The 144,179-nt window shown below is 37.5% G+C and overlaps 5 protein-coding genes across 10 annotated transcripts; all 5 read right to left on the reverse strand.

Annotated features, from left to right (window-relative positions):
* Positions 1 to 8,094: 8,094 nt before the first annotated feature.
* LOC135470812 (rho GTPase-activating protein 8-like) lies at positions 8,095 to 31,665 on the reverse strand. 6 transcript variants are annotated; one of them, XM_064749866.1, is made up of 16 exons: positions 31,134 to 31,665; positions 29,490 to 29,588; positions 28,904 to 28,981; positions 25,450 to 25,467; positions 20,633 to 20,739; positions 20,291 to 20,357; positions 19,651 to 19,738; positions 19,044 to 19,175; positions 18,561 to 18,647; positions 18,048 to 18,146; positions 16,392 to 16,502; positions 15,752 to 15,822; positions 14,268 to 14,345; positions 13,232 to 13,360; positions 12,771 to 12,877; positions 8,095 to 11,795 (listed from the first exon to the last, which is right to left on the reverse strand). In XM_064749866.1, the coding sequence occupies exons 1-16, from the start codon at positions 31,171 to 31,173 to the stop codon at positions 11,628 to 11,630; spliced, it is 1,479 nt and encodes a 492-aa protein (XP_064605936.1). In that variant the 5' UTR covers positions 31,174 to 31,665; the 3' UTR covers positions 8,095 to 11,627. The 6 variants fall into 6 exon arrangements, with proteins under 6 accessions (XP_064605936.1, XP_064605928.1, XP_064605951.1 ...); XM_064749858.1 differs by having other exon boundaries at positions 29,490 to 29,591; XM_064749881.1 differs by lacking the exon at positions 28,904 to 28,981.
* Positions 31,666 to 36,043: 4,378 nt separating this feature from the next.
* Positions 36,044 to 59,696, reverse strand: LOC135475881 (receptor-type tyrosine-protein phosphatase F-like). The gene is made up of 13 exons (XM_064755830.1): positions 59,329 to 59,696; positions 58,876 to 58,946; positions 56,320 to 56,443; positions 55,578 to 55,664; positions 54,908 to 54,989; positions 54,123 to 54,213; positions 50,761 to 50,837; positions 49,393 to 49,527; positions 48,320 to 48,445; positions 43,439 to 43,587; positions 42,192 to 42,342; positions 40,389 to 40,530; positions 36,044 to 39,950 (listed from the first exon to the last, which is right to left on the reverse strand). Exons 1-13 carry the CDS (start codon positions 59,337 to 59,339, stop codon positions 39,913 to 39,915), a joined length of 1,284 nt encoding a protein of 427 aa, XP_064611900.1. The 5' UTR covers positions 59,340 to 59,696; the 3' UTR covers positions 36,044 to 39,912.
* On the reverse strand, positions 59,696 to 77,173 carry LOC135478375 (tyrosine-protein phosphatase Lar-like). The gene is made up of 9 exons (XM_064758621.1): positions 76,967 to 77,173; positions 71,167 to 71,328; positions 63,681 to 63,812; positions 63,013 to 63,143; positions 62,106 to 62,222; positions 61,323 to 61,389; positions 60,469 to 60,651; positions 59,971 to 60,096; positions 59,696 to 59,715 (listed from the first exon to the last, which is right to left on the reverse strand). The coding sequence occupies exons 1-9, from the start codon at positions 77,094 to 77,096 to the stop codon at positions 59,696 to 59,698; spliced, it is 1,068 nt and encodes a 355-aa protein (XP_064614691.1). The 5' UTR covers positions 77,097 to 77,173.
* Positions 77,174 to 82,644: 5,471 nt separating this feature from the next.
* On the reverse strand, positions 82,645 to 104,804 carry LOC135478534 (mucin-2-like). Its single transcript, XM_064758633.1, has 11 exons — positions 104,801 to 104,804; positions 103,962 to 104,273; positions 101,758 to 102,069; positions 99,554 to 99,865; positions 97,356 to 97,667; positions 95,158 to 95,469; positions 92,954 to 93,265; positions 90,756 to 91,067; positions 87,956 to 88,267; positions 85,466 to 85,777; positions 82,645 to 82,979 (listed from the first exon to the last, which is right to left on the reverse strand). Exons 1-11 carry the CDS (start codon positions 104,802 to 104,804, stop codon positions 82,645 to 82,647), a joined length of 3,147 nt encoding a protein of 1,048 aa, XP_064614703.1.
* A 23,670-nt stretch (positions 104,805 to 128,474) lies between these two features.
* LOC135480865 (angiopoietin-1 receptor-like) lies at positions 128,475 to 143,185 on the reverse strand. Its single transcript, XM_064760798.1, has 17 exons — positions 142,883 to 143,185; positions 141,656 to 141,842; positions 139,663 to 139,824; positions 138,283 to 138,414; positions 137,868 to 137,998; positions 137,446 to 137,559; positions 136,623 to 136,695; positions 135,870 to 135,981; positions 135,025 to 135,088; positions 134,366 to 134,543; positions 133,075 to 133,176; positions 132,393 to 132,556; positions 131,990 to 132,106; positions 131,699 to 131,772; positions 130,987 to 131,124; positions 130,424 to 130,523; positions 128,475 to 129,514 (listed from the first exon to the last, which is right to left on the reverse strand). Exons 1-17 carry the CDS (start codon positions 143,012 to 143,014, stop codon positions 129,440 to 129,442), a joined length of 2,055 nt encoding a protein of 684 aa, XP_064616868.1. The 5' UTR covers positions 143,015 to 143,185; the 3' UTR covers positions 128,475 to 129,439.
* Positions 143,186 to 144,179: the final 994 nt, after the last annotated feature.

Below are 144,179 nucleotides of genomic sequence, written 5' to 3' on the forward strand. Positions count from 1 at the left end.
CCCACCCACCATGATGCTGACGGCCGTCGTATGAGTGAAATATTCTTTAGTACGGAGTACTAAATCGTTTACCATGTACTGTTTGTAAGTTGGTTCATTGTATTGAATCGGAACATGGTACAAGATACAGAACAAGCTTGATTTTTTTCCATTTTAGATAAAATTTTGACCTTTTTTTGTCGTTTGTTGAATTTTTATGGTTTCCCGGACTTTGGGGTGTACATAGATTCACTATGACAAGTTATAGATCAAATACTGGTACAAGTTTTGGGTCGATGTATCTATTTTTAACAAAATTACGACAGTTTCTTCTGTTGTTGACTTTGAAATGGCTATGTTTTTATATCATTCTGACAGCTAATATACTGATTGGAGGGAGCCTCCGTGGCCGAGAGGTCAGCGTGCTAGCGCAGCACAGTGCGGATAGTCATGGTTTCCTCTCACTAGAACACTGGCTACCGTCGTGTAAGTGAAATATTGTTGAGTATGGCGTAAAACACCAAATAAATATTATAAATAACCGATCTTTCCAGAATGTTTATACCCTTCTTCAAAATAGTACGTTTAACCCATAAACCTACAAATGATGTTGAAATGATTTGACTGTTTGATAGTTAAGCTTTACTGAAATGTCCATCCTGTACCAAAGTCGAGGAGAATATGTTTATATGCTCTTATACGCTATCATGTAAGAAGTTCCATATATGTCTGCATGTTATGACTGGAGGCTCAGACAGGCTGGTTCAGCTAGGCTGGCACGGATGACTCCTAAAAGGTAGCAGAATTCACTATTCTTACACATTTTGAGCTCTGTAGGTTTTATGTACGCCTGTCGTCCAATTTCCGAACACAATCCACTTTACCAGTTTAAAGTTTGTTTGAGTTTACCATTTGTAGGACACTTGTTTAAATGTCAGAGCATTATAAGCGCGTATACTAGTATATGCATGTAGTGAATGTGTACTGTATAGGCCTTAGCCGGAACATTCTTTCCGATCAGCGCTGTACCGAGTCTAACACAATACATGCTTATAAATGCTTGGAGACTATACATAGTAATCCATCGGACGTATTATCCCAAGATTATCCCCTTAGAGTAATCAGACAAATCAGATCGCAGAGGAAAAAAAAAAGAGGCGCGTGGAATTAATCGTTATAAACGGCTTTATGGCGGCGTTTTGACTTGTTTGGTCAACAAAGAAATAACAGACATTTGGTTTGAACTTCGAGAGTGAAGGACCGGTGTATATCCATACGTGAATATCGACCTACATCATATCTGTTTTATATCTGAGACTGTTTACCTGCACATGTAGACTGTATATGTGTATAAGGACAAATCGAACAAAGTAAGTATACAGATAGTGCTATTATACTGAATAAAATCACCCCCGAACAGCTGCAATCGAAGTCTGAGAGATATATTTTTGATCAACGACAACTTACAAACATTATGTGGTACACGATTTGGGTACTGATTATTATTCCTTGCGTCTTTCCGGCACGCATAGTTTTAAATTGTTGACAGGTTCTCTTCTTAAACTTTCTAAGTTCTTTGGTGGCTTATCTTAATGAACGATGTTTTGAAACTTCACCTTGCGATTACTGCCTGGGAACACCCAATCTGGTTGCCAATTGGTATATGAATGTCTCATACAATGCTGCTATATTTGATATTTATATACATTGTGTTTTCTACAGTTAAGAATTCGTGTATTTTTTATTTATTTCATTGGGATTTTATGCCGTAAATATTTCAGTTATACGGCGGCGGCCAGCATTATGGTAGGAGGAAACCGGGTAGAGGTCGTGGAGAAACCCACGACTATCCACAGGTTGCTGACAGACCTTCCCACGTACGGTCGGAGTATATCTGCTATTTATATGATTTATATGTATCTGATAGGTGTTTTACGACGTACTCAAGTATATTTCACTTATACGATGGCGACCCGCATTTGGGTGGAAACCAAGCAAGGGCCGGTGAAGGATAAGTTTTCTAACACACAACAATCCTTTTACACGTCTTTAAATGTCTTCATGGTTTCTTTCTTTTTTACAATTCCAGATTAACATGGGTGACAGATGGACGAAACTACTGACAGGACTAGGCGTGTGGAAACCCTCAAAGTCAGTGAAAGATACCAACAACGAGCTAACCACAGAGAGAGAACTATCTCTCAAGGTTTTGAAGAAGTGGCAGAATTATAACAGTCTGGATGATGGGTTAGTTTTTCATTTTTTTTATTTGATTTATTTAATTGGCGTTTAACGACGTACTCAAGAATATTTCACTTATACGACGTCGGTCAGCATTATGGTTGGAGGAAATGGGACAGAGCTTGGGGCAAACCCACGGCCATCCGCAGGTTACGGGGTTAGTTTCGTAACCTTTTGTACAAAGTTTACCATGGTAGTAACTCAGTTACGAGTGAATTCTTGTTAATGTTTGAGGGAATACCTCTATTTTCGAAGCAATGAAATTGTTAAATTGTATGATGTATCCAAAACACGAGGCAATACCTTGACAGTGTATAAAGGGTAAACGTGAATTCTTTTGCCGAAGGTTGTGCTATCTTGATTCTTCTGGTCGAGCGGCTACTGTATAATCTTGGCCAATACAGGTGTACTCGCATGTTATATATATATAACTGACTGGCTGATTTTTTTTTGTTTTGTTTCTTTTTTTAATGACATTGAACTTAAGGTTTAATATTATTAAAAACAAAAAACAAAACAAAAAAAAAAAAACAAGAAAAAAAATCAATAATACTAATTCAGACATGTCGGATTATTTCTTCTTTTCATTGGTATCTTATAGACATTGCTGTTGTTTCTGTCTTCCTTAGGACTATTTATTCTATTCGCCCAGAAAATATCGCTGGACGAGACTTGCCAATGCTGAAGCGGCCGCCGACGGCTCAGGAACTACACTTCATATCCACGGAAATGAGCAACAAGTTTGAGCGACGCTATATTAACCGTGTAAGAGTCGCCTCACCAAGCTCAAAGCGTTTCAAGAAACACGTCATGCAGAAGTACAACGCTCCGCCACGAGACAGGGGTTTGGGCTATCGGATGCCCCGTCCTCCTAAGGAGAAAAGGGACGAACATGAGGTGGCTGTCGAGGCCGTGAAGAAAAAGCCGACAGTGATCCGCACCGCCACGATGGGGGTGTTAAGTAAGCCGATACGCTGCCAGAACCCATGTCGGGCACGACACGCCTTCTGTGAGGTGTTAGGCCCGGCCTCATGTTCCGCTTGTATAGAGTTCACCAACAAGGCCATGGCGGAGGAGGTGCAGAGGCGTCTGTTCCCAGGGATAGACAACTCAACTAACAGCCTGGTAGCGCCCAGGGTCGCGGAGGCCCTTTGCCGCGGGGAAGGAAGCCGTGCCACCATCCCGTACATCCGGGACGGTGTGATTGACTATAACGCCCTTAGGAAGAAGTCCACGGTGACGGACAGGTTTAGGCGAATCAAGATCGCTGCCCCAGCCCTGGCTCGTCCCACCGGCACCATAAACACGATCGTTCCTAGCGGTAACCATCGGAAAACACAAGGGATGCCTGCCCTAGCGAACTTGCTGAAAACAATGCTCTAGGATTGCTTTTGGCCTGCAGCATTCCATTAGGATAATGAGGAAAAAATAGGGGATATTTTGTGGTAAAGAATGTTTTTTGAACACTTTACTTCGATGCTACATGTACCATACATTTCATTCTCGTGTATTTCTCTATGAGAGACGTAGGTCCAACATATGTAGATCAATATTTCAACGGCACTCTCAAATCAGCACGAACAATTAACAATGTACGGGGCAGCCATAAATGCGATCCAGTGTCAAGTGGACTTTCAGAGAATGAAATCAACATCAAGATCAAAACAGTTACGCATGATGTGTTCCAGGAGTCTGTAGGCTACACTTTATTTTCTATACCCACAATGAATGATTGCGTAAATATATCGTACACATAGACATGTCGTGCGTGAACTGAATTCGAATATTTCTTACTCAACTTTACTCAAAATATCGGTTGTTGACATTTACACCATTTTTTTTATTAGCTTTTTTACTTGTGAGGTATGTTCTTAGGAGACGATTTCTTGCTTGACAAACGCCTTGGGTGAAACTCCAAATTTGAATCCAAATACAACTTCTACCAGCCCCGTTAGCACAGTTGGTAGAGCGGTAGATCCAGGGTCTATTCTAGGTCGAGTCACACTTAAGACCTTCAAAGATACACACACATATATATATATATATATATATATATATATATATATATATATATATATATATATACGAAAACAAGGCTAAAAATGTGCTCTTGTCACAGTGTGTTGTAATAGCTGAATACATTTTAGCATCACTGACACAACAGACTTTCTGTACATGTTTTTTGAGTTTAACCTAGAAAATCTCCAAGTAAGCCCAAGAAAATGGCGGCCTCTAATTTTTCCGCGGAAAGTGTTTGTTATGCTTTGCAAGTTGTTGCCAACCATCTCTTATCCTGGAGGTATAAACTGCATAAGCGAATTTCACAACACTGAAGTCACACACAAGAACGCAGGAATCCGCGTTTTTGAGCTCAGCGTGTGCGGCCAAACGAACTATCCCAGTCATAAACACGTCCTCCATAGATAAGAAAGGTACGTACTGTGATACGTGGAACAATCTTGCTATCAAATCTTTGGGGATGATGTAATAGTTTCCCAGGATGTAAGGTGGATAGTAATCCAAGGGATATTCCTCTTTAGGTACGTTCCACCTTGGTATCTCTCCGTGTCTTGTTACACGAAGTTGATGTCCTTCTCGTCCTATTATGGTGTTTGTGACATTCTTCTTCAAAAATTCGACAAGGAGCGGCAGATTGACAATGGTGTCTTCGTCGTTCTTTAGCAGATATTTGGCGTCTGAACAGAATTGCGTGGTCCAGTACAGAGCTGACATGGATTTGATGGTTAGGTTTCTGTAACTGTCCACAAAATCGGCCAACACAACGTCGCCATATTCCATACTTTCCTTCTCCAATTTTGCAAAACTATTCGAATTATAGCTCATTGCAAATATAAACAAAAGTTTGATCACAGGTAGTTTTGTGCCGTCAGCCCATTGACCCGTTTTGACAACACTTCCCCAGGTATCTCGTACGGTTTGGCGTTCTCGCTTATGGTCAAGCAAAGATGGCACGACAATCAGTAGAAAAGGGGCTTCCCCTTGACATATACTACGACCGTCAATCAGAAATGAGTAGTTATAAGGGTTTACTTTGTGATCTCTGGGAATGAAGTAAGGATCCAGAGCCTGATGTTTGTTACTGTATGTGTAAATGTCTCTCAGACTCCCAAAGTTTACAGGCCACTGATTCTGTATCTTACCGTAAAGGTGTGTCTCTCCCAAGAGACCTGGCGTGTTGACAAAATGTGAAACAGTCTTTGTGCCTTTCCGGGTATTAAACACGAGTGACACACTGATCCAGAGTGAAAATGCTGAAGTCAGTACAGAACACATCAGCAACGCCTGACTTCTCTGTCTGAGGAGACGGTAGATCTTCATGTCATCAACACCGCTGATTAATTTCATTTTTGAAACTGTAAAACACTAATGAAAATAAAGATTTCAACGTATAAATAATATTGTTTACTTAATTGTTTTACATGATATTAGTCATGGTTTAATATTGAAATAATAAATAATTTTGAAATTTGTTTGCTCGAACGTCTACACAGTTGAAAATAGCCCCATGATGAAAGAACGAAAGCGTATAGGCCTATGCTAAACCCGGACAAGTACTTGTTCAGTATAGTATCCAGCGCTTCCATGTTACTGCTACAGCGCAGCTGTACAAAATGATTTCCAATATATACATGGAGAACAAAACAACATTTGATGAATTGAATTTGTCGGAAAGGTCAATTATGAAAATATCTATATCCCGACATGGGAACACATCACTACTATATCTTTTTAGTTTCACTAAACTTGAAAGTTTGATTTGTCACAACCATGCATTGTCTGTAATTTTTTAAACTGTGAAGGATTGAGTCCATGGGTTATTACGGATATACTGGGAGTTATCTAAATGCCTTCATAGAATAGAATGTTGGTAAAAAACTGCTTTGGTTCTGTTGTCTGTTGAAGTTATCCCATAAAATAGTTTCGTATTTCTGAATATTTTTAGGGAAAGCAGTCCAGAAGTTTAGCAAGATTGTGACTGAAATTAGCTACAGATAGTATTGGTTGAATTATACGTATTTTGTATGTCCATGAAGCACTGGAACACGTTTTACAAAGTTGTCACAACACTGCATCAAACGCCTTTGTCAAGGTATCCACTAATGCAGACTTTAAAAAAAACGCATGGGAGTTGGATGTGTACATACTTGTTAATCTGTGAATAAACACTGTTGCAAATGTTCTATATTTATAGTGAACTGTTGAAAGTGTATAAAAATAAGAACAAGATTTATCATTTGACAATCCTAAATTTGTGGTAACATATATCAAAGAAAACTAACCTGTGGGCATTCGTCGTATTTCTCCTTATACACGATCTTAAACTAACGGTGAACAATCATCCTTATATCATATTCGACTGGGCACCTCTTAATTAACACGCACACGTGTGGCCACTGATCAGCAACTGGCCCATATATAGGCCTATGTACAATCTAGATGTACAATGAACTGTTGAATGCAAACCATCTGTTAATCTTTCTATTATAGTCAGCCTTACTGAATCATGTTTTCAGAATTGTTGTATGGATTTTTTTATAAAACCTGGGTCGTAACTTTGATTACTTGTTTTGACGAGGTCTGACGATATAACCTGCAAATCTGAAAAGACGCATGTAGCCCTGCTGTTTGCTGTGTAAGTAGTCAAAGAACGCCCTGGCTTCCTGAAGCCTGACCCGGGAAGCTATAGAGGCCTATGTTGATTTTAACTGGCACACACAGGGCCACGTGTATATACAGTCACAATCGCTTTATGAACGGGGGCCCAAACTGTTCCGAGCTAGGCATGCACCTCATTGATTACTGCTTTTCTTCTCTTTTTTTTCAAAATTCTGATTGGACTTTAAATAGTGTTTGCTTAAATGCCCTTTATTACCATATGATAAATCGCTTGATAATCACGTGATAACGACGCTAGTATCGGCATCGAAATTTGTTTAACAAGTAAATCGTTATCCGTAAATAATTGCCTTATTCCACATGCATTAGCTTTTCTATACACGAAGTCCATCCTACTGACACAGGAAACAACAGGCTGTTGCAACTAATAGCAAGTGAAAACATATAAAATATACAGTAGGCCTACTTTACTTACAAGCATTTTACACTGAACACTTTCCCTCTGATTCAACCACATACATACTCACACAAAAGGATACCCACATTTACTGAATATCTACTTGGCATGTCGTGTTTAATGAATGTCAGTTGTTATCCGTAAGTGTCTTGATCCACACTTGCCTTTATATATACACGAAGTGCAGTCAGTTACTTTTGAATCTATTTATATGTACCTGGATACACCGTATGTTATGGATATGGGGATATAATAAATCCTTTGGGGTTTCCGTAAACAAAATAATTACGTTTATAAATGTAATGAAATCACGTTCTTCCCATTTACACATGAAGCACATATGGCTGCAAGCAATGGTCAGCGGAAAGACATAAAATATACGGTACCTTAGTTACCAGCATTTTGTCGAACATTTTCTCCCTGATCCAACCACATTCACACACAGAAGCGTTACACTTCACTTTTTTATTGACTGATGTGAGTCCAGGCTATGCGCAGTCTGAGTTGAATTTTACGTATGACAAATTTATTCAAGCGTGATTCAAGTTGAAGGGTATAATCCAGGAAATCCTTTATCCACTCTCACTCAATCAGCGTAGACTCTGTACCCCTTTAAGACAACCATTGGCAGTTTGTTCTAAAGGCCGTGGATCGACTAAATCAATGGGAGACGTGTCTCAGATTGGCCTTCTTGCAACGAAAATGTAGTTATACCCGAGAATTTATTCATTATTTCGTGTAATTTTACCAAAGCAACAAAACAAACACGTTGTCTGAAACCATCTTCTATGGATGTTTATTAATTAGTACATTCAAAATATTGTGGTGTGGTTCTCAGTGCCGTTAGAAAATAACTAAGTACAAGCCATAAAATACGATTAATCCCTCCACTGTAAATCTCGTGCTACTAGCAATCTAAGGCACCGGCAAAATTTACACCTTTATGCTCAAGGACACCAACATACTGAATATCGCTCTTAATAATTAACAGCTACCGATAAATTACTTAAAGGCTTATTGCTTCCGATAAATAATTTCAACCCTCTCCAATAGCAACTTTTAAACGTTTTCTTAAGTTTGTCCAACACAAGAAACTCAGAAATTCTTGTGGCAACGATTCTCCGTTCAAATTTGCATCAAGCAGAACCCCTATGGCTCACCAACTTTAACTTTATGACTTTGGGTCATACAACACATGCACGTGTATCTAATAGAATAGAATATAATATCTCAACATTTGCACGAATAACAAACTATCTTGCTCTCAGACAACTTAATCTCCCTGGAATTCCATCATCAAGTTCAATAATAGAATATAAAGTGACTGAACCACCCCAAATAACATTACCAAAAATATGCACATTGACAATAATGTCACCTCAGGTACAATAAAACGACAATGGTAACGGTAAATTTAAAAACAGAAAAAATACAACTGTCTAAAAGGCACAAATGAAAGCAAAAACAAAACAATAGAGCATTTTCAAGTTTAGTCTAGACATCTTAATTCACCTCAGCATCGATACCTTTAATAACCATAACCTATTTCATAATCCAAACCTCGTAATTACGGTTACAGCAATTGGAAGCAAGTATCTGACGATTGTCCTTACTACAATTTGACTTCACAGAAAAACACTGCTGACAGGATTTCGGCTGTGCTGCAAAAAACTACAAGGTACACTGTCTGACATCACAGACCTTACATGAATGGAGCAAGACAAACCAAGGTGAAAGCCTTTAGCGTCCAAAGTGATCGTATAAAAATGTGGGTTTTGTAGAAATCACACTCCTGTGATTCATGTGTACATGGTGGAAAAGGCACGAGTTGAGAGGACTTTCTGTGATATTTTGTGTACAACAGTCAGTAAAGGGCAGATACCGGATCTCCGAGGTAAGGCATGACTGCCACGTACTGCCCAGTTTTGTCAACGTGATGTCTCAATGTCTCAATACAGATGATACAGATGAAATGAATACCAAGAAGATGCCGGCAAGGTATTGTCATCTTCCACTTGTTATCTAAGGTCTTAAGAAATCAACATTCACCGCCATAAGCACAGGTCGTATGATCCACGACTGCCTTGTGAACAGAGCATGTACCATTGATTTGTGAACAGGACTCTGGGCAAATGGCACATTGTTTTGTAAAATGTTGGTTTACGCTTTGGCGCCAAACCGAAAGATACTGTCACCAAATCTAATGTCAACCAAAGCACTCACACTTAAACTACTGAAATCAGCTGTAGGTAACTTTATGAAAAGGTATCCCTAAAGAAAAGCCAGTATCGGACCTAAAGGGCAAACCTTGACAACAATGTGGCAAAGACATTACAAATGCAAATGTCAAAAATACGTCAATTTTACAAATGCTATCCTAGAATACAGAACAATGAGGAGAAGTCAAACTTTGTCAATATTTCTCCAACATCCTCCTCCTTCAGATATTGCACGTTAATTTCTTTTCGATCGTTTTCTTGAATCTTTTGTTCAAAAGGCTTTGTTCCCAATGAATTCATACAGCATTAGATTCTTTGTACATTTAAAGCTATGATTCAAGTTTAAACACTGTGGAGATGAGATTCGAATATGAAACCAAATATTGATACCAAAACCTCTACCGAATAGAGTCTAATAGATCTAGGCAGTGCAAACAAACGGAATCATCCAAAAATGCATATGCCATATCTGTTAACAACATAAACAGAATCACCTGTTAAACTGTCAAACACTTCCCAACTATAAAATATAACATAATAAACATTACTCGTAACGTAAGCGGGGCCAGCCCAATAAAAGTACAAGAATGAAAATAACAGGAAAGCATTAAACACTTATTATCTACATGAACAAAGCTCCTTTTTCAGACTTTCTTCACAAGTTTGCACATCTTTTTTTTAATCTTCTTCAATTTCTCAAAACAGTCAAATAAACTAGTCAACATTTTTGACAGCAGTTACAATTGGTACTCAAAAAGACGACATGGGTTAAGAGTCACTATTCACTTCTCCCTCCTTATTAGAAAACACCAATACAGTGAACTGCCATTTGAGCAAAAGAATGTACAGTTTGATAGCTTGTGCTGAGTTCATATGCTTTTACAAGTAGTAATATCCTTAGAGTGCTGTGACAGACCCTTCATAAACAGACTGTACGAAACAGAACTTCACATTCTCCTAACCAATCACAACACAGCAAATAGCATAAATGACAAAGGGAAAGTTATGTATATATCACTTAACAACAGGGAGCTAATAAAGAAAATAATAAAATATAATCTATACATTTTTCATCAAATAATTACTGACTAAATGTAGTTACAATGGTGCGCATCAGCCAGAGAGTGGAAGCAATTTTAAAAAAATAAATAAATACTACAACATGTTGTTTACCTTAACATTATTTTATGTGAAAGATATGTTCAGTTTATCCTGAAGTCAATCTAAAGTAGAAATATGATTGTGTTTTTCAACCACAGGTTTTCGTATACTTGCATTGTGCACATATGATAACACGCAGTTTTAATGGGCAGTACAGGTCTACATGTAGCTGGGAAAATGATTAACTCCTTCTTACAGTACAGTTTCTTTGTATACTTTTACGCATAGTTTATATGTAATTGTTTATACAATGAATGGATCTTTATGTACACAAACGCAAGTAGCTTTTATATTATACTGTACCATAAACACACGTGGTAGATCATGGGTTTGTAAATGGGCTAAAGGCTTCAGTAAATGCATTCAAGAATACAGGGCAGAATTGCATATCAATACGCTGTTTAAATTCCAACCCTGATTTTTCCTGACCTAGACCGACCAACATGACACTTTATAACATTAGAGGGCTCTTTGGGGTTTCTTAGAGTTCAAGTCTTTGATACATTCTTAGATCATACTGAAATTCCATGGTGCTAGTAAAAGCGAGGACAGATATAACTTGGCTCGCTGACACAAAATGTATTAACAATATAAAAAGACAGCTTCCTTGCCATGTGTTACCAGACATATGTTTGCTCATATTCTTTGATGTTTTTAAGGACTGGGTAAACTTCACAGAATTACTATATCTGACCTAAAATTTTAACAATGATTCATTTTACCTGGGAGTTCTATTCATTTTTAACAGAAATATGTTTTTTCGGATTGGAAGCTAGACGACATCCTTCTGAAAACATGTGAATTTCAGCACCAAAAGAAATGTCTTGTGACTTTTTACCACTTAAAATTCAGGTTTCTTTTTAGGGCAAATACAGTAATGTCCATCCAGAGAGGCTTACTGCATGCCACAGTTCTGCAGAGACAGGTGGTGTCTACTTAACAAAGATGTGATCAAAGTGCTGCAGGAGCATGAGGGAGAAGCTGTTGATGATGCCCATGCTGGAGAGGTTGGCTTGTCCCCGAGGCCAGATCAGATTGGGTCCAAATACGATGGCCAGGTTATGATGGGTCATCATGTTGACATCCTGTCTGGCTGCCACCTGCAATAACACACACAACATAGATGAGTGGGTGGTTGGGGGTCTGGTATTGTAGTCAACATTAATGTTGTACACCAAATAATGTTACCCAACAGTTTCTGGTCAAAGCCCCTTTCCAAACATCGCCATTTTATGCCTTTTCAGACCATGTCAGATAATGGTAAGTGCTATGTGGAGTAGCCAGAACAAAGGCAAGAGTATGTAACAAAATCATCTTGTTCCAGGTATGGTGTAAGTTTTGAAATGTTCAAAAAATCTTGCCACTTCATGTATTCATCACATAACATAGCAATGTCTTAGTGATGGCGTGAAATGCCGTCTAAGTATTCTGACGATTGAGGAACATTCCTATTCAACTGCTTTGTGGACATCCATGTCTTTGAGAAAGCCAAAGACATGATGTGCTAGAAATTCACATGGCATAACACGTTACAATCATCAACTGACTTAGACAAAGCCATGATCAACGAAGATGCCAATGATAATAGGCCTGATACATCTTGTCACTGTCTTCCACAAGTTGCGGCATATTGTATAAATGTTGTGAACGTTCATGGCAGATTTGTGTCTGATCATACCAATGTCGTTCTAGTATTGTTTACACATTGTACTGGTGTGATACAAGGGTGGAATGGATATCATAATCCAATCGTGGCTGTGACAGAATTTTCCACAGGCAGACTGGCTAAAACGATTAAAAGTAATGGATCTTAATACAATAGCACAAACTGGTGTAAAAGTTATGAAAGTATGAAAATAGACTCTAAGCCTACTTTCAAATGGTATCTGAAAATATAATGAAAACATATGCAAGTATGACAATGACTCCTGCAATGACAACATGATGCAAATGGCAGATTCCTGCATGCCAGGAGAATACATGGTCAAGAATTCCATGTGACACATCCAGACATTTGAACACATCTACGGTGACAGTCCAACCGAAGCTGAACATGGCAACTAGCAGTGGCCTACCTCTGTTAAGAACTGCATAATGTACTGTAAAATGACATAGTTGTCTTCAGGAAGTTCCTCCTGGATCATCCTCTTCGCCTCAAACAGACGCTTTTCCTCATCCAGGTCTGATAAAAAAAACCAACACACAAATATAAATATATCCAGCTAACTGGGGCTATTTTTACATGTCTGAACAAAAGCCAACAAATAACTGTAAAAGTGTCAATGACCGATCCTTGAAAATGTACCTAAAAGAGGCGTATAAAAGTGATGCATATTGGTTGACACTACAGACGTCAGGAGCCAGTTAAACATCCCCCACTGAACAGGTTCATAAGTTTTATCCAAACAAATCCAAGTGAGGTTTACTCAACTGGAAAAGAATATTTTCTGACATTCTGATTATATTTTATAGTTAAACCTATCTTCAAGATAAAATGGTTAACACAAAACACAAATAGTTACGCTCTGACACTCACTCTGCAGACGACAAATGGGTTCATAGAGGTCGTAAGTGAGCAGAGGCTCCTGTAAGTCCCTCAGGAATGTCTTCAGTATCACAGCTGCTATATGTACATCATTGAGAGCCGAGAAATCCACAGACTGGCCTGATACAACAACAACAAAGACAATTATCTTATACTTCCATAAATATATCTGATTTGTACTTTAGGATGTCTTCATAGGTCCACTGTTAACTGATCATTTTTCATGACCTTTTTCTCACAATCACAGATGCAACTAGTGATAAATATTAAATATATGTAATGTCTTGCCTCAAATTATACTTTTCTATGAACTAGACCTGAAACAAAATTCGGGTTAATAAAAAATGACAAAATATCCTATTGATTTTAAATTTATTTTACACAACTATTTACAGCTGCACCTGTTTATCACAGATAACACAAAATTCTATTCTTATTGTTTTCTCAAAATGACCAACAATTAACACACATGATTATTTATTGGCCACACAAATTCTCACGAGGAAGTGTCATCAGAAATAAATAACTGGTTATAAGCAACCTGAAAACCTCAAACATGACCTCATCCAGGTTTATAGGTAAAGAAAATTGACAAGACCAACTCATCAGATATCTACATGTATTGTATACAGCCATAACCCCGTTATCAATGGGAGATGGATTATAGCCTTGTCATGAATTGAGGGTCTGAGGTACACCTGACGGACTCATTGACAAGTTTATGAGCTGATCCACTACTTCAAAGATTTTAACAAATTTCTTTCACATATAGTAATTATGCACTTGTCTACTGAGACAGCATATGACATGCAGCCTACATGTACATGTGCGCAACGTAAAGGTTGAACGACGCACATTTACTGACACCTGGCTATGACTGCACTATGAATTTTAACAGCATACAGATAATAGGAAACCTTGAACTTAATGTTCCAAGACGTTTTTCTTTTCTGTGGTAAGCAATGTGTAACATATCCCTCGTTATTGTGAAGATGCTGTCGTGTGTTGACTTTAATAAAAGTGTTACCTTCGTTGAACTTTTGCTGAACTTCTCTCAGCTTGGCGGCATTGGCACACCGTCTAAAGAGCCCTTCCACACCAAGGGCTGTGAAAACAAGTAAAACAAGTTCTGCACAAAACAAGAAACACTACTCATAGTGTATATGTACATATGTAAAAAATTGCAAAACTAGATACTTGGACAAAATTTGATTTATTTCACGAGCTTTTAACAACACATTCAAGAATTATTCATTTATTTGAGAGTGGCCAGGTTTATGGGTGGAGGAAGCTGGAGAGCTGCAAGTAATGAAAGACCTGACAGGTGCCCAACACACTTCCTTAATACGGTTATTAGTCCAAGTCACATTTAAACACAGATAAATAACAGAAGTGATGTGGTTGATGAAAATGGATAGCTTTGCTTTCTCTCGCTAGTGAGAAGGTTGGCGTGATTCAAGACATTACACTAAGATGTTCAAAGAGGCACAGCATGATAACAAAGTCCTGACTGATACTGTATGATAACCAAGTCCTGACTGATACTGTATGATAATCAAGTCCTGATTGATACTGCATGATAATCAAGTCCTTATTTATACTGCATGATTTATTTATTTGATTGCTGTTTTACGCTGTACTCAAGAATATTTCACTTGTACGTCGGCGGCCAGCATTATGATGGGTGGGAACCGGGCAGAGCCCGGGGGAAACCCACAACCACTCGCAGGTTGCTGTCAAACGGTACGGCTGGAGAGGAAACCAACATTATATGGACTTGAACTCACAGCGACCGCATTAGTGAGAAACTCCTCACTTCTAACCAACTGATGGTGCGTGCTAACCAACTGAGCTACTGCATGCTAATCACGTCCTTATTTATACTGCATGGTAATCATGTCCTTATTTATACTGCGTGGTAATCGACTCACGATTGATACATCATGATAATCAAGTCCTGACTGATACCACATGATAATCAAGACCTGATTGATACAGCATGATAATCAAAACCTGATTGATGCTGCATGATAATCAAGTCCTGATTAATACCACATGATCATCAAGTACTGATATATACTGCATGATAATCAAGTCCTGATTGTGATACTGCAAGATAATCAAGTCCTGATCGTGACACTGCAAAATAATCAAGTCCTGACTGATACTGCATGATAATCAAGTCCTGATTAATACCCCATTATAATCAAGTCCTGACTGATACTGCATGATAATCAAGTCCTGATTAATACCCCATTATAATCAAGTCCTGACTGATACTGCATGATAATCCAGTCCTGATTAATACCACATGATGATCAAGTCCTCATGGCTTCTGCATGATAATCAAGTCCTGATTAATGCCATATGATGATCAGATCCTGATTGATACTGCATCATCATGAAGTCATGACTGGCACTGCATGATAAGCAAGTCCTAATCGAGATTACATGATAATCCAAACCTGAATGGCACTGCAAGCCATGATTTCTTCAACTTTCTGTACTTACCATTTTCCCTGAGGTAGGTGATGCTTTGTTCTACTACAGGTGGCATAATACTCCCACTGTTTTCTTTTATACTGTGGAATTCCCAACAAAAAACATATCATATGTATTTACTTATTTACTTGGTGTACTTATTTACTTGGTGTTTTATGTTTTCATACCAGAGTGTTATTCTATATAATGAAGGCGAAGCTTGCGATGTGGACAAGGTTGAAATGTGGATAAAAAGAAATGAACATTGCACCTGTCATATCTCACAGCCTTCCCTGATTGAGTGGACGCCTAGTTAAAAACACACTTTCACAATGTCAATGGTTCTTTTTCGCCTCACTTCCAACAATCCCTTGACTTCTATCAATGTTGTAGCTAGTTCGACTCAGCTAAATGTTAGTCTTATCTATACTATCCAAAGAAATCTCTCTGTAAATATCATCAGTGGCTTGATCATTCTGGCCATATTTCGAAAATCGATGATGTGTTGGCTTAATGGTGACATCTCAAGATTTCAATGCTCTATCACTTTAATACATCTCCTTTCTGTATTCCAGAAGTAAGTAATGATGCCTTAGGACATAATATGAGACAATATCAATCAGTTAGTATCACAAGTTTGTGCAAGATCTGTGAGATTTTTGTAACTTACAACTGAATGGTGACACCAAACTGCTGAGTTTTCAGAGGTGTCTGACTTCTCCTCTGCTTTGGTGAGTATGGGTATGGAGGTTTGTGGGCCTTCACAAGCTGGGCATCATATCTGTCCACAAAAGTCAATAATTTACTACATTTCTCTGATTTTCTTGTTTTAAATGGCCTTACTCATGCTACAGACTTTTAAAAAAATGTTCAGTAAGGATAGTCATGCTTAAACAATGCAGAAATCACAAATACTTACTCATAAACAATGTATAAACAGTAAATAATTGAAGTTTTTACGTTAAAATTTTCATGTGTAACATTTCTTTCAAATATTTAAAATCATTTAAACAAGGATGTTCAGGTCAACGTTTAAACAATGAATTTAAAAGAGCAAGTTTATGACAAACCTGAGCAAGTCATATAAAACAAGAAATACAGTGTACTCTGGCTATAAGGCGCCACTATATAGAGCAAAATCAGATGTAACGCGACATAAATCTTGTCCCCCCAAAATCAGTGGTGTACTTCCACATGAGCAGGCTTACATTTCAAATGACAACAGCTGTGACAGCAAACGAACAAAGATTTTCTCCAAGAAATATACATACATGTACATAGCGCTACATCATTCCCTGCATTTCCTACTGTTGGTGTGTGATCCAAGGGTTATTTCAAGTTTAAGATTTTGAATGTTATGTCAGCAAAAAGAAAAGCATCTATCTATGAATAATGGAATACATTTCCTTGCAAGGGAGTTTGATTCCAATGCACTTTGCATTGTTTTTGTTGCAAAATTACTTCTGCATGAGTGTGGCTTCATCAGCAAAACAGAACACATTTTGCTTGCTGTGACAGGCACACCTCATAAAGGGATTAATGTTGCTACACTTTCAGTAAATGCTGATAACTTTAATCAGATTACTGAATGGCTATAAAGTGAGGTGTGACACACAAGGGAGTGAGATGATGTGGCTTACCAGGATGTTGACATGTTGGGGTTGAGATGAACTCACTCAAAGTTTGAGATGAGCTCACCCAAAGTTTGAGATGAACTCACCCAAAGTTTGAGATGAATTCACCCAACTCACTTCTTTGCTCTTTCCTTCATTTAATATACTGATTTCTCCTGACGTACATTAAAACAGTGAACAATGTTATTTTTTTTGTTCATCTACATGATCACTTACAACGCGGTCAGGTGATCAGGTTGACAGTATCTGTAGAGTACCATATTATGAATCTGTGTCATTTCAGCTCAGGCCCATGCTTAAGCAATACGAGGCTAGCTTCACGGTATATCAGCAGGACAGTGCCAAGATGCTCGTGTTCCGTATCTTACACCTTGTGTACTGTAGAACACTATGACTGGATCTTCAGGAAACAAAACTTTTACGCATTTATAGTAAACTAACAACGAAAAAGCCTTTGACAAAACACATTTTGCATCGATAAAACTTAGTTCCATGTCAAAATCATACAGGCCTATATACTGGATCACAAGGTCATTTCATTATAGTGCGATGTAACCTTTAACATGCTCCAGAAGCTGTCCCCATAAATGCTTGCTACAGCGACGCTACACTGTGCTGCTCTTGCTATGTGCACTTAACATTTCCTGAAGAACAGGTGATGGAACTGACAACTATTCGACATCAACACTTACTTTAAAACAGGTGGTGGAACTGACAGCTGGTCGAAATGAAGGTGCTCCTTCAATTCATGTAAGTAATTCACATATCGAACTTTCTTCCCAAACTTTACACTGAGGGAGCAACAAAAGCAAACATCAGTTTAAAATTCTTCAAGCAAACAATACAAGAAATTATTACTTGAATTCACATTTATTTTAATCATGCTTCACCTCAGCAAAAGATTATTTGAGCTTTTAGCTGTGAACAAATATACACAGTATGGCAACAATTCACATATCCATCACTTTGATAGTTGATAACCTTCCTCTACGGTCATTTGTGAGAAGGTCTGCCAGCAAGCTGCAGATGGCTGTGGCTTTCCCTTGGGCCCTGCTCAATTTCACCCACCACAATGCTGGTCGTTGTCGTCGCATAACTGAAATATTCTTGAGTATGGCTAAAAACACCTTTTAAGTAAATAAATAAATAGATCATTATACAACACTGAGGATTTCAGAACTCCAACAAACAAGCCATCCACCTACCTTATTAAAGGCTTAAAAATATTCCACAAAATCTTAATGAAATTTGTGGGATGAACAAGGTACAAAGCCTTCAAGTTTTTCTTGTATCTGTTAAGAAAAATATTAACAAACACTTTTAATAAGACATAAACTAAAACAGCTCGACAAATGTACAAACATTTACAAGCCCTGTTCTTCAATAGGTTACACAATAAAACCAACTTCTGCTATTCAGTTGTATTTCAAAGATTTAACTAAAAAAAAAGTCGACGAGAGTTATCTCCCCTAACCAATTCAACCATTATAAGGGGTCGTCTCACATTTACAAGCTAACCCTATTTAAAAGAAATGAAGGCAAACAAACAAAAAAAAAAAAAAAAATGCACACAGAATTTAATGGCAATGAATTTATAAGGGGAAAGAAAAAAATTCAGAAGGATTTCTATCTATGTTGTAATAAAATTACTAGATATTAACTAATCAAACCAACTGTCTATCACTTACTTCCTGTCAAATTCTCGATAAGCTTGAACCAGCCAAGTAAATTTGGGTTTGTTTTTGCTGTTCAGACCATGGTGGAAATAGACCACAGTGTAGTCACTCTCCACATACTGATCCAAGGTGTGACGAATGTACCTGGTGGAAACAACACATGGCTCTATTTTAGTTTATTTATTTATTCAAGATTCACTTAAACAACAGTAGTGACCTTTACAAGCGTTGGAAACCAAGAAGAGCTTGAAGAAAAACATTTACCCTTTATTAGGCTCCTGACAAACCGCAGCTGTACAAATGGCCTCAATTTTCAAGGGTGTTTGGCTGCTGTGAAAGCTAAATCAGCCAGGGAGGGGCTCAAACATGGTCACATACACACCATTCATGCATTACATGATATCTCACTGCAAACATATCTATTTTAAAAAGGGCTAAATCTGTATATTTATTTCACACACTTCATGGAATGATAGAAAAAATAAATAAAAAACACTTAAAACACTACATGATATAGCCTTGTGTATACAGATCAGTCTCTGGACATCTTTACTTAGCGTCTCCACTTGTTAGGCCAAGTGTTTCCTTATAACATAACAAAGCAGATCAACAGACTTACTCTAATAACCTCTGGTGATCCATATCTTTACTTGGGGGCATTTTACAGGCTGAGAAGACTATAACTTTCCTGCCATACATGTCATCACCTGAGAGAAGGAGACAAAGAAGAGAGACGTGATTCAGACAAATCAACAAACCAACGTAGACAAAGTTTGTAATGATTCAAATCGCATGAATAACCCAAAATTGTGCCCCCAAACAGTCCATTTCAAGAGGCAATCAGATGTCATACAATTTCGGTGCCTAAACTTATATTCCTTCTACGATCAACTCAGGAATCAGGCCTAACGTGCATCTTAATCCTGCATGAAACTTTAGGTCATTTATAGTGTACCATATTTTATACCTGACAGGTTTTAACCTGAACTCAAGAAATATTTAACTTAATTATACCACAGCAAGAAATATGTTACTCATAGAATAGTGGTAAAGTGTACAGGTGGGGGGAATCAGGTAGACCTACACTGTTGGTTCTTGACAATCCTCCTGTCATAATAGACCCAGCCAAACCAGCAAGAGCTGGGCTTGATCACCTGATCACATGATCCCAATGATCTAGTGTCTGCTATTTGTATCATGAGCTGGGTCCCACAAGCCATTCATGTTCTATAATAACAGATTATGACAGACAGACTTACCAGCTACCTCCACAATGCCATGTTTGGAAATGTCACTAAACTCTCCCTCATCCTCATCAATGGAATCCTGATTAAATAAATAGTGCAAGCATTAACACTTGTGTCTTAAAACATCAGGCAGGAAAAAGACAGACTTAAATGAAATTAAAATTGTCCTTCTTTGATATCCTTCCCTGTCACACAATTTTTTAAAGAAATTTCCTGTAACTATGGCATAAATCATGATATAAATATAATATACAGTATATATTTCTTTCTCTTCTGCAATCTGTAGCTACAATGAACAAACATGTATATGCAAAAACACTTGCCAATAATATTGATACATTTAAATTATTCTACCTGGCTTGGCATGCCCAACTCCTTTTCAAAATCTTCGTCTATGATCCCATCTGGAGTGATTGAACCGCTTCTGAAGGCTCCACTCTCCGATTCCTCCTTAGCTAATTCTGTGATAGTTCAAAACAAATAAGATGAACTAACTGGCGTCAGAAATTTCATACTGATGACTTCATCAAACATTCATGTAAATATATGTATATAAAAGTTGAAAGAAAAAAAAAACACAGAGAAACCACCAAAAAACCCCCCCAAAACACACACTCCAAACATTTTAAGCATTTCTGGCAGATTTACAAGTAGATAGAAGTTGAAAGGCTTCATGTATTACAAAGCTCACTGGTTTCAATTTATTTTAAAAATCATTCTTGAAGGTTTGTTTAAGTCCTTTTTTCAAAACACATGTTCCTGGTTGGTATAGTAACACTCAGACAAACATCACATCCTCAAGACAGTGAACAACTTCAAGTTTGTCATATTAAAGTTTATACCTGAATGCTGAGGAGTGCGGATGGATAATCAGAATCTAGCTTGTTTTATCTCCCATAAAACAAAGATATAGCAAGTTTTTATTTTTACAAATCACATTCTACAAATAACCAACTTTGTCAGGTTGACCTACATGTACATGTATTAGATATATATGTGTATATATATGTAAATATTTTATGTCATAGTTCTTAAATCAGTGGAGCATATCATATCTGCTGCGAGTAATTAGTAACAAGTTAAGTATAGTGAACTGTCAACACGCTCTCTGGACAAATAATAGCACAACCACCTCTTTAACACCATCTCAGATATTGCCTATTGAAGTAAATACTGTATGAGTGTGTACAGTGACTTCATCCCCAACCACAGATCATTTAACCACAAATCGTACCATACACCAGAGGAAGAAGAATGGGCCTAATCTCTCCTTAATCATTAAAACTAAGATACTTGCTGTGAGAATTGGCTAAAGCATCCTTGGAAAACATGAAAAATAGGGAAGGTATTCTACCATAATCCTGTAACTCAACTTTAATGTACAGTAATGCTCAAGTGGCGTAACTTAAAAAACAAAGACTATTTTAAGCCTTGGTCACTATGTCAAATGTGACCAATTACCAGGACCAGGAAGTTTAATGTGCACCTTTAGGTCAAGAATTATGCACGTCAATGCATATGGACACTCATTGTGAGCAACATCATAAATTACATACAAGACTCATACTTGTTCTATTTATAGGGTTAAAATAATTGTAAAGATTCAAAAATTTACAATGCAACCCGTTTTATAAATTTTAGGAACTCTCACATTCTGATTCTGAATGTAACATGAGCACAGACAAGCCTGATATTTTGTGAAAGCTTAATTATTTGAGCTATTCTAAAATTCAAGTAATACAAAAATTTGTCCCTACATCATCCGTGATTTTCGACTGTCATTGTCTGATCAGACAGGTTAAAATGTTAACATACACTTGTCAGAGCTGCAGACTACAGCGTATGCCCACACTGGGTACATATCACTTAAACCCTGCACAGGTGAATTGATGTGCAGACTAACATAATTTTTCTTGTGACACCAAATTTAAATCCTTCTTGGCTGAATTACTGTGCAGGCTGACATCACTTTTCAGTTTTACATACATACACAAGAATGGCTTTCTATTTATAAATACTGTAAGGACAAAATTGTTATCCTCATGTCCATAAGGGTATGTAGGGTGTGAAACCTGAGCCACAGGGTTAAAATTTCCCACCCAGGGTTTAAATCCCCATATACCCTTATCAACCTGTGGATAGCTAATATTGATCATCTTTGAAGTATTACGCTACTGTTAAAAATATGATAATTATATAACGTGTGTACATTCATCGACTCGCAAATGTACCATCTTCTCATGAGTCCAAACCCATACTGTCAGTTTTGTTATTCTGTATTTATACACATCCACCCACATAGCAGTATGTACAACCTGACTATTCACCTCAGTCTGATGCCAGAAAGCCATTGTCAGGTATAAATTTCATCATAACTATGAAGGCAACATATGTCTGGAAGTGGGTAGCCCAAGGCTACATTTGTATGACATACAAACATTTATGTGTCAGTCAGTGTTAGCCCTAGGCCTCTTAATACATACATTTATATATAACCATATATATCTATGCATCTCCATGTAAACATACTGCCTTGTGTTGGCCGAGGAGCAAAAGAAGTAAACATGGAAACCTGCGACAAAACACACAAGTGTTATACAACACAAGTAGTTACCATACACTTTTAGTATTCAGTGTTATGGTAATTGCTTGGATGTAATGCTGTGTGTGCTCCATGTAATACTGTAGTATAGTAGTGTAGATAAACTGTACCATAATGTTATCAGGTAAATATATACAGTACAATGTAAGTGTCACTATGTCACACAGAACTCATTGGTGACACCAATGACTAAGGTTCTGATCAATGGTTCCTTTCATAGCTTTGGCTTTGGCATAAACTTTTCTCTATATAATATTTTTACCGAAAAGCATGAAATGAAGACTTTTTTTTTTCTTTCTTGGTTTCCATTTTTTCAAGATAATGATACAAGCAGAATGAATATTACGTCTTGTCCCAATGTCTCATGTTCAGCTTCAACAGGGTTTGGCACTACAGGCTAACAGAGAAAATGTCCATGCAGAGTTATTAAAGTGAGGCAAAGGTAAGATACATGTAGGTCCCACGTCTTTAGCACCAGTTTCCAGTCTATACCACTACATTGATGGGGTTATTATAAATCCATGCAGACGTTTACCTAGAGAATATTCTACAAGGGAAAAAACAAACAGAAAAATATCAAGATGTAAAGGGAAGGAAGATTTTGGCTGAAAACAAACATTCTAATACTTTTCCCAAAACCACGCAATTCTTAACAGCATTAACATAAACATGCATGAACAGCAAAACAACAACTTTTGACATGCTAATACTACTGCGTATTCCAAGATAATCTAAATATCTATAAGCTGTATGTAAAGAAACAAAAAAAATTAAAATCTGTCAAACTCTAGTGTTTTTCTATGTTCACATTTCATATTATGCATAATACTTCTCAACCATTTCGCATATGAAAGAGCAATTTCAGCGCAATGTATGCAACTACAAACTGTGATTTTGGAGACAAAATTGGTTGGGTTTCATGGCTTAACAAAATGTGTAATTTTATCAATCTACAAGGAAAACTGCTCTCAGAATATGCTTGAATAAGCATCTTGTCAATATGCAAACTGGTTGAGGAATTGCAGTTTACATTTTGAAGTACACAAAATTACACTAAATACTAGTGGCCTATTACTACTGGTATTGTGACATGGCATAGCATACTGTGTCCTACATGCACATATAAATGATGAAGGGGAATATGTCAATTAAGAACAGGAAAGAAATGACCAATTTAACCATAGCCTCCAGGAAATGCCTTATTTGGAGCCATGGTGATCTACAGTTACATGTATGTGTAGTCTATTAGAGCAGGGGCTGTAGACATTACTGTGTTACACATGTATACCCTGACGTAATGACAGCCTTACTTGTGTAGTTGTTAGACTTATGACAACACATAAGTACATGTAGGCGGTATACACACGTAATCACACCTTTGTATTTCAGAGCTGATTATAGTGATTGTTTACATGTATAGTCATGTCTTGATGTTTCATACAATAACAATATTAATGTGCTAGCCTACAGTAATCCAAGTGGCAAGTCATGTTCTTTGACCTGATACATGTACATACAGCTAGCTAGTGCAACATCTACTTATATACTACTTTCCGACCAACACTTCTACAACTTTAGTCTTATAGAATGTGGTGAAGGAAACTATTGTCAGGTCACACAAATTACAATGTAAGAAAAATGCTTGGTCCTATTATTGTATTTAGAATCAAATATTGTAGAACTTACATGTAATGTTTGCCAGAGAAATATAATATAAGTTATACACCGGTTGCAGGGCATTATTATCATCTATACGTACATAGAAAATTTTCAAACAATATGAATAACTTTCCTCATGTAGAAAATTTTTTGTTGGAAATGTTGTTTGTATGTACATTAATAAACTTTTCTACATTATAGTCTAGCTGTAGTCACAGGTTTTGGCAAGTGAAACTGTGGGAACTACAAAAGTCCTACATATGGTACATACAGTACATGTACATGTAGTTATGTTTGATAGTGGCCTGTACAAATTTTGTGTACTGGCAGGGAAAAAGGCTAAGGCTATAGCATGGTCATGAATATCCAACATGCCTACAGCATTGACAGTGTTCATGAGGACTGACCAATCGTATACTCCATGCGTGTTGAAGTGTAGGAGCATGCTATGATAGTACATCAATCAGTGCTGGCCAGACAGGGCATGTCAAATGTAAATATATCTGTACCTAAAGCGGAGTAAAAAGTACCTAGTATACAACAATGTACGTTTAGGAAAATGTCATATCAGGATTTCAATGTTAGATTTTTGGCTAATCATGAAACATCAATCTACAGTAGCTTTAGAGTATATTAGTGATATCATTACGTGTACATGCACCTTCATTTGCTTATGTTTATTTAAAGTTTCACAATTCGCTCAAAAAAATATAAATTTATAATAAAGTGTTTAGTGCATCAAATGGCATGCAATTCAAGTAATCTTATGAAGACAACATCAAAGTACAACAGGAGGTAGATGTTAATACAAATGAGAAACAAAATACTTCAACACAACAAGACTTCTAAATCTACCACTGAATGGCCAAATGAAAGTAAACCCATGCTGTTGAAATAAAATAATGTATACCTTCTTCAGCATCCAGCTCTGAAATGAATACAAATAAACAACAATGTCAAAGGTGTAACATAAAATACAGGAGATGTTCATAAGTCAACATGAAAACATTCATGTACTCGCTCTCATCCATGTAATGGGCACTGGGGAAAAATTCAGACTGGTGACTCAGCAGGATTCGACTTTCTTTTTTTATTTGATAACACGTACACTAGCAACGTTGACAATCACCAGATGTATCTTACACATGAAAATAAATTTTGCACATCATATGTTCATAATCTTTACACACTACAGATTGCTACTAAAGTTTAAGAAGGAAGGACATAAAAGCCCAACCAGTTGTCCGAGAGGAACAATTTGAACACGTACTTACCATGCTGGAGTACATGTATTACAGCATACATGTAAGGATACATAAAGCAGCAAAGAATTTATTTCACAGAAAAAAAAAATTCCATATTCAACTCTATAAAACTCAACAAAGAATACTTTATGCACAGTCACTACAAACCTACATGTACTGTATTGTGCACTGGGATATACTATGCATACACTCTTCATCCTCACATATATGCCTATACAGTCATTCTATGAATTTTAAAATCCATATCATGCTCATCTGAACTCAAGATGCACAAAGGCAATCATAATCACACATCAATGACACAAATGTATTTTGTAAAACACATAAAATTTATAGTGTGCATGTCTGGTGAGCCCGGAGTGGCGTTCCATTGGAGAAGCAAAATAAGTCCATGTATGACAGCACTGGTTCTGACATGCTACAAGCTGAAGGAGACAATGTCGTTATATGCCCATAAAATTCTGGACAATTCTGGCCCAATGCTACAATCCCATGGGGCACATGAATACATATCCTGATGCAATACACGAACCAAATACACGCAGGTCTGAGATTGGCAGTAAGTCACCCTAAATAGAAGTACTAAATCTGATTGATCCAAAAACTCAATTTCTCATAGTTTTTGATCTATTTTTCCCTATCATCTTCTATTTTCATCAAGAAAATGGGAAACAATTTATTAAATTTATTACAGGAACAGGCCTCTTAAAAGAACTTCGAAGCATATCACAATAATCAGAGATTATCTGTGCAACAGTTATCCAAACACATATCACACAAAGTTTGAGACTGTGACTAGAGCATTAATAATGAACAGATGCTTTCAGCTAGAATCAATACAAATGATGCAGCAGGTAAACAGAGGTTCACATCATGCTTTTGCTATATGCAATGACAAAAACTGTTTATATCTGAAATAGGAAATGGGAGAAGCTAGAAAACATGGTTTTCAGTTCTACAGGGATGTCAAAACGGACGGGGATGTCAGAATGAACAGGGTTGTCTGTATTAACAGGGTTGTTTGGCTTGAGTTGTCAGAATGAACAGGTACACGGTTGGGATTAACACCCAGGTCTGGATTAACAGGGTTGTCTGGATTAACAGGTACATGGTCAGGATTACCAGAGTTGCCTGAGCTAAATAAATCTGACTATAGGTATTTGCACAGGACCAAACAGAGACAATATAATATATTTCACATAAGTCTCGCATTTTTCATGTGATACATTTTGCCCGATTCTGATTCTTCCATCTTATATGGCCACTTTAGAAATGCGGGGCACAAGGGTACTAATAGTTAAATGTATTTCGTTTGCTTGACCTCAATATTTCTCTGAACATTTCATGACAATTGGTTTTCTTTACACTAAGTATATTTTTATGACATCTGTGAATAAAAAAGTTACGCTAACATTCAGGTAACAATTTAGTGCAGCATCTATGTACTTAGCTGTCTCTATGTTCACTACAGCTACCGTTTCAAAGGTCTGCAGAGATTCGTAACACAGAGGACCATCTGCTGAAATCATTAAGTTAATGAAATTGTACTAATGTTACTTATAGATTTATTGGTTGACCTCTACACAGCTGTTGTCGAAGTACATGTACATTTAGTCCACAGAACGAATACTGATTTCAGTTCATTACACTGACTGACACACAATCATTGCTTAAAATATTTCTATGGCAACAAAATCTGGTATTTAACAAATGCCTATATGTGTATTGTTCATACAATTAACAAACATGATCAAATTTCTTTCTAGGAAGCTTACATGTACATGACATACTGTGGTCATTTTTACAGCAGCTTCTAGAGCTTTCACCAGTGCCTTTTCTTAGAAGTGACACTTTGGTATTAATCATTAGATTAAAGTACTATGTAGAGAAACCTTCCTAATGTTTACATTTCCAGAGCAGCCTTATAATAATTCAATTCATAACGATGGAAGGACACAGTTCCATATCACCAAAACAATGTATGCATATGTTGTTGTAGAAAATGAGATTTCATACTCTTTCCACTTTAATCCGTCCCAAATTTCCTGACGACAATCACTGTGCGATGATACGAGTCGTCACAGAAACAGTGTCATGTCAGAAAACAGGTAAAACCAGCTGTGGGTCAAGCCTCGCACAGACATAGATATAAGGGATGGGACAGTCAGTGTATACAGGATTGATAAGGCCATGTAGTCAGCATCCATTTAATCTACACTGAGCACGTGTGACAAAGAGAAATGTACATACATGCTCCAGGTGCATGTGACAGCAAATGTAGATATCAGATGCAAATCTTGTATTCAATACTCATTTGTCAGTTGGAAAAAAATGACATCACATTATAAACTATGGTTTAAGTTTGATACCTAAATGCTACCATCTCCGAATCACCTACTTCCACGAATGGGTTGCTGGCATAATTATGTTCAAAATTTACAACAGCATCTATGGTTGCTGTCTAATTTACAAGCAAACTGAGATAAAACAGCCACTAAATTTGTCACATTTCTGATCACACTTGATACTTTGGCTCACCTGTGCCCTTTCACATCTACAGCCTTGTACTGTTCAGCATTACTGGAAATGGCATTAACAGTCATATGGTTACACTCAAAAAAATTTTCTGTTGAGTATAACCATGCTGAACCTAAATATTCCAGTGATTTCTGTGACCAAGTAAAAGTACGAGATGAAGAACATGCCAGATATCTGTGATTTTCTATATGCATTAAATTCATGCATGAAAAATCTTTCATTTTGATGTCAAAGTACCTGGTATCAAGTAAATACAATGTACAATGTCATATTAAGGAAAGCATACATGCACAATGTTGAGTTGATGTTTTACATTCTCTCTACAGGTTCCAAAATCGTCTGCATTTCATAACAGTTTCTGGGAGACAACAGTTTAGTACTGGGAGACAGAGACACAGAAGTACGATAACATTATGGAAAGTGTAGCACAGTTAGATTCAAGTTATCATCATGGGGAGTTTCAGGAGACAAAATGCAAATCATAGGCTTGTGTTGTTGTTGTCATGCTGTCTTCATGACCATACACACAGGCAGACATGCGGACAGGTAAAGATGGCCTACCCAGCATGTAAGTTATAGCTGCTATTTGTGCCTTGTTGGTGCCCGAGTATGCTATAACTGAGTCAGAATGCCTGGATCCTATATACACAAGAGCGGCAGAGTATATATATAGACAATGAAAAAGTAACAGAAAATTTTTAGTTAACGTGATCATGTGAATAAACTTTTCAAATGAGAGGTAAAGAAATATAAACAAAAATACACTGGTAGCCGAATTCATATCTGAAAGTAACTGATAATCAACAAAATGATAGGAAGACAAATCTTTAAGTGAATCAAATAATATGAAAAAGAGAAAAAGGAATATGGTACTACAAGGGCCCTTACATCTACATGTAGACTGTACTCAAATGTGTGTAATTATGTGTAAGATCCTTTGAGACAATGATCAAGGTTTTATCGTTCCTAAGAGAAACATGTGTGAAATATTTCAGATATCATGTGACAGCTATGGAAGCCAATAGTTGTTACATGTATGCACCTGCTTTTCTTTTTATCATACATTTATACCACTAACTAAAGCAAACATTTCTATCCACAACATGTACAATGTAAGCACATTTAAGTAACCATGGCAACCACTCACCTGCCTGAGCTGCAAGCTCCAGACCAGCATCATCAAACTCGAGCTGTGGGTCATCAGGGTTTTCCACCATCTCTGTGTCACTACCAAGGCTGCTGCCTTCTTCTGTACAAAACACAACCCAGCAAATGTGGCTATTACATGTACTAAGTCATATGAACTGAATACATTCTCTTCAGGGAATGTCACTCAATTATGGCAGTACCCAGGCCTTCATTTTTGTTTTTAAGCAGGTGTGTGATTTATAAAACACCCAAGCCTTGCAGAGGTGTGAAAATCACCTAAATTCATACCTCCCAGGCTCTCGATAAAGAGCAAAGGTGAGTGAGTTTGATAAATTGCCTGAATTTGAAGGCCTGGGTACAAGTACAGCATCTGTTACTGCTGTAAATCTTCAACCTTTTCAACCACTAAAGCATTGTTTTTAGTGTAATATATGCTTACAATTGTAATGAAAATCAGTCTAAAAATGGCTTGTTTGTGTAATTAAAGATACAAGCTTAATAAAACTGTGTAAATTATTTCTCTACACTCCTTAGATCTCTCAGAATACTTCAAAATATTGTTTGCATACTAAGGTGGTTGAAAGGGTTGAAGAATTAGGGTACGTGTATTAAAGTGAATAAAATCTGCGTATTGATAAAATGATTCAGAAAAGTTTATGGCTGGAAAAAATAAACCAGAGCCTGTGAGTTCCATGTAGACAGAGCCTGCTGACTATACTGAAGACATGGAAGAGCTCAAACAGCTTTGTATGTGAAAGTTGTCCATGCAGACATGAGATGCAGTCCTGATAGAAATGAACTGTCTGATCGACAGAATGTTCAACTAATCTCAAACACATTAAAACTATGGGTTAACATACACATATAATTAAGTCCTGCACAACTACAAGACAAATCTACAAACAATCAACACTTTCTGAGACTCCAAGTAAACATACCACAACTTAAACAGAATTAAACCAATATATCAATAAGATATGACAAAATACAGATTCCAGCATTCTATGAACAATATGATTTGAGATAATATCAAATATGATAGTTCAGTTTAAAATGATTTTGAAGTGAAAGGTGAATATTTCATTAAGATGGGCTCAATGTGCTCCTCAGAATTTTTGATGTTCAGTGCCATTCCCGCACTCAGAAAAAATACTTTCTTGTTTACATCCTTTTTGATGGGATTAAGAAGACTGAAGGTTAGTTGTGCTCACAGATGGCAATGAAAATATCACAGTTTTTCTTTTGTGTTTTTTTTTTTGTGTGTTTTCAATGCTAGTCATGTGACTTCTCAAAATGTCTGTCAACAGCGTGCCGTTTGGTTGCTTTGAAGTTCTCGCACAGTGAGTTAATGCATTTTCATGGGTGAAGATAGTTAATGACGAAGATGTTGTTCAAGATTTAACTGGGAGATGACACAGAATTTAACAAAGGAGAAAAGTTTGATTGTCATGAGTGGGAAGGAAGCTGCAGTTTGAAATCTCGGTGATGTCTTTGAGAGAAAGTCATGTTAAGAGTAACAGTGAGTTTTAAATCAGGAAGCCAAGTCCATCTAAATGGACTAATATCATGGTTACAAACTAGCAGCCAGATGTAAGTGTTTACATATGAAAATAAATGTCCTTTGCTATAACTACAGCCTTACCCCAGTCAATATCCTTCTGATCCACATTTGGGGATGCCATTTTGATGGGTGTGTTATTCCTTTGCCTCTACACAGTTCTCCCTGAAGACGTATTTCCAAGTATGTTCAAACTTCAAGATCTTCAGTTCACACTTTCCATCCGGTCGTGGACATATGGAATTTGGTCGCCTGAAAACTAGTCTTTCTATTCGCGGTCATAGCTCAACTCTGCCAGAAACAAAGTACGTATCACGAAAACAAGGGATGGAAACAAAAAATACGCAAATCTCTCCAGAAGAAGAGAAGTCTATCTCAATGACATCTGTCAAAATGACGTTGTTGTTGTACCGGGCATCTTAAACGACCCTCAGGTGGTTGAGCATACCTCGCAAAGTCTTTTGATCAAGGAGTTATAAATAGATCAGACATAAGCTATCAATAGATGAGTCATGCTACCGTCACACTGAAATGCCATTAGTTGATCACACTGGTCGGATTTTTCCTTCCCAAAGATGATCACATCATTTGTTTACGTGTGTATGCATAGCGGACGTTCCTCTTATCGAAAGGCGGGGCTTAATCTCTGCCATAAAGTAGACCGATCATCAGCTTCAAAGAAGGATGAATTTGTAATCAAAATAAATTTCTTTACTGATCTGATGTTTTCACTATTCAGATAAAAATATTTGGTCTGCTTACATAAGTTGTCATCGGCTACATCGTGCTTTTTGTCTTTATTTACGACATACACTCAACGGGGTCGTCTGTAATTACCAGAAATAACCTTTGTGAAGGTTATCAGATTTTAGCACAAAGTTGTCTCCCCATGGTGCTCAACACATGCGAGTTCCATACGAATTCCCGTGTGGCCAATTTCAAAAACCCTTCAATTCAGTCATGAGAAGAATACTATTGCTTTATGTGACGTATTTCGGTGAATACACAGTTCTTAATTATCTGGGACTAATATATTGTTACATTAGTATTACCCCCGTTTTTTAGTCGGCCTTATAATACAAGAGGTCGTTTTAATACAATATTATTGGATCTGAATCTGAATCTAACATGTTTGAGTCCAGCTCATTTAGTAGGCTTGTCAGTTACCGGTACCTGGCAATGACGGTGGGTTACTCGGGGTACTCCAGTTTCCTCCACCCAAGAAAAAAAAAGAAAAAAGAAAGAACCACTGAGTCGGTCCGAATTTAGAGACTCGGTCACGTTACTTCCCAAACAAACATGGGGTGTATAGCTTAGTGTGTGGTAGAGATGAGGTGTACACTCCATCGATATTGTCTGAGGTGTACTGTACCTCAAGCATATACAGACAGTAAAATCCACTGGTATGAGGTAGGCTGAACATTTTTTTTTGCACATTGTGCCCCTAACTTATTCACAGGCTGCCGCTTGATCCAAGTGTTGGATCAAGCGGTTGGATCGCACCCCCCCCTCCACCACCACTACCACAAAAAAAACACCCCCCCCCCAAAACAAAACAAAGCGTTTGTTAAATTTAACAGAAAGTATGCTGTCTGTGTGATGCTAGAATGTATTGTCATTGCAGCAGTTATTCTGTATATGCCACAACGATTCTATTAATTCAACATAAATTTAGATTGTAGGCCCCTATTGGACCAACAGGAAATAAGGTCAATATTGAATATGACACGGTATTGTTATTACGACAAGACAACATATTTTCAGATAAAATTAACAGTTTGTGGAGTGTCGTTGGTCGCGGGGTATGGGTATATTGTCTATCTTACCGTACCCTCCATATAGATAGACTCTTTTTCTTCACGAATGAATGATTATGGCTTTATGCCACATTGGCAATTTTTCAGGGAACTTATCTTTGCTCTGTACCAATTAGATTAACCGCCTTAAAAATACGTTATTAGTGAAACTGATGTCAAAAACTTATCATAGGAACACTAGGAAAGAAAGTTTTCTTAGCACGAGTGTTTAACTTGTCAGAGCTTTCCATGCAGGTCATTAAGCAATTAAGATACAAGTATAAATCCGTCATGTATATTTACCCGTAAATTTACACTTTTTATATTATTTCTGTGAAATAATTATTAGTAATTATTTCTTTTACGTTCTGATTTCTACAAAATTTTATGTTAAATTTGATATACAAGTATGCGTACCCCATAAGGGGGAGGGTATTAAAATTTTAATGTGGCGTTTACCCGTCCCAGGGAACGATTTAAGCCACAGTTCCTAAATTTTAAGTTGCCTCTGAAATCTTTTCTGGTATCAGGATGTTGGATTATATCAGGATTCCCAGCATGGAATATTGCTGGGGTATTGTAGCTAATGTACTGAATTTACAATTTAGAGAAAATAGTTAAAGTGACCAGGATAGACTCGAGATTCACTAGATTGACTCAATTCCTACTAATATATATATAGTTTAGCTATATGTTTAGGTAAGAAAAAACCAGTTCAGCACTTGACTTGGGTAATATTAAAAGCCCACACCCATGTACGAATATGTGTATCCCCCATAAGATCTGATCTTGCAGACCAAAAACTGCTCGCAATGTATCAACCGTTTTCAATTTCTTGACGCAAGTGACTTGGCATTTTAATTGCTTAATTTTAATTGCATATATATTTGTGAGAAATTAAAAACTGGGTGTAAAGGTTTTCTCTGCAGTGGAAAGGTTATTATTTTCTTTGATTTATAAACGCCTCCTTCAGCGTGCAAAAAATTTCTCCGTAATGTTAATATTTTTCTCCATGAGCATGGAAATTCTCCGCATGACATGTATCCGCTATCTTTTGATTTGAAAAAGACGTTTCCATACACGCAAAGTCTTGGAGAAAACGCTTACACCGCTGAAAAACCCCTCTGCAACCTTGAGAAAACCTTTTGAGGTGTTTTATAGTCCAATTTATCAACTAATATCTGTCCCATGTGTTTCTGTGTTATATCCGTTTCCCACACATTTTAAATTGATATAACCTCCGACGTTCGTTCACCTGCGCTCAACCAATATGGACGTTCAAGGTCAATAACCGCAAGGCCACTTCAATCCAAAACGACGCTAATAGCTCGGAAAACTGTCTACGTCCACTTACATGCCGAACAAATTAATTTTGTCGGAAATGGACCAAAGAACCTCAGATTCAAACTAATACCATTATTCAAACTCATACTATTAACACCAAATTGATTTCAATTCAGTATACGAAGAACTGTTATATAAATAGTCTGGGAAGTGGATTCCTGACGGAATGATACAGGCTGAGAGGAGTAAACGTCTACCCCATACTCCATACAGATTTGAAGTTTTTCTTGTTTACATCAGCCGAAGGTCAGTTTACTCCACTATATATTGAACCTGACTACGGTGACGTATAAGTGGTAAACGTTTTTAGCACGGTTGTAAAACAAACAAACGTTCTGGAAGTATGGGAAACCAATACATGTCCCCCGCATGTTCGTTTAAGAAATCAGAATAATAGGCACATGTCAAAGTCCAAAAGAGAACACAAATATCTATAATTTTGTTGGAAATGGACAAAACAACCTGACACTCCAACTTGATCAGGAACTTGTCAAAATTAAACTTGTGTGAAGTTTCAATAAAAAAACAACTGACCATTTAAAAAAAGAAAATAAACGAACCCTGGAACAAAATAATTTTGTCAGAGTTTAGAGGTTGGGGTCTGAAACTCGAACTTGTATCTGGTATTTATATACCAAGTTCAAATTTACTGCAATGAACCGTTTCGAAAAAAGTCCGGAAAACTGTTAAAAGTCCAAATTTAAACAATAACTGTCATAACTTTGTCCACATTGGAAATAGATGTCAAAAACTTTAACTTAATCTGTAACTTGCTATGGTGAACCCATGTACCAAGTTCCAATTCAAGACAAAGAACCATTTTGAAAAGTCAGAAAAATTGTTGAAGTCCAAATTTGGATATTAAAGGCGACAATCATTTTTGTTTTCAAACTGAACGCAGAGGTCCGATAGTCAAAATTGGTATTTGGTAAGTTGTTACTGTACAAAGTTTCAATTCAATACGACCAATCCATGGATTCCATAGGAGACGATAGTACACCTTAAATGTAATTAAGAATAACACAGTTTTTTTAAGAAGCATGCAACAAAAAGCCTTTATTTTATGGAAAATATAACAAAAAAGTGTTAGTAATATATACGGTTGAGATACTTAACAAGTGGTATACAAAAATATTAAAATTGCAACTACAAAACTGGTTGGAATGCCCAGATTATGCAAAAATCGATGTAGAAATAAATCTTTAATTGTACATTATTAAGACATCTTATTTGTTCTAATGCATCAAACACAATCATTAACCGATATACTCATTACCACGCAATCAAGGGATGAATTCACCAGACAAAATAGCACCTTCATTGCAAATAAGTGTGCAACTATTGCAATTTCTAATCTTCACTACATATTTCCATGGAGGTAGAATGGATATTTTACCTCCATAACATACCTAGCATGTTAATTAACAAATACTTCGATATCAGTACATGACAAAGCATACAGTGTACAATGTTCACATTCAGCCAATTTTAAAGACTTGAATACAATAGACCCAACAAGATCATTCATGTGCATGATGTAAACACAGGTGGAGGCGGGGGGAGGGGAGCTTCTTTGCAAACTGTGACATATATACTGCTACTATTAAAGACAGACGCACATTGTGTTCTAGTGGCGTTTAGGCCGTGGTATGTCAGATTGCCATAACATACACATATCCTTGAGCCGACATTCAAAGTTAAGTCATCAAGACGTGGTTTAAAGAGAACAGATGCGTAAATGCGACATGGTTAAAAAAACATTCTAAAAGATTACATGCTGGGACTGGGGAGCAGTTTAAAAGTCTATTCGGGCACTTTGGGCAAGAGTCCTATAGGCCCCGGATAGATGGCCCCGGAAACTCGAAGACCCTAGATTTTCATATAGGCGAGTTTTCAGCCATTCAAAGTTAACTGCTGCCGCAACATTTGTGATCCACACAAGAGTATGCATTCCAAAACTGACAAAAATGTGACACATTAGAAGTTAGCGCAGCAAGTTTAGCAGTCGTGAACCAGGTGTAACAATGGGGCCCAAAGTTTTATATGTCACAGATGAGCGTCTTTGGCGAAATGATTTTAAATACTTTCTTACTTCACGTTATTTGTGAAAAGCAAAGAAAATCTAGCTCTAAAATGTATCGTAACCAAAGTTGTGTATTTAGCCTGAAGCAGTTGCAGATAAGAAATCAACCATGTAGGCTCTTAATCTGATTGATTAAAAAATAATGATTTTTATCACGTAAAATGTGTGTGTGATGCACATTTAATTTTTATCAACATTGGAATAAGCAGTAAGTGCAAGAAAGCCTCTTGTGCACATCTGCAAAAAATTCATTTAATATGATAACAATATACATGCCCAATTTGGATCACAAGTCTCAAAAGCTTTAAATTAACCCATGAGAAGCGCTTCAAAAGTAATGGACCATATTTTCATGTCAAAAGAAGCATGCACAAATATACCTTACATTCTAACTATGAGCTAGACAGTGAAAGAACAAGAAACAACCCTTCATGTGCATAGGATGACATATGTTTAGAGTAAACATGTTCTAATCCTGTTGTTTTCAAACAAGTTTTGCGGATTTTTCACTCAAGGTGATAAAAATATTCTCAACAAACCTTTAGTAGCAAAAAGGGGTTTGTGCATGTTACAATTCACAGTTCACAAAATGTAAAAAAAAACAAGTTATCAAAATATAAATGAACAATTACCTGAATGCTTTGCACATGCAATGTTACAATTAAAGAACATTTTTACAGCACATAAGAACATAAAATTGATCACAGGAAGCGGAAATGTAGTATCACATTTGTTCACATATCTAAATATCACAAACTTCAGGGTTTTAATTCTTACACTCAACTTCAGTACACAATTTCAAGAATTAGACCATTATTACATAACTACAAAGTACAGACCTGAAGCAACACACCAGGTGGTAACCTGATGTTGTCGGAAGAGAAATCAACTTAACATTACAATACAATATTTAAAACTACATTTGAGTAAGCACTTTCAAGAATGTATTTAAACTGCACAGATCATGCAGGCCTACTTTGAAAGGTTTCAACAGCACAAATGATCACAAACCAGAACAGTCCCACTAATCATCTAGGAGATCTAATTGCAACATTATATAAATTCTGCATATAAAAGGTAAACATCTCAAAATGTTAAAATTGATCATAGTTCAATGGATTTCCAAATAATTTTTGGTATTCGATGTCATTCTTAAAAACTTAAGACAAAAACTCGTTTTAAATAAAAAACAATATTGGAATTATTAAGTATGCACCATTACAATATGAGTTTGCATAAAATTATGGCCAAGAACTCATCTAGTCACCATCACTTCTCAAATGGACTGAGACAACTGACCACTGACAAACATTCTTGGAATCAGGAAAGTTGATTCTAGCAACTCTGCCTTTCTCTCTTTACCATGCCAGAATCACCAAAGTGATTCTTTTTCATGTGTCCTATATGTTTATGAGAGTTAGAAAAAGGGTTGTTACATCCTCTTGATCACTATTCAAACTGTCTTATTGAGTTCTTCATTTGTCAATTCTTGGACTAATTCGATTTCTGGTTTACATAGACGATATCTTTTACTTATGTTAAGTCGTATGATATAAACCCACACTACATGTTGACCTCACATCTAAAATGCGTATTGTCTGGAATAACATAATTATTCTACTTTAAAACCATGTCGCATAAACCAAGAAAACTGTATAATGTTTTCATGTAACTATTAAAATTATTTGTCAATATAACTGAAACCAAATATATGTTCATAAAGCTCATATGTTAAAAAAATTCTCCAACCTAACTCTACTCTTGGAAAAATTATTATTTTTATCAGTTAAATTGCTCAAGGATTTCTTTATAATAAATTCCTGAATCATCCTTATTTCCTTCCCACAGGTTTCCATCCGTACTTCATGCATTTATCTGAAGTTCTCTGATACCCCACAAGGCAATCAATGTTAAATCTGATTTACCTCTTTACACCGTTCGTAAGACAGACCCTAAGCTATAGACAGTTTGCCCTCAAATCTTTAATCTTGCTATCAATTTTACATCAAATTTTAAGTCGTTAATTAAAATTCATATAACCAAAATTGTGAACTTTTTATTCAATCTCTGTCAAACTCACTCGCACAAGTTAATCCTGGTTATAATGTCTTTTTGTGATATTATTTTCAAATTGTATTAATGTTTTCACCAGTATATTACTTTTATTGCTTTCATTTTTTTTCCCACTGCTTACATCCAACATTCACAAGGCTGTTTCTAGAATATTTTTGTGTTATCTAGAAGATGGGGAAGCCCTGTGGGGTTTTATTTCCATCAAACATGTTTAAAATATATATACACACATACATACATCCATCTGAAAAAAATATGTGTTTATCTCTTTCCTTTGGTTTAAACATACAAAACCAAAATAACATAGCATCCTTTTTTTATTTGTAAATGGGCATATAGCAAGAGAGACTTAATTATAGATATATATATAGATACACCCTCTTTTAATTCAAATCATAAAATGTCAACATTTTCTCAGTGTTAAGATTAAAACATTCATTATGATTCAAATATTAAGAACTGTAAAATGTGAGTGCCAACATCCAAAGCTATGCAAGGGTAAAATCTGTATTTGGAAGTAATGTTTTGTGTAGGTTGAAGGGACTGTTCAACATTTACAGTGTGAAAAGCTTCAGGAATGTGCAAACCACAATACCTTAAAGTGTTATTCTGAGATCAAATTACATCATTTTCTTATTTTTTTTGCAAAGTTTAGAAACTGTTAGCCTAAAACCACAGATACTTTCCCTTTCCATCAACTCCAAACATGTTGGATTTACCAGTTGTAAAGTTACATATAACATTTCAGTTTTAGGAGTGTAAAATTTATGAAATGAAAAAAAGGGTCAGTGGGATATAGTGGTGTATTCTATGGCTTGACAACTTGAGCACTTCATGAAAATATTATTTCCTATCTATACAGATGGGAAAAGTATAGTGAAACATCTAACATTTTATACGGAAAGGTTAGAAATATTACATCTGTCTTAAACGTTTCATTTACTAACTAATTAGGTTATATCACAATCTTTAATATATGAAAGTAAAATATAAAAATATAACATAAACTTTAACAACTGGAATTCTCATATATTTCTACGAGTTAATATACTATTTGTATGTACATGTCACTGTATTTCAACTCTCTCAAGCACGTAGTGTACATATCACTGTTTAAGATATGATGAAAAATATCTTCTGAACACATGTAAGAAAATAAACTTCGTACCTTCAGTTTTGCAATGTCTGGTGACGTTGACATTTTCATTTAACAAATCTGTTTTTAAACAGATTTAGTCATTAATCTTGTGAACATTCTTCTATCAAAGTAATGATGATGACGTGGGACTTTTATGTATATTTAAGGCCCTTACATGCAATGTGGGTCAAGAAACTTCAAATAAATAATTTTCATCATTTTTATTAAAAAAAAAATATACCCTTTTTCTGACCCTTCTTGTAAAACCAAATCTTATTTAAAACAAGAAATCAACAGAAAAACCTGGAGCTTATTCACAGATTTGCCCACAATACAAAGTATATGCATGCACAATTAAGAGCTTGCCCGCATGTATAATTACATTCTTTCACCACAACCAATCGTCTTACTCCAGATGTCACGATCCCTTTATAGCTCAGTTGTGGCCACATTACCATAGACAACTTCTGAAAAGGAAGATAACGCATATATTTAGATAACTCATGCCATTTGTGTTTTACGCCATAATCAAGAGTAAGTTAAAACTTGTTGCAGTGAGGTTTACGGGTGAAGAAAGTACAAGAATGCCTTTAGGAACGAAAAATCTTCCTGACAAAGCCCGATAAGCCTCTTGATAAGTCAAACACAAAATGGGCTTATTCTATCTGGCCACAGGATGTGGACTTTCAATTAAACTAGTCTGAAGAACGAAAAGAGTCACTAAATACAGATTAGGTATTTATTTGTTGTTTTTTTGAGTGGCTTAAGTAGCAAATGCTGTGTACAGTCAGTGGTCACACCACACTCTTGATGCCATGACCAAATTGTTCAATCACTTCACTGTTGTACTGGTTGTATAATTCAACATCTAAAGATACAGAATTACACTTCACAATCAAAGTCACCTTCAAACTTTGTGTTTTCATACAGATTCTCTTCTGTATTAAATCCCTGATTCCCATAAATGTGCTCATCTTCAGGTTGTTCCTGGATTAACTTCTGTCTCACCACCTCACAGACAGCGTCATGAATAAACACATACTGAGCCTAAAACAAAGAATGGTCGGCTCATTTGTTTGCTTGATCAAGAATTTCACTTATATTCAATAATGTCACGAGCATTTTCACTTATATTTAATAATGGCACAAGCATTTTCATTTATATTTAATAATGGCACAAACATTTCACTTATATTTAATAATGGTACAAACATTTTCATTTTTGTCAGGTTCATGAGTGGAGGATGTTGGAGTGCTCGGAGGTAACCAACAACATTGGCAAAAAACCTGGCAAGCCTCTTGACTTAAAGCCATAGCCAAATGAGAGCTGGATTTGAACATGCAACCTGACTGGTCAAGGGCAAGGTAGTTGCAACAAGCCCGCGCCTTAACCATCTGAGCAAGCGTCTCCCCACCTAGGACAGAACCTGGGTGTTTCACACACGAGACAGATATCGATAATCACTTGACAAAAAATATGTCAAATGTGTAGTGATATTATAATAAGTTTCAACCCTACTATTAATTTGAGAGATTTATTTATATGACTGACTATTGCTTCATATTTAGTAACAGAAGTCAAGTTATATTTTTAACTGATACAATGCTGGTCAGTTTCTCGAGGCGGAAACCAGATTGTCCAGTGTAAACCATGGACCTGTAGCAAGTTAGTGCTTTACCACAGGTGACGTATAGATTTATTTATTTAATTGTTATGTTATTATGCCATCCTAAAGTACATTTCACTTATATGATGATGGGAGGAAAATAGGTATAGCTCAGGGGAAATCCACGACTATCTGCAGGTTGCTGTCAGGCCTTCCCATGTGGTTTTCAAAGAACGTTGGACTGAGCACACAGTCACACAAGCCACATCAATCGCTTTAAACTGTCACCAAGGCCCAACAAACAGTGACAACACAGAAGATTAACTTAAGCTGGTATTTTCACTTATATGACAGCAGACAGGCATTTTAATACTACAGTAGTATGAGTGAAGAGCCTGAGTGGCCAAGTAATGCAATATATGAGAATGTTCAACTGCTGTGAGGTTTTTAGGTAGAGGAAACCACAGCACTGTACAAGTTACATATATGTGACAAACCTATTTACACATATATAAGGTCATAAAAGCTGAATTCAAACAAATAGCCTCTGACTGGTCAAATGGCAATGGTTGAACTATAAAGGCAGTCCAGACTGCCAGAAAGGCTGAGCGTGAGCCAGATGTATATACAGGTATATACATATATATATACATCAGGTATATATATTTGTTCTGGCTTAGCAACAGGCCCAACATGCTTAGTAACAAAAAGAACATGATGTTCTCTGGACTTAGCATGCACTGTTAGGCAGACATATTCAGTATTATGATTTGAAAAGTCTTGTAAGCACATACATGTACACATTCAGGTGAGTGTTTCAGATAACCCAGGTAAGAATTTGGACTGATTGGGTCAACTACAGTATGATTCAACCTTGAATCATGATATGATTACTTCAATAAGATTAAAACAAGGGTCATGTACACCAATATATTGGGCCTATTGATCAAGAAACCACAAGTTAGTTTCACTCTATTAATGGTGTGTCAATAATCAATAAATCAGCTTTAATTTCCACGCAGCAAATCTTTAACGTTTATTCTTCACAGGAAGACTATGTACGGTAGAGAATATGCTAAAGAAGCCAACGGTGCACAGTACCTCAGTCTGCACCATGCGTGGTCTGTGATTTCTCATCGTCAGAACAATCTCATAGATGTCAATGGTGATGTCAGATTCACCTGAGAGGTCATAGAGTTTCTCACGGATTTGGTCAACGGCGATGAATGACCCTGTCCTTCCCACACCAGCACTGGAAACAAAGTACGTGCACAAATATTGCCCTGAGAAACACTGGAACAATTTCAAAGCAAACACACTGAAACTTCCTAAGGCAGCTGACTGTTGAAGTCACTTTTACACTATACACATCCTCACTGAAAAACAACTTTTTGGCTATAGTGTACTGTTTGTCAGTTTATATGCATACTACAGTATATAAATGCCCTGTGGCCATATTTAGCTGAAAACACATGCAGCATCCAAAGTAATTAAAATTAATTAAAAAATTAATGTGGGTGTGGGTGAGATGGTGTGAGATGGTGTGTGTCTTATTAACATGATTAACAGGAATTATTTATATTTATTTGACTGGTGTTTTAATGCTGTACTCAAGAATGTTTCACTTATATGACGTAGGTCAACAATATGGTGGGAGAAAAGCGGGCAGAACCCAGAGGAAACCCCTGATTGTTGGCAGACCTTCCCACACACAACCACAGAGGAAGCCAGCATAAGCTGGACTTGAACTCACAGTGACCGCATTGGTGAAAGGCTCCAGTGTCTTTGCGCCATGCTGGCACGCTAACCACGGAGGCCATGAAGATGAAATAAGATGAGATTGTTTGATTGTAAACACTTATCAGAAGGTGGTTCATTTATTGATAGAAGCAAAAGATGTAGTAGAGCTTTCTGAACTGTCAATCAAGAACATGCAATTGACAAATCATAAGCAGTATTACTGCAAATAAGTCAACCAGATGTCCCACACTTTGTTTACAAATGTTCAATTTTTTGTGATGTCATGAATTCGAAACTATTTTCACTTGGAATGAAATGTAACATTATCACAAGAAGGGGTGGTGGGACATTTGATAGGTAGGATCTATCCATTTTATAGGCAGTAGTTGGTGGTTTTTACTAAAGCTTACATTGTGTATTATTTACCACCATCATTAAGTGCAACAACTTCAATGGTACACTTAGTACAACCAAATTATTCTCTCTAGCAGCATTATTACATTCATCTCTTAATACGCAACTGGTGACACCAGTTAAGAGACAGGGCATGTGTTCTATAGACAGTATACACATATACATTGTGTGAGCTGTATGCAAGGTTTAATTACCTGCAGTGTATGAGGAGAGGTCCACTCATGTTTGGCCTCACATGGCTTCTGACATCCTGAAGAAAGTTCACCATATCTTCACTGTCTGACACTCCAAAGTCAGGCCACATTAGATAGTGAAAATGCTTCAGTTTACGTCTTATGGAGCCCTTCAGATCAAACATAATACATGCAACTATTTGAATCTGTCATTCAATAATTTATTTATTTATTTGATTGGCGTTATATGGCGCGTTCAACAATATCTTCCACAATGAGCGGAGGAACCAGCATCAGCTGGATTTGAACTCACAGCGTTCATTTGGTGAGAGATTCCTGGGTCATTGTGCTTCACTAGCACGCCATCCCAAACATATGGAGGCACTACCATTTGTAAACCATTTTTTTTTTAAAGTTTGATTAATTTTCATAGAAAATATAATGCTAGCATCAAAAATATCATAAGATCGTACGATGAAGATTCACATCTATACAACTCACCACACAGATAGAAAACTCCCTCAGATCATGTGTGTTGAGGCTGGAGTAGGATATAGATTCACATCTATACAACTCACCACACAGATAGAAAACTCCCTTAGATCATGTGTGTTGAGGCTGGAGTAGGATGAAGATTCACATCTATACAACTCACCACAGAGATAGAAAACTCCCTCAGATCATATGTGTTTTGAGATTGGAGTATGATGTAGATTCACATGTATACAACTCACCACAGAGATAGAAAACTCCCTCAGATCATGTGTGTTGAGGCTGGAGTAGGATATAGATTCACATCTATACAACTCACCACACAGATAGAAAACTCCCTTAGATCATGTGTGTTGAGGCTGGAGTAGGATGAAGATTCACATCTATACAACTCACCACAGAGATAGAAAACTCCCTCAGATCATGTGTTTTGAGATTGGAGTATGATGTAGATTCACATGTATACAACTCACCACAGAGATAGAAAACTCCCTCAGATCATGTGTGTTGAGGCTGGAGTAGGATGTAGATTCACATCTATACAACTCACCACACAGATAGAAAACTCCCTCAGATCATGTGTGTTGAGATTATAGTATGATGAAGATTCACATCTATACAACTCACCACAGAGATAGAAAACTCCCTCAGATCATGTGTGTTGAGGCTGGAGTAGGATATAGATTCACATCTATACAACTCACCACAGAGATAGAAAACTCCCTCAGATCATGTGTGTTGAGGCTGGAGTAGGATGAAGATTCACATCTATACAACTCACCACAGAGATAGAAAACTCCCTCAGATCATATGTGTTGAGATTATAGTATGATGAAGATTCACATCTATACAACTCACCACAGAGATAGAAAACTCTCTCAGATCATGTGTGTTGAGGCTGGAGTAGGATGTAGATTCACATCTATACAACTCACCACACAGATAGAAAACTCCCTCAGATCATATGTGTTGAGATTATAGTATGATGAAGATTCACATCTATACAACTCACCACACAGATAGAAAACTCCCTCAGATCATGTGTGTTGAGGCTGGAGTAGGATGTAGATTCACATCTATACAACTCACCACAGAGATAGAAAACTCCCTCAGATCATGTGTGTTGAGATTATAGTATGATGAAGATTCACATCTATACAACTCACCACAGAGATAGAAAACTCCCTCAGATCATGTGTGTTGAGATTATAGTATGATGTAGATTCACATGTATACAACTCACCAAAGAGATAAAAAAAACTCCTTCAGATCATGTGTGTTGAGATTGGAGTATGATGTAGAGTATGATATACAACTCACCACAGAGATAAAAAAAAACTCCCTCAGATCATGTGTGTTGAGGCTGGAGTAGGATGTAGATTCACATCTATACAACTCACCACAGAGATAGAAAACTCCCTCAGATCATGTGTGTTGAGATTATAGCATGATGTAGATTCACATCTATACAACTCACCACAGAGATAGAAAACTCTCTCAGATCATGTGTTTTGAGATTGGAGTATGATGTAGATTCACATGTATACAACTCACCACAGAGATAGAAAACTCCCTCAGATCATGTGTGTTGAGATTATAGTATGATGTAGATTCACATGTATACAACTCACCACACAGATAGAAAACTCCCTCAGATCATGTGTGTTGAGGCTGGAGTAGGATATAGATTCACATCTATACAACTCACCACAGAGATAGAAAACTCCCTCAGATCATGTGTGTTGAGGCTGGAGTAGGATGTAGATTCACATGTATACAACTCACCACAGAGATAGAAAACTCCCTCAGATCATGTGTGTTGAGGCTGGAGTAGGATGAAGATTCACATGTATACAACTCACCACAGAGATAGAAAACTCCCTCAGATCATATGTGTTGAGGCTGGAGTAGGATGTAGATTCACATGTATACAACTCACCACAGAGATAGAAAACTCCCTCAGATCATGTGTGTTGAGGCTGGAGTAGGATGTAGATTCACATGTATACAACTCACCACAGAGATAGAAAACTCTCTCAGATCATGTGTGTTGAGGCTGGAGTAGGATGAAGATTCACATCTATACAACTCACCACAGAGATAGAAAACTCCCTCAGATCATGTGTGTTGAGGCTGGAGTAGGATGTAGATTCACATCTATACAACTCACCACAGAGATAGAAAACTCCCTCAGATCATGTGTGTTGAGATTATAGTATGATGAAGATTCACATCTATACAACTCACCACACAGATAGAAAACTCCCTCAGATCATGTGTGTTGAGATTATAGTATGATGTAGATTCACATGTATACAACTCACCACAGAGATAAAAAAAACTCCTTCAGATCATGTGTGTTGAGATTGGAGTATGATGTAGAGTATGATATACAACTCACCACAGAGATAAAAAAAAACTCCCTCAGATCATGTGTCTTGAGGCTGGAGTAGGATGTAGATTCACATCTATACAACTCACCACACAGATAGAAAACTCCCTCAGATCATGTGTGTTGAGATTATAGTATGATGTAGATTCACATGTATACAACTCACCACAGAGATAGAAAACTCTCTCAGATCATGTGTTTTGAGATTGGAGTATGATGTAGATTCACATGTATACAACTCACCACACAGATAGAAAACTCCCTCAGATCATGTGTGTTGAGATTATAGTATGATGTAGATTCACATGTATACAACTCACCACACAGATAGAAAACTCCCTCAGATCATGTGTGTTGAGGCTGGAGTAGGATATAGATTCACATCTATACAACTCACCACAGAGATAGAAAACTCTCTCAGATCATGTGTGTTGAGGCTGGAATAGGATGAAGATTCACATCTATACAACTCACCACAGAGATAGAAAACTCCCTCAGATCATGTGTTTTGAGATTGGAGTATGATATAGATTCACATGTATACAACTCACCACAGAGATAGAAAACTCCCTCAGATCATGTGTGTTGAGGCTGGAGTAGGATATAGATTCACATCTATACAACTCACCACAGAGATAGAAAACTCCCTCAGATCATGTGTGTTGAGGCTGGAGTAGGATATAGATTCACATCTATACAACTCACCACACAGATAGAAAACTCCCTTAGATCATGTGTGTTGAGGCTGGAGTAGGATGAAGATTCACATCTATACAACTCACCACAGAGATAGAAAACTCCCTCAGATCATATGTGTTGAGATTATAGTATGATGAAGATTCACATCTATACAACTCACCACAGAGATAGAAAACTCCCTCAGATCATATGTGTTGAGATTATAGTATGATGAAGATTCACATCTATACAACTCACCACACAGATAGAAAACTCCCTCAGATCATGTGTGTTGAGGCTGGAGTAGGATGTAGATTCACATGTATACAACTCACCACAGAGATAGAAAACTCCCTCAGATCATGTGTGTTGAGATTATAGTATGATGAAGATTCACATCTATACAACTCACCACAGAGATAGAAAACTCCCTCAGATCATGTGTGTTGAGATTATAGTATGATGAAGATTCACATCTATACAACTCACCACAGAGATAGAAAACTCCCTCAGATCATGTGTGTTGAGGCTGGAGTAGGATGAAGATTCACATCTATACAACTCACCACAGAGATAGAAAACTCTCTCAGATCATGTGTGTTGAGGCTGGAGTAGGATGAAGATTCACATCTATACAACTCACCACAGAGATAGAAAACTCCCTCAGATCATGTGTGTTGAGATTATAGTATGATGTAGATTCACATGTATACAACTCACCACAGAGATAAAAAAAACTCCTTCAGATCATATGTGTTGAGATTGGAGTATGATGTAGAGTATGATATACAACTCACCACAGAGATAAAAAAAAACTCCCTCAGATCATGTGTGTTGAGGCTGGAGTAGGATGTAGATTCACATGTATACAACTCACCACACAGATAGAAAACTCCCTCAGATCATGTGTGTTGAGGCTGGAGTAGGATGAAGATTCACATCTATACAACTCACCACAGAGATAGAAAACTCCCTCAGATCATGTGTGTTGAGGCTGGAGTAGGATATAGATTCACATCTATACAACTCACCACAGAGATAGAAAACTCCCTCAGATCATGTGTGTTGAGGCTGGAGTAGGATATAGATTCACATCTATACAACTCACCACAGAGATAGAAAACTCCCTCAGATCATGTGTGTTGAGGCTGGAGTAGGATGAAGATTCACATCTATACAACTCACCACAGAGATAGAAAACTCCCTCAGATCATGTGTGTTGAGGCTGGAGTAGGATATAGATTCACATCTATACAACTCACCACACAGATAGAAAAACTCCCTCAGATCATGTGTGTTGAGGCTGGAGTAGGATGTAGATTCACATCTATACAACTCACCACAGAGATAGAAAACTCCCTCAGATCATATGTGTTGAGATTGGAGTAGGATGCTGGTTCCACAACCACCTCTCCATACTGCTGCACGCCATCACTCTCATCTGGCCAGTACTTTACGCATTTATCCTGAAGAGCAAATGTTTACATCTTAATGAGGGCAGGTGTTCACAGCATGACTCCTGTACAGGTATAGCACTTATCATCAATGTTCTTTTTCATCTTTCTGTTGACGGTTGCACTGTGTATTCAAGAATATTTTACATACTGCCACTGCTTGAAACAAACCAAGCTCCACCCAGAGGAAACTATGTCTATACCACCTCATCAGGTAGCTGAAACTGGCTCTAGGTGTGCAGTCTCATTTGCAAAAGATTAGTCGTCCAGAGGAAACCACGTCTAGCACACTGTCAAACAGCTGAAACTGTCACTGGGTGTGCAGTCTCTTTAGTCAAGACAAAATGGCATAGAGGAAACCAACTATCATACAGCATCTCCAGGCAGCTGAAACTGACTGAGTCAGTAGTGTCATTAGTCAAGAATTAATAGTCTGAAATGATTTGTGCTGGAGATCTAACTTTAAGTTAATAGCCATTGTTGAGGAGTCTGCCACACCTGAATTTGCAGTCTGAAAAGGTTCTATTGGCCTAGATCATAGGTAAAATTCTATACATGGCTATATACACTTTTCTAGAATACATATTTTAATATATATGTTTTCCTTGTCACAATAAAGACCATTTCATGCCTCCTAGATTAAAACTGTTTCTTTTTACAATATTTATTTGATTTGTGTTGTTTGGCACACTCAAGAATATTTCATGTAAACAACTGCTGTCAAAATTATGGTGGGAAGAAACTGGGTTCAGGGAAACCTATGACCCTCTGCATCTTTCTGACAGACCTTCCCGTGTACGGCTGGGGATGAGCTGGACATAGCAACCGCAATGGTGAGAGGTTCCTGGGTCATTCCACCGTGCTGGAATGCTAACCACCATGGCCATGGAGGATCCCTTTGCTATGATATTGCTGCAATACTGTTTAAGTGGCACAACAATGATTCATTCATTGGCTACCTGTCCTTTCTCCTGCAGCTTGGTCAACATAACAATAATGCTGACATCCTGCTCCCAGACCATTCTCCAGAAATCCTCCAAAGTTGCATTCAAAGGACCCTGGGCAGCAATGTACTCTCTTTGAGAATGATAACCCTGCAATAGAAGCAATTGGGTGGACCATCAGCAATACTAATTTAAAACTCTCAAAACAACAAAACATCATCTTACCATCACAAATGCTTAAAAGTAGCTTAAAAGAGAAATTATCCAAATTGAATTCTAAATACCATTTATTTTCCAACTATGAACAAGGCATTGACAAATGTTACATATTCCCCTCAATGGTTGCTTATCAATAAATGATGCACAATGACATATTGTATTAAAGCAGGCCTAATTTAGAATTGGTAGCAACGCCACCAAGGCAAGTTAGTAATTAATATGGAATATCCCCCAGTGATATCCTTCTCTACATGCAGTACTTTACAAGATAATATCCCTAACATTTTGTTTAACACTGCTTTCTTTATTATTGGACGCCCAGGGTAAGACATAAGGCGAGCTAAAAATTAAGGGATGCAATCAATCTCCTCTCCATGAATTAGTCAAATTAGTAAGATATTCTTATTTGTTTAGTTTGACTTAAACTGCTCATTAGGGCAATTAAGTGAGCTGTGAGTGTGACCATGTTGAGTGAGCTGTGCACCACCCTCGGGAATAATTAAGCCAGTAGATCATACATAAAATAAAAGAATTTTAACCAGATTAAGTTAACTAATACGCATCAAATTTGATAAAAATTTGCGGTCTCTTCTTCCTTAAATGTGTGCTGATGTCTGTGTAAAATGTGAGATTAATTCCACAAGAAGACTGACTGAGCATTCTCTACCCGATAGGACATGATTTTAATTACACTCCTCATTAAGGATATTGATATCCATCAAAATCTGCTGAATTTACAAAATTTCCCATTTCCGATATCATTCGTTGACTCTTGACTCTGATAATAATTGGTGAGTGAAGTAGAGTAAAAGTGGGCAGGACAAAGACACAAATTCTTTGCTAACGTAAGTAATATGCTTCAAATCTGACGAATTTACAATAATCTCTTTTCTTTGGTTTGTTTCGTAAACAATGACTGGAGTTGCTCGGAGTAAAACTTGACCACAACAAAAGGCTTCACCAGACTCAACACACATCAAAAAACTGGAAAGATGTTTTATTTCTGTCCACCAACTATGTATTAAACAGCACACCACTGTTAATAAAATGTGCATGTCAAATACTTCAATGACAACTATAATAATAATAAAAAAAGAATGTGGATTTCCTCAAATGAAAGCGGAAGCAGCATTACAAACACAACCCAAGATTCATTTCACTTACCGGAATGTAGTTGGCATTGATATAATCTGAGGCTTCATCATCTTCAACTGGCAACAGTTTCACGCGGGTGTCATCAACTGTCATCACCAAAAATTAATTGCTCAAACTTGACAATAATATTTATTTCTTTGATTGGTGTTTAATGCCGTACTCAAGAATATTTTACTTATATGACAGCAGCCAGCATTACGGCTGGAGAGGCACGAGATGGACTTGAACTCACAGCGTTGACAATAATGATTCTCTGGCTAAAAATGCTGAAATTTTAACTACAATACATCAAACACTGATTAATATACATGCAAAACTGCCAAAGTGAAGCTATTTATACAAATGTACCTTAGAGAGACTATACTAGAAATTTTAGGCAACAAATAATCAGCACAAATCCAACTGAAATTTTTGTGATTATTGTAGAATAGGCCAAATAAATACCTTTCATAAATTTCAGCCTTGTTTGTGCATGTGTTATGATTCAAAATAGGTAATAAAGAAAATTTATAAAGCGGGTGGCTTTATAATTATTTCAAACATCAGAATCATTTTAACACTATATCATATCAACAGTACAGGTATGAATTAATAATCTCAACTAATCTTGATAATTCAGAAAATTTGATTTGATTAGTGCGATTAGATATTTAACAGCCAAATCTCTGGTCTCAGTCTCTTTAATGTTTCCATTCATATAACGTATGGAAAGTTCACCTGTTTTGACCAATTTCCACCCAACCCATACAACATGTAAAATCTGCTACATACCATAAATCGTTGACCTTTTCAACCAGAATGGCATCAAACCATAGCTGTGTGCCAGACCGTGAAATTTGCCACTTTTACTTTGAATGATCGAAACTTAAAACGGTGCTGCAATTGGTGGGTTGGACGATTGTTTTCTCGCCTCGACTGATGGCTAGACAAACATTGCCATGTGAGTACGATGCTCATGCTTGGTGACATGAAAGTAGTCCAGTCGAAACTGGCTTGAAGAATTCCAGACAACACCTTTATTTTTATCCATGAATTAAAATGAAGAAAGTATCAAGCCACAAGTGTCGATAAACCTGTAAATTCCAAAACTGTCTCAAAGCATGTTCTTGTCAAACTGACAAGCTGGCGACAGCTTTTCCAGCTACACTGCATCAATGAATGCATTATAAGGGGAGCAGTGTTGACTGTTCACAGTCCCATAAATAATTGTAACAAATCAGCATGCAAATGTATTTCAGTGATAAAGACTGACAAGTATCTGTCGTTAAGCTCTCGTTAAATACAGGAGGGAGTTTTCCACGCCTCACACATGTGATGTTTTGTCATCCTATTTTAGAAGTTTTCTATTTTCCCTGCCATTTCATTTTGGAAACCGTCAGTTATACACGTAAACATACTCTGGTACAAGGTTTCCTACACTAACACATGTTCAAACATCGGCCTCGTGTTATTTTGTCAGTTGACTGCCATGTCTGTACATCAGTAACATTGAACTAAGCCTGTATAGGTAGACAAGAACAATCTCCGGACATTCCCAATTTCATAAAATGGTGATCATAAACTCAACATCCACAGACTGAACATTGTGTTCGCACTGTGGAAATGGATGCCCATTACCAGCTTCATATTGCAACAATTGTAAACATTGTGTTAATGCAAGGCCAAATTTATTCCTACTCACATTTCAGTCATTGTGTAAGTCTTACAGATAACTGACAGCTTAGAGAATTCAACACTGACCAATTAGATGGATTTATTTTCATTGACCTTCCCACTGGAAAAAAAAAAGTCAACTTGATTGTGAAATCTTCCGCCAAATCTAAACTAGCCAAATGAAGGCTCAAAATTTTATGTACCTTTGCTTGCCTAGTGAAGAGCCTATGCATTTTAATTTGGACTTTTGGGTTTGATTTTGTTAAAACTAACAAAGATATTCACAACATTAACATGTAATCTTTTTTTTTTACCATGGGTAAAGTTGAAAACAATTACCAAAACAATGGGTGGTTAGATCAGGATTGTGATTGAGGGCTCCTAAAATGCTCAAAGGCTATATCAATAGCTGGGCGAAGTTGCCATTGGCATATCAATACAACTTGGCTGTTTATATTTCAATACGCTGTCAGTTTTAGATTGACCCTTCCTCCGCAAAATTTCCACAAAAAGAATGATACTGTTAGATCATGAAAGCCTCCATTGGTACGGTGTGTATGTTTTGATGCAAACAAAGTGAGTGAAAACAGATTTTCTTACGAGAAGAAACATGTAATACTGAGTCTAATTTCTGTATTTAAAGGCGGAGCAGAGCAGTGGCTCGTTTTTACCAACTTTGTGTTCAACGTACAAAAAAAAAAAAAAGGCTTAAGTTGAACCCGATATGGTGGGTTGATCGGATTACATGCCACAGACAACTAATTTCACCTCAAGTTGCCTCCACTCACACGTATTGAGAACGGCCAAGGACTGAGTAGAAATTTAGTGTCTAACTAACATGTTCGCTGTACCTGTACGTGTGTTGTTCGTTTGCTGCACAAACTCTTACACATGAGCTTATATTATAAATTAAGTTGTGTAATAGGCTATTACACAGGTTGCGTCCATCATTGCTCGTAGTCAACAAATCATTGTACACAAAAGACAATATAGCTCTAGAAATCACCTGAGAGGCTTACATGTTTGCCTTGCACACTGACTCAAGACTGACCACTCAAAGCCTACTCAACCCATTCACTGGTGAGAGTGTATCCATCCACATCGCTGGCCAGTTGACACGTGTTGACTTTCTATATTGTCTATAATCATATGGGTGAGAACCATCAACCACCCACAGTAAGCTATTCAACTTATCTGATCAGATTTGCCGACAGTCCTTGACCCTGTTTTGTCAACTTTCTCTCGAGTATTCCGACTACAAGTGTTGATCAGCTGGACAAAAAGGTCAATGAGTTACAGTATGTTTGAGTTTCATGAAGCCCCAAATTTTGTTTGTGGATGTGAAAACAATCTAATCAGCTGGGTCCAATCAGTCAAAATAGGATTCAGCTGACTGAATTTTTGTTGTGAAGATCTAAAATTCATGCAGTATAACTGGTGTAAAATACAAAGCACTTTTAAGGCTCTACCCCATCCATGAGGTTTACAAAAATAATTGTGTAAATAAATTTATATGTTGCATCAAGATCTGGCGTACTGCAAAGCAAATATTTGACGTTTCACTATGTACAATCATATTTAATTCAACAGTTTCTTTTACTTTTAAGTTTCACTCTGAAATAAATAAACACCATACTGCATGTTTATCTTCACAAAATTCACACAACAGATAAACTTGTACAAAAGACACAAATGACACAATAAGTTATAAAACTTACAAGGTAGGATGTCAGTGTATCGGTTTTTCACACGATTATCCTCTAAGGATGCAGCTGTCACAGGCAACTTAGGGCTCAGTGTCTTCAGCCACTGCATGGTGTTGGGGAAACAAAAAGTACAAGGATAACTTACAATGACAACAACAATACCTACAGCGGTATGAAAAATGCTTCCCAGTACATGCACATAAATCCTAGTACTACTAACAATATGGTGTGAGGGATTAGACTTTATCACACAAGTGCAATGTACAGGAAAAAAATCTCTGATGATATTCAATAACAAAATAATTAACACATAAATTTATTAATCTGTAACAGTGAGAGGCATGTGTAGATGTATATATATATATATATATATATACAGTGAGTGAGTGAGTGCTTGTTGTTTAATGTCGTACTTAGCAAGTGCCTCCTTGTTGCAGGATGGATTTCAACTGCTTTTTTATACAGTGCTGCTTCACCGAGACGACTTACTGAAGGCGAATAAGCAGCCCCGCCTGAGCCATTATACTGATACGGGTAAACCAGCCAGTGCACTTTCCCTTAATGATCAACACCAAGCAAGGAAGCTGCAACTTCCTCTTTTGAAGTCGTAGGCATGACCCGACCCAGGATTAACCCTGAATCTCCCAGCCCCGAAGCGAACTCTCAACCAACCGAGCCACCGGGGCAGCTATTGAACTCTATAGATTACAGAAATGGGTTCCAATATTTAAGCATCTATACAAGTTTAAACTCTATCATAGTATTCATGTATAACAAAAATCTTGCATGAATCTTACAAGGTATTCTTGGGAAAAGGTTAATTTACTGTCATGGTGCATGCCTTCCACCACATCATTCAGTTCACTGAGGTTAATGGGCCTGTAAACAGAGGCAGGGTAAACAGACATGACAGAGGCATGATCAGACTGTATCATCTGTGAATGTATTATCATTTAATAAACAAATACATCTCATCAACATTTCATTATCTGTCTTCACAGCTTATCGAGAGCTTTATAATTAAATTCTATTCTGTATGTACTTGGTAAAATCACCACAAGGGCAGGCAACTTTCAAAGAATTTCATTAATGAATATTATTTTTGATGTTGGAAATGATGTCTTGTTAATTATGATGTACATGCCCCTAAAGGAGCAGAATACACAAAAATGATGCAAACTTCATATGAATGACTGGATAGTTAATTAAAAAATACTGTCTTGAATGAATTTTTTCAGCCTTTAATATAAAAAAAACTTGAAAATAATATTTGTAAGGTGAGTATATGAAACCAAATCTTCGTACATATATAATGGTTCCAAATATTTATGCTCTACATGCCAATATGATACACTTATATTAATTTGTTTGGGTGTTTGAAGTTGGTCTTCCTTCTTCACAATTATGTTAAACCAGAATTTTGATTACATTTATATTTTCAATATATTCATAAATATTACACCTTACTTGGATGTAGGGTAATCCTCAGGCTCAGGTTCTTCATGAAAGGGAATGAAGATGGGTGACTGGGTCACATCTGATTCTGGGTAACTCCTGAAAGGAAAATTGTAGATCTTTTCCTTTGTCTTTCTTACAATCATTCTTGAAAGGTTCTTCAAAACAAAGTTATTAACTAAGGTAAAAGTAGCTGGGCACCATTTACTTGAAACTGTAAGAACAAGTAACATGTAATAAAAGTTAGGGGCCAGAGAAATAACTTCTTTGTCTCATGAACAAATTGCTATTCACAATTAGACTTTGTATCTGATATTGATATATGGATTTAGGCTTATTTTTAACACTCAAATGTTTTTCAAAAATCTGCTAATTTACAAAATCATTGCTGAAAATACAAATTTCAAATAAAAACTGAGGGTCACCAAATTATTTTCATCTCAAGCACAAAATCACTTTAAACATGCAAGCATTAAAATAAACCAGGTCAGCTGTTTCCTAATAAACTCAAATGTCAAGTTCCTGTCAGTTAAGTGTTTGACAGGAACTTTCAGTTTGACAGGAACTTTCAGAATGAAAGCGATTTTGAATGTAAACGAAGTATATAATATAAGTACACACATACAAGTATAAGCAGGCTATTAATGACAGAATTTTACTGCAGAATGGAAGAACACATGTGTATGAACATGCCACAATGTATGCTACTGTCCATAAAAAATCATTTTATTAATTTCTGCTGTTGAATACATACGTGTCCTTCTGTTTCTGATGTTTAGATCGCACTGTGATCACAACAATAACGATGAGGAGAATGATTATCGCCAGGCCACATGACACGCTGACAGCAATGATTATTGTCTTGTAATCCTTTTCCTCTGTAACATCAGATATAATCAGATCTTGAGCTCTGTGAACACTCTGCTTTGTGTTTAATACACACATTTATTCACCATTCGTACTGTCATATATTAATGTCACATTATGTCACATACTGATAAAGGTATCAGACGCTGACATTTTACAATCAAGGGATATCGTCTCTATTTCATCTGATAAATAAAAGCTTTCAAAAAGGTATACTAGTGCACGCATATCTTTAATTATAATTTATAAGAATGATAAACAATTCTAATTATTAACAATTAACAACTCTCTAATTGAAACAAACACAAAGAACATGGCCAGTTTTAAATTATTTATTAGAATAACTATAGCAGTACGAATATTGATACAGAATATAAGTTGTACATATAATACATTATTTATTATGCTAGCTGTTCATAAATAATTTAGATCAACACGACTAATATGTTCATATTCATCAAAGGTATATCAACCTTACACTATCTACAAGTCCCCATTCTACACACGGGCAATAACTGTGGAAATAACTGATAGACGCAACCCACACAAGCACACACACACACACATCCAGACATGGTCTCTGTCATGTTTACAAAGTGTCAAGGCATTGACAAGGTAATGATGATGGACACACGGATGGATGAACTAAGTCACAAATAGAGAGACAAGCAGACAACCTGATTGCTGTATCCATCCATATCATATGAGGAGGAGATAAAAATGGCTAAAATATCAAAAGCTTACGCACAAATCAACCTGGTTTTCAAGCCTGATCTAAGATCCTACCATGTGACCTGCACAAAATTTATTTTTATCTAGGATTAAATGGAGTGCAACTTCACTGCATTACCAAGACAGTATCAAAACATAATTTTATTCCCTCATTTTTATGTAACATGTACTAAAATAATATGGAAAAGACATGAATATGAACTTTCCTTTTTATAGAATACGACTCGAACCAGTTCAACATGCTAAAAAACAAATCATGATTTTGATGTCAAATTTTCTTCCCATTAATTTAATGGCTCTTTTGCCAGGACACACCACATCATCCCGAAACCGTCTACATACATGTATGTGTATCATCTATGCTTGTATTTTTTATCCCACCACTTTTATATCTCTCCTTGTTTATGTGGCATGTCAAAGAAACCAAAATCTCTCCTAGTAAGCTGAATCATGATACGAACACTGCTGTCAAAATTTTGATTATCAGTTGTACAATCATTCATCATGTTTCATGATGATGTCTTTTCAACTTCATCATCTTCAACTTCCTCTACCTGGCACAAAGAACTGTTGGCATCTGCTAAAATGAAGAAACACAGCAGCTACGCAATACCTTTGTATCAGCCCTAATTTGCAGATTTGTGTACTATCCAAAAATAATAAAATTACTTCTAAAAGAGTCAACAGTTGCCAACAAATCTCTCAAATAAAAAAATCAACAACAATATTTATTATTGTTATAAATTCCTATTTGGTACCCACAGGGGAGCACCTCAAAATATAAGAACATAACAATGGCTTCAGAAACTCAATAGTACATATAAAGGTACTAACCTTTACGAGCTTTCAGTATGATCTCTGCTCTGAAAACACGCGCGTTGAAACGGGGAAAACAGCAATCCCTATATTGTACTAGGTTTTGACCGTTCATACGGAGTTTACATTTTCCACACAAAATATGATTATTAAAATATGTACCTATTATGGTTTTACTTTGAAACTTTGATAGGTAAAACTGGCATCACATAAATTTTGAGTAATATGTCTAGAGAAAAGATTTTTACAGCAAAAATGATACCAGTTACCAGATACCTGGTAGTAATTTGACATATTTGTGATGTTATATATTACAGAACAACATATTCTATAGCTTTGTGGTTTCTAAAACACAAAAATTTAGGTGGAAAATACTGCAGACAGAGAATCAAATGATTTTTCAGTAAGGAACTCTGTGTCCTATTCTATTATTTATTTATTGATTTGGCAGATTTATGGTGCCACTGTAGCAAAATCTGTAGCACTTTTATGACAGCTGTCAGGGTAATGGTTGGAGCCTGAGGCAAGCCAAATACCCAGAGCAAACCACTGCCCTTTGGCAAATACATGACAGGCCTGCTGACTTAAAGCCAAAACCGAAACTGCCAGAACTGCATTTAAACTTGTGCTCTAATTTGTCAAGTCTTGTCATCAGATATACAGTGAGCCAGCGCTTTTGAGGAAGCAAGCCAAGGCTGAAGTGTAATTGGCTGGGGAAAGCATTAAGTGCCAATATTTTCTAACACCATACTGAATAGAAATAACAAACCTACTGTATGACTGATGCCAAGAATTCAGTTTCATTTTATGATCTAAACTATATATATCAGTGTTTCAGCAAGACAAAATATGAAAAGCATTTGGCCTAAAAGGCAATTCAGAGATGTAGACATACCTTTGGTTCTATATCCCCCAACATACTTCGTCTCAGTGCATCCCCCTGCAGTACAGGAAAAGGCTTTCACTCTGTAAGGACAAATTCCCTGACTATTCATAGCTGTTATAGCAATTTATAGCAAACAGAAAGAAGAGACATTACAATTCACCTTTAACTCCCTCTTTCAACCTAAATAATCCCTCCCTTGATCTCTTTCACCTAAACAAGCCTACTCACATTATTTTCTGTGCGGTCTGTAACCTTACACTTTCTGCTCACCACATGTATGTATTGGTTATCGACAACTTGATCACCTAAAGAGTTACCAATTAAATTCAGAATGCCAATGTGAAGAAATGATCAAAAACAAAACTTTGGATTTTTATGCAGTCCATACCTACCTACTTCAACAGCGTGACAGACATTTTCAAAATTATATATGATTTACTTCTCACTTCAATGATGCTTTACCTGTACTCCATGCCTGGAAGCAGGGGACCATTACAGAAACTGTTCACACCTTTTGTACTACAGTTTGTGTCTTCTCCCACAGTTAATGTAATAGCTGCTTCCCTCTTGGATCGACTACCACCAACTTGAGGGGTGGAAACAGAAAGAATGAAACTAATTTCAAGTCCAACTATATAGGATCAGTTCCTAGAATAAAGGCTTAACTAAACATAGTTTGAGCTACGGGTAGAAAACAGTTATACAATAGCAACACATCACATAAGAAAGTGGCGCCAGCACTTAAACTGATTTTGAACCTGTTTGATTAAAGTTGTTGAAATTTTTAATAGTTTTGTTTCTAGTGTCATAAAACCTCTGTAAAGTTTCTTTAGACTGTGTGCTCTTTGTCTAAAAATCAGATACAATGTACTGGCTCATACTGGCAATTTCCCGACATGGAGTCAAAAATACTCACTTTATTTTCAAAGCATCTCATAAAGTAGAGCCTTTCTGGATCAGCCATATTCATATTGACACATATGAAACAATCTGAGGATTCTCCATAACCTGTGCTTTATGTATCACTGTCTTATTTTCATCATGAAAAGGCTTTTTATTCAGCTTTAAAGTAACATGTTGGAATATATATAGAGAAGCTTATACCTGTCTGAATAGACCAGCCTAAAGGGGTAGCTCTATAGGGAAGTTGGAAATTATCTTCGTTGGCTTTGTACCAGTTGTTAAACTCTATAAAATGGTCAGCTTTCATATTAGCCACTGTACTGGAGGCTACAACAGAGAAAGGCAAAACAAAAAAAAAAAAAAAAAAAAGCAAACTGAGTTCTGTGCATGATAACTTATCAGTCAACAAAGCACTCAACAGAAGTTAATCTATCTATGACAACCGACAAACTGATCTATTGAATTTTCAGCATTGGAGAGAATATATTTACAAGATTCAAGCTTCTGTAATGAAACAAATCTGACACCAACTAAATGTGTCTTCTGCTTCAAACAAAACATATATGTTAATTGGATAATTGGCACAGTCCTACTTACTTCACTGAGGACACTTAAGCACTCAAAACTAAAACATAAAAGTTCATGTTTAGTACCATAAATCTGAAATGATCACCTAGTACACATCTTGGCAATCATTACCTGTAGGTTCATCACTTTGCACTGCATCAACAACAAGGCCATAGTCTGTGATTTTTCCATTGGTATCATTTGAGAAGAAATCTGTTGTGATTGTGATAGTGAAGGAACTGGCACTCTCTGGTTCAGACGAGGAGGGTTTGGTGTCAGAGCAGCCTATCACACAGCCGGTCGGTTGTGGTGGATCTGAGCAGAGAAAACCAGCACCATGATAAAAACACAAACAGCTATTCAGTGTCGTGCTCAAGAACACTTGACTTGAATATACATACATGTATGACAGCAGTCAGTTCCATTAATGGAGGAAACAGTAGTTCCCAGGATAAACCACTGACCTTTGGCAAGTAACAAATACACTTTCCCACATGCGATGTATAAATTCTCACTTTATTGGTGAAGGGCAATTCCAAGTGCTGTACTTTCTTAGAATAAACGTTCACTGTGATTACCAAATCGGAAATGTCCGGTGTAACTTTACTGAGGTAAGCTCAGATAAACTCAAGGATTTCACCAAAGGAACAAATTCCAGGAACATTAATTACCTGTATCAACATTCATGCCATCACAAATTCAGGGAAATACAAGAAAACAGATGTATTGTACATACCAATGATGCTTTTACTAAATGACTGTCACTAAGCTATTACATGGGTACAACAAATGAAATGAAACATGAGAGGAAAATCATCACATGCTCTAAATGTTCGGGTTAAAATGCTGAACTTTCACTTTATGAAAACATAAGCTATCAGTCACAATGTTGCAGACCACAACTACTGAATTACATGAATCCTCATTTAAATGTAGATGTTGGAGAATGTCCTCCATGTCTGCTTTTACACCAAATCTGCACTTACTTCCAGCAGGAGAGTAGTGTATTCTTGTCAACACTTCACCTTGGCAACACACACTCCCTGCAGATATCTGTGTGAGAGATAGACAAACTTTTATGACTTTCATAATCAGCTGACCAAGCTGTGTTTTCAACTTGTTCGGACAAAGGCTTGAGCTGCAATTATTATTAACCATAGTTAATTTTGCAACAATACACTGGCTTGACAGGTGTTGTTTTGACAGATTTCAAAATAATTGACATTGTCCATGAAGTACATTTTCAAATGTACTTTATTGTTGTTGCACATGCTGGTCTCTTTTAAACCAGCCAAGATCTTGTCTTCCTGATACTCTTGTCTGGTCTAGAAAAAACTTGTTACAAGCAGTTTACAGATGTTCCATTTTAAATACCAGGAAATGGCTGAGCAGATTCAAGTTATAGTGAATGTGGTGACTGTGTACATACACTTTAGCTAACAACCATGGGTATTTAAATACTGCTTTCAAAACACCTTTCTGAGACCAGCATGCAGAACTCTCAGAATCACACAATATGCAAATTAATCATAAGTAAAGTTTTAGGTCCTTTAATGTACACTGATATGGATTAAATTTTTTGGAACAAATGGTAAAATGTCAGGATATTGGTTTTCACTGCTGGAATTTCTGACAGCCTGACGAGTAGCTCCAGTTAGATTTCTAACTAATAAAAAGTTCTGGTTGTCAGGCTAGTAACTTGAAATTCTTACATTTTCCAAAGCAGCTTTTCCATCACACACATGTAGCTGAATAATACTAGTACTTACTTCATAGGTATAATTCTTCTCAGGTTCAACAGACACTGTTTGTGCGTAACGTGCTTCCCTGGCTGGTGACCAAGGAAGGATGAATACCGTCTCATTATCATATTGCATTCCAGACAGCTGAAATATAACAAAAGGTCCAGGCATTCTGATAATGCTCATTTACCAGATTCTGTACACAATAAATACCACATATTTTTCTGACTGGTGTTTTTCGCCATACTCAAAAGACTATTTCACCTATATGATGGCGGCCAGCATTATGGTGGGAGAAAACCTGGCAGTGCCCTGGGAAACCCAGAGCCATCCACAGCTATAAATACTATAAAACAGATCAATAACTTTGCACAGTTAAATGTAAATCCTAATGAAATAAACAGATAAACAAACAAACATCGCTGAAAATGTCGGGCAAGCCCTGTTAACTCAACACTGAGTTGTATAACTATAAATTGGACTCTGTAGTCTCTGGCATATGACATGCAAACTGTAAGTCATCCATATGGTGTGTGTGAGACAGATGTGATAGTGCACAATAATTCTTCACACATTTCATCATAACATCTTTCCAACACTTCTAATAATAGCAATAATAATATCTTTATTTATTGAAGGCAGCTCAATTTACAAGGAAACTGTTCTTCTGCAAGGCCTTCACAGTCAAAACAATCTATAGGAAACGTACTTCAGAGTTCAATCAAAAAAATACATCAATATCATACACATATATAACAAGACAAAGCTTCATGTAGTTTGAAAAGTGAAGCTACACATATTCATACATACAAAAAAACAACAACACAACCAATAGTGCCGTCTGCACATCTATCTCAACAAGCAGGAGTAGTAGGGTAGTTGGCGACAGCGAATGTCACATGTAAGGATGTTGTCAATATACAATGTAACATACCTTGTAGGTCACAGTGAAGTTAGTGATGTTGGCGTTTCTGTCTCTCAGTAGCGGAGCCTTCCATGTAACATTCAGGCTGTGAAACGTATCCTGTATTTGTCTGATTTCCAGCTGGGTCACTTTACCTGGAGCTAATCAAATATTTACAGAAACATGAAAAAATATGTGACACACTGAAGGAAAATAATGTAAACATCTCTTGTTATCAACAGCTTGACCAGATAAGACCAGGCTTTTGACCAGATTTTAAGAACATAGCGGCAAGTACATAATTTACATCTCAAAGAACGTGAAAACCACAGAGGTTGACATGACAAATGTCCAGGCCTGATTTGTAGAATCCAGCCTAATGACTGCGGAATTGCTCTAAAAAATAAAAATAACACCTGTCAACAGTTCAAGTCCAAAGAAAAAACACATGTAGACAAATCTTCGTATTTTGGAAAAAAAGGCGAGTTGACCTATAATTGGCATATACATGTACTACAATTACTGTGTTTTCACCAGGTTAATTATTCTCACAAAGCAGATAAGCATTCACACATAACTGATCATGGTGCCAGAGCGACCCTTCTGTTCTTGAACAATCAGGCTGCACTAGAGAAAGGGAAATTACTTAAGCCTGTAAATGTATATCTATATTTTCTATCATGTTCTGTCTTACTAACCTGCTTCCAGTGTTCTAAATTCAGTTGTATTTGTAGATGGACCATTTCCCACTTCTGTTGAAGCCATCACTTTAACTTTGTAAGGCCAAAATTCTTCTAATCCCTCAATGGATGAACAATTGTTTTCAAAATCTGAAATAAAAGCTAGCATATGAATATTCAGTTTTAAGGTCAATGTTATTGGTGAAGAAACTATGGAGCTTCCATCATGTCTTTTACATGGAAAATGGTTTCCGTGGATGTACAGTACATGCATAAGACTGTGCCAATGCTCTCAAGTGACAAATGCTATCCACACACTGGTTGCAAGGCCCCCAGAACAAATTATCTATACTTATTTATTTGATTGGCACTAATGCCATACACAAGAATTGTTTACTTATATGATGACAGTCACATATATGAGTGGAGGAACGTGGAGTGAAAGACTCCACTTTCTTGCATGTGAATACAAATCTGCACACAATATTGATGCAAGACTAGTGATCTTCAACGGACGTTAGACTGCGCAAACTGCTACACAAGCATTGATGATTACTTACTTAAGATAACATACTTAGCTGATATGGATTCATTAAGTAATGAAATAATTTTCATCAAATAAAGGATTGCACTGTAGTCACAAATCTACTGTCTCTCACTTGGACATTACTAAATGACATTTAAATGTATTATTGTTTCCATCAACTTGTGTTACGGATTGATGCATTTCGCTAACCTTTGGGCACCCACCATATTGCATGTAATATACATCAAAAGCAGGGATAATCGACAAATAAATTTTGTGTTCACACAGTTTCTCAGTTGTGAAGACTTCGCCTGAATATATGTATTTCCCAAAAATAAACTGCTTTTAGAAGGCATAACAAATCTAAAATGGAGAAAGGATTAAAATGACCTTAACATACATGGTTTCTAGTTTCTGGATGGCTAATGTTTGGATCAATTGATATAGACTCAATCACCTCATCTTTGGCAAATACGGTTCCTATTGTGTTTTCATGATCAAACTAGTCATGGATGTTTTGGTAAATTCATCTAGCGTTTTATGGCACGGCGAGGACCAGATTTGGGATTTGTAATTTCTGTGAGGTCTGGCTTGCATTGTTAGTGATAGATAATCCTGCCATGAATAGCCATTCATCCCACAGAGGTGCAGCAACTTCTGCTGAAAAAGCGACAGTCGCAGATCATCTAATAAAAGTACTGCCTTCATATCCCAATGAAATGTTTTATAACGTGTTAAATAATCAGCGTATTTGTCACCTAATAATTGTTTGAAACATATCCACTTATCTCAGGTTTTCTCTGAATGAAAAGCAGGTACAATGAACAAATAGGTTTAGAGTTCACAAAGTTTCTCGGTTGTGACGACTTTGTTTAAATAAATTTTTTTCACTAAAATAAACAGCTTTTAGAAGGCATAACAAAGGACTAAAATGACCTTAACATACATGGTTTCTAGTGTCTGCATGGATAATTTTAGGATCCACTGACATACACTGTTTTCCAACAAGTGGTGTTTTTGTATACATGCATCTTTGGGAAATAGGGTTCCTGTTGTGTTTTCATGATCATACTAGTTATGGATGTTTTGATAAATTCATCTAGCGTTTTATGGTATGTGAGGACCAGATTCGCAGGTTTATTATTCCTATGCTGTCTAGCTTACACGTGTATTTATCTTGTAATGTATCAGGACTAAAGTTAGGTGTTACCAGTAAAGGTCTGTTAACTTCACAACTAGTATGGTCTGGTTCATGTGATGGCGACAACAGTCAATAAAAACCGAAACAAATTCCCTGTATTCTTCAGTGTAATAATTACCGACTGGCTATATATGTGTGATCATGGAGGTATATATACTCCATGGAGGAACAACTTGGGCCCTTCATAGTGTTCAGTGTACGATATCGATATAACAGGACTTGGGCCTTGTTTTAACAGGGGATTAGGCTGTCTGCCATGTGGCAAGTCTTCGCGCATGCGAAGCAGCTTCTGGCCCCTGGGGTAAAAGGTATTCAGAATGCTCCCAGTTGTTCATCGCTTACTCAATTTGCTTGGAAATATCATGTTCACATTATAAACATGCTACCAATAGTTGAATAGTAATGACCACTCATGCATGGTTTGTGTGCCTGATAAAGACGACCATTTCTGATTTGTTACAAGCAAATGAAGATACTACATGTGTACAGAGATACAAGCCTTTTGTCAATGCAAGAGGTACTTCACTTGTTTTTGTCCAAACACAAGAAAAGTATTTTTAAAGTATATTTACAAATAGTTCTAATATAAAGACTTTTTCATCGATTCATTAGTTCCCTTTCGTTAATGGACATGCATAAGTTGAAAACTCAACTTCATGGTGTTAGTTAGAATTTCCGTTCATTAGATTTTACCATAAAGAGCCATTTTTAAACAATCATCAAATAACATGCCGCCAATGTATATATTATAACTGTGGAGGTTTGAAGAAGGATGACATTCCCGTCCAATCTGAGCTGGATTTGACCATATTCCATTTCAATGCACCACAGTTTATTAACCTCTGCCATGATAGAACACGATGGAATGCTGCCCTTGCAAATGTCCCCATAAGCAGTGGTTCACAGGTTATAGGCCTACAGACAAACATTAGCAGGAAGCTTATACTTTCAACAGAGGCAGGTATTCACTGCATGTAATCCTCTTCGGTGAGTTATATTTTTAAAATCAGTGAGGACTGCGCATGCGCACCTGTCGATCAGCAGTGATTTTCGAGAAATGTAAGAATATAGTGTTTACAAAAATGAAAATTTTTAAGAAACCATTTATGAGGCCCTAAATTGCCACATGTGCACATTCAGTTAAGTATTTCTCCAATCTTATTTTTCTAAATTCAGATCGTTAGTTGTGTGGAAATGTGAATTTATGGAATTCAAACATGACCAATTTTTGATATTTATGAAAAAGGCCCATGTATTTCAAATGGGCAATTTTCTCAATTTTCAATCATTATTTAAAATGAATTGAGCTCTACTATGCCCAGAAATTATGAAAGAGGCAGTCCACCCTAAGTCCTACTAGAGGCGCGGTATAATACACTGGACACCAAAGAAAAAAGTGATATATTAAAATTAAGCGGGACTGAAGCTCCCCTCCTGAATTTAAAGTGGGGGAGCTAATTAAGCCTCCCATCTCCTTGAAATAATGTTTTTTCTATAGACCAAATAACATTGGCTGAGCGGTTTGAATAAAAATGCTTAACAAATAATGGACAACATGCAGTTTGTCCCGGATTTATAACAACTTGTTTCACTAGAAAATGTCGAAGTTTTGTCTCCGGCGATATATCTGATGAGAGTTTCTGGGGCTTAGGCAGCCCCTGGATCCTCATCTGATGGGTACCCAAAATTATGTGGCACCTGAGATACCAGTAATATATTAAATGCTCAAACAGATTATGGACATGGACGTTGCCGTTTCACTTTATCCGTACGTTTGTTTCAGATTCACCGAGAAGCCCAGTCAGGTGGTAGCATACCTTGCCAGGTACAGGCCCAAACATCTATTGGAGACAGATTGCCGCTATGCTAATGGCATTTGGAGTGCAGAATCCGGTTCGAAATACTGCTGTTTGTTATTTTGGGGGTTTTTTTTTTTGGTTTCTTGGAGCAAACAAATCCTCTGGTGTGAATTTTCTTACAATGTTTTGTGTCCACATGGGGCTATTCACATCGTTGTTTGTTCCACTCAGGTAAATTCTCAGCTACCCGAATTATGGATTGTTGAAACATCTTTACATTTATTAGACTAAAATGCAACTAAAATTTTGGTTGGTGCGACCCAAAAAATTAAATCCAGTACCACTTGTGCGACTAGAATATCATCATGGTACTGGTCATTTAAAGTTGTCATTGAATCGGTTTGTCAATCAAGACACATGTCAACTTTGGTCAGAATCAGGGAATTCTGGACTGGTAGTTACATTGTCACCTAAGTCACTCAACTTGAGTTGCTGTGTCACCTCGAGTCGAAATCCCTGAGTGATGGCACATGTCACAGCACATGGTCAAAACATTCATGATGTGAACTCTAACAGTTCTTTCTCTCCTTAGTTAGAGAGTACACTGTATGCTTGTTTTTAAAGTCTGCTAAAACGTTTTTGAACTTTGTGAGGTTCACGTGAATAACTGTCTGACTTGTGGAATGTTTGCTTTTGAATTCCTGACAAAGTTTCAAACTGTCACACAATCATCATCAACAACACAGTATTAAAGCCTACTGGTAGGCATAAATTAGTGGTATAAGCTCCGTTCAAAGGAAGGTTTCTTTGACCTGTGATCACAGGAATCATACTAAGCTTAGGCAAAAGTGGGAAGTGGGTACTTGTTCAGCTGATTATCATTTTTAATTTCTTTTCTTAGCATGGCCGTCTGATTGACGATCTCTTAACTCTTCATTGTCTCAGGTCGTACAAAAGGTAGTAGGGGCCCAAACCATGGAGATTGAAAGAGTGTTGTGCTACAATGGCGATGCGTCAACTTTCAGTTCTAAGTCATAGTATAGGCCTACATGTATTTTGAAACAAGCTACATTTTGTTGATCGATGCAAAAGGAACTCAAGCTATACACATACATATGCTTTATGTTAATTTTCACCTGTACTACATTCATCCGGTATGAACTTAATGGGAACCAATCACTTTCATGCTTTTTATATACAAGCTCCCACAACATGATTGCTAGAGTCCAATCGGAACTTTGTGAAGATGAGATACAGTGTATGTTTCTTTTACTTCTTTCCCATAAATTTATGATGCGCTTACCCATGTGCCTAAAAAAGCAAAGTAAACCTTGAGCCCTGAATTTTATGGAATAAATGTACATGTTCATATACACCGAAGAACTTTGCACAGCGTAACATTTATGCTACTTCCAAAGTAAACAGATGTGATTTATAAAAAATCAAAGCAGTGATGAAAATCACTTACATTCTCTCAAGCTGGCTCATGTATTACGACTGTATTTATTTACCATCTGCATGAGCTTCATTCCAACTGTTAACACAGCTCAAGGGGCAAAACACACCGCATGTGTCCCAAACAGCAGTGCTCACATGCACTGTATAATTTTCACATAGGTGCTATGTGTTTCAAACCACCATTCATAGCTGGCACTTTATACTTACATCCTATTTCTAAACGTGAAGTTTGACTAGTTAAAATGACAAGTGGACAAGACTGTGTGGAAATCCAATACACTGGTTGAGTTTAAAAAATTTATTTTGCAGTAACCAGCAGATGTACAGAATCGGCGTTACATTTCTTTTATTTTTTATATCAAAGAACAGAAATCCCTTTACTAGGACAACGCTTTATTCTGTCAAATTATGGAAAGCTGTGATTCAACTTCATGCTGAGAAGTATTTCCTGTTTTAATACAACACTAAGGTTTTACTGAATTGTGACCGCGTTGTGAATTATTGGAGCATGTTCACCGAATATCAAGATTTTTGCACACTCTGATCCAGTGAAATGAACAGATTTCTGTTTGTGCTGTGGTGGCCTGCTGGGCACATGTGAGGTGAATCCATGGGTTGGATTGTTTGAACACCTGTCTGCGCATGTATTATATGTCACTGTAGCGATCACATATTCATCAATATAAAGCAACACCCAGTTCTGCTGAATCTTTGATGTAGTGCTCTGAAAGCTGTCAATGTTGGCCTACATACAATGTATTGTTGTCGTTTTCGGCATGGATGTAGCCAGCTAATGCATCTAGGGTTACACCCAGTCCTGCTTAATCTTTGATACAGTTCGGCAAGAGCTGTCAATGTTGGCCTACATGTATCCCCTCCCATTGTTCCTGAGTGTTGTTTTAGCGGACACCGACAACTTTAAGTTGAGGAAATCTTGATTAAAAAAACAAACAGGCACTTCAAATTATGGACTTTGATTTGTTTTTTCTAGCACAAAAGACAAATGAAGCTTTACACCATTTGTTTTCATTCCAGATTTCAAATCACGAAAAGTGAAGAAAAAATGGAGGATATATGGGAATTAAAGGAAAATTCTCTCCAGCCAGGAGGTAGATAGCATTAATATATATCAACCTGTTACACTTGCATGTTTCCATGCAGTAGGTCATGCAGCTATTAGCATACACTGTCAATAAGTGTCAGATCTTATTCTCTATTAACCAATTGTCATCCAAATGCAATGTTGTCTTGGAAAGATCTAAGCTGACCCCACTAAAATAAATGATTGTTTATGGCATAACGCAATTTCTGTGCTGGACACTCCAGCTATATTGTGGTGCTTAACCCCCAATACATTCTGACTCTCAGGCCAATCGTTTTTAGATGTGTGTATTAAGTAAGTATACTGTGAATTATTGAATCTACCAGCGATAACAAGCCATCTGTTATGACTCCAGAATCCTCTCCCACATCCTGAGTCAATGTGTAGTTTGTTTAGACCAGGGAAAAGTTCTGGCGGACTCCAACATGTTCTTAGCTCTGTGCACTAGTCACTGTCACATTTGTGTTCTGTATTACTGACCTCACTTACCTAGGTTCCTCTCCTAGATCCATCAGAGTCAGTGTGTAGCTTGTAGCACTAGGGAAAGGCTCTGGCCGACTCCAACATACACTCACATTCTTAGCTCTGACCACTGTCACATTTGTCTTTACTACTGATCTCACTTACCAATGATAACACAGCGACTGTCTGGTCGCGATTCCTCTCCCAAATCCACCAGAGTCAGTGTGTAGCTTGTAGGACCAGAGAAAGGCACTGGCTGACTCCACCATACACTCACATTCTTAGCCCTGACCACTGTCACAATTGTCTTTATTACTCACTTACCAGCAATAACTGGACTCCTGTCTCGCTGTGGTTCCTCTCCCAAATCCACCAGAGTCAGTGTGTAGTTTGTAGGACCAGGGAAAGGCACTGACAGACTCCAACACGCTCAGTCCACTAGTCACAGTCACATTTGTGTTCTTTATTACTGATCTCACTTACCAGCGATAACTTGATCCCTGTCTCGCTGTGCTTTCTTTCCCAAATCCACCAGTCAGTGTGTAGTTTGTAGGACCAGGGAAAGGCTCTGGCGGACTCCAACATGCTCTGTCCACTAGTCACTGTCACATTTGTGTTCTTTATTACTGACTTCACTTACCAGCAATAACTTTCTTCCTGTCTCGCTGTGGTTCCTCTCCCAAATCCACCAGAGTCAGTGTGTAGTTTGTAGGACCAGGGAAAGGCACTGACAGACTCCAACAAGCTCAGTCCACTAGTCACAGTCACATTTGTGTTCTTTATTACTGATCTCACTTACCAGCGATAACTTGATCCCTGTCTAGCTGTGCTTTCTTTCCCAAGTCTACCAGTCAGTGTGTAGTTTGTAGGACCAGGGAAAGGCTCTGGCCGACTCCAACATGCTCTGTCCACTAGTCACTGTCACATTTGTGTTCTTTATTACTGACTTCACTTACCAGCGATAACTTTCTTCCTGTCTCGCTGTGGTTCCTCTCCTAAATCCACCAGAGTCAGTGTGTAGTTTGTAGGACCAGGGAAAGGCTCTGGCCGACTCCAACATACACTCACATTCTTAGCTCCTTCCACTGTCACACTTATGTTTTTTATTTCAGATGGCACTGTAAAAAAACAATAGCAATGAATGATTGCTCTAGATCAAAAAGCACATGTAAAGAAGATAAATGAAACATCAATTGTTCCCCTTTTTCCTGTCTATACAATTACTTTCAGCTGAGTGTTGAAGTACATGTTCTCACAAAGATTAAAAAGTCAAGAATGAGAGGGTTATGAGGTTATCTACAGAACAGTTACAAGTACATAGATCTCTCAAAAGCAGCTGTTACATTGTTACTTTTCAGCATCATCATAGAAAAGAAACAAATGTTATTTTTCATCAAATTTCTGTTGTTCATCAAATATGAGAAATGATATATAAAATCTTGCTTTCAAATCATAAAATCTCAAGTTAAATAATTTCTGGTCTGAAATTTTGGGGGGCAAGACAATCATCACTTTTTCTCAATATGTCAAAAAAGAATTGTGTTCAGTTATAATCAAGAATATGTGGATGGAATGTAACCTTGTGTTGGTTTAGACAAAAATGATAGGACATACATGTGCAGTAGATAATGAAACTTCATAATCTGTATTACACGAATTTCCTTTCAATAGGCCCAGAAATTTGTCTGTTACCACAGTTACAGAAATTAAACTTATTAATATATCTACACGTATTGGATGCAAAAAAGAGGAAAAGCCAGGGACCCATTTAGGTCCCCTTGTAGGTGCAGGGAAATGCCCTAGTAGAGGGTTCAGGTGAGAAAAATTGATGCTGAATTGCAGTTTTTACATTAAAAAAGATAATCAGAAGCTAGATGTGGTGCATAATAAAATTATATATTTGTATCACCATAACATTTGGAAAGGTGCAAGAGCACCTGGGAGCTCAACAAATAAGATCGTCTGTGACTGATTGATAGACAACGTTCCAAAAATTTACTGATACCGCTACTGAGTAACTGAACACACCATACATGCTTTCTGCCCGTCAACCTCAATGTGGACTTCGTCCTGTGACCAACTTCAGCTGAGCTTGTTTTTCACACCATTGTCAACCTCTCTAGGTGATTTGCCTTTCTTTAAAGTTCAAAACATGACTGCTTTTATGCCATGAGCGACAGAGTCGAAACCACAGGCGCCTGTGCCAAAACCACTAACACGCACGGTCACTCAATGAGGAAATATCCATAACAACTGTTGTGATTGGTTGAAAATTTTTTCATAAATGGCCATCTCCATGAGTCGGCATCATTCCAAATGGACAAGATCTGCTGTGGAGACTTAAACAACACAGCAGTTCAGTGACGAGAGCGCTGAGGTGATATCCCCTGCTCAAAAAGGACCCCCAAGGCTTCAAAAAAGTGGAAATCTGTCGATCTTTGGAGAATTTTAATTTTCTTGTTAAAGAGACACAACAGTGACAACAGCAAGTAACTGATAATAAGAAGATTTTGTGACCAATTAAAACCTGGGATTAAGAGGTGGAGGGATATGAAACTCTAGTCTTCTCGTTTCATAACGCGGCAGTCTGAGACTTATTATCAGTATTATCGTTAATACACTTTCTGAATATACTAGTAGCACAGATTCTAGTGCTGAAAATTGGCTGAGACCACTGTAGGTTTCGAACCAGCGACCTCGGAGTCAGGCACCAAATCACCAGCAATACATGTTAACCAAATAAACCACTCGACCAAAAGGCCTTCCACAAAAATAGATGATCAGTAGACTTTACAGCGAAGCTGCATGACTCAAAAACCTGTCTGATATATTCACCTAAGGGAGTGGCATCATTTGTGATCATCAGAGGTGTAAACTGACATCTAAACCAGTCCGAGATTTTATCTGATTAACTCACTAACCACAGGATCTTCAAAGAAGACATCGCTTAATCTTTGCCATAGAACTGTCAAAATACGCCTAGTCAACAACCCGATTCCAGACAACGTTACTGAGGTCATTATAGTACATGTTTGCTTACATATTAATTCAACTATCACGAATTCTTCATTTCTAGTGGTATGATTGAGAGTGTCGTCAAAATCGCGTCTTTTTGAATGTCAGCTTGATCTGGCCGACGGGATATTTTTTGGTTTTATTCAAAGAAATCCGCCCATCCCATGCCTGAACAACGCCGACTTTTAATAAATGTGATTTCGGAAAATGTACCTATAGTAAATATATGTTTGTAATACACCATTTGCTGCATTTTTCTGTTGTTGAAAACGTCTGAAAAATAGGATCTTCAAATTTTACTTTGTGTTTTTACTTTCATTCTATGCACTTAAAGTATAAAAGAAAACTCAGGTTTTATTTTGTTTACTCGTTGAACTCTTGTAGTACTTTTATGGCACTGCTGAATGTGTACCATTAAAGTTTGGCTACCTTTGACACAAATGGATAAAAAAAACCCAAATGGAAATCACACTTAAAACTGCAGTGTTGTCGGGTCTGCTCGTCTGATCAACTGATCAAGGGGACTTGTCCAAAGTTCAGTCACCATGCCTGATGACTAAAATCTGTTAAATTACCGATATGGTTTGTAATTGCCATGTAAATAATTTTACGTCTGTGAGCTGTGTTCTTTATCCTCAATGGCATAAAATAAACTCAAGACAAAGCATGTTATATTTACATTGAATAGTCTTTTTTGGACATGGTCTTCTTAACAATTTCTTGCTTTTAAATATTTTTTTTCTCTTAAAATGTGAACAGCTGTAACAAGTCGGCTGTTTTGTGGTAGTTTGTAACTGTAGAGTGCAATCCTGCACAGGCAGATGTTCAATAATAGAACTATTTAAATTTTAGATATCTATTTCAACAACAAAACACACTAAATTTTGCTGGGATTGTCTTCAATTATTTTAGTGTTAATTACATTTATTTACAACAGTATGACATATAAAATAAAATAAAATCGAACTGTCAGAAGGAGTATGGCTGGTGAAAGTTGGTGTTGATAGAGCACATGGATTTGGCAAGCTACTTACGCGTATATTTAAAAGAGAATGAAAAAGTTCGTTAAAAATGTACAATTCAGGTCCGATTAAAATATTATTGATTTTCATGTGAGTGGTGAAGCAAAATTTGTACACATTAGAACTGAGGTTAAATGCTGATTTAACATTTTCGCCCTCTCTGTTATTGTAAACTGTCTTAACAAAATATTTTGTTTTTCCTTAGTAAAGTTGATTACTTCTATCTCGAAAATCCAGATGGAAGAAGCCAAGTGGCTTTTGTCAACCAGACAGCTCATACACTGACCAAGTCAAACTAATATCAGTTGTCATCTTTGCTCAGAGGATACAATAGGGAATTGACATCTCAATGGAATGAGGAACCCTTTTTAAGTCACAGACTTTTTTATGTGCTTTCTTCTCTCTATATGATCAGGGCCGGTTCATCTGACACTCACATTTAATATCTGTAAAAAGAATCGCTGCAGGCCCCTATGTAAAATTATCTTCCGCACAACAAAACATATCGGTCAAAGAACATGCAGATGCCTGCAGCAAAGTTTTTAGAATTATGAACACTGGGATTTATTTCAAACACAAATCAAGACAGAAAAACACAATAAATGATAGCAAATAAGTGATGCACAGGACAAAGGCCCTTGGTGAGTACAAAACAGGCAAACAATTTTTAAAATTTATTTGATTGGTGTTTTATGTCGTACTCAAGGATACTGCACTTACACAACAGTGGACAGAATTACAGGGTTTAAAATTTGCCTCATATGACATAGCCTTTGTCCGATATGGAGTCCCTGACACATAAAATTGAAAATTAAGATGGCGTGTATACTGTAAATCTTTGACCTTTTCTACCATTAAAGCACTTTGTTCAGAGAAATCTATGCACAGAATTATCACGAAAACGATGCTAAAAATGATTTGTTTGTGTCACTGAAGATGCAGTTTTATTAAACTGCACAAATTATTTCTCTACACCCCATAATCATCTCAGAATGTTTCAAAATATTGATCGCAAAAATACTGATTGTATATCAGTTGTAAGATAAATTATGTGTAGGTAATTTTTGAAGTTAAAATACTATTTGGATTTAAGACAGTGTCTTTTAATTCCTATTAAATTTTGTTTAACACTATTCTATATGTTCAAGTCAAAACGGGTACGGGGTCGGGAAAGTCACACAGGGAAGGACTTTTACACCTGTTACTATTTATTTATTTGATTGGTGTTTCATGGCGGCCAACATTATGGTGGGAGGAAACTGGACACCTATGCTTCTAAGTCACAGCGGATAAACAACACATGGGGGATAGCGGAGACATGTTCACAGATACCTTGACGGCTTTTATGAACGAAAACGCCAGTGTCAAGATTAAAAGAAGACAACAAAACGTGCATTACCCAGACTGCATTGCGGAAATGCCCAGGCTCTTAAAGGAGAAGAAAACTTAACTATCAAACAAATACCAATGAAGAGAGTATACATTTCCTTGCAGGTACATGCCATAAAAAATTCTAATATCTACCATAAGCTGATAAACTGTAAATAAAGTCAGTGCCAAAATCCTCTGTGGGCGACTTCATTTTGCCCAAATACTAGTGATGAAGTCGTCTGTGTTAGGAGGAGAATTGCCATCGGAAACTGCCGAAGTGCAGTTCATACATTTCGGGTAGTACTCTTCTTCCCAGAAGGTAGCAAACAGTACAGTTTGTTTTCCGCTTCACGATCGGGAAACCGGAATGTTAAACATAGGTTCTGAGTTTACACGAACAAGCCGACAGTTTTAACGACTCACTGGCTGAGAGGCAACACACCCCCAGCATAAATTACAGGGTGTTAAAGATGGAGGATGCGAAGAAGTCAGCGATTTATGCCAGCTTTGCTGTTTTCAGACTTTATGTGTATGGCGAGGTAAAATCGCAAAATTATGCAGCAGGCACCACCAGATAGAAAAAATGTGCTCTTTTCAGTCCATAGTGTCATTGTTTTAAGTTTTCTTCTCCTTTAACATCAGTTTCATATCCCCCGGACTCGTAATTCCAGATTACAACAAATACCTCTTCTCCAACACCCACCTCTCAATAACACTACAACGATGTAACAATCAGTCAAAATATCAGAATAGCTAAGGTTAAGGCTCTCATAACAAAGGTATCAACCAAATTTGATTATATTCAGACAAGCAGATCAAGTAGAGGTCATGTAGAAAAACAGTAACCAGTGAGAACAGGGGAGTTTTGAGTTGGAACTCTTTTGTTGTTAAAGTAAAAACAGTCCTATGTCATGTAAGGCAAACTTTGTCAACATTAATCTACCAATCAACAGAGGCACAAATGACACCTGTTTCCCTTAACAGCTTTTGAAGTTCTTCAACTCCTCAGTTTTCTCCATTATTTGTTTACTTTAAATTACTTTTTGATTCTTTTTTCTCCTGCCTATGATACAGTAAATGTGATGAACATTTTGATAGCTATATATCACATGATACTTTTGGACATTTCTTACCTTTTTTTGTAGTGATGAAAGAATTGGACCTTGAACCTTCCCTATTACTAAACAGTGAAACTGATAAAAAGACAGGAACATGACAACACTCCTCAGCACTTAGCACTGAGGGCTGTCACTGAGGAGTGATTAGCCTTAAGGGTCCGAGGAATGAAAACAGAGAAAATCTTGATTGATGACAGGCTAATGGATTATCCCAAACTAAGGTATCTTACCCTCAGGATTCGTTCTGACGGTCAGCGTAGCCGGATCAGGATTCTCATCTACACCTTCAGATTTCAGATACATCTCCAGTCTATACTCAATGTATGGGAACAAGTCTGTGACATTGTACGTGAAGTTCATCTGGCTTTTGCCAAACTGCTCATAACTCACATTTCCACAAAATGTCTGCGTTTGTGACTGAGGAAGACAAATGAGTAAAGTTTTAAACAAACATACTGGTATAATGAGAAATTTCTGAACCACCATTAATATATTGCCAATAAGTATTTGACAACCTCTGTGTGGATATGGTCTGATATGAAGTGGAAACTACTTGCCTTCCATACTCTGGAAGCTGAGTACAGGGAGCTAAATATACATATGTATCAATGACTCAAGGGCCGGATAAAGGCATGGTGGATATACAACAATACATATACAGTAAAACTTGTTTGAACTGACCACGCCCGGTACTGCGAGAAAATTTTGGTTTTCACAAGATTTTAGGGCATTTTTGAAGCTTTGTCTGTCAAAAAAGGGATTTGTTTCATACACGCAATTTTTTCTGTCACATTCGCCAAGGTAAAACTGCTTCTTAGGATATCTTTGCCCACAATGGACACAATGACCAGCTCTGTGCCAGTTTCACGTAAGACCTACTGACTTTATCAGTCGCGCATTTATCAGTCGCGCATTTCCATACAACGTCTCTTGGTTATTCCTAATGGGTCGCCCCATGACTGATTCAATGAAATATGAGAACTACAATGTATAGTGACAGAGAGTGACCTTAATGCATTATTTCACATCCTGAATAGCTCAGTCACCCCACTTCTTGACTAAGCTGAGCAATGTACTGGTCAAACTGAAATTTAAGAGAATGTGTTCACTAATCTGAGAAACTGTTTATTAAGACGATTATCTCCCTTCTCTGACCTCTTTTGCCCCCCCCCCCCCCACAGTGGTAAAGGCAAGGGTTGGGATTATACAAAAGCCAGATTATACAAAGCCAGATTATACAAACTGGATTAATACGCACTAGATACGAGGACTGGAAATCATGGATGGTATTCACAATTATAGATAAGTGCAGGTTTATTCAAATAAAATAACATGGGTTCCAAATGGAGATAAAAGTGGACTATGTGGCATGGTTGGCACATTGACAAGATGTCATTTCCAGAGGCGTCGGTGTTAGAAGTTTCAATATACACAAATGTACCCTTGAGGTTTTTATAAATTACATGTATAGTACTCACTGCTACACCATCTTCTGTAAAGTGAACCTGTCTAAGGCAGCCATTTTCCTTGAACACCAGCAGGCGAAAATGCTTTACATTGGTATCCGTCCTCTCCCATATCAGCTCAAAACTTCGTGATGTTTTTGACGTTAGTGAGATGTTGACTGGGGAAGGACCTGAGAATTACGACAGCAAAGATATTTTTTTCCCAAAAAAAATCCCTGGAGATCGACCATGACCACATGTCCAGTGTTTAAACAAATGTTATTAATTATTTAGTATCAATCTGTATCATGTGGTATACAACATTGCTTAATTTGTCACACTGACCAAGCCATAGAGAGAAAATATTTATTGTATAATCCTGCAAAATTAGTAAATGAAAAAAAAAACTATAAAGTTTCTGTTCGCTACAGGTACACTATTACTATACACACATCAATACATGACTATATATATGCATATACACTTGATGCATACTTGTATATAGCTTAACACTGCCAACTGGGTATGCTACTTGTATGTAGCTTAACACTGCCAACTGAGTATGCTACTTGTATGTAGCTTAACACTGCCAACTGAGTATGCTACTTGTATGTAGCTTAACGCTGTCAACTGGGTATGCTACTTGTATGTAGCTTAACACTGCCAACTGAGTATGCTACTTGTATGTAGCTTAACACTGCCAACTGAGTATGCTACTTGTATGTAGCTTAACACTGCCAACTGAGTATGCTACTTGTATGTAGCTTAACGCTGCCAACTGGGTATGCTACTTGTATGTAGCTTAACACTGCCAACTGGGTATGCTACTTGTATGTAGCTTAACACTGCCAACTGAGTATGCTACTTGTATGTAGCTTAACGCTGCCAACTGGGTATGCTACTTGTATGTAGCTTAACACTGCCAACTGAGTATGCTACTTGTATGTAGCTTAACCCTGTCAACTGAGTATGCTACTTGTATGTAGCTTAACACTGCCAACTGAGTATGCTACTTGTATGTAGCTTAAAACTGCCAACTGGGTATGCTACTTGTATGTAGCTTAACACTGCCAACTGAGTATGCTACTTGTATGTAGCCTAACACTGCCAACTGGGTATGCTACTTGTATGTAGCTTATCTCTGCCAACTGGGTATGCTACTTGTATGTAGCTTATCTCTGCCAACTGGGTATGCTACTTATATGTAGCTTATCTCTGCCAACTGGGTATGCTACTTGTATGTAGCTTAACACTGCCAACTGGGTATGCTACTTGTATGTAGCTTAACGCTGCCAACTGGGTATGCTACTTGTATGTAGCTTAACACTGCCAACTGGGTATGCTACTTGTATGTAGCTTAACACTGCCAACTGAGTATGCTACTTGTATGTAGCTTATCTCTGCCAACTGGGTATGCTACTTGTATGTAGCTTAACGCTGCCAACTGGGTATGCTACTTGTATGTAGCTTAACACTGCCAACTGGGTATGCTACTTGTATGTAGCTTAACACTGCCAACTGAGTATGCTACTTGTATGTAGCTTATCTCTGCCAACTGGGTATGCTACTTGTATATAGCTTAACACTGCCAACTGGGTATGCCACTTGTATGTAGCTTAACACTGCCAACTGAGTATGCTACTTGTATGTAGCTTAACGCTGCCAACTGGGTATGCTACTTGTATGTAGCTTAACACTGCCAACTGGGTATGCTACTTGTATGTAGCTTAACCCTGTCAACTGAGTATGCTACTTGTATGTAGCTTAACACTGCCAACTGAGTATGCTACTTGTATGTAGCTTAACGCTGCCAACTGAGTATGTTACTTGTATGTAGCTTATCTCTGCCAACTGAGTATGCTACTTGTATGTAGCTTAACACTGCCAACTGAGTATGCTACTTGTATGTAGCTTATCTCTGCCAACTGAGTATGCTACTTGTACATAGCCTAACACTGCCAACTGAGTATGCTACTTGTATGTAGCTTATCTCTGCCAACTGGGTATGCTACTTGTATGTAGCTTAACACTGCCAACTGAGTATGCTACTTGTACATAGCCTAACACTGCCAACTGAGTATGCTACTTGTATGTAGCTTAACACTGCCAACTGAGTATGCTACTTGTATGTAGCTTATCTCTGCCAACTGAGTATGCTACTTGTATGTAGCTTAACACTGCCAACTGAGTATGCTACTTGTATGTAGCTTATCTCTGCCAACTCAGTATGCTACTTGTACGTAGCCTAACGCTGTCAACTGAGTATGCTACTTGTATGTAGCTTAACACTGCCAACTGAGTATGCTACTTGTATGTAGCTTAACACTGTCAACTGAGTATGCTAATAGTATGTAGCTTAACACTGCCAATGGGGTATGCTTGTTTCTGCACCTGAGTGGAAATGTACAGGACTTACGCAGCTCTACATCATATGTCTGAGAGATTGAGGAGTTGACGTTGTTAGACTGGGCCTTCAGCTTTAGGTGATATAACCCAGACACCGGGGCATGCAAGACATAACTGTGATTCTTCTTATTCTGGTACGTAATCTCCTCTTGCCTAGAGAATCCACTTGGTCCAGTAACCATCAGGTAGAATTTGTCCACCAATCCTGTCCCGTTTGTCCACGTAAATGTGATTGTCTTTTCCGCAGAGGACGACGTATTTGACACATACACTGGTACACTAGGTGCTGAAATACCCCAAAGGATTAGCATATATGAATAATGCTAAGTACAATGAATAATTAAAAGTGCATATGAATGTTAAAAGTTTCAAACATTTTCAATCCAAGAAGGGAATGCCTGACGTACATAAGCTGAGAGTTAATAATGATATCAGGAATTTGTAACGTAATTGGCAGCGTTCAGGATTACAATGTACCTTCAGTTTTCACTAATGATCATCTGACCTGACCCATATAATAAAAAAGAAATCAATTTTGACTGAATGGTACCTGAGAAAATAACAATTTTGGTGCATGAGCCAATCAAATGATTAAATACATGTATTTAGTGACAACATGGACTAACAAATTAGTGACATTGATATTTGTCTGCTGTATTTACAGTAACATGTATAAGCTAAGCTGGATATCAAGAAGAATTTCTGAGTTCAGAAACCAGTCAAACAATCCAGTCTAAAGTGCACATATCATTCTGAAGCCATTGCACAAAGCCTCAAATCTACCCTGACAACTTGTTAAGTCTTCCACATTTTCCACATCAGACACAAGAAAGCCATAAATCTGACTTCTTGTCAACAGATTCAAGTTCTCCTGACTGAATATTCACAAAAGTCACAGGATTAAAGATAAAAAATCAATACATTAGTTCTGGAGATAATGTTTGTAAGCAATTCATGTATGTGATCTCTGACATCAAAAGTATATCAAAGGGCATCATGCCCACAATGTCATCGGGGTGGCCTAGCTGTAATGTATTTGATATGGCTCAGTAGTTTAGGGCAGAGATATAGCACGGCAAAATCCTATGAATTTTAGCCTGATAAAGTAGGTCCAAAGGCATGCTGACTGCACATTAGTTCACCAAATGTTATAACAATCAGTTCTGCTGGGCAGATAGACGGCAAATGAGTATATAATATAACTATGACAATACCCTTCAGCTGTGTTGAAAATAAACTGCGTGTGCATTTTTGACTGAACGCTTCCTTAAAAAATTGGGCTGACAGCTTGTCTCCATGACCTAGCAAACACGATGAAAAGCTGAGGAACCCTTCAAATTACATAGCCTAGTCTGGGGTTCAACCCTTATGCTGTGTGCTTTGTTGTTAGGAGTAGCACTGTTCTTTTTCCAGAGAAACCACCCTTGAAAGAAAATGGTTTTCAGAGACTTTCAAGAGCTTTCAAGAACTATAATGTCCTATATTTCCAGGGTTTCAATGACCACTAAGTTAATGTACAATCCGTCACATGAAATTTAATGGATACTAGTATATGAGTAGGTATTCTGATACATGATTGTAAACTTGATGTAGCTTATATGCTAGTCCAATATTTCAAACACAACGCAATATGATATTTAACATTGGGAACCTTGTAATTCAATGAGCCGTGTCCCACTCTCTTCCATATTGTGCAGTTCTCTCCGCATAACATGACACGTTCAGTTTAAACAGAACCTTAATATAGTATCTGAACACAACAGAAAACTATTAAAACATTAAGTATGAAGCACAATGTTTCTGGTGCTTGAACCAAGCACCACGTCTATCTCCACGCAAATTAAAATTTAAGAATAGATGCCTGGAGGTCTCATTTTTATAAACAACTACTTAAATTAGTACAGTCAACATCAGAATCACTGTCATTCTGATTTGTTATTTCCATATATATACATGTAAAAAACTCTTTGACACAATTTGTGGTTTCACTTGATAATCCCAGCAACATACATGACATACACATGGTACATGTATGTTTTGGTGAAAAATTTAATCGCTTATAAATGCTTAATGGCCTCACCTACAGTTTTAAGATTACTCCTGTTGCTAAGGCCACTGAAATTGGACCCCGATCTGGTGGACACTTTGACAGTGTACTGTGCTCCTGGTGTCAGAGCGGAGGACAAAGCAGGCACAGTGATGGTTTTCTCTGCTCCATTGTGAACCGTCTCTGCAGTAACACCTTTTATCCCTGATGACACGGGGGTTGATCCTTGTCCTCCATACAGCTGCACACGAAGCCCATCATACCTACCAGCTGACAGGGTAACTTTCACCTCAACACTGTTGGTAGTGATGGACAGAATCTCAACACCTGAGGGAGTAGCTGGAGCTGAAAGGACAACAGATTACGATGGAATCAGGATCTTCAGATCTGTCAACATAAATAGTGTGTTGACGTGATTTGTGGATGGTGCAGTGAATGATTCTATAGCTGTTATCTGTAGTGCTATTACATGTAGGTAGGCAACTAAGCACTGGATTTAAACCTCACATGGCACACTTAGCATGTGCAAAGCAATAGTCTGATGATCTCTATATAAAATGCAAGCATTCTTGTCTGGCAGCAGTCTATTACTTCCACGATGAGAAATGTGTCAGTGTAAAAAGTTTACAACCATCCTACATGCTGTCACAATTGTTATTCTTCTCTTCTTCTGGCTGACCATTCTTCTGATCTGCATGTTCATTACCATCAGCTCCTAGGAAAAACATATCTGTTCTTTCTTCTTGTTATCTGTTGAAATAACATAGCTCCGTTGTTCTCTACTACTTTTCTGGTTGACAGTTCTCTTGCTACATAGAGTGTCAGACTAAATGGCAGCCAGTCGGCTCAAATTAAATGAGACTGTCTGCAGCAATTAAAACATATCTGACTGGATTTAGCCATATAAAATGCTTTATGGACGCATGCTGATAAATTTGAAAAAGTGGCTGTGTTTTCTGAACTACACTGGGGTACTACTAGTAGTAATAAACCATGAAACAAAGCTATTTTTCATTTGTTTTCCATGAATTTCCAACAGTTTTATTTACACAGCCACTTCCATCAAAGTTTTCACTTCCATTTGATATTCGTTAAAGCCTGAAATTAGTGGCCCTGCATGTACATGTATGTTGCTACACTTTTGTTTACAGGCAATGCTTTCACACGGGGATGTCTGTGTGACATGTAGGCCACACACTTTACACTAACTATGCTTTATATTGGTGTGAAGGCTGCTTGATCAAAACTTAGAGCTACTCGTGTTCTACTCTCTCTAGAACTGTTCATGTGCCCAAACATGTTACAAATTCTGTCCCAGGAAGCATCAATCAGTGCATAATTGGGTTGTTTTCCCTCAGTCTGGAATATATATACGCATTGTCCAGGGCACCCATCTTGGAATAATCAGGGGCAAATATATCCGTGCTCTGTGATTGCTCAATATTTGCACACTGAATGGCAAGTCAGCATAGGGTGAGACAAAGGCTTAGATTTATTCAGTAAACATTTTTTCTTTTGCACAAAAACATTTGTTATTTTGTACTCACCATTTTGTCTGAAGTAAAATGTCTAAATCTGATCTCTTGTTTTAAAAATGTTTAAAAGTGGCTGAAGTGTACCTGACCACAAAATTATAATCAAAAACTCTCAATGTTTTTATAGTGTATGTGAGGTACATCATTTACTTTTTTGTAAATTTCAAAGTTTCCAAGGTGTTCCTGAGGTACACCTTCTAAGAGTTGATTTTTTCTCAAAGTTGCTGAGGTGTATGTCAGGTACATTATCTCATGCTCAAAAATTTCTTTCCCAAAAGTTTCTTAGGTAAACCATTCATTTTTTTTTTAACCTTTCAAAGTCTCTAAGGTGTACTTGAGGTGCATTTTCTACGTGTTGATTTTTTTTTCAAAGTTCTGGAGGTACAAGTGAGGTATAGGCATATGGCTGGGGTATACTTGAGGTACAGTACACCTCAGATAATACAGAAGGGGTGTACACCCTATATGCATCTCACACTAAGGAGTACATGAGGCGTATTCCCCATACATATCTCGTCTATACCTCACGCTGAGGTGTACACCTCATGTTTGTAAGGACTACACAGTCTGCATGGGCTACAAATTCACAACTGTTGGATGGAATATGGACATGTAGTCATAAACTATATACAGTAGTCTAGGACATTAACACGGCAGGTCAGATATGAGCTTTGGCACCTACTGTATTACATGTACAGTACTAAGTATTTTGGTAGCTGATATATCAGTCCATTTCAAACACAATGCAATATGCCTCTTTAACATTAAAAAAACAAGTACTTTATCTCAAAACAAATTCTTTTACAAGGACTTTTATAGCACTGATAACCTTTCAACAAAATTCAAGTAGCTTCAAGGCTTCAAAAACCAGTGGGAATGTTATAACTCAATGGGTCATGTTCGACTGTCTTCCAAACACTTCAGTTCTTATCTGCACCACATGACATGTTCAGACAGAATCATGATATAGTATTCAGAAAACTATTAATATAAATAGTATAAAGCACTCTACAATGTTACATGAAAATAGTGGACAAAATAAAACCAAATATCACATCTATATCCTTGCAAAAAGATTTAAGATTAGATGCTTAGGAATTTCACTTTTATAAACAACAATTTATATTGTTGTACAGTATACTCAGCATCAGAATCAGTCTCATTACGATATGTTATTTATATTGGTACATATAATTAACTCTCACACTATATTTAATTAGTGACATCATATGTTATATTTGGCAACATACATCACACATGTTTTGCGAATCTCTCACATAAACCATATGCCCTCACCTACAGTGTCAGGACTACTCTGGCCACTAAAAGCACTGAACTTGGACCCCAACCTGGTGGACACTTTGACCGTGTACTGTACTCCTGGTGTCAGAGCGGAGGACAAAGCAGACACAGTGATGGTTCTAATCGCTCCATTATTAACAGTCTGTGCAGTAACACCTTTTATCCCTGATGACACGGGGGTTGATCCTTGTCCTCTATACAGCTGCACACGAAGCCCATCATACCTACCAGCTGACAGGGTAACTTTCACCTCAACACTGTTGGTAGTGATGGACAGAATCTCAACACCTGAGGGAGTAGCTGGAGCTGAAAGGACAACAGATTACGCTGCAATCAGGATCTTCAGATCTGTCAACATAAATAGTGTGTTGTCGTGATTTGTGGATGGTGCAGTGAATGATTCTATAGCTGTTATCTGTAGTGCTATTACATGTAGGTAGGCAACTAAGCACTGGATTTAAACCTCACATGGCACACTTAGCATGTGCAAAGCAATAGTCTGATGATCTCTATATAAAATGCAAGCATTCTTGTCTGGCAGCAGTCTATTACTTCCACGATGAGAAATGTGTCAGTGTAAAAAGTTTACAAGCTATCCTACATGCTGTCACAATTGTTATTCTTCTCTTTTTCTGGCTGACCATTCTTCTGATCTGCATGTTCATTACCATCAGCTCCTAGGAAAAGCATATCTGTTCTTTCTTCTTGTTATCTGTTGAAATAACATAGCTCCGTTGTTCTCTACTACTTTTCTGGTTGACAGTTCTCTTGCTACATAGAGTGTCAGACTAAATGGCAGCCAGTCGGCTCAAATTAAATGAGACTGTCTGCAGCAATTAAAACATATCTGACTGGATTTAGCCATATAAAATGCTTTATGGACGCATGCTGATAAATTTGAAAAAGTGGCTGTGTTTTCTGAACTACACTGGGGTACTACTAGTAGTAATAAACCACAGACACAGCTATTTTTCATTTGTTTTCCATGAATTTCCAACAGTTTTATTTACACAGCCACTTCCATCAAAGTTTTCACTTCCATTTGATATTCGTTAAAGCCTGAAATTAGTGGCCCTGCATGTACATGTATGTTGCTACACTTTTGTTTACAGGCAATGCTTTCACACGGGGATGTCTGTGTGACATGTAGGCCACACACTTTACAATAACTATGCTTTATATTGGTGTGAAGGCTGCTTGATCAAAATTTAGAGCTACTCGTGTTCTACTCTCTTTAGAACTGTTCATGTGCCCAAACATGTTACAAATTCTGTCCCAGGAAGCATCAATCTGTGTATAATTGGGTTGTTTTCCCTCAGTCTGGAATATACATGCCCACTGTTCAGGGCACCCATCTTGGAATAATCAGGGGCAAATATATCTGTGCTCTGTGACTGCTCAATATTTGCACACTGAATGGCAAGTCAGCATAGGGTGAGACAAAGGCTTAGATTTATTCAGTAAACATTTTTTCTTTTGCACAAAAACATTTGTTATTTTGTACTCACCATTTTGTCTGAAGTAAAATGTCTAAATCTGATCTCTTGTTTTAAAAATGTTTAAAAGTGGCTGAGGTGTACCTGACCACAAAATTATAATCAAAAACTCTCAAAGTTTTTATAGTGTATGTGAGGTACATCATTTACTTTTTTGTAAATTTCAAAGTTTCCAAGGTGTTCCTGAGGTACACCTTCTAAGAGTTGATTTTTTCTCACAGTTGCTGAGGTGTATGTCAGGTACATTATCTCATGTTCAAAAATTTCTTTCCCAAAAGTTTCTTAGGTAAACCATTCATTTTTTTTTTAACCTTTCAAAGTCTCTAAGGTGTACTTGAGGTGCATTTTCTACGTGTTGATTTTTTTTTTCAAAGTTCCGGAGGTACAAGTGAGGTATAGGCATATGGCTGGGGTATACTTGAGGTACAGTACACCTCAGATAATACAGAAGGGGTGTACACCCCATATGCATCTCACATTAAGGAGTACATGAGGCGTATTCCCCACGCATATCTCGTCTATACCTCACGCTGAGGTGTACACCTCATGTCTGTAAGGACTACAGTCTGCATGGGCTACAAATTCATAACTGTTGGATGGAATATGGACATGTAGTCATAAACTATATACAGCATCTAGGAGATTAACACTGCAGGTCAGATATGAGCTTTGGCACCTACTGTACTACATGTACAGTACGAAGTATTTTGGTAGCTGATATATCAGTCCATTTCAAACACAATGCAATATGCCTCTTTAACATTAAAAAAACAAGTACTTTATCTCAAAACAAATTCTTTTACAAGGACAATTTATATTGTTGTACAGTATACTCAGCATCAGAATCGGTCTCATTACGATATGTTATTTCCATTGGTACATATAATTAACTCTCACACTATATTTAATTAGTGACATCATATGTTATATTTGGCAACATACATCACACATGTTTTGCGAATCGCTCAGATAAATCATATGCCCTCACCTACAGTGTCAGGACTACTCTGGCCACTAAAAGCACTGAACTTGGACCCCGACCTGGTGGACACTTTGACACTGTACTGTACTCCTGGTGTCAAAGAGGGGGATAATCCAGTCACAGTGATTGTTTTCTCTGCTCTATTGTGAACCGTCTCTGCAGTAAAACCTTTTATCCCTGATGACACGGGGGTTGATCCTTGTCCTGTATACAGCTGCACACGAAGCCCATCATACCTACCAGCTGACAGGGTAACTTTCACCTCAACACTGTTGGTGGTGATGAACAGAATCTCAACACCTGAGGGAGCAGCTGGAGCTGAAAGGACAACAGATTACGCTGCAATCAGGATCTTCAGATCTGCCAACATAAATAGTGTGTTGTCGTGATTTGTGGATGGTGCAGTGAATGATTCTATAGCTGTTATCTGTAGTGCTATTACATGTAGGTAGGCAACTAAGTACTGGACTTAAACCTCACATGGCACACTTAGCATGTGCAAAGCAATAGTCTGATGATCTCTATATAAAATGCAAGCATTCTTGTCTGGCAGCAGTCTATTACTTCCATGATGAGAAATGTGTCAGTGTAAAAAGTTTACAAGCCATCCTACATGCTGTCACAATTGTTATTCTTCTCTTCTTCTGGCTGACCATTCTTCTGATCTGCATGTTCATTACCATCAGCTCCTAGGAAAAACATATCTGTTCTTTCTTCTTGTTATCTGTTGAAATAACATAGCTCCGTTGTTCTCTACTACTTTTCTGGTTGACAGTTCTCTTGCTACATAGAGTGTCAGACTAAATGGCAGCCAGTCGGCTCAAATTAAATGAGACTGTCTGCAGCAATTAAAACATATCTGACTGGATTTAGCCATATAAAATGCTTTATGGACGCATGCTGATAAATTTGAAAAAGTGGCTGTGTTTTCTGAACTACACTGGGGTACTACTAGTAGTAATAAACCATGAAACAAAGCTATTTTTCATTTGTTTTCCATGAATTTCCAACAGTTTTATTTACACAGCCACTTCCATCAAAGTTTTCACTTCCATTTGATATTCGTTAAAGCCTGAAATTAGTGGCCCTGCATGTACATGTATGTTGCTACACTTTTGTTTACAGGCAATGCTTTCACACGGGGATGTCTGTGTGACATGTAGGCCACACACTTTACAATAACTATGCTTTATATTGGTGTGAAGGCTGCTTGATCAAAACTTAGAGCTACTCGTGTTCTACTCTCTCTAGAACTGTTCATGTGCCCAAACATGTTACAAATTCTGTCCCAGGAAGCATCAATCAGTGCATAATTGGGTTGTTTTCCCTCAGTCTGGAATATACATGCCCACTGTTCAGGGCACCCATCTTGGAATAATCAGGGGCAAATATATCCGTGCTCTGTGATTGCTCAATATTTGCACACTGAATGGCAAGTCAGCTTAGGGTGAGACAAAGGCTTAGATTTATTCAGTAAACATTTTTTCTTTTGCACAAAAACATCTGTTATTTTGTACTCACCATTTTGTCTGAAGTAAAATGTCTAAATCTGATCTCTTGTTTTAAAAATGTTTAAAAGTGGCTGAGGTGTACCTGATCACAAAATTATAATCAAAAACTCTCAATGTTTTTATAGTGTATGTGAGGTACATCATTTACTTTTTTGTAAATTTCAAAGTTTCCAAGGTGTTCCTGAGGTACACCTTCTAAGAGTTGATTTTTTCTCACAGTTGCTGAGGTATATGTCAGGTACATTATCTCATGTTCAAAAATTTCTTTCCCAAAAGTTTCTTTGGTAAACCATTCATTTTATTTTTAACCTTTCAAAGTCTCTAAGGTGTAATTGAGGTGCATTTTCTACGTGTTGATTTTTTTTTTCAACGTTCCGGAGGTACAAGTGAGGTACAGGCATATGGCTGGGGTATACTTGAGGTACAGTACACCTCAGATAATACAGAAGGGGTGTACACCCCATATACATCTCACACTAAGGAGTACATGAGGCGTATTCCCCACACATATCTCGTCTATACCTCACGCTGAGGTGTACACCTCATGTCTGTAAGGACTACACAGTCTGCATGGGCTACAAATTCATAACTGTTGGATGGAATATGGACATGTAGTCATAAACTATATACAGTAGTCTAGACATTAACACGGAAGGTCAAATATGAGCTTTGGCACCTACTGTACTAAATGTACAGTACGAAGTATTTTGGTAGCTGATATATCAGTCCATTTCAAACACAATGCAATGTGCCTCTTTAACATTAAAAAAACAAGTACTTTATCTCAAAACAAATTCTTTTACAAGGACTTTCACAGCACTGATAACCTTTCAACAAAATTCAAGTAGTTTCAAGGCTTCCAAAAACCAGTGGGAATCTTATAACTCAATGGGTCATGTTCGACTGTCTTCCAAACACTTCAGTTCTTATCTGCACCACATGACATGTTCAGACAGACTCATGATATAGTATTCAGAAAACCATTAAAATAAGAAGTATAAAGCACTCTACAATGTTACATGAAAATAGTGGATAAAACAAAACCAAATATCACATCTATATCCTTGCAAAAAGATTTAAGATTAGATGCTTAGGAATTTCACTTTTATAAACGACAATTTATATTGTTGTACAGTATACTCAGCATCAGAATCGGTCTCATTACGATATGTTATTTCCATTGGTACATATAATTAACTCTCACACTATATTTAATTAGTGACATCATATGTTATTTTTGGCAACATACATCACACATGTTTTGCGAATCGCTCAGATAAATCATATGCCCTCACCTACAGTGTCAGGACTACTCTGGCCACTAAAAGCACTGAACTTGGACCCCGACCTGGTGGACACTTTGACACTGTACTGTACTCCTGGTGTCAGAGAGGGGGATAATCCAGTCACAGTGATGGTTTTCTCTGTTCCATTGTGAACCGTCTCTGCAGTAACACCTTTTATCCCTGATGACACGGGGGTTGATCCTTGTCCTGTATACAGCTGCACACGAAGCCCATCATACCTACCAGCTGACAGGGTAACTTTCACCTGAACACTAATGGTAGTGATGGACTGAATTTCAACGCCAGAGGGAGTAGCTGGAGCTGAAAGGACAACAGATTACGCTGCAATCAGGATCTTCAGATCTGTCAACATAAATAGTGTGTTGACGTGATTTGTGGATGGTGCAGTGAATGATTCTATAGCTGTTATCTGTAGTGCTATTACATGTAGGTAGGCAACTAAGCACTGGATTTAAACCTCACATGGCACACTTAGCATGTGCAAAGCAATAGTCTGATGATCTCTATATAAAATGCAAGCATTCTTGTCTGGCAGCAGTCTATTACTTCCATGATGAGAAATGTGTCAGTGTAAAAAGTTTACAAGCCATCCTACATGCTGTCACAATTGTTATTCTTCTCTTCTTCTGGCTGACCATTCTTCTGATCTGCATGTTACAAATTCTGTCCCAGGAAGCATCAATCAGTGCATAATTGGGTTGTTTTCCCTCAGTCTGGAATATACATGCCCACTGTTCAGGGCACCCATCTTGGAATAATCAGGGGCAAATATATCTGTGCTCTGTGACTGCTCAATATTTGCACACTGAATGGCAAGTCAGCATAGGGTGAGACAAAGGCTTAGATTTATTCAGTAAACATTTTTTCTTTTGCACAAAAACATTTGTTATTTTGTACTCACCATTTTGTCTGAAGTAAAATGTCTAAATCTGATCTCTTGTTTTAAAAATGTTTAAAAGTGGCTGAGGTGTACCTGACCACAAAATTATAATCAAAAACTCTCAAAGTTTTTATAGTGTATGTGAGGTACATCATTTACTTTTTTGTAAATTTCAAAGTTTCCAAGGTGTTCCTGAGGTACACCTTCTAAGAGTTGATTTTTTCTCACAGTTGCTGAGGTGTATGTCAAGTACATTATCTCATGTTCAAAAATTTCTTTCCCAAAAGTTTCTTAGGTAAACCATTCATTTTTTTTTTAACCTTTCAAAGTCTCTAAGGTGTAATTGAGGTGCATTTTCTACGTGTTGATTTTTTTTTTCAAAGTTCCGGAGGTACAAGTGAGGTATAGGCATATGGCTGGGCTATACTTGAGGTACAGTACACCTCAGATAATACAGAAGGGGTGTACACCCCATATACATCTCACACTAAGGAGTACATGAGGCGTATTCCCCACACATATCTCGTCTATACCTCACGCTGAGGTGTACACCTCATGTTTGTAAGGACTACACAGTCTGCATGGGCTACAAATTCATAACTGTTGGATGGAATATGGACATGTAGTCATAAACTATATACAGTAGTCTAGACATTAACACGGAAGGTCAAATATGAGCTTTGGCACCTACTGTACTACATGTACAGTACGAAGTATTTTGGTAGCTGATATATCAGTCCATTTCAAACACAATGCAATGTGCCTCTTTAACATTAAAAAAACAAGTACTTTATCTCAAAACAAATTCTTTTACAAGGACTTTCACAGCACTGATAACCTTTCAACAAAATTCAAGTAGTTTCAAGGCTTCCAAAAACCAGTGGGAATCTTATAACTCAATGGGTCATGTTCGACTGTCTTCCAAACACTTCAGTTCTTATCTGCACCACATGACATGTTCAGACAGACTCATGATATAGTATTCAGAAAACCATTAAAATAAGAAGTATAAAGCACTCTACAATGTTACATGAAAATAGTGGATAAAACAAAACCAAATATCACATCTATATCCTTGCAAAAAGATTTAAGATTAGATGCTTAGGAATTTCACTTTTATAAACGACAATTTATATTGTTGTACAGTATACTCAGCATCAGAATCGGTCTCATTACGATATGTTATTTCCATTGGTACATATAATTAACTCTCACACTATATTTAATTAGTGACATCATATGTTATTTTTGGCAACATACATCACACATGTTTTGCGAATCGCTCAGATAAATCATATGCCCTCACCTACAGTGTCAGGACTACTCTGGCCACTAAAAGCACTGAACTTGGACCCCGACCTGGTGGACACTTTGACACTGTACTGTACTCCTGGTGTCAGAGAGGGGGATAATCCAGTCACAGTGATGGTTTTCTCTGTTCCATTGTGAACCGTCTCTGCAGTAACACCTTTTATCCCTGATGACACGGGGGTTGATCCTTGTCCTGTATACAGCTGCACACGAAGCCCATCATACCTACCAGCTGACAGGGTAACTTTCACCTGAACACTAATGGTAGTGATGGACTGAATTTCAACGCCAGAGGGAGTAGCTGGAGCTGAAAGGACAACAGATTACGCTGCAATCAGGATCTTCAGATCTGTCAACATAAATAGTGTGTTGACGTGATTTGTGGATGGTGCAGTGAATGATTCTATAGCTGTTATCTGTAGTGCTATTACATGTAGGTAGGCAACTAAGCACTGGATTTAAACCTCACATGGCACACTTAGCATGTGCAAAGCAATAGTCTGATGATCTCTATATAAAATGCAAGCATTCTTGTCTGGCAGCAGTCTATTACTTCCATGATGAGAAATGTGTCAGTGTAAAAAGTTTACAAGCCATCCTACATGCTGTCACAATTGTTATTCTTCTCTTCTTCTGGCTGACCATTCTTCTGATCTGCATGTTACAAATTCTGTCCCAGGAAGCATCAATCAGTGCATAATTGGGTTGTTTTCCCTCAGTCTGGAATATACATGCCCACTGTTCAGGGCACCCATCTTGGAATAATCAGGGGCAAATATATCTGTGCTCTGTGACTGCTCAATATTTGCACACTGAATGGCAAGTCAGCATAGGGTGAGACAAAGGCTTAGATTTATTCAGTAAACATTTTTTCTTTTGCACAAAAACATTTGTTATTTTGTACTCACCATTTTGTCTGAAGTAAAATGTCTAAATCTGATCTCTTGTTTTAAAAATGTTTAAAAGTGGCTGAGGTGTACCTGACCACAAAATTATAATCAAAAACTCTCAAAGTTTTTATAGTGTATGTGAGGTACATCATTTACTTTTTTGTAAATTTCAAAGTTTCCAAGGTGTTCCTGAGGTACACCTTCTAAGAGTTGATTTTTTCTCACAGTTGCTGAGGTGTATGTCAAGTACATTATCTCATGTTCAAAAATTTCTTTCCCAAAAGTTTCTTAGGTAAACCATTCATTTTTTTTTTAACCTTTCAAAGTCTCTAAGGTGTAATTGAGGTGCATTTTCTACGTGTTGATTTTTTTTTTCAAAGTTCCGGAGGTACAAGTGAGGTATAGGCATATGGCTGGGCTATACTTGAGGTACAGTACACCTCAGATAATACAGAAGGGGTGTACACCCCATATACATCTCACACTAAGGAGTACATGAGGCGTATTCCCCACACATATCTCGTCTATACCTCACGCTGAGGTGTACACCTCATGTTTGTAAGGACTACACAGTCTGCATGGGCTACAAATTCATAACTGTTGGATGGAATATGGGCATGTAGTCATAAACTATATACAGTAGTCTAGGAGATTAACACTGCAGGTCAAATATGAGCTTTGGCACGTACTGTACTACATGTCCAGTACGAAGTATTTTGGTAGCTGATATATCATTCCATTTCAAACACAATGCAATATGCCTCTTTAACATTAAAAAAACAAGTACTTTATCTCAAAACAAATTCTTTTACAAGGACTTTCACAGCACTGATAACCTTTCAACAAAATTCAAGTAGTTTCAAGGCTTCCAAAAATCAGTGGGAATCTTATAACTCAATGGGTCATGTTCGACTGTCTTCCAAACACTTCAGTTCTTATCTGCACCACATGACATGTTCAGACAGAATCATGATATAGTATTCAGAAAACTATTAATATAAGAAGTATAAAGCACTCTACAATGTTACATGAAAATAGTGGATAAAACAAAACCAAATATCACATCTATATCCTTGCAGATTAAGACTAATAAAGATTAGATACTTGGGAATTTCACTTTTATAAACGACAATTTATATTGTTGTACAGTATACTCAGCATCAGAATCGGTCTCATTACGATATGTTATTTCCATATGTACATATAATTAACTCTCACACTATATTTAATTAGTGGCTTCACTTGTTATTTTTGGCAACATGCATCACACATGTTTTGCAAATCTCTCAGATGAACCATATACCCTCACCTACAGTTTCAGGACTACTCTGGCCACTAAAAACACTGAACTTGGACCCCGACCTGGTGGACACTTTGACACTGTACTGTACTCCTGGTGTCAGAGAGGGGGAAAAACCAGACACAGTGATGGTTTTCTGGTCTCCATTATTAACCGTCTCTGCAGTAACATTCTTTATCCATGATGACACGGGGGTTGATCCTTGTCCTCCATACAGCTGCACACGAAGCCCATCATACCTACCAGCTGACAGGGTAACTTTTACCTCAACACTGTTGGTAGTGATGGACAGAATCTCAACACCTGAGGGAGCAGCTGGAGCTGAAAGGACAACAGATTACGCTGCTATCAGGATCTTCAGATCTGTCAACATAAATAGTGTGTTGTCGTGATTTGTGGATGGTGCAGTGAATGATTCTATAGCTGTTATCTGTAGTGCTATTACATGTAGGTAGGCAACTAAGCACTGGATTTAAACCTCACATGGCACACTTAGCATGTGCAAAGCAATAGTCTGATGATCTCTATATAAAATGCAAGCATTCTTGTCTGGCAGCAGTCTATTACTTCCATGATGAGAAATGTGTCAGTGTAAAAAGTTTACAAGCCATCCTACATGCTGTCACAATTGTTATTCTTCTCTTCTTCTGGCTGACCATTCTTCTGATCTGCATGTTACAAATTCTGTCCCAGGAAGCATCAATCAGTGCATAATTGGGTTGTTTTCCCTCAGTCTGGAATATACATGCCCACTGTTCAGGGCACCCATCTTGGAATAATCAGGGGCAAATATATCTGTGCTCTGTGACTGCTCAATATTTGCACACTGAATGGCAAGTCAGCATAGGGTGAGACAAAGGCTTAGATTTATTCAGTAAACATTTTTTCTTTTGCACAAAAACATTTGTTATTTTGTACTCACCATTTTGTCTGAAGTAAAATGTCTAAATCTGATCTCTTGTTTTAAAAATGTTTAAAAGTGGCTGAGGTGTACCTGACCACAAAATTATAATCAAAAACTCTCAAAGTTTTTATAGTGTATGTGAGGTACATCATTTACTTTTTTGTAAATTTCAAAGTTTCCAAGGTGTTCCTGAGGTACACCTTCTAAGAGTTGATTTTTTCTCACAGTTGCTGAGGTGTATGTCAGGTACATTATCTCATGTTCAAAAATTTCTTTCCCAAAAGTTTCTTAGGTAAACCATTCATTTTTTTTTTAACCTTTCAAAGTCTCTAAGGTGTACTTGAGGTGCATTTTCTACGTGTTGATTTTTTTTTTCAACGTTCCGGAGGTACAAGTGAGGTACAGGCATATGGCTGGGGTATACTTGAGGTACAGTACACCTCAGATAATACAGAAGGGGTGTACACCCCATATACATCTCACACTAAGGAGTACATGAGGCGTATTCCCCACACATATCTCGTCTATACCTCACGCTGAGGTGTACACCTCATGTCTGTAAGGACTACACAGTCTGCATGGGCTACAAATTCATAACTGTTGGATGGAATATGGACATGTAGTCATAAACTATATACAGTAGTCTAGACATTAACACGGAAGGTCAAATATGAGCTTTGGCACCTACTGTACTAAATGTACAGTACGAAGTATTTTGGTAGCTGATATATCAGTCCATTTCAAACACAATGCAATGTGCCTCTTTAACATTAAAAAAACAAGTACTTTATCTCAAAACAAATTCTTTTACAAGGACTTTCACAGCACTGATAACCTTTCAACAAAATTCAAGTAGTTTCAAGGCTTCCAAAAACCAGTGGGAATCTTATAACTCAATGGGTCATGTTCGACTGTCTTCCAAACACTTCAGTTCTTATCTGCACCACATGACATGTTCAGACAGACTCATGATATAGTATTCAGAAAACCATTAAAATAAGAAGTATAAAGCACTCTACAATGTTACATGAAAATAGTGGATAAAACAAAACCAAATATCACATCTATATCCTTGCAAAAAGATTTAAGATTAGATGCTTAGGAATTTCACTTTTATAAACAACAATTTATATTGTTGTACAGTATACTCAGCATCAGAATCGGTCTCATTACGATATGTTATTTCCATTGGTACATATAATTAACTCTCACACTATATTTAATTAGTGACATCATATGTTATTTTTGGCAACATACATCACACATGTTTTGCGAATCGCTCAGATAAATCATATGCCCTCACCTACAGTGTCAGGACTACTCTGGCCACTAAAAGCACTGAACTTGGACCCCGACCTGGTGGACACTTTGACACTGTACTGTACTCCTGGTGTCAGAGAGGGGGATAATCCAGTCACAGTGATGGTTTTCTCTGTTCCATTGTGAACCGTCTCTGCAGTAACACCTTTTATCCCTGATGACACGGGGGTTGATCCTTGTCCTGTATACAGCTGCACACGAAGCCCATCATACCTACCAGCTGACAGGGTAACTTTCACCTGAACACTAATGGTAGTGATGGACTGAATTTCAACGCCAGAGGGAGTAGCTGGAGCTGAAAGGACAACAGATTACGCTGCAATCAGGATCTTCAGATCTGTCAACATAAATAGTGTGTTGACGTGATTTGTGGATGGTGCAGTGAATGATTCTATAGCTGTTATCTGTAGTGCTATTACATGTAGGTAGGCAACTAAGCACTGGATTTAAACCTCACATGGCACACTTAGCATGTGCAAAGCAATAGTCTGATGATCTCTATATAAAATGCAAGCATTCTTGTCTGGCAGCAGTCTATTACTTCCATGATGAGAAATGTGTCAGTGTAAAAAGTTTACAAGCCATCCTACATGCTGTCACAATTGTTATTCTTCTCTTCTTCTGGCTGACCATTCTTCTGATCTGCATGTTACAAATTCTGTCCCAGGAAGCATCAATCAGTGCATAATTGGGTTGTTTTCCCTCAGTCTGGAATATACATGCCCACTGTTCAGGGCACCCATCTTGGAATAATCAGGGGCAAATATATCTGTGCTCTGTGACTGCTCAATATTTGCACACTGAATGGCAAGTCAGCATAGGGTGAGACAAAGGCTTAGATTTATTCAGTAAACATTTTTTCTTTTGCACAAAAACATTTGTTATTTTGTACTCACCATTTTGTCTGAAGTAAAATGTCTAAATCTGATCTCTTGTTTTAAAAATGTTTAAAAGTGGCTGAGGTGTACCTGACCACAAAATTATAATCAAAAACTCTCAAAGTTTTTATAGTGTATGTGAGGTACATCATTTACTTTTTTGTAAATTTCAAAGTTTCCAAGGTGTTCCTGAGGTACACCTTCTAAGAGTTGATTTTTTCTCACAGTTGCTGAGGTGTATGTCAAGTACATTATCTCATGTTCAAAAATTTCTTTCCCAAAAGTTTCTTAGGTAAACCATTCATTTTTTTTTTAACCTTTCAAAGTCTCTAAGGTGTAATTGAGGTGCATTTTCTACGTGTTGATTTTTTTTTTCAAAGTTCCGGAGGTACAAGTGAGGTATAGGCATATGGCTGGGCTATACTTGAGGTACAGTACACCTCAGATAATACAGAAGGGGTGTACACCCCATATACATCTCACACTAAGGAGTACATGAGGCGTATTCCCCACACATATCTCGTCTATACCTCACGCTGAGGTGTACACCTCATGTTTGTAAGGACTACACAGTCTGCATGGGCTACAAATTCATAACTGTTGGATGGAATATGGACATGTAGTCATAAACTATATACAGTAGTCTAGACATTAACACGGAAGGTCAAATATGAGCTTTGGCACCTACTGTACTACATGTACAGTACGAAGTATTTTGGTAGCTGATATATCAGTCCATTTCAAACACAATGCAATGTGCCTCTTTAACATTAAAAAAACAAGTACTTTATCTCAAAACAAATTCTTTTACAAGGACTTTCACAGCACTGATAACCTTTCAACAAAATTCAAGTAGTTTCAAGGCTTCCAAAAACCAGTGGGAATCTTATAACTCAATGGGTCATGTTCGACTGTCTTCCAAACACTTCAGTTCTTATCTGCACCACATGACATGTTCAGACAGACTCATGATATAGTATTCAGAAAACCATTAAAATAAGAAGTATAAAGCACTCTACAATGTTACATGAAAATAGTGGATAAAACAAAACCAAATATCACATCTATATCCTTGCAAAAAGATTTAAGATTAGATGCTTAGGAATTTCACTTTTATAAACGACAATTTATATTGTTGTACAGTATACTCAGCATCAGAATCGGTCTCATTACGATATGTTATTTCCATTGGTACATATAATTAACTCTCACACTATATTTAATTAGTGACATCATATGTTATTTTTGGCAACATACATCACACATGTTTTGCGAATCGCTCAGATAAATCATATGCCCTCACCTACAGTGTCAGGACTACTCTGGCCACTAAAAGCACTGAACTTGGACCCCGACCTGGTGGACACTTTGACACTGTACTGTACTCCTGGTGTCAGAGAGGGGGATAATCCAGTCACAGTGATGGTTTTCTCTGTTCCATTGTGAACCGTCTCTGCAGTAACACCTTTTATCCCTGATGACACGGGGGTTGATCCTTGTCCTGTATACAGCTGCACACGAAGCCCATCATACCTACCAGCTGACAGGGTAACTTTCACCTGAACACTAATGGTAGTGATGGACTGAATTTCAACGCCAGAGGGAGTAGCTGGAGCTGAAAGGACAACAGATTACGCTGCAATCAGGATCTTCAGATCTGTCAACATAAATAGTGTGTTGACGTGATTTGTGGATGGTGCAGTGAATGATTCTATAGCTGTTATCTGTAGTGCTATTACATGTAGGTAGGCAACTAAGCACTGGATTTAAACCTCACATGGCACACTTAGCATGTGCAAAGCAATAGTCTGATGATCTCTATATAAAATGCAAGCATTCTTGTCTGGCAGCAGTCTATTACTTCCATGATGAGAAATGTGTCAGTGTAAAAAGTTTACAAGCCATCCTACATGCTGTCACAATTGTTATTCTTCTCTTCTTCTGGCTGACCATTCTTCTGATCTGCATGTTACAAATTCTGTCCCAGGAAGCATCAATCAGTGCATAATTGGGTTGTTTTCCCTCAGTCTGGAATATACATGCCCACTGTTCAGGGCACCCATCTTGGAATAATCAGGGGCAAATATATCTGTGCTCTGTGACTGCTCAATATTTGCACACTGAATGGCAAGTCAGCATAGGGTGAGACAAAGGCTTAGATTTATTCAGTAAACATTTTTTCTTTTGCACAAAAACATTTGTTATTTTGTACTCACCATTTTGTCTGAAGTAAAATGTCTAAATCTGATCTCTTGTTTTAAAAATGTTTAAAAGTGGCTGAGGTGTACCTGACCACAAAATTATAATCAAAAACTCTCAAAGTTTTTATAGTGTATGTGAGGTACATCATTTACTTTTTTGTAAATTTCAAAGTTTCCAAGGTGTTCCTGAGGTACACCTTCTAAGAGTTGATTTTTTCTCACAGTTGCTGAGGTGTATGTCAAGTACATTATCTCATGTTCAAAAATTTCTTTCCCAAAAGTTTCTTAGGTAAACCATTCATTTTTTTTTTAACCTTTCAAAGTCTCTAAGGTGTAATTGAGGTGCATTTTCTACGTGTTGATTTTTTTTTTCAAAGTTCCGGAGGTACAAGTGAGGTATAGGCATATGGCTGGGCTATACTTGAGGTACAGTACACCTCAGATAATACAGAAGGGGTGTACACCCCATATACATCTCACACTAAGGAGTACATGAGGCGTATTCCCCACACATATCTCGTCTATACCTCACGCTGAGGTGTACACCTCATGTTTGTAAGGACTACACAGTCTGCATGGGCTACAAATTCATAACTGTTGGATGGAATATGGGCATGTAGTCATAAACTATATACAGTAGTCTAGGAGATTAACACTGCAGGTCAAATATGAGCTTTGGCACGTACTGTACTACATGTCCAGTACGAAGTATTTTGGTAGCTGATATATCATTCCATTTCAAACACAATGCAATATGCCTCTTTAACATTAAAAAAACAAGTACTTTATCTCAAAACAAATTCTTTTACAAGGACTTTCACAGCACTGATAACCTTTCAACAAAATTCAAGTAGTTTCAAGGCTTCCAAAAATCAGTGGGAATCTTATAACTCAATGGGTCATGTTCGACTGTCTTCCAAACACTTCAGTTCTTATCTGCACCACATGACATGTTCAGACAGAATCATGATATAGTATTCAGAAAACTATTAATATAAGAAGTATAAAGCACTCTACAATGTTACATGAAAATAGTGGATAAAACAAAACCAAATATCACATCTATATCCTTGCAGATTAAGACTAATAAAGATTAGATACTTGGGAATTTCACTTTTATAAACGACAATTTATATTGTTGTACAGTATACTCAGCATCAGAATCGGTCTCATTACGATATGTTATTTCCATATGTACATATAATTAACTCTCACACTATATTTAATTAGTGGCTTCACTTGTTATTTTTGGCAACATGCATCACACATGTTTTGCAAATCTCTCAGATGAACCATATACCCTCACCTACAGTTTCAGGACTACTCTGGCCACTAAAAACACTGAACTTGGACCCCGACCTGGTGGACACTTTGACACTGTACTGTACTCCTGGTGTCAGAGAGGGGGAAAAACCAGACACAGTGATGGTTTTCTGGTCTCCATTATTAACCGTCTCTGCAGTAACATTCTTTATCCATGATGACACGGGGGTTGATCCTTGTCCTCCATACAGCTGCACACGAAGCCCATCATACCTACCAGCTGACAGGGTAACTTTTACCTCAACACTGTTGGTAGTGATGGACAGAATCTCAACACCTGAGGGAGCAGCTGGAGCTGAAAGGACAACAGATTACGCTGCTATCAGGATCTTCAGATCTGTCAACATAAATAGTGTGTTGTCGTGATTTGTGGATGGTGCAGTGAATGATTCTATAGCTGTTATCTGTAGTGCTATTACATGTAGGTAGGCAACTAAGCACTGGATTTAAACCTCACATGGCACACTTAGCATGTGCAAAGCAATAGTCTGATGATCTCTATATAAAATGCAAGCATTCTTGTCTGGCAGCAGTCTATTACTTCCATGATGAGAAATGTGTCAGTGTAAAAAGTTTACAAGCCATCCTACATGCTGTCACAATTGTTATTCTTCTCTTCTTCTGGCTGACCATTCTTCTGATCTGCATGTTACAAATTCTGTCCCAGGAAGCATCAATCAGTGCATAATTGGGTTGTTTTCCCTCAGTCTGGAATATACATGCCCACTGTTCAGGGCACCCATCTTGGAATAATCAGGGGCAAATATATCTGTGCTCTGTGACTGCTCAATATTTGCACACTGAATGGCAAGTCAGCATAGGGTGAGACAAAGGCTTAGATTTATTCAGTAAACATTTTTTCTTTTGCACAAAAACATTTGTTATTTTGTACTCACCATTTTGTCTGAAGTAAAATGTCTAAATCTGATCTCTTGTTTTAAAAATGTTTAAAAGTGGCTGAGGTGTACCTGACCACAAAATTATAATCAAAAACTCTCAAAGTTTTTATAGTGTATGTGAGGTACATCATTTACTTTTTTGTAAATTTCAAAGTTTCCAAGGTGTTCCTGAGGTACACCTTCTAAGAGTTGATTTTTTCTCACAGTTGCTGAGGTGTATGTCAGGTACATTATCTCATGTTCAAAAATTTCTTTCCCAAAAGTTTCTTAGGTAAACCATTCATTTTTTTTTTAACCTTTCAAAGTCTCTAAGGTGTAATTGAGGTGCATTTTCTACGTGTTGATTTTTTTTTTCAAAGTTCCGGAGGTACAAGTGAGGTATAGGCATATGGCTGGGCTATACTTGAGGTACAGTACACCTCAGATAATACAGAAGGGGTGTACACCCCATATACATCTCACACTAAGGAGTACATGAGGCGTATTCCCCACACATATCTCGTCTATACCTCACGCTGAGGTGTACACCTCATGTTTGTAAGGACTACACAGTCTGCATGGGCTACAAATTCATAACTGTTGGATGGAATATGGGCATGTAGTCATAAACTATATACAGTAGTCTAGGAGATTAACACTGCAGGTCAAATATGAGCTTTGGCACGTACTGTACTACATGTCCAGTACGAAGTATTTTGGTAGCTGATATATCATTCCATTTCAAACACAATGCAATATGCCTCTTTAACATTAAAAAAACAAGTACTTTATCTCAAAACAAATTCTTTTACAAGGACTTTCACAGCACTGATAACCTTTCAACAAAATTCAAGTAGTTTCAAGGCTTCCAAAAACCAGTGGGAATCTTATAACTCAATGGGTCATGTTCGACTGTCTTCCAAACACTTCAGTTCTTATCTGCACCACATGACATGTTCAGACAGAATCATGATATAGTATTCAGAAAACTATTAATATAAGAAGTATAAAGCACTCTACAATGTTACATGAAAATAGTGGATAAAACAAAACCAAATATCACATCTATATCCTTGCAGATTAAGACTAATAAAGATTAGATACTTGGGAATTTCACTTTTATAAACGACAATTTATATTGTTGTACAGTATACTCAGCATCAGAATCGGTCTCATTACGATATGTTATTTCCATATGTACATATAATTAACTCTCACACTATATTTAATTAGTGGCTTCACTTGTTATTTTTGGCAACATGCATCACACATGTTTTGCAAATCTCTCAGATGAACCATATACCCTCACCTACAGTTTCAGGACTACTCTGGCCAATAAAAACACTGAACTTGGACCCCGACCTGGTGGACACTTTGACACTGTACTGTACTCCTGGTGTCAGAGAGGGGGAAAAACCAGACACAGTGATGGTTTTCTGGTCTCCATTATTAACCGTCTCTGCAGTAACATTCTTTATCCATGATGACACGGGGGTTGATCCTTGTCCTCCATACAGCTGCACACGAAGCCCATCATACCTACCAGCTGACAGGGTAACTTTCACCTCAACACTGTTGGTAGTGATGGACAGAATCTCAACACCTGAGGGAGCAGCTGGAGCTGAAAGGACAACAGATTACGCTGCAATCAGGATCTTCAGATCTGTCAACATAAATAGTGTGTTGTCGTGATTTGTGGATGGTGCAGTTAAGGATTCCATCACCTGTCACTGTATTGGTATTGAGACAAATATATTTCCTTCTCTAATATAAGTGTCTTCTTGTTCATATAATGCTTAATATATGTAGTAAACATGCAGATTTTTCTGGAATTAAATAGCAAACAGTGGATAAGTAAAATATCAAACAGATAGGGAATGTAAATATGTTGTAATTGTTGTTGTTGTAGTAAAGGATTGCTATGTGGATTAATTAATATTTTGCGATGTTAATTACACAGCTAAAATTGAAATACAAAGTAAGGATAACTTGTTACCTATCAGTTTAACTTGTCGGACACAGTCTCTGTGTATTTCTCACCCTGAACTGGTAGGAGATGCCATTTCAAATGTGCATGGTACATGCAGCGGCCATGTTTATTTCGCTATAACTCCCTAATAAATAGGTTTGTTTTATTTGAAGATCTACCCATGTTATAGATCACAAAGAGATATAGTAGGAAACAAGTTTTTATTATTACGAGTCCACACCTTGACTTATCAGCAATGACCTGATCATGGACTGGAATATAGCCACCTGACGTAGTGATGAGAAAAAGCCAGTAAAAAGGTGAGCTAGCTAGTTTTGCTATCCCGTTTCTCGACAATGTTTATTATTGTCAGTGGAAACGTAAAATTTTAACTGCGTTCCTGAACAACCAGAGATGATGTATTAAGTTCTCACCAAAACCTCCACTCATATTATAAATTAGCAATTCGTGTTGCCTAAATTATCACGACTAAGTTCTGTTATAACTATACACTGTATTTCACATCACTTGACTTCCTCAGAAAAACATGCACCGAAAATATTCGTGTTTGGTACATGTAGGTTATAGTTTTGCATTTACCTAATTATTGCAAAAACAGTGAAAACGCGATCTGCATAATATGATTATATGCAAATTAGTAACTACATGTACGCCAAGAACTAGACCACTTGTGAATAATTTTTTCATTGCGAAAGAACAAACAAGCTTCGGTGTCGAATCTTGTTATAATTAAAACGCAGCATTTGTTATAATTTAGATGAGTTTATTTGTGAATGTTGGTCTGTGTAGCAAAATCCTACACGAATGATGGTCGGATCCTACGCCCATCCTACATGGATGATACAAACATCTTGATTGTATGATCGGCGTATATGTGAACATTTTGCACCCTTTTGTCGTATTTTGTCATATTACACCCTTCCAATGCAGATCCGTGCCAGATATATCGTTAGCATCGAGCAGTACCGTACGCTGAAATGAGAACAGCTCACATACAGTTTGCACCTTTTTATTGCTCTGCGATCTACAAAAAGAGTGAGCTGGTGCATGGCCGTTGTGATTTTTATACGATCACTAAGATGATAATGGTGTAACAGTATTAAAGGTATCATGAAACATGCAATGCATGTAGATAAAAACACCAAATTTGGTAGTGCACAAGAGCTTGCTTGTAGAGGAAGCATGGATGCAAAACTTCACCTCAGTATACATGTATACAGAGGTTTTAAGATAACAATGTTGTCCTTCACATAAGTACACCTGGCAACCATAGTCTATTGGTTAAAAGCACTTGTCTTTCCGGACTTAGCTAGGAAACGTGGGATGTGGGTTTACACCCAGTCACAGATAGGGAATTTATAAATTATCCTCATTCTCACTGGTTGTGTGGCCTTAGAGACAATAAGTAGTCGAAAATGCTGGTGCGGCCATTTGCGAAATCTGAACTTCATTGAGGACCACTTGTCTTCCAGCAATATGATGTGCATATCTGTACGTCATGTGTGGGGAAACTTGTCAATATCTTGGAATAGCTTGTCTTACCACAGGTGCTTTTCTCTGCTAAAAAAAAAATTGACTGCCATCCGGCCATCATCAAAAGTATTTTTTGTGGGAGCTGCGGGGTAACCCAACCAACCCCACAAAAAAGGTCCTAGATAAATAGACAAAATCTGATAGACAGTGATTCTAGTATTCTAGTAAAATTTCAGCTCAATGCAGGAAAAATAAGAGTATAGTTGTACATAGAATATACATTAACCAATTCATTTTTTTTTTGTAACTGACTGTAATTAGTAGGCATGCCAGTCATCATCAATGGAACATTTTGTTGTCACTGTAGTTCAGATCTATATAAAAACCTGAGCTTACTACATGTACAGTGTACCTGTGCTTGTAGTACCTACTAACATTTTCAGTAATTATCACACACGTATAAAGTATCTCTCTCATGTCTTTGTGCTTTATATGTATGAAATGCCACTCTGAACATCTACCTTAACATTGAATAGACAGAAAGACTGAAAATCCTAGGTTGAATTTGGGTACAATTTGTTAAATAACATGCATTAATGAAAATACTCTTTAAATGCTCCATTCTCCAAATGTTAGAAACTGTTACATAAAGATCAGATAAGTATACTACTATTATTGTAGAAGTATTACTTTCATTTGATATAACTTGTTTGATGCATATGTCATGTGTGTGACATATGTTCCTGATGGAGCCTACATGGACTTTGTACACGCAAGTTAAAAAGAAGCAAAAAAGTCAAAATGACAACAGCGGTGAATTTTGAGCTGGCTTTGGTAAAAATATAGGAAATATAGGAAGTTTCCATCAAATACAGAAAAATATAAAAGGGTCTGGAAAATATAAGAAATGTAGAAACACTCTGAGGCCTGACACTGTGGTTAGAAACTTTATACATGTAGCTCATCTAACACAAATGACGGGAATCGAGAAACAGATCATTTTAATCAACTAACAAACAAAAGTTCAGGTTAACACAACATACCTTACATGTACCCCCGAACAAAATCTTTTCTGTGAAATGTGTAAAAGAATACCAGCAGCACTGTGGTAAGTATAACCTTAGGGGAATCTTCATGGGTGTTGACAATAGGTATGTGGTTACCGTGGCAACCAACGAAATGAACAAATGTCAAAGAGTGAGTGAGTGCTTGGGGTTTAACGTCGTACTCAACAATTTTTCAGTCATATGACGACGAAGGAATCATTAGGGTGCATGCATGTGTAATGTGCCTCCTTGTTGCAGGACGGATTTCCACTGCTCTTTTATTTAGTGCTGCTTCACTGAGACGACTTACCGAAGGCAAGTAAGCCGCCCCGCCCAAGCCATTATACTGATACGGGTCAACCAGTCGTTGCACTATCCCCTTCATGCTGAACGCCAAGCGAGGAAGTTACAACTTCCTCTTTTAAAGTCTTAGGTGTGACTCGATCAAGGATTGATCCTGGATCTACCGGTCCCGAAGCAGACGCTCTACCAACTTTGCTATCCGGGCCGGTCAAATGTCAAAGAGTCGTGACATATCATTACATCTGTATCTATGTATCCACCAAATATTTAAACTGCATGTGGAAAACAAGTAGAGTTGTAACTAATACCCGAAATCATATCTATTTTATGTAGTATGTATACGGATGAAAGCAAGGTTGTGGTTACCATGGAAACGATGAAAATGGACAAACATTAGACACAAGGTATGAATTAAAATTAAATATGGGAAAGAATTGGAGTTGTAGCCAGGGCACATAGTTCATGCCTAACTATACAGCAGATATCAGAAAAATAGCAACTGGGTTACCATGGAAACTGCAGAAAATGTGAGTCATGACACAGCATCATCTGTGTATGTATGTATCCACCAAAAATTAAAACTCTATGCAGAAAGCTGGAGTTAAAGCCCAAACTCGAAATGATATCTATCTATTTAGTACAGTGTGACAATTGGTGAAATGAATAGATGCAAGTTACCACACATCGTCATCTGTGTATGTATCTATCCATCAAAAATTAAAATTCTACACAGAAAACAGTTGGAGTTATAGCCCTGGCATGAAATTATATCTATTTATATATAGTCTTTACAGGGAAAGTGGCGATCTGGTAACTATGACAAGCGTGGAAATGGACAGATGTGAGTTGCGATACATCATCTGAGTGTCTACCAAAAATTAAAACTCAGAGCCCGGACGCGAATACGGACAGACACGAACAAAATAAAGGTTGGCAGATGAAAAAAATATTTCAAATGTTTGTCCAGTTTGTGTAAGGAATGTAGCTTGGAGACGGGTCTTAATCATCAGGATCCCAATATGATGGGTTAAGTTCAAGGCACCAGTCATTAACCGGTTCTGCGCAATTTACTCTTAATTCTAAAAAAACAAAAAAAACAAAAAAGAAAAAAAAATACCTAGAACCCAAGAGTTTAAAAGGGGTCTGGTTATAGGGCAGTGCATGTGCCGGATTATAAAGTGTTAACTGCACGAATGTGGAGCAACTGATCTAACGAGGCACTGACGTACTGAGCAGTACTGAGCCACAACAGATCTGTGGCTACCTGCTGCAAAACATTAGGTCACGCATGTCAATTCACAAGCAAGAACAAGAACCCAAAGAATTTGTCAGCTTCAGTGCCTGCCAACGGAAAACATGTACACTTTTAGGCCCTTGCTGTCAAGTATGGAGAAATACATGACGACCACGGTTAGGTCTATCGAATTAAGGATTACCACTAGAAAACATGAGGTAGTATCACAGACAATCAGGTAACAGAAAAACTGATCTAATGTGGACTATTTACATGTACAGTGTACATATACATGTAAGCTACAGCATGATTATAATCATAGCTACATGTAATAAGTAATGGAACAGTGTACATGTACTGCTAATACATATGATTAACAGCACAGTGATAAATCAGATTAAGCTTCAGACACTCACCGGGTTTGAGGAGAAACCAAATATAATGAATGGATGAACTGCACCTAGGCACAAGCAGGCAAAGAAGGCTATCGAATGCAAGGTTTTATGTCCAAGGTACCCACAGGCAAAATCTGAGACATTGAAAGTTTCAAAGCAATACCTTTAAATACCATTATAATTTCCCAGTACATTTACCCACAGTGATGTGCCATCAGTGACATCAGTCTAACAAGCTAGATGGAGGGAGGTACATGTACAGGTAGGTACAAACAAGCTACACATGGTTAATGTATATTCACCAACACTATTTAATGGTATGGGAGTAAAATAATGGAGTATTTTGATTGCTCCTGTTACATTTTGGCATGAGACCAGGAGTGTGAAACCTTTGAACCTAAGAGTGGGCCTCTGGATCTTTGGGCATATCTGTGAGACTCTGGATCTGTGAACAAAGTGCAGGCCTGGAAATGTGAAAAAAACTGTGAGACTCGGATCTGTGAGGGTAAGTGTGTCATGAGAGATAGGAGAAGAAATGAAATGCGAGGAGTTTTCTGGTGCCTATAATTCTAGTGGGAGTTATGGCTATGTTCAAGAATTGTTCACCGATACAATCCCATAGAAATGCCACATCACAAAAAAAAAAAAAAAACCCACAAAAAAACAACCCCCACCCCCTCAGTAATGACACTACCACGGTGGTCCTGAAGAAGACACTGGAATATTCAAGACAAGTATAAAGGTGTGATCCATGTACATGTAATACAAGTATAAACACATCATTATACTCACTACAATAATGGAATTACAACTTGACAAGACATGAGAATCCTGACTAGTTACAGTTCACATTCATAATTGTCACATTGAAGACACCATCATTTTCTGTTAGTGGACAAGGCAAAAGTCAGAGAAGACGTCCAAATCTGACAAGACAATACAAAACCAGCTAGCCTGGGAAATTTCAGGGCCCAAGAACTGCCCTTGATACAGGGTTCACACGCCTAACGATCAAAAAACTTCAAGGAGAAAATACATATTCAAGTACCTCAAACAACAGTCACAATCTCCGCTTTTGCGTACAAACTGTGACAACAGGTGCAGCTTGAATGGTTTTTTAGGTCATTTTCGTAAGCCTGGTACAGCCATGCCGTGGCATTTGGCTGGTCCGCAGCCTTGTGTTGGTGCCATAACCTTCAGTCGGTGCAGACATCAGACAACCCATGATTCTTATAAATTTTCCACTGTCCATAAGAATAAAGCGCAGCTTAAAATATTTCTGCACAACACACCTGTTCGCAAACAGCGCCACTGTCAGTCGCGAGTAGTCCCGGGCAGACTTGCCTATACTGGAGACATCTATACTTTGGAGACACAATCTGCAGCATGCCCGACTGACACTGCTGGCGTCGTGCACAAGCCAGTCCCTGAAATCTGGGAACTACAGCCATTCATCGCTAAAACGACAGTTGCCTGGCATGTCTAATGCTTTTTTCTAATACTCTCAATGACTCCAGCATAAGTTCTTACTGCCAAACCAAAAAATGGTGATCTTACCGCCCTCTTGCAGAGAAAATGAAATCTGTAGTAGTGCAAAACTATAACCGCATACATACCACTGGCGGCTGCTTTAGGTGCATGCCCGTTGCCAGTTTACAGATTCTTACCACCGAATAACTTTCTTCACGTGACACAAACAAAATCAAGTACTTTCAAGGACCTCCACATAAAAATGGTCAAATTCACGCACTTTCCAGTCTTTGAATTACCTAAATAAAATTAAAGTACTTTCAAGGTTTTCAAGGACCCGTGCGAACCCTGATGATAGCACAGTTGGTAGAGTGTTCTATTCGGAGGTGGGAGATCGAGACTCAATCCTGGGCTGGGTCACACCTAAGACCTTAAAACAGGAAGTTGTAACTTCCTTGCTTCGTGTTCAGCATTACAGGGAAAGTGCAATGACTGGTTGACCCGTATATAGTATAGTATAATGGCTCGGCCAGGCGGCTTACTTGCCTTTGTTAAGTCGTCTCAGTGAAGCAACACTAGATAAAAATCCGCCCTGCCACAAGGAGGCACATTACATGCACTCTAAAAACACCTATATCGCCATATGACTGAAAAATTGTTATGTATGACATTGAACCCCAAGCACTCGCTCACTCACTCAGGGCCCAAGTACAAGTAAGGAGGTGAGGAGGGCAATGATATTCACTGTCCAAGGTTCTACAGTGTGCAGCATGAGGACTGTGAATCTTTTTTAGTGCATGTTGGAAAGATTGACTCTGGAAGCTCCTGAAGAGAACTGCTGTCAAATGAGCAAGATGCAGAAATATGTCATATTCGACTGATCAGAACCTAACCTTCCTGACTATGCCTAACCAGGAGTATGGTACTCCTTGCAGAGCAATTAAGGCATTCAGAGAACCACAGCCACTTGCTTTATATTTGAACAAAAGACTTTTTTACTGCAAATGGAGAATGAGCACTTGACATGTATGAAAAGCCATATGCCTTGCTTTCGAATTTCATGGGTGGATAGATCCCTACAATTTATGAATGTAACAATCTGCATCCAGAAACTGCCACCCAACAACACAAAGTCGATTTATGCTAAAATCAATATGTGATTGTGCGTAAGTGTTCATGCGGAGATTGACAGTCTGGAGTAACGTGCAATACTTTGAACATTCTGAGAGAACTTTGGGGGTGTTGACAAGTAATTAACACAGTTTTAAGAAGTTTGCATCTTTAATGACACAGATTATTCATTTTTAGCATCATTTTTCATAATAATTGTATGCATTAATTCCATTGAAAAAAGGGCAATAGTGGTGGATGCATCTTTATATCAAACTGTGTGTGAATGATGGAGAGTCCCAACAGTGCATGGAATAACCAGCAGAGGACAGTGTAAAACTTAGTGAAAAGGAAGCCCTTTATAATTCAGAATTAATGAGGAGAGCTACATATCTCATAAAATGAAGGTATATGCAAATATTTCTGTCATACTGCTGAAGGTCACCATGGGTTTTCAAGTTCTGGTGACATTCCAATATTCTGTCTCTCTTTCAAAAGCTAATTGGCATATATTATTATCATAAATTATTGGCTAAAAATCTCAATAAATCTGACAGATATTCAACTTCTCCTAAAGAAAAATAAAAAGCATTAATTGTTTGAATCTTACTTGGCGCAGTTGTAGGAGCAGGAGTAGAGGTGGATGGCGCTTCTGTTGGTGTTAATGATGATGTCGTCCCATACACATAAGCTTGTGGGAATACCTGGAAACCAGAGCACTCTGTCAGTGTGCGGTTTACTTTGCTTCATGATCAATATTTATTTATTTACTTAATTAGTATTTTACGCCTTACTCAAGAATACCTTCACTTATACGACAATGGGCAGCATAATAGTGGGAGGAAACCAGTCAGCGCACGAGGGGAAATCCACAACCATCCGCAGATTGCTGGCAGATCTGCCCACATGCTGCCAGAAAGGGGCATGAGCTGTCATGATCAAAAAATATACATATTCAATATACCTCACAGATGTTATAGATGAATAAAACTATTCTCTTTAACAGTGTATAAAAGAGAATGTATAAAAGAGACAAAATAACTAATAATAATCAAAAAGAGAAACCCCAAATAAATTTTATTTGATTTATTTGATTAGTGTTTTACGCTGTACTCAAGAATATTTCACTTGTACAACGGAGGCCAGCCATTATGGTGGAAGGAAACTTGGCAGAAACCAACTGAGCCACAAAGACCCCCCAACTAAAACTTCTTTCTATGTTGCCTCTTCCTGTAATTCCTCTAAATACTTGGAAACTCAGAACATGTGGATTTCTCAGCCCAAACAAGTATTTTGTGTCAATTAATTCATCTACATGTAACTATAATGAGATGTTGACTGATGTCCAAAGTGGGACATATTTCGTCACATTATGGGGTATCTTGGAACGTAATCCACTGAGGCTTTAACAGTGCATATAAATGTTCCAGTGAGTAGACCACATATGTACAATACAAAACCGCAGCACAGATGACCACACCATGCAACTAAAAAATTTATGACGCGGGTAGGTCCTACATACACATACTGAACTGATTGTCATGAAAATTAAGGCAGTACAAGTTTAGGTCCTTAAGGAAGATGTATACAAAAACTTCACAGGAATCAGTACAGTGCTTTCAAAGTCATTTTTACATTTAAGTACAGTAACCCATGTACATACATGATTTCCTGTAAGATTTTTACACTCTAAATGGACTTTTCACAAGTCAGAAGCAAAAAAAAACAAAAAAACAAAAAAAAAACAAAAAGCACTTGGACAAAGCTGTAAGCTCCCTGTGATGTTAACAGCCAGGTTATGTCTGTTTACCTCTTATTTGAGGTCAATGTCCATGCAGATATAGGATCTGTTGGTTTTACTTTCTGTCAATACATGTGCATGTTTTTAGTTACAGATCTCACCAGTACGACCAGTGTCCCCAGAGTGATCCACCACTTGTCATGGAACATGATTGGTGACGCTGCTCTCCCCTAGGTTCAATTCACACATTCCACAACCAAACCAGGAAGTTCTACAGGCAGCACCTGTGGGACAAAGGCATGCATGTACATGTAGTTATAGGTTAACACCACGAGTATAGATCTGGATGGGATCAGCTCCACAGTATGAACGAAAAGAATGAAGATATAAAGTCTCAGTTGTTTGTAGCACAGCCAACCTCATGTATTAAGATACGTATAGTCCTCTTTGGGAAATTTTGATCAGCTACATGTATCTAGGCAGCTTGTTCACTTCAAGAGCATGTAATTTTCACTCAAGTTATCCTGTAAGTCTACGTTAACTGAATAAGCCTAAATTTCTATTTCTGAAATTTCTGCGATTTTAAATTTTCTAGAAAACGGCAATAAACATTGTCCAATAAGAATAATTTTAGAACTCTGGACACCAACAACAGGCTTCCAGCTTTCAGCCTGAAAGCCTAATAACCAAGTTGGTTATGGAAAATTTTGGCTTGTTAATGTTAGGGATTTATAGTGTTTTATAGTCACATGTAATGTCAATACCTGTATACATGCTACGGTGACCAAGATAATACAAATGCTGCTCTCTGCTGTTACATTATGATACCAGAACCCTTTTTAATTAAATGCTTGTTGGTTTAGATTTTGAAAGCCATAAATACAGTCAGTTTAAATTAACTTTAAACTAACTTTAGGAATACCTGATTTCTTTATAGTGATTGATACAAACTTGCCAGGTTTGCTGATGTCCTAATCATATTTGACGACTAACAAGGAAAAAAATTCATTTTTTTTTTGTTTTTCATTTAAAATTTAAACTCTGCATCCTTAATTCTCTCAAAGTATATATTCTTTCACTGTAAAGTGAAATATCAAGAATAATATGTTGTGTACTTTCTCTTACCTGTTCCTCACACTCTTTCATGTGCTTAATAAATCAAACCCGCACAGGAAAACTTACATGTATACATATACGTATATCTGTTACCTGTACTGTCTGCAGTTAGCGACAATCTTAAAACCTAATAGCATTGTTGATCTACAAGCAGCTCCATGAAATGTAAACTCAACAAAGTCACTTCTGGTTGTCCAGTTTGCAAAGAATTTAAAATATATACTTGTACAGGAGTACAGGGCGTTTCCCTTTTATACATAGCAAGAGGAAAATTTCAATAGACTACCTTTATTATATAAACTATAACTATAAATGTGGTCCAATAAAATCAGTCATATCGTAGCATGTGACAGTCCTGTATTTGGAGCAATATTGGATCCTGAGGAGTCCTATTATTTTCATACTGTACAGTAGCAATGGGAAGGTAGCATATTTTTTTAATCAAGTAAGGTGGCCGCAGGCGCTAGTGTGAAGCAGGACCTCGATCTATTGCTATGTCAAAAATGTGTACAACATTAGTTTCTAATGTAACGTCATTCTGTCTTTATTGCAACGTCATAATGATGAGCTGGGAAACGCTTGACGTCAATAAAATGGCATCAAGGTCCTGCTGTCTGCTGTTTGTCAGGTTCCCACGAAGGGAGGTAACTTTATATGCTAAACATTTGGGGGCGCTGCGGTGTGTATCGTTTGCTGGCCATGTTTCCGCAAACATTGACAAGGTTGAAATGTTGACTGAGGAATATATTCCATTATTTGCTGATTTCCAAATTCTGCAAAATACTACTGCCAAGCTCAAGAAGGATATTCAAGCAGCGTACAGACAGCATTACCCGACCAGAACATGCAGGGAGATCATCCACTCCCGGCCAGTTGAAACTGTATTGTGAATCTTCGGTCGTTATTTGTATGGGAGGTGGAAGTCATTGGACAGGTCGAGCTATATAATAAATAAGTCACTGTGAAGTGTTTTGTACATTAAGGAGTGGTACTGTACTTGTCCATGTTGTGTCAGAAATCTGCACTGGGAGCCTATGGCTGCGGTTAGCAGATGGGGAAAATGAATGACATCATGGGAAGAAGGTATCGGGAAATAAAGATCGACATGAATGGAAAAAAAGATATTCGAGAACCTACGATGTGTGATAATAATCAGAAATTGTAGTATGATAGACAATAGAACAATATGGCATAAAACTATGCATATCAACAAAGCGTCGTTTTTGAAGCTTGCAGCGCTATCTGCCATGTCTATGGTCTTGAAAAGCATGTGTGCTCCTGCAATAAGTCATACTGTTTATGTATGTGCTTGAAAACTAACCGACTGAGCCACGGAGGCCCTGTATAGAGTTTTGAAAGGCACTTGCTAAGTCACCTAGTATGACCTAGTTTAAAAGTATATTGTATAGAATATCCAGTTCTTGTCAAAGGTAGCAGTGTGTACATGCGTAACTGAATATATCTCAAGACTAGTTCTAGAGCTGGCTTAGGCGGGGTGGGGGAACACGCATGTAGAGGGTGGGGGAACACGCATGTAGAGGGTGTGTGGTGTTATCCCGTTAGTATACCTGTACTGTACATGTAATTATGTAAACGCATATGTAGGCCTACCCCACATGGACTTCAATGATACACCTTTCCGTCTGTGGGCCTATGCATATACATATGATGTCTGTACATGTACGTAGGCAAATGTTGGGTAAACTTAACTGCCATTCAGTATAGTATTACATGTATTTAACTAATATATATGTGCAATACTTTAAAACCAGTCCCTTGTAGTTTTGCAACTGTATGTACCATTTGACGGAAATAAACTCACACATGTCAGTAAGGTCAGAAATGAAAATCTAATGATTAATAGTGAATATTAAAGTAATGAGAGAGAAAGAGAAGAAAATAATAAGAGAGAAAGAGAAGAAAAAAACATTCAGTAGAAATTTACCAGTACACATGTAACAACGTTACCGACAATACAGGCATGGAAAAGGCAGTTTTACCTTGCAGTTGCAACTGATGACAGAGATACATGTAGGCCTAAAACATGTGGGCAGCCTGTAGAGGTAAGTTGTCTCAGCAGAGCTTGGGCAGTTCATGGACGTGTCACAACCACACGTAAGTCTAACCCTCGTCCTCGTGTTACCACAGGCACCGAAAAATCTGAATTCATGGTGTATACTGTCAACTTGTGTAGCTACTTCAACCAGGAAGTTAGGTTGTCTATTACGGTGGGCCAGACGTGTCCTCTGTTACACTTACGCATAAAACGCACGTGAACTCAACCGGAACTAGTTAACTATTTTGTCGTCTGCTCGCTCTGAAATCCCATACTCTCATGCATGAAAAACACTTGACGTTGTTGTGGCACCTTGTTCTCTCCCCTGACCATGGTTTCAAAGCGTCATTGGAACGCACCCACGCGGCAAAATGGACTTTGCGCCACAGCACATCGCACCGTCTTTATCGTCATGTCTGCTGTTACATATAGCTATTTGTACAACATAAACTTTGCTGTCGATGATAAATGTTGACAAATAGATATCCTAGAGGCCTTACAAAATTCTAATAACCTTTGATCTGTGATAGTCCTCTAAGCATGTTTTTACCCACAGTGCTCAGAGATTTTGTTGGTCACCTATAAATTGCAAAGTTGCATTAGTTTTCACGACTATATATCATCAACCTAAAAGAAAAAAAAAAGACCACGCGGTAGGCTTAAACGATGGGTGATCTTTCGAAACGTGTTAACTTTGGGAAAATTAATCACTTGGGACAAAACGGACCTCAGTGGGGAGGGCCAAAACCCGATCCACAGTCCATTTTGCCCCGTTGCCTCATATTCTCAATTAAATACCCTAATTTAGGCAAACGCTCTCTTGTTCATTAAAGAATACATACCAATTTGAAAACAACAATCATAGCAAATCAGAAGAAACATGGGGAACCCCATTATTTAGGCGTATATAAACGTATGTGATATAGGCCCCTAAGATGTTTAACATATATGAAGAGTGTATAATGTACCGGTACACTTTCACAGCTGGCTGAAATTGTACGGTAGTTTACGATGACAAATTATTATAAAACTCCCAGCCCTTTGCATATTTTTTTTCCTCATTCATATTGCAAAATTATCCAAGCTGAAAACATGTCGTAAACTATAGGTCCTACGCCGAAATATCGAGTAGACCCACAAGAAAACACAACATTTCATGAATATTATCTGTGGGACGCAGATATTCCAATCTGGTTTATATTTGACTTCTCATTCTAAAATTTGAACTCTTCCACATTCACTGCATGTACTCAAACGGACAACAAAAACTAATTACGTGCATTGTATTCAACCATTGGAACCATATATAGCCTGTAGTAGGCCTAAACCATGGAACAGTCCGTCACTTATCGCTTCGACACCGGGTAGTGCATGACAAGCTGCTTAACCACAATAGTATGCATACAGAAACATTTCATTTAACAACAAACCAGAACAGACAAAAGAAAATGAAGGAAAAAGTACCAACACGAGTACCTGCTATATATACATTTAACACATTTAACAAATGAGTTCATAGTGATCTAGCATAGTGCAACCTCTGACCTTGCTGACCGTGTGATCCTTGTATAATTCATTTATATATTGCTATTTAGACGGATTTACATATTTTAATTATCCATGGATATGTTTTAAATAGCTACAAGTATATATACTTGTACCACCTTTTTAATTTTTTTTTTAATATATCTATATGTGAGAATTGGATATATACAATTTCAGAAAAATGAATTATATTAATAAAGAAATATATATATATGAATATCATGGAACATTTGTCTGAAATCATATTGGAATTCATACAGGGGCTTATTATATATTTTACTTTAAAGCTAAAAAATATATTCAGAATTAATACCATGCATTGACCTACATATTAAAAAGTAAAACCAAAGTTACACGTCTGAGTTTATGTTTGTGTTATGGGCCGAGTAAACGCATTTCAACTCCAGCCTGGGATGGTGTTAAGGAGTCCTTCCTCACACTTCCATGACTTATATGTATATGTAAATGCAGGCAACGCTTGTTAATCAACAAACTGAATTCATTATCTAAGTCTTTCTAATTCATTCTAACAACTCTTGTCTTATACGTTAACATCAAGCATGTTTTATGGTTAAAGTTCATCTGCTAAGTAAATGTGAAAAAGGTTATGGAAAACACTGTATATAGAAGTGAAAAAATGGATATTTGTGCCTTTTTCACATCGGTATGCATGCGTGAGTCTACCATAGCTGTTGTACAGTTATTTATATCATTTGTGGCTATGAATATTACACGGTGTGTGTCACCAATCGTTTGTTTGCACTATTCAAACAAAAAGAATAAAAAACATAACACTAGTACAGAGTTACGGGTGAAATGTCTAATGCCTGTTTTACCCCGACGAATATGGCTTAAAACGGACTTTTCTCATCTGAGCATTTTTTCACCTATACTCTCGCAACCGTCGACACATGAGGTTCCTGGCTATGTTTATAATGAAAGTTTAAGTAGTCTAATTATTATAACATGCTCGTTTGTACATTGTTCATGGAACTATACTGAGACTCGCACCTGAGCCTCCAAAGTTGGCTAGTCAGTTATGCCCCGCAGAAGCCTATTACCCATTAATAGTTAATTAATTAATTTTATGGTTAAAAGACTTCTGAAAAAAGCCTACACCAGCGCAAGAAATCGTTTTATTTCTTGAATAAAACAGAGTGGAAAAATTTATCGCAAGTCAAAAAAATATGTTAGCCTCTATACGTAGGAATTGTTGTCGCCTAGTCTCGAGTGTTGATTTTTGCACGTGTTTGCAGATCCATAAATCACTGTGCTCCTAGACATTACACTATTGTAGTTCAGGACCCAAGGTCCGCTTTTTTCACAAATCGGTGTGCATTTCAAAATGAATGAACCTAAAGGTAACCTACGTTACTGTCGCCGTATGTAGGCTACACAGAGATGTTTGAGTTCAGAAAACGATAATGATGTAATAGTACAGCTATGCCTAATTCAGGTCATGAAGTCAAAATTCCTGACTAAAGGCTCACTGTTTTATGCACTGAAACATGCAAAACGGGCTCAGTAATTTCACTGCAGCTTTTTTTACTTTATGTCGCCCTTTTTCAGCATTGAACCACTTATCTTTGTCATAAAATAGCAGTTAAATGGCACCTATACATGATTGACACTCATTTTAAACTACCTTTGAGGTATTATTTTACAACAAGAATCGAATCATTTCAGCTGCGAACTCATTTTCCCATGTTCATCATTTACCCATCCTCAGCCAAGAGTAGAGAGAGACAATAAAAAAGCTGCAGTGAAAATACTGCAAATATGGCTAAGACTGTAGGCCTAACGTACGATTGGGCCTACCTAGGCTTATACAAATCAAAGATATGGATAAGGCCTATGTGGGGTTAGGCGCTATTAACCATATAGGCTACACATCACGTATTATAAGAGCGCTAATAACCTGACACAAACAGGCCATGCTATAACATTTTTCTTGTGAGATGAGAAATAAAAGTGTCAGCATTTCAGTATTATATCACTTGAAATGTTCGTTACTACTGGTAACCAGAATATGAAACCAGAGACTCAAGCAAGCGACTGCCAAAAATCTACCAAAATCCCGCAAACGTCCAGAAGTCAAGCTAGGGTTGACATTCAGATGGCCGGTCTCTAGAATGTACAAGGCAGTAAAATTCGCCGGCGGTTAATTCTCGAAAGAATCTCCTTGAAGAATTGAAGAACTGAAGAACGCCAATGAAGAAACAAATGAAACGACATTAGTCGTTCACAACTTGGGAAATCTGATGTGAAGAAATCTAACAGACAGAAAACACACGGGTTCTAACTGACTACCTGTCAAATCATCACACAAAATTTCAATGTTTTGTAGAATGCGTCCGAAGCAAATTTTGTTAACAAGGTTTATAAGCCGGAGAGTTGCCTGTGTACTTAAACACCAAAATATGGCCGTTGTACCCACAGCTATGAAGCTGTATGAAGGGGATGTAAAGGTGTCCACAAATCCGGAGGCTTACTTTAAAGGCCTCGAACCAATAGACACGGTGATTGCAGAAGGAATGTCAGACGCCATGAAGTATATATGGACAGTGGAAAAGGGTATCGGTTACAGAGAAATTAAGGGAAAAGTCAAGAATGTCATGAGGATATTCGAGTCAGAGATATAGTTTTTGGTGCCCCTAAAAATCAGACCTTCGATTTTAGGGAACACGTTGGTGAAAGCAGTTTGATGAGATACGACCGAAGCTTTCCCCATTATACTAAAAATAGACTTTGTGGAAAACTTCAATTGCAAATCAGTGGAGGAAATCCAGTCAGCTTATTGGAACCAGACCAGTGATACTCTGCATCCGATTGTGGCTTACTTTGTAAACGAGGAAAGTGAACTGGGACACAAAGGTTTCATTGTTGTTTCTGACGAACTTTCACACTCCACAGTGACAGTTCACGTAATATTGGATGCAATAATAGGGGGGCCTCCGTGGTTCAGTCGGTTAGCGCGCTAGCGCAGCGTAATGACCCAGGAGCCTCTCACCAATGCAGTCGCTGTGAGTTCAAGTCCAGTTTATGCTGACTTCCTTTCCGGCCGTACGTGGGAAGGTCTGACAGCAGCCTGCGGATGGTCGTGGGTTTTCACCGGGCTGTACCCGGTTTCCTCCCACCATAATGCTGGCCGCCGTCGTATAAGTGAAATATTCTTGAGTAAGGCGTAAAACACCAATTAAATAAATAAATTGGATGCAATAATACAAGAGGTGAAAGCGATTGACATTCAGATAGAGGTTGTGCATTACTGGACAGGTTATCCCAAAAGCCTGTGCCGAAATAAATAGATATTTTCTACCGTGGAACCACCCCGATAGCACAGTTGGCAGATAGTTCCGCTTCGGGAGGGGTAGATTCAGGGTCAATCCTGGGTCGGGTCACACCTAAGACTTTAAAAGAGCAAGTTGCAGCTTCCTTGCTTGGCGTTCAGCATGAAGCGATAGTGCAACTTCTAGTTGACCCGTATCGGTATAATGGCTCCGGCGGGGCGGCTTACTTGCCTTCGATAAGGCGTCTCACTGAACCAGCACTAGATAAAGAGCGGTGAAAATCCGTCCTGCAACAAGGAGGCACATTACATGCACTCTAAAGATTCCTTTGTTAAAAATTGTTAAGTACAACGTTAAACCCCAAGCACTCACTTACTCAGTCACTCTATCGTAGCAAATCATGAAGTGATTAACGAGCAGAAAGCACAGTGGAGTTTTTTCGAGGTGGGTCATGGCAAGAGACCGTTTGATGGTTTTGGAGGCAATAATAAGACAATGGTTGACGAAGCCAACCGCTCTAAGAACGTGATGCGATAATTTTTTTAGATGGGCAACAAATTCCAACATGGCCGCTGTTAAGTTTCTGTTTAAATGTTCACAGATTTGTATGCAGGTGTCAGACAGAATGGCCGAAAGAAATGTGGTAGCGCTTCGAGGGACATTTAGGGTGCATGCGGAGACTGGGATAACCAATAGACCAATAATGCCAGGTAGTCGGAGGGCAAATTTCAAAATGTCAGATACCAATTTTCAATAACAACATGATCGCTTTCCGAACATACGTTTCCCACCAATACTTTAAAATATGCACCATCCCTCCCTATAAGTGAAGAATTTGCTGGAATCTAAAATTGATAGTTCAAAATATTTTTCAGGATTGAAAGTATACACAAAAAACACTTATGTTGTATTGACGCGAACGTGTGTTCTTTCCATCAGAAGTCTTGTGTCAAAATACACAGGTCTTTGTTATATTGCATAAATTACTCCTTATTTTGGTTCAAGACAAATTTGTGATCTATTATTGTTGTAACACAATCATGTATACTTCACAGGGCTCAGTTTTAAGTTCACATTTATTTAACAGATATTGTGTTGGGATAGGACATTTCTGTGTTGAATGAAAACAACACCAGTTGTTGTGTTAGATTTCGTCACATCTGGTATTTTGGGGGCATAATGTCACACATAATACTACTAGAGCCTGATTGCCTGATACATGTATATGTACAATGCTATAACTGAATCTAAAAGACTAAACTTACTGAAATGTACCCTGCATGTGGTAAACGATGTAGTCTGAAGTAGAAGGAAAAAGACAATGTTGTATAAAATTTTGGTTTTATTTAATCTGTGTTGTGGAAATGACAAAAATCCAAGAAAGATAAAAAATTATTTAATTTTTCACAATCATTTAATTGTAACACAACTGACGAACTCATGCAGGCCTTACATGCCTGTGCTGCCAAATATCATCAAGGATATATGTAAATGAAGGATTCCCACATTCACGTTGTCGTGGATTCCTAGACCTATATATACTAAAAATGTTTGGATTTTTACTATGTTTTCATGGTATGTATCCGGTTTCTTTGGCCTATAATCTGTTGTATAGACTACTCAGTCTGTAGCCTATATATACATGTACATGTCATGTAATATTTGTATATAAAGCGGTTTTCAAGGAAACGTGAAGCCGTTTTGTTAGAACGCTAAATATAGACCATACTGCTCTATAGACCGTCACGTACACACTGTTTTGTACGCTGTAAAAAGTATATCAGCGTTTGAGCATTTTAAAACCTGGGTATATACAATATACCCTTGCAGTACATGTGAATATTATAAAGATCAATACCGGACTATCCACATCAAATAAAAAGAAACACAATAGCCTGCTTTAAGAACAGCCTATTAATGGAAGATGGTGAACAGATGACCAATGAACATAGTATATTAGCAATAATTTTAGATTATATCCACAGTTGTTGGATTCAAATACTGAGTCTACATGTAGAAGCAGCATAGTCTCAGCACATAGCCCCAGCCGCTATTGGTGTATATAGTGGTATATAGTGGCTGTCTTATAAATATACCCAGGTACTTATATATAAGCGGATAGTATAACCCCCCTGCCCTGCTAAACAGTCCCAAAAACTTTATTATGTACTGAAACATATGGAAAACTGGTTAAAACCGTATACAACTGTGTCTGAAAAAAGGTTATGGGTTTGTATAGATTTTCGATAGGTCTGTATTGCCGGTGGTTTATGGCATGGCGTTTTCTGGTATAAGCGCTTTCTCATGAGACCCACTAAGAGAAATACGTGTTCAATATAAGAATATCACCACGCACGACTATGCGTAATCGGAGAAAAATGAACAAGCTGTTTTAAGTAAATAGTCTCTTCTACCACGCGGAACGCTCTAATTACTTGAGAGTTGTCGTCCAGGGTCTAATACCTATTATTGTAATCTGGAAACACCTATACGGGGCGGATGTCTAACGATCAAAGTAACGATCTCCTCCACACTGATGCTAACGGCATGTCATATAATACTTCCCATGAGATATAGTTACCAGATCAGTTTAATGGCTGCTAGTTTACTTCTGTTGTTCACCACGTCGTTGCCAATGCTTTAACATCATTGATTGACTCTTACTTTTCATATCGATTGTGGTGATCTTATTCACTCAGGATATATTGACCTACACAAGGCACTCGACGTGGTAAACACCAAGTTATGCTGGACAGCAAAGTGTTATGTTGGAAAAGCTTACATAAAAATGTAAATAAATTCTTTTCATTCTTGTCTGCTTTCTAGAAAGCAAGTAACGAGTTAGCTTTAACGTATTTCTTCTAAAGTTGATTCTAGTGTTGGTGTCCGTCAAAGTTCTATATTTGGACACTTCTGTTTTAGCATGTCTACTTTTACAGACGTGGTGTACTATGGACCTGTAGTTAGACAATGAAAAGGCCGGTACGGCTGCAAAGAAAATGGACAAAAAAAGTTAGTTATACCATAAACACGTGGTGTAAAAGCAGTGACAAAAATAACTATGCTAGTACACACCAACCAAAAACCAGTGCACCTTAGTCGCAAAGACCTCTCGTTGCACTTGAAGGAAACCTAACCAAAAGTGTGGTAAATGAAAAGTATGTAGTCAGGTCTATAACTGCAGAAGGATTTACAATACCAGTCTTGACAGCATCGTCACAAAGGTTAAAAGCAAAATGTATCATCTATGCCGCTTAAAGTCTTTCATACCATGCTTTACTAGACAATCCTTTAATAACTTTATCCTTTTACATTTAAACCATTGTCAAACGTTATGTGGAAAGCGCTACCTAAAGGACATCAACAGACTGGACAGTCTGCCTAATCGTTCAGTTTGGGGAAACCGTTTATCGACAGTGGGTCGGTATTCAAACGTGTCTAATATACTAGAAATATGGACCTTATCATGTTTAAACATAAAATGGTATGAAGTACGTACTTGATTTGATGCATGGGATTTTACATACGCGTGTCTCTCCGACATCTACACTGTTGACTATCTGTAGTTCTACTTACAGGTAACTATCTTCCTTTTATATTATGTATATCTGGAAAAGATTGAGATGATAATTTTATTAATGAAACTGGTTTTTGGGAACTGTGGATATTGTTTTACCGGCTGACAGTTTGAACTGTGATTTAGATACTTTGCTTGGTATAGGAACATTCTTGTCGGATAGTTAACTTGTGACCGGAGATTCTGTTACAGGCAATATATTGTCGATTCTTGTTGCTGTACAATAACCGGGGCTGGAAATGCCACAATCACGATTTTGGGCATGAGAGGATATCGAATCATGGTATTGCGATCAAATACTACCATCGTTGACCATATAGAGTCTTTGCCACATAGACTGTATTCGGACTTGGAAAGAAACAGTCTGATCGCTAATGGTTCCTTCAAGACTTAATGGGCAATCACAGTTGCTCCCTATTATGACAAAGTTTGCAGTTTCCCTCAACGTGTAACCGATTGTCGAGCTCGACAAAGAGAAACATCACAACTAGTGTAGACTTTCTGAAACCTCATCAGACGACCATACAGTATCTCGCATCCCTTTATCAACAGGGGCCTCAGTCGATCAGCGCTGTCGGTGTGCGTTCAAGTCCTGCTCATGCTGGCTACCTCTGCGGCCGTAATGGGAAGGTCTTCAGCAACCTTCGGATGATCGTGGGTTTCCCCGGACTCTGCCTGGTTTCCTCCTAACATAATGCTGGCCGCTGTCATATAAGGAAATATTCTAGAGTACGGCGTAAAACACCATTCAAATAAATAAATCAATTTATCATAACAGGAACTGATTCAATTTCGTGTGAATAGGCGCATCTCTATTTGCGACACGAGCAGCTTGTTTAAAGGACTGCAAAAGCCTCTCCACTTGAGGGGTAATTTGATGTAATCTAAATGCACGCGAGTTGTCTTCCTTAATATGAGAATAGCGGAGGTCGGTGAAGTACCTGGTCCCGACATCGCCCATAGCCAAATGCACAAGTGGGGCGGTTCCAAATCCGAGGCTTTTAATAACTGGATAACCCTTTGTGGCTTCTGCGAATCCTGTTTAAATATAAGCGTCAAGTCCGACATTCCTATACCATTCGTAGTCCGTAAAGGGCGTTCCAAGTCGATAATCGCAAGATCCATTTCCAAAACAACGTTTAACACTAACTCCCCATAACAAAGGTATGTAAGAAATTATACAAATAAGAAATAAAGCCGGTAACACACAAGAGAGAAGCGGTCATCAGTTTTCAGTGATGCCGGGCAGACAATGAATATTCCAGGCATGAATTCCATATCAAAGGTCACCAAGAACGTTTCCCATCTGTGGACAGACACTCACCAAATCCACTTTTGTGATCCATGGAGGCAGAATAGGAGGCACTACTTGGCCAGGTCACGGATGACTGACCCACCTATGTGCTTCTATGTACAACATTTTCCCCTGTATGTATACATCGTAACAACCTGGTCACCAAGAACGTTTCTAAATTGCTTATAAAATGATCTATGAGCACATATTTGATTGACAGCTGTAGGGCCTACAAAGGCTTGTTGTTACAGTGATCTGAAAAGACCGTGTTTTTAAAATGATTTTTCGTAATTTGAAATAATTTCCGATCTATTGAGAAATATAAAATTTCGTGTGGACGTAGACAACAAGTTGTTTATTGACTGCTTAAGTTAATTGGAGGTTGGAAGCATACTTTCACAGAAATTCAGTGTTAAAAAATCCATTAGGCCCTCAAGCATTAACTGGGAAAATCAGATTATTGTCTGTCTTTGACAGAGTACTGATATACTTTGAAATCAGCTTTCATGAAAAAAAATTACGCCAACCAAAAGAGCCAAAATGAAAAGTGTATACATACCACGTTATTTGAGGGAGCTATTGCTATATTTTCCTTTCAGCGCATGTGCACAAGAGCTCGGTGCTATCCAGAAGGGAATACCCGAATCTACACATTGTATAATGCCTTTCATATAGAGGAAGGACGCTGTCTAAAAAAGGTCACAGCATTGCTTTAAGCAAACTCCTCCTGGCGCGAAGCCAAGTTCAAGAACTTTTACACTTTTATTTCTAAGGCTTAAACTTACATGTACCTGTTGATAATAAACGCAATTGTTGCATGCTTGGGTGGGGTGGGTGACTGTATTTATAATAAATAAATAATAAATATTTACCTAATAGACAGAACAAAAAATATTTGCGACGACCCGAACTTACTCCGTATCCGACATTACCCGGGATGATCTCCCCTAGGCCTAATAAAAACAGGAAGGATTACTTAACACTTACATAAGTGTTATATAAGTATTTATATACAGACTCCAACAGTTTAACCCCTCTACCGGAACTTAATTTCCAACAGACTTATGTACAATTCAAATTATTTGCTTTCATTTCCCTGTGGGCAAGTGGCACTAAGACCTCCTTATAATAAATACAAATGAAAACGGGGAAACATTAAGCGTAAGTTTTTCTTAGGAAGAACATGGCTGGTCAACAAACTGGAGAAAGGATATTCACGCAGAAAAGTTGAAATATCCTTGAGCGCAAAACACCAATGAATAAATAAAAACAAAAGTGATTGTCGATGTTACAGCAAGAGATTCTTTACAGGGGTACAGCTATCTATTGATCCATTGGACAGTTATGAATGCAGGGTCAGTTTGTGTATCCTCATATTGAATTTGAAATCAGCTGGATACGTACATAAGTTTTGCATAATTCATGATTAGGCCTATCTGGACCCTGAATGGTTTCTGGGTCAGGTGTTCTGCAAGCTCATTATAGGAGAATCATGCGTCACAGGTTAAACTTTTGTTTGCATCTGACATCCGTATGCATCCGTCAACCTCACATATGCGTCGTTTTGGATCCGTGGGTCACGATTTCTATCATTTGCTCATGAATGTATGGACACTAATCCAGGAAAAACTCATGAATCTGAAAAGTTGCATCGAATATGTGACACACTTACTTGGGTCGGTGCACATACTTTCGTCTCTCAGACATAAAGTTTTGAATTACCGTCGGCATATACTTTAGTACAGAGGTATTGTCAAAAGCAGGACCGAGGAGCATCTCACAGTTTTTTTTACTGTAACTCATCCTTTTTTTAGTCAAATGTAATGAAAGACACAGTAACCTCACATGAATGTTTACGTTGCTCTGTTGCATCTGCTGTTCAGATGAAACATTTCCATTCAGATTTGTATATATATACAACTTCAGTCTGGTGCAAGGTAACTGGTATTTATCTTAGGTAGATCTTATAAGGCACGACGACCCGATATAAACTTGTTCATACGTGAGTGATTTTTGAACCTTTACTCACTCAACAACGGAAATGGGAAGAGTCTTAATAAAAGATTTACCTATTTTTAATTTATGAATGAATAACTGAAAAGAAATATGAAGAATTACTTTTTAAGAAATACTTTCTCTGTTTATTGTTCTTATGTAATTTACACTTACATAAGAACAGAGTTCCATCATTTAGCGCAAGATTACTTTTCAGCAAAACTCTAAATGTTTAAATATCAGAGAGATAGGATGAAGATAAGTTTCCATAAACAATAAACGTATAAATTGTTTGTTTGGTAAAGTGGTAAAGCATAAGGGGTATACAAGTTCATTTGATGCAGAAAAATGCAGTAGTAAAAAAGTTTCTCAAATGACATATTTAATAGTATGTGTAGAGATAGGGTGAAGATAAGTTTCCATAAATAATAAACATATAAATTGTTTGTTTGGTAAAGTGGTAAACCATAAGGGGTATACAAGTTCATATGATGCAGTCAAATTTTCTGAAATGAGATATTTAATAGTATGTGTAGTACAAAGTTTTAGTTATAACTTATTTACGCGCAGCTGTGTTTCGTTTAGGTAAATATATCACAAGCACTACATACCAATACAAATGAAAAGTAGTCAGTGATACTGATGTTTTAGTTATATACATAGATAAACACAAAGTCCATGGCACCTGTTACTGAGGCGGTAAGTACTTTAAACCATGCATACGCAAAAAGGACATTTGTTTGACATTTTATTTTACTCCCCAAAATATTTAATAAAGCTTAAATCTATAATACATACTGTACTTTGTAACATGAGTATGTACCATACATAATATAAAAATATTGCAGACGGATAACCACGGATACCATTGATACACTTACTATAAATAGTTAAATTTCATTACAAATAGCTCCCAGAATTTCACAAAAAATCAATATAATTTACATATGTATAAAGGGGTGAAACCGTTTTTGAAATAAAACATATACCTGTGTAAAACAATATATCTTTCATCAGGAAAGACACAAACATATAAAACTTTACAAAATATAATATTAACACTTGTTGTTTTTTCACTCACATTCTCAGTTTATGGCATTGCCCATAAGGGGTAAACCGAATACCTCAGGACAACATTTTAATATTCATTCCTTAGTAGCTGCTGTCTGCCCTCGCTTCTTCAAACTTGAAGTCGAGACTTTCGTATATTCCAATGTTCATGTATTGCTGAAACGTAAGAACAAGGAAAGAATGGTTCATTGACGTTGTATGACTGATATACTTCCAGTCATTTTAGGAAAGTGGTATCCACTAAAGGCATGTTGTAACAGTGAAATAATACTTTTTCAACATATTTTTGATAGCCGCCTTGTGTAAGTGAAAAATTATCCATCATGGCGTTATGCAACGATCAAATAAACAAATAAAGATTTTTGATACATAAAAATACTTGTGGAAACTTAATTCCACACCAAGTCAACAATGATTTAAGAGCCTTATACTACACCAAAAAAAGTGAACCTGTTAAATTTAACAGAAAGTCTAATGTCTAAGTGAAGCTAGAATGTATTCGTTGTCACAGCAAATTATTCTGTTAAATAAAACACAGATATTCTATTTATTCAACATAACCATTTTATTAGACTAAGAGGGTATCACGTTAAATATGACACAATATTGTGTTATAATAACAGAATACATTCTACACGTAGTATCATTCAAACAACAGACTTTCTGTTGAATTTAACAGATTAATTTTTTTTTAGTTATATGGACTTTGACAGTTCTATTCCACACTAATTTTATATAGTGTGTTAAATTATTTGCGTGACATTTCGAAAAGGTTATCAGCACAATATTAACTCTAAGAGAAGAACTGCCCATATATAGACAGAAAGTTCCACGAAGTAGATCTTTTGTTTCCAAACAGTAACTCCACTGAGTCACTTGGAGCTTTTTGGGACCACACATCAGAACGCTCTGGACACTCAGTATTCATACTATGGTGCCTTTTCATAATATTCATACTGACAAGACGTCAAGGGGCCAGACCAGGGAAAAACATATTGTTCCCTCCTGTACCGGTGTATAAGGCGGCTAATATAAGATTCCCCATTAAAAACTGCAAAGGTGTACCTGTACATCTGTTGTCATATCGACCAGTCTGCGTGACAAATCCTGAAAGGAAGGTCGTTCAGCAGGGTCGTCTTTCCAACACTCTAACATTACAGTGTACCTTTGAGGGCAACAGAATGACCATGTTATCAGCAAATCTATAAACTTGAAAGATAACTAAAATATTCATGAACAATGGGTTATGAAAATATAAAGTAAATGAACAAGCACTCTGGAAGTCTATATTGCTTTTAGCATTAGCGGTTTGATCCCTCAGAATAATGGCTATGTTATAGTCTACAACGGAAATGGCCATCATTTTGTTCATATTAGACGACACTGTCCGAATCTCGAACTTGACCTGTAGCTTGTCATGATAAAGTCGCATACCAAGTAATAATCCTATGTGACGGACCGTTTTGGAAAAATATACCAGCAAATGTTGTGTAGCTTATTGACACATGGGTTCCCCAATGGCACTAGTAGGAGATAATTACAAAATTAAATAGGACAACGGGAACAGCGATAAGCACTTATATCAGCAAATTCAATCACGGCAATATTTAAGCAAGTATAATGCTTACAATGGAATTTGACAGGATTTAGGGCAAGCCAGACGACAGTTTTGGCTGAGAAGGTGGCGTATCTCCTTGGACTTCATCTTCCCATAAGGTGTCGCTCCGTAGGTCATGATTTCCCACATCAATACACCAAATGACCACCTGTAGAAGACAATAACCTACGCCTTGATATATTCCAGATGGTCAGTCAGTCTAAAAGGTGATACTATGAGATAAAACTTAAAAGGACAGTTCCACCCGAGGTTGTGTACATAGTCTTTACGTTGATTTCCATCATCCCATTTCAGACAGTTATTTGAAGTTAAACATGAAAATCCAGAGTATAGTCGCTTATTCACGTCACAGTGCGATTCAGTCCAAGTAACCGCTTTTAGGGACAACTCGTTTTCACAAAAGTTCAGTAACCTGACTTGTTTGGTACTTTATGGACTAAAAGAAAACTTAGATGAAACAACTGATTACACAGGCCAGACGACAGTGCTGACAAAACGCTTTTGCTTACATAAAATAACTTAGGCACTTTAGCTTGAACTAAGATTAACATGTACGCGGCTTAAGTTCTATACTTTTAAACAGCTGGTTCAGGACTGTTTTTCTTGCCCTTTCCATGACGTACAACGTCTGCAGTAGACAGTTCAAAGGGCAATTTCATGATGGAATGTCACATATTTAAGTCCAACTGCGGTATACGGTAAATTCAATTAAAAGCCCTCACACTTCACTCTGTTTTGTGTAGACCTTCCCCTCCAGAGTCTCAACCGAAGCCCATCTGCACAGCGGAAAGGTGAACTAGAACGAAAAATTATTTTCAGAATGAACGCAAGAATACTGTAAGATAAAATACATGTATTTCTCTGATACAAAAACTGCTTTAACTTCAACTGAAAATTTACATTAATTTTTCAGTTGCTAAAAATACAAAACAACTTTGCAAAGCCTAGTATATATTTGGATGTAATTATATGCTTACTCTTTGATTTTGCTACAGAAATCCTATCAAAGTTACCTTAGCCAAATCTTTTGGTTCGAATCCTACCGGCCTTGCATGCTGTAGGCCAGATATCTTTGCCGAGAAGTCTCCACCAACCAGAACGTTCACAGCTCGCAGGTCTCCATGAAGGATCTATGGAGGAGATTTAGCACAGGGAGCTTACTCAGTGCTGGCAAAAACCAGGGAACATTTTGTCGACAAAGATATATGTTTAGTGTTATTTTTGCATTTCCGTTTGGTTGAATTGTGGCATTAAATGCTCAATGTTCTACAAAATTGAACTATCTGGACTGTAATGAATAATGAACTAAAAACAATAAATGTTTTCAACAGGCAGTCTTCACAGTAGTAACCATACTGGTCACTCTCGCTTACTAATACTAATGGTTGTGGCAATTCATCTACGTTTCACCCATACCTCTAGCTGTGATAGATGCGCCATACCCTCGGCCACATTTTCAGCAAAGAGCAAGAGATTAGCTTCTGTCAGTTCTGTGTTTGATGCACTTCGTCTTTTATCCCTCAGAAAACTCTGTAAATCGCCCCTTTCTTCAAAGCCGTTGATCAAGAAAACGGTGTTATCTTCAAATTGGAACACATAGACACCATTAACAGACAAAGTTATCTAAAAAGTTACGGCTGTCTGTTGTCACGAAATGAACCTGTATATAAGCCGCTGAACACGGCCAAACAACTAACTACCTCGGGTCATTCCTTTATCCCTATTAAATTTGTAGAAGAAATTGCAGCCACGTGTTGAGTTAAATGATATCAGTCGAGTTTCCGGCAGGATGAAGCGAACTTATTTATTAATAGGTAGATATAATATACAGCCAATTTTCTCGAGTATGGCGTAAAACACCAATCAAATAAATAAATGAATAATATGGTGCCATAAGACAAGCCCACCCTGTTCAAGCACTTTTTCACTACTGCTTGGATGTTAAAGACTTGACAAACAGTAATGTGCTAACGTATGGTAAGATCAGACTCTTTTTCACATGAAAGGAAGTAGTGACCGTAGTGTGATTGCTTGGCCATTTTCGAACTATGGTGTTGCTGATAACACCAGTGAGTGAGTAGATGAGACAAGGACTTACCATCTTGTATGGAGTAACCCAGGAAGCACACGACGTGTGGATGGGCTCCAATATTCCGCATAATATCTATCTCTGCCTTACATCGGTCAAACGGATTGGCTCCTTTAATATGAAAAATGAACACATTGTAGTCATCAATCCACCATATATTTACTCTAATTCTATCAATTCTGAGTGTACTGCTCAAATTTTTTTCTGTAGACCAAGCTACTTGATGCGATCCATAAGCATGGCAGGAAACGAAGAGAGCCATAAAGGCAAATGTTTTTAAATTCTATCGTTGCAAATACCGATGAATTGAATGCTTGGTTCTTGCATTGCTGTCAGTAATTACACATATCAATGGTAAGCAACTCCTCATCTCTGGCATTACCTCTTATTGATTACTGCAATGTTATCGGGCCAGTTAACGAATTGTTTGCAAGTTTTGCAAAACAAACGTGCCGGAGTTATTTTAAGGTCAGGGTAAACGTTAACCTGTATACCAAATGCTCTCTAATCTCAACTGGTTAAATGTAAGAGAGAGACAGGACCACAACATGAGTTTACAAATATGTGCACTATGCAGATCACTTTAAACTACATTCAAGTGCACGTGATCATGAACCAAGAAAGAGACACAGCCAAAATATTGCAAGATGTTTAACTGAGAGTAAAATAAAGAAATTTTGGCTTTCGTGGGTCAACATCTTACCAGATAGGATGAGGGACTCTCCATCAATAAGTGGTTTTAAACAAAGATTACTAAAATGTCTGTGATCTGTGTTTTACATTTCCCATCTAAATTTCTATGCAGGAATGTTTTGATATTGATCTTTATGAATTTTTGTATATTGTGTGATCTAGTATTTTACCTGTCGTAAAAATAAGATTTTTTAAACAGCAACAAAACAGTTTACCCTTTAATGTTCGCTTTTTAGAGAAAGTTGTGTGTTTCAGATTTTTTTAATGATATTGGTATATTTATAAGTATATTGTTATTGTTTTTGTGTCTGAAAGATGTGAGACGAAGGGCCACCCTGGAAAGCAGCCACTCGGGTTAAGGGAACGTACGCATCCTCTTCGGGGTTTTGGTAAGCTTCGTTTATTTTCAAGAAAATTATGTTCACAATTTTGTTGTGGTCTTGAACATAATTATTATTCTAACGCCTCAAAGGGATGGACTGAACTAGCACTTTGTTTAGCATGACTCATCGTAACAAATATAGTAGAGTCTTGTTTTCCTATATGAACTCTTTTGTCTCAAAACAATTGCGTTAATAAAGATACTACTAATTACATGTCAATTTACCTGTGATTTTTCTGATGGCGACGCTCCTCTGATGCCCATCAGTCTCCTGAAGTGTTCCTTTTAGCACTTTATGTTTACCTTTGTTCAGATTTTCATTAGAAAGTCTCAGACGGAATGCTGATATCTCAAGTTGATCAAATCGCATACCCTCGTATTTCCTCTCTGCATTGACTGAAGCCTGGAAGGTGATCAAGTGATTGAAAAGGAGATTTTCCGCTCAAAACTGAGCAAATATTTGTAATTTATAAACAGATCATCGCTCATCATTCTTACTACATTATTTCGGTTACTTTTCTGCACAGATTAGAAGAAAAGGTTCAGTCAGGAGGGTTGTCATGTGGACACCCCTATCTGGTGGGTTGATCGGTTTTATCGGGGCTCTGTCAGTCAGGTTTTTGCTATTAGGCATGTGGGATTTTTTTGAGTACAGAGTGTAACATCAAAGACACATATAAGTCAATAGAGACAGATACAAATAAGGTATATCGCAGATTTTACCTGACTTATACATTATTAGCATATACTTTAACCAATATTTAAATTATCCTTCAAAACGAAAAGAATACCATCTCAAAAACATTACATCAAACGTAGCCTATGATTGTGGTAACAACATATGTTAGGCTATCAAAGCGTTACTATAACAACAACTGTCTTACTGGTTTCATTGTCTCATAAGGATCCATATTCAAGTCTTCAGCCCTAGGTCTCTCATGACGACGCCTGAAAACAAATATCAAAGATCACTTCACACCCTATCAATCCTTCCGCAGAAATTCCCTGGAAACTTGGACAAAAGGTGGAAGACCAGAAAAAAAAATATAACAGAATTCAAGACTTATCTGGATAGACTTCGGGATGGCTGAAGAAAAAATTAGAAATAACCTATCGGAGAATGGCGGAAATATAGATATCGAAATATTGGACTTCAACAATATAAGTTGGCTGCTTCAACCATTCAAACATTACATGACTAAATACTTTGATGTGTAGATGGCAATTAGTCATGCCAATATCACATTTAACATCAGCTACATTTGTGCTGAACATGAAATTGGATGTATTTCTAGAGTATCCAAACAATTCTGAGTATTTCCATGGTTTTACACAAGATTTAAAGTTATTTCAAGGTTTTCAAATTATTCAGAGGATTTCTAAGCTTTTCGCATCTAATCCTAGTATACCTAATGTACATATTTTCATGTTTTTATACCTCACAAGCTTTCAAAATATTCTGAGGTAACCTGGGAACTCAAAATACTTAAGCAACAGAACAAAAATAATTTTTGGATCAAACAATGTTTTGAAACGGGACAACCCATTTGGTACAGGAAAAAGCTGCCAATCAAATAATATCCTAACTTTCTAAAGAAGAGGATATAGCTGGAAAATTTGCCAGTTATGTCACACACCAACTTAAAAATTATTTCCAGGCTTGAGAAAATATCTGCATAATAGACAGCGCATCTTGTGTTGTACCCCCAGCATGATACAATGTACAAACCTTCTGATGATTAGAAATACAACTAGAAAAGCAATCAGTATGATTGCCAGGGCTGCTATTATAACACCCATGGCAATCATGCCACCGTTCCCGTCATCTAAGCCTTCAGGACCTGTTGTGATAAGAATATAACATACGCTGTTGTAATGACACGACAGACCCAATATCTGGGTGTATAGATCAAAGTAAATGTTTCTTCGTTCCAAAACAGAGCCAGTCGGTTACAATATTTATTTATTTATTTGATTGATGTTTTACGCTGTACGCATGAATATTTCATTTATACCACGGCAGTCAGCATTATAGTGGGATGAAACCAGGCAGAACCCGGGGGAAAGCCACAACCATCCGCAGGTTGCTGCAGACCTTTCCACGTATGGCCAGAGAGGAAACCAGCATGAGCTAGGCGTGAACTCGATGAGAGATTCCAGGGTCATTGCTCTATGCTTGAGTGCTAACCACCTCCGCCACGGAGGCCTCAGTTACAATATAGAGTTACACCAAGCTTACAAATACCTATGTGTTCAATATTTTATTAAACAGGGCATTTTTTGTCTTTGCTTACTGTCAAATATCGGGTGTTGGTTTTACCGTGTACATTTTTGGATGATACAGTCAATATTTCCCGTTTATATCTGGTTGAAGAGAACATATATTCGATCAATATTACATTCCTTTCCTTTACCTGTAATTGAGGTCTTATACATATACGTTACATAATTATTTCACCTCTCCACACTATTTGTTCCTTACTTGTATTCTCCTGAGGTGCCTCATACGTCACTTCTGCTAATTCTCCGTCAAACTTTGTGGACATAGCAGATACCTACAGATAAAAATGTAGAAAACGATATCAGAATCGTATTAATTTTTTGAATTTGATTATTTCTAGTGGAATTATAAGAACCGGTTTAAATAGCCATTGACATGCTATAGTGCTGTCATTCCTGATGACAAAGAAAAACTAGGAGTTATATTAAAATGTTTGTATAAGACTACAGAATACATGTATAGAGTAAACGACAGCAGCAACGGCAGTGTGATATATTGCAACTGGTCACAGATAATCGGTGAAATACGGCCTCTTGTCAATTTACCTCAGCTAAGGTTTTATTTCAGTTTCAGTTAACTGTTCATGTAAAAGCTTCAATAGTAGCAACTTATAAACATAACAGTTTAAGCAGAATTAGGAAAACATATGCAGTGATCTCAAATTGCATATCCACTGACTAAATTTGTTTTATTTTTCTGATTCTTGATTAATCATATACGAAAGAGTTTTTCACTTCTATAGGTGAAGTAAACCGGGTTGGCCGGGGTAAATCACTTAAACATATATGTTGATGGACGACAAGCCGTCTTCAATGAACGCTAAACTGTATATGCGGCCAAACAAACGTTGTCGTTGACCAATGTTCTACATGTATTCAGAGCAGCGGAATCAAGAAATTCCCTGGCCAACGCTGGATTTGAACCCGCACCTAGTGTGTGCTAGCGGTTTAAAGACAAGCATCTTTAACCGCTATAGCGAGGCCCGCTCTCCCACTGAATAATAGTCTTTCATTTACTTACATACCTGAAAACTGTATGTCTGTCCTGGTTGAACTAGCACAGGTTGTGAATATTCTGATCTAGACTCTGACCATAATATGGTTAGTGATGTCACGTTGTTTTCGTCAGTGCCTGAAATCTACGAAATAAAACTGATGCTAACAAAAATGCCATCAATGAAATTATATATCTGGTATATGCAACAATGGTAAATAATTATGCAAAACTCTTATATAAACTCCAGTATGTATGAAACGTATCTAAAATATTAAAACTGGGTATACGCTGTATATATATGGCTTACTATATGGCTTCAATCAAATGCAGAAGTGTTTTGAAGTGTAAAATGTTTTAACCACTTGAACACATTTACACATTCTTAATACTTGTCGTCTAAGTTGGGAAGTACGCAGTCATGAAGTGGTAATAGAACTGTACTCTGCTTACCTTATATCTCAAGAGAAAATGATGTATATCGGCATTTCTGTCTCTTGGAGCAGGTGGCATCCACGTTACCTTGGCCGTGGAAAAGCTTTCTCCGTCTTGATTAACCGTTAATTTCGTCACTTTACCCGGTGCTAAGAACATAAGGAAAACAAGTCTTTTTAAGTATAATATGCCACTTGAATTAATGCACAAATTGACTTCAATAAAATATAATGCTTACACTATATATTTAATAGTTTTGGCAATATTTGTATTTATATTGAAACATGTGTTGGTGTGTAAAGAACTGCCAAGGGAACCTCTAAATGCACCTAACTGCCCCTTGTTCTAGTTTGGCACGTTTCAGACAACAGGCAATGTGCATGTAAATACACAGCTTGATAAAATGAGTTCTACCCTGTTTTACTGTACTAACCTGTTTCCTGTGTTCTAAACTCAGCTGTATCTTTAGGTAAGCCTTTTCCCGCTGTTGTTGAAGCCACCACCTTCACTTTATACGGCCAAAATTCCTCTAAAGAATCGATGGTCTTACATGTTCTGTAAAAACCTGTAACACAAACATAAGGTCCATGTATCATGTCCAGGCTTATATGGGTCACACAATTGACAACTCTAAGTTCTTCCATCTGGCACACTTTCATTTCTATTTAGAGAGACCTGATGGACCAAAGTTCAGACATTATGTATGTCAGTAAAACAAATGTAAATATTAACAAAGTATTCCATCAGTACGAGAACCACACTGTGCATCAGGCACATACCCTCCATTTTTATTTGCCTTTGGATTTAATTATTAGTAATTATTATTGTTCCAACTAATTTCGATTTATCTTGACCTTGTTTCAAAACCTCAACAGAGTGATCACTGGGCGTGATAATCCACGCAATTTTAATATCCTGAAGCGCCGTGTTAAGCATTTCGTTATTTTAGAGTGAGTGAGTGCTTGGGGTTTAACGTTGTACTCGATGTTTTAGATGATTAAAATGTAGCCTCCTCCCTTATCTCTCGTGACTACATTCTAGAAAACCAACAGTGAATCAGTGGTAGGCGGAGTCACGCCCATGCTGATTATTATATATTCTTGTTAGCTTAACTTTCCATGTAAAGCCGATCAGTATCAATGCGCTTTGTACATGTACATAATCAATGACATCAGACTCTAGCTAATGTTTACATACAAATGTTTCATATTGTACACAAAAGATAATCTATTATTTGACTCCCAATAAACACTGACTCTAAAACAAGATCCTCTTTATATTGGTGTATTAAACTAGTGAGCATTTGTGAACTATAGGGTACAAAGGACTACACCTGACCGATCATAACAAGCTGTCTGTCTGGCCATGAGTCCTCTCCCAGATCTACCAGAGTGAGGACCACAGTAATGTTCTGGCAGACTCAAGACGTACTCACATTCTTAGCTTTGTCCACTGTCACATTTGTTTTCTTTATTACTCAGCTCACTTACCAGCAATAATTTACTCTCTGTCTTGATGTGCTTTCTCTCCCAAATTCACCTGAGTCAGTGTGTAGTTTGTAGCAGTAGGGAAAGGCTCTGGTGGCCTCTAACATACATTCACATTCTTAGCTCTGACCACTGTCGCATTTGTCTTTATTACTGATCTCACTTACCAATAATCACACAGTGCCTGTCGCAGATCCTCTCCTAGATCCACCAGAGTCAGTGTGTAGTTTGTAGGACCAGGGAAAGGTACTGGTGGCCTCCAACATACACTCACATTCTTAGCCCTGACCATTGTCACATTTGTCTTTATTACTGAGCTCACTTACCAGTGATAACTTGCTTCCTGTCTCGCTGTGGTTCCTCTCCCAAATCCACCAGAGTCAGTGTGTAGTTTGTAGGACCAGGGAAAGGTTCTGGCGGACTCCAACATACACTGGCATTCTTAGCTCCTTCCACTGTCACATTTGTGTTCTTTATTTTAGATGGCACTGTAAAAAAAAAAAAGAATACAAAAGAAAGAAATGAATGAATGCTCTAGCTCAAAAAGCAAAGATTTAAAATGAATAGAGAGTGGTTACAAAGATTTCCAGACCACCATACAGAAAGCAACTAGTGTAGACTTATTTCTAGCTAAGAGCTGTACAGAAAAGCTTAAATATACTATCCTACTATACTATACATGTACACGTGGTACCGATTTATATGTTGTATATTTAAATGAAACCAATAACTCCTTTGTTTCACCTTGTGGCTAGATTTTAATGCTTAAGGCGAAAGAATCGTCGCAGGCCCCAATGTAAAATATTCTTCTGTGCAACCAAACATATTAATCAAAGAACACGCAGATGCCTGCAGCAAGCTTTTTAGAATTATGAACAATGGGATTTATTTCAAACAGGAATCAAGACAGAAAAATACAATAAATGATATCTAGTGTTTTAAGTCCTACTCAGGGATACTGCACTTATATGGTGTGTATGCTGTAAATCTTCAACCTTTTCTACCACTAAAGCACTTTATTCAGAGAAATTTATGCACAGAATTATCATGAAAACGATGCTAAAATGATTTGTTTGTGTCACTAAAGATGCAAGTTTTATTAAACTGTGAAAATTATTTCTCTACGCCCCCCCCCCCCCAGACTCCCATCTTAGAATGTTTCAAAATATTGATCACAGTGGTGGTTGAAGAATTAGGGTAACGCTTAAATGTATATCAGTTGTAAGATAAATTATGTATACATAATTTTTGAAGTTAAACAAAATACTGTTTTGCTTTAAGATGGTGTCTTTTAATGTCTTAGAAATTTTCTTTAAAAGCTATATTTTTAAGTCAGAACAGCTAAAGTGGGTTAACAATTGGGGATCAAGTAGCAATTAAGAGTCTCAGAGAAGGACTTTTACAACCGTTACTATTTATTTATTTGATTGGTGTTTTACGCCATGCGCAAGAATATTTCACTTACGGGACAGCGGCCAACATTATGGTGGGAGGAAACTAGGAGAGCTGGGTGTGTGTGTGTGTGGGTGGGGGGGGGGGGGTACCTATGTTTCTAAGTCACAATGGGGGGGGGGAGGGGGTGCTGGGAAGACAGAATAACAACACACGGGAGATCATGAAGAAATGGTCTCAGATACCTTGAGAATGTCTTCCTCAGGTTTGGCTTTTATGAACAAAAGCGCCCGAGTCAAGATCAACAGAAGACAAGAAAACGAGCATTACCCAGACTTCGTGGCAGAAATGCCCAGGCTAAACCAATAGCAAGTATGACACCATGGGCTCAAACATCACGGTTTCATATCCCTCCGCCTCTTATTCCCAGATTAAAACAAATACTTCTTAATAACACTACAATGATGTAACAATCAATCGAAATATCAGAATAGCTAAGGTTAAAGTTCTCATAACAAAGGTATCAACCAAATTTGATTAAATTTGGATCAAGTACAAGTCTCTTGTAGAAAAACAGTAATCAGTGAGAACAGGGGAATTTTGAGTTGGAAATATTTCATTGTTAACGTGAAAAGAGTACAATGTCATGTAAGGCAAACTTTGTCAACAGCTATCTAGATCACATGATACAGTTGGACGTTTCTTACCTATTTTTTTTGAAGTAATGAAAGAGTTCGACCTTGAAACGTCTCTATTACTAAATAGTCAAACTGACAAAAAGACAGAAACAACACTCCTTAGCTCTTAGCACTTAGCACTGAGGACCGTCACTGAGGAGTGATTAGCCTTAAGGGTCTGAGGAATGAAAATGGAGGAACAATTGATAGATGACAGGCTAATGGATTATCCCAAACTAAGATATCTTACCCTCAGGATTCGTTCTGACGTTCAGCGTAGCCGGATCAGGATTCTCATCTACACCTTTAGATTTCAGATACATCTCCAGTCTATACTCAATGTATGGGAACAAGTCTGTGACATTGTACGTGAAGTTCATCTGGCTTTTGCCAAACTGCTCATAACTCACATTTCCACAAAATGTCTGCGTTTGTGACTGAGGAAGACAAATGAGTAAAGTTTTAAACAAACATACTGGTATGATGAGAAATTTCTGAACCACCATTAATATATTGCCAATAAGTATTTGACAACCTCTGTGTGGATATGGTCTGATATGAAGTGGAAACTACTTGCCTTCCACACTCTGGAAGCTGAGTACAAGGAGCTAAATATACATATGTATCAATGACTCAAGGGCCACATAAAGGCATGGTGAGTATACAACAATACATATACAGTAAAACTTGTTTGAACTGACCACGCCCACGTACTGCAAGAAAATTTTGGTTTTCACAAGATTTGAGGGCATTTTTGAAGCTTTGTCTGTTAAAAAAGGAATTTGTTTCATACACGCAATTTTTTCTGTCACATTCGCCAAGGTAAAACTGCTTCTTAGGATATCATTGCCCACAATGGACTTATACTGACCAGCTCTGTGCCAGTTTCACGTAAGACCTACTGACTTTATCAGTCGCGCATTTATCAGTCGCGCATTTCCATACAATGTCTCTTGGTTATTCCTAATGGGTCGCCCCATGACTGATTCAATGAAATATGAGAACTACGCTGTATAGTGACAGAGAGTGACCTTAATGCATTATTTCACATCCTGAATAGCTCAAAGTCACCCCACTTCTTGACTAAGCTGAGCAATGTACTGGTCAAACTGAAGTTTAAGAGAATGTGTTCACTAATCTGAGAAACTGTTTATTAAGACGATTATCTCCCTTCTCTGACCTCTTTTGCCCCCACAGTGGTAAAGGCAAGGGTTGGGATTATACAAAAGCCAGATTATACAAAATGGATTAATGTGCACTAGATACGAGGACTGGAGATCGCGGATGGTATTCACAATTATAGATAAGTGCAGGTTTATTCAATTAAAATAACGTGTTCCAAATGGAGATAAAAGTGGACTTAGTGGCATGGTTGGCACATTGACAAGATGTCATTTCTATAGGCGTCGGTGTTAGAAGTTTCAATATACACAAATGTACCCTTGAGGTTTTTATAAATTACATGTATTGTACTCACCGCTACACCATCTTGTGTAAAGTGAACCTGTCTAAGGCAGTCGTTTTCCTTGAACACCAGCAGGCGAAAATGCTTTACACTGGTATCTGTCCTCTCACACACCAACTCAAAACTTCGTGATGTTTTCGACATTAGTGAGATGTTGACTGGGGAAGGACCTGAGAATTACGACAGCAAAGATATTTTTTTCCCCCAAAAATCCCTGGAGACCGACCATGACCACATGTCCAGTGTTTAAACAAATGTTATTAATTATTTAGTATCAATCTGTATCATGTGGTATACAACAGTGCTTAATTTTTCACACTGACCAACCCATAGAGAGAAAATATTTATTGTATAATCCTGTAAAATTAGTAAATGAAAAAAAACAAAAAAACAATTAGACTTCTGTTCGCTACATGTACACCATTACTATACACACATCAATACATGACTATATATATATGCATATAGAATTGATTGCTACTTGTACGTAGCTTAACACTGCCAACTAAGTATGCTACTTGTATGTAGCTTAACACTGTATGTAGCTTAACACTGCCAACTAAGTATGCCACTTGTATGTAGCTTAACACTCCCAACTGAGTATGCTACTTCTAAGTAGCTTAACACTGCCAACTGAGTATGCTACTTGTATGTAGCTTAACACTGCCAACTAACTATGCTACTTGTATGTAGCTCAACACTGCCAATTAACTATGCTACTTGTATGTAGCTTAACACTGCCAACTGACTATGCTGCTTGTATGTAGCTTAACACTGCCAAATGAGTATACTACTTGTATGTAGCTTAACACTGCCAACTGACTATGCTACTTGTATGTAGCTTATCTCTGCCAACTGAGTATGCTACTTGTATGTAGCTTAACACTGCCAACTAACTATGCTACTTGTATGTAGCTTATCTCTGCCAACTGAGTATGCTACTTGTATGTAGCTTAACACTGCCAACTGAGTATGCTACTTGTATGTAGCTTAACACTGTCAACTGAGTATGCTAATAGTATGTAGCTTAACACTGCCAATGGGGTATGCTTGTTTCTGCACCTGAATGGTAATGTACAGGACTTACGCAGCTGTACTTTATATGTCTGAGAGTTTGAGGAGTTGACCTTGTTAGACTGGGTCTTCAGCGTCAGATTATACAACCCAGACACCAGGGCATCCAAGACATAGCTGTATTGATTCTTGTTATTCTGGTACATAATCTCCTCTTCCCTAGAGAATCTATTTGGTCCAGCAGCCATCAGGTAGAATTTGTCCACTAATCCTGTTCCCTTTGTCCATGTAACTC

Source organism: Liolophura sinensis, chromosome 1 (genome assembly GCF_032854445.1).
Source record: "Liolophura sinensis isolate JHLJ2023 chromosome 1, CUHK_Ljap_v2, whole genome shotgun sequence".
NCBI lineage: Eukaryota > Metazoa > Mollusca > Polyplacophora > Chitonida > Chitonidae > Liolophura > Liolophura sinensis.

What these genes read in the sequence shown, in the direction of transcription:
- LOC135470812 (XM_064749858.1), bottom strand. Translation starts at nt 31,173, where the DNA reads ATGGCATCCCCAAATGTGGATCAGAAGGATATTGACTGGG. An exon ending in TATCGAGAATTTGACAGGAA is followed by an intron (nt 18,648 to 19,043) that starts GTAAGTGATAGA and finishes TTTTCTTAACAG; the next exon opens with ATACAAGAAAAACTTGAAGG. An exon ending in GTTCCACCACCTGTTTTAAA is followed by an intron (nt 16,503 to 18,047) that starts GTAAGTGTTGAT and finishes TTTTGTGGACAG; the next exon opens with ATATGATGCCCAGCTTGTGA.
- LOC135475881 (XM_064755830.1), bottom strand. An exon ending in TGGGGGATATAGAACCAAAG is followed by an intron (nt 56,444 to 58,875) that starts GTATGTCTACAT and finishes CTGATGTTACAG; the next exon opens with AGGAAAAGGATTACAAGACA. An exon ending in CCTCTCCTCATACACTGCAG is followed by an intron (nt 42,343 to 43,438) that starts GTAATTAAACCT and finishes CTTTGTTTCCAG; the next exon opens with TGCTGGTGTGGGAAGGACAG.
- LOC135478375 (XM_064758621.1), bottom strand. Translation starts at nt 77,096, where the DNA reads ATGAACTTCACGTACAATGTCACAGACTTGTTCCCATACATTGAGTAT. An exon ending in AGAAGAATTATACCTATGAA is followed by an intron (nt 61,390 to 62,105) that starts GTAAGTACTAGT and finishes TCTCTCACACAG; the next exon opens with ATATCTGCAGGGAGTGTGTG. An exon ending in ACACTACTCTCCTGCTGGAA is followed by an intron (nt 60,652 to 61,322) that starts GTAAGTGCAGAT and finishes TTCTCTGCTCAG; the next exon opens with ATCCACCACAACCGACCGGC.
- LOC135478534 (XM_064758633.1), bottom strand. An exon ending in GAGTAGTCCTGAAACTGTAG is followed by an intron (nt 102,070 to 103,961) that starts GTGAGGGTATAT and finishes TTGTCCTTTCAG; the next exon opens with CTCCAGCTGCTCCCTCAGGT. An exon ending in GAGTAGTCCTGACACTGTAG is followed by an intron (nt 82,980 to 85,465) that starts GTGAGGGCATAT and finishes TTGTCCTTTCAG; the next exon opens with CTCCAGCTACTCCCTCAGGT.
- LOC135480865 (XM_064760798.1), bottom strand. Translation starts at nt 143,014, where the DNA reads ATGTCGAAAACATCACGAAGTTTTGAGTTGGTGTGTGAGAGGACAGAT. An exon ending in GTATTTCTAATCATCAGAAG is followed by an intron (nt 135,089 to 135,869) that starts GTTTGTACATTG and finishes ATTTGTTTTCAG; the next exon opens with GCGTCGTCATGAGAGACCTA. An exon ending in ATATGACAACAGATGTACAG is followed by an intron (nt 129,515 to 130,423) that starts GTACACCTTTGC and finishes CTTACGTTTCAG; the next exon opens with CAATACATGAACATTGGAAT.